This window comes from Cololabis saira, chromosome 12, assembly GCF_033807715.1.
Source record: "Cololabis saira isolate AMF1-May2022 chromosome 12, fColSai1.1, whole genome shotgun sequence".
In the NCBI taxonomy this organism is placed as follows: domain Eukaryota; kingdom Metazoa; phylum Chordata; class Actinopteri; order Beloniformes; family Belonidae; genus Cololabis; species Cololabis saira.
Window position 1 is genome coordinate 32,206,980 of NC_084598.1, and position 109,568 is coordinate 32,316,547.

Genomic DNA, 109,568 nt, shown 5'->3' on the forward strand with positions numbered 1-109,568 from the left:
TTTTCCAACCGAGATACAAAAAAAAAAAAAATCACCCGCCGCAGAGTTGTCAAGGATGTGAAATCAAACAATTTAGACCAGAACGTTTTTCTGTACCAGGCTGTAAATATGTTTATTTCTGCACTACAGCTGGACATTTTAACATCAGAGTCAATGGAGATTGAACCACGTTTCAGCGGGACTCTGGTGGCCAGTCGAGGAACTGCAATGAATCTTAGTTCCGCATGAGCTCCAACCCGGTAATTGGACGGTTGGCACTTGGTCTTACCCAACAGAGTGCACCTGTAGAGGGACAAAGTGGTATCACAAGACATGCCGGACCAGTTGCTCCTTTATTATCAACAGAGCAGATCTAGTCCTCCCCCATGTGGTTAGAGGTGGAACTGGAAATGGGCGACTTCTTTAGTCACTCATTCATCAAACCTGGAAATGTAATAACCGAATCTAAAATTACTTGAGAAAATGTGTTTATAGAAATAAAAATGGGTTTGTCATCAGGGGAACTGTGGTTCTCCTGATGACAAACACATACTTTATTCTCAACCTTTGAATCAAAAACCAAATTTTCACATTCTCGTGTGAACTGAATTATTTTTCTTTTTCTGCTTTTGTTCTTCATACATCCTACCTGGTGTTTTATTTCACTGTCAACACTTCATTGCTTTTTTTAGTGTTCATTAAAGCCACTCTGTTTAGCCATTTCAAATCTGACCACATGGGGGCAGCAACTCACAAAAAGTGAACGTGTCATTTGTTGGCATAAGACACAAGAAAGTGCACCTCTAGTGGGACACAGCGGTATTACAAGATGTGCCTTACCATCCCCGCTCATTAGCACAGTACTGTCAGCTGAGTATTGGTCAACTCAATAGATCTGTGGGGTCAGAAGTGGTATTACTACATAGGGTGGCTTTAAAACTAGAGCAAAAACTGAAATTCCCTTTGAAAGATTTAGAAATCCAGGAAGCAAATAGGATGAGATTGCAGTGTTCAAGCAATGTACAAGTACTTGCCTGAATTTATTTTATAGCGATCTGTGATGGAGATACATTATTTGAGATAAATACTAATTAAAACAGCTGCATAAATCCACCACAATAAAAAGTATAAAGTACCACATAATATAATGTAAGTATGTGTGTATACGTTCTAAACTGTAATTTATGACGATGCTTAGGTCATGTGACTGAACTCTGCAGGCCTCCACCATGATTAAATCCCAGCGGTCCATCTTTTCACATTTTTGCGGTGCACATTGTTACCCCAATAACAATTCACACATGCTCAGTGCAATTATGGCAGATTGGTGATTTACCAGTAAACATGAAAATTGAAGGGAGGAATAAAACTTGCAAGTTTTATGACCCTGTCAGCCACAGTGATGGATAAATGATTAATTGCACTGCAGCCCCTGCTGTGATGTCACTCAGAAACACTGAAACCCTGTTTCTGGTTCTGCAGATTTGATAGAAAAGCGAACCTCCTCTCAATGCCCCGACTCTCCTTGCAGTTCCTCCACCCAAGGCCAAGTACAGTAAGCCGCTGCAGCTGCGTTTGGTAATGCACAACACATCACCAGCTCCAAAGACACGGTGCCTTGAAGCGGGAAAATCGGCATAGTGTCCCATTATCACTCGACAAATGCGTCGTCATTGCAGAGTGGGGACCAGTGATTTTTCATCCGTTACAGCGCTGATGTGACAGGCTCTGGCCCGACGCGATACGTCATCGTAAAAGCCATTCGGTGAGAGGCTGATAGCACAGCGGCACACGGGAGGGGAACTTCTCCATCTGCTAATGAAGAGCACATTCACCGGTCATGGAATCTGCTGTCTGTGTCTATGACGGCGGGTGAGTTATAGTAATGGTCCTCGAGTGGCGAGCGAGTCTTAAAATGCTGCTCTTACCGGGAGATTGACTGGCTTCTGCAGCGGTTCAGCTTTCTTTGTCTCTCACAAACACGTATATGTGCGTTCACATTCGTTGAGGCAAAGCCCACCTCTACATGTGCACACTCGAGATTTTATGTGATAAAACGCACTTCGTAATAATGTAACTTCTGCTTGAAAGTGCTGCACAGGTCGTAAGAGCAGGCCTGCACGAGAGCAGACCTGTCACATTTCCCCAGAGTGCCAGGTACTAAATGTAAACTATATTCCCATCAACCATGGATGTAGCCCTCAATGTTCCACTTACAGTCATGCAGGAGCGTGAGAAGGTTATCCACTCTTTTATTTGTTTGTCGCCCTTAGTGTTAGGCAAATGCAAGCACAAAATATAACTTTTTACTGTGCCATTATTGAGTTTGCTTAAATCAAGCCAAAAAAGGAGGGCAATTGTGAGCAATAACACATGATTCAGTAGCTCGTAGGTCGACCCTCAGCTACAACAACTTGAATTAGTCATTTCCTGCATGACTCTATCAGTCTCTCACATTTATGCGGAGGAATTTCGGCCCACTCTTCTCTACAAATGTCGCTTCAGTCGATGGAGTTTTTTTTGGCTGAGGTCTGGACTCTGACAAAATCATCCCAAAGCCATGATATTTTTAGCTTTAGCTTTTAGCTTTTACAGCTATTCTGAGGAAGATTTGCTGGTGTGCTTCGGATTAATGTACCGTTGCATGGCCAAGTTAAACCAGGCCTTAGTTGTTGGACGTATGGCCTCAGATTTGTCTCTGGAGTAGTTGGGGTGCAGTTTTGTGAACCTTCGGTTGTTTATAGGCTTTCTCCTAAACTAATTCAGTCTTCTTCCAGTCACGTTGCTGTGGAGTTTAATTTGACATTCTCAGTGAGGCCTTTTGGGTTTGAGCTTCAGCTTCTGATTACTTCCTCTTTTAATTTTTTATAAACTCTGAGCATTGGATGGTCTGACCTCGGGATATGTTTTACTGGGACATCCACTCCCATACCCCGTTTCCACCAAACCGGTTCCAGGGCTGGTTCTGGGCCAGTGCTGAGTTTGGAACCGGGCTTTCTGTTTCCACGGACAAAGAACTGGCTCCAGGCCAGAAAAAAACAGTTCCAAGGTAGCACCAACTCTTTGCTGGGCTAGAGGAAAGAACCTCTTACGTCAGCGGAGGGGGTGGAGTTGCAATAGCGAGACGGCGACATTTTCAAATAAGCGACAAATTAACATGGATGCAGCAAAGCAGCAGTGGTCTGAGGAGGAGACAAACTTTCTTTTAGCGATATGGTCCTTGGAGGGTGCTATTCGGATCAAGTCCGTATTAGAACAAATACGTTGTTGTTGCTTCAACTTTCACACCAATGCAAACGCGGTGACGTAACTGAGGTTTGCAGTAACACAATGACATGGCTCCCCTTAGCACCCAAGCTATGAAAAAACAAACCGGTTCTCAGTTGGTGCGCAAGTTGAACAAGTTGTGAACCAGCACCAGCCCTGAAACCGGTTTGGTGGAAAAGAGGTAACAGCGGAAGATTGGCAGTACTTTAGAACCCTTTTCCAAATTGATGTACTGCAACAGTTGCTTCTCTAATATCTCTGTTTATGTCTTTCCTCCTTGGCATTGTTTTAACACTTGCCTTAATGCTTCAAACCAGCAAATTCCCTAAATATCTCCTTTCACGGAGGCCGGCTGTGATGGAAACGTCTTACTTCAGCTCATTTCCTCTGTTATTCTCCTCCAGCTCTGAGTACATTCAGCCCGGGTTACCAGGGTGTGTTATTGTTATTGTGTGTTGTGGGTTCAGCTGCCCCACGCAGGTGCCAGGTTTGTTAACAAAACCACATACTATTTTGTTGAAAGTGTTTTGCTCTGCTCTGTTAAAACTACAGTAATATTGATTCTCTGGTGCCATTCCTTCATCCGGCTCTGGAGATGTACGCTTGACCCTTCGGCTGCAGCGGTAATTAAAGGTCTCTGAAGTCTAGCCATGGCCCAGACTTTATTTCTTGAGTGTTATTATTTCAGACTTACTCAGACAATATAGTCTCCATGGTGATTAAAAATATATACGGAGGTATTTCGGATTTCTTTCCCAGCACTGATGATGACCAAGTTCTGTCACAGTTTTGTTATTTAGTTCCCGTTTTATTTTTAAACCCGTGCTTTGTTTCAGTTACGTCTCGACTTCCTTTGTTCCCATCTGTCCAGATTGTTTGCACCTGTTTCTCGTCAACCTTTCTGTGTATATCTTGTCTTGTCTTTCCCGTGTCCCCTGCTGGTCTGTACTGTTCCTTCCCTCCATGTTTCAGATCATGTTTTTGTACTTTGTCATGTTCATGTTCTGGTTTTTGAATCCTGCTCAGCAGCGCTTTTGGTTTTGTTGAAATTAATAAATCACTTTTTTTCGAGCTCCTGGTCTCCTGCATGTGGGTGCTATCAACTATCAACCACATCCTTGACAAGTTCACCTAGCAGCATCTGACTGCAGCACTTTTAATTGTTGTGTGAGCTGTGAGGGGGTACTCAGCATTGCACACATGAATATTATTATTTTTGTCTTCTGCTCACTTAATTTTGACCGTATAGAAACGTAATTCTACGTAACGTAATAGAAACTACCTCATACTGTGCAATATTTTCTATCCATAATGTTCAAATATTCCCTACTATCTATGTGCAATACTCTTCCATCCTTTCAAGTGCAATATTATTCTTCCATCCATTCAAGTGCAATATTCCTCCACCCATTCCTGTACATTTTTATCCTCCCATTCACTCTTTTTTATAGTGTATATATATATTTATGTTTCCTGTTTTTCGTTTTGTTGTTTACAGTACTTGTTTACATAGTCTTTGCATGTGTGTACTTTGACGGAGCTGCTGCCTAATTTCATTGTACCAGTATAATGACAATAAAGGCTTTCTATTCTATTCTATTCTATTCTTACTTTTTAACAACTTGTGCTTTTTATTATTTTACCTCGTCTTATTTTATTTCATTTTGTTATTTACTGTTTAATTGTGTCTTGCCCCTTTTAATGTCGATGTAAAGCACTTGGAATTACCTTGTGTTGAATTGTGCTACAAAAATAAACTTGCCTTGCCTTTAATAATAGCAATATTAAAACGTGATTTGGTTGTATGAGGATGTGCTGTTTTGTATCAATTGAAATACTGTTGCTCTTCATGTGTAAAGATAATAATCATTCCAGGGGCGAAAATCCTGTTTCATAGTTGGGGTGGACAATAAACTTTAGAGAATAAATCCAGTGGGGGACAAGGAATAAAAGTTTTAGCCTTCCTTTAATACAGCATTTTGACATTTTCATCTCTATCTCGCAAACAGGCAGAAGACCTTTTTTAGAGCAATACAAAACAATGGTATTAGGTGGAAGGTGGCAATAAGACAGCACATCTGACATAATACACTGCAAAAACCCAAAATCTTATATTTATTTGTCTTATTTGTCTTATTTCTAGTTAAAATGTCTCATTTTTAGTTAGAAAAAATCTCATTACACTTAAAACAAGACTCATCACTGGAAAAAAACAACAATTTTCACCTGTTTCAAGTAGATTTTCACTTAAAATAAGTAGAAAAATCTGCCAATGGAACAAGATTTTTTTGCTTGTAATGAGAAGATAAATCTTGTTCCACTGGCAGATTTTTCTACTTATTTCAAGTGAAAATTTACTTGAAACAGGTGAAAATTGTTTTTTTTTTTTTTCCAGTGATGAGTCTTGTTTTAAGTGTAATGAGATTTTACTGTTTGTTATTATTTTCGATTTCGGTTTCGGCCACAAATTTTCATTTTGGTGCATCACTACTAAATACTACTGCATTGTTGCAAAATTATTAATTCTGTCTCAAATTATTCTAGGGGGGGACAGCTTTACTAATGGGGGGGACTTGTCCCCCCTGTACCCCCCGGGATTTTCGCCCCTGAATCATTCTAGCCAAACCTTTTCTTTTTCTTAAGGCCGGGAGCTCAAAGTTTGTCTCACTTTCTAGAAAGAATTAGGACACTGTGTGAGTCTGTGTGAGAAAAGCTCAACTGGGCAAACTGATAGTCCAGGCAGCTCGGAGTGCAGCAGCAGCAGAGGAACGTTTCCTGCCATGGACTGAAAGGATTTTAGGTGGGGGTCCTCCTCCTCCCCAGCGCCGCCTGCATGCAAATGGATCAGATCGGGACAGAATAAGGACCATTTAACGCACTCGACTGACTTGTTTTTTGCTCTGGTTAAAGACCCCAGCAGGGCACATTTTAAACCTCTTCCTCCACGGCGGCTCACACAGGTGAAAGTGTCCTCCAACTCCGCCGCAGCGCTGCCGGAGCGGTGCGTCTCATCCAGGGAGCGCGCAGCGTGACTGCGCCTCTCCGCTCAGCCATGACGCATCTGCGCCCGTAGCCGCCTCGGTCTCCGTGTCACTACTATGTTTCTCGAGCTTGGAGTTTGCTTGTCCTGGAAGGGTCCCGTTTTCTGACAAGTTGCCGTTGCTGGTTGGTATGTTCGTCACGTCCGCCCCGGGTTAACTTGCGCGTTGTTCCCCCCCCCCCCCACCTCCTGCAGCGGCACAGACCGGAGCGGCACACAGCCGAACCGGGGCAAACAACCGGGTAAAGCGGGTAAAACCGGGCTCCTGCGTGCTGAACTTGGCCGGGATTGGGGATGAGAGCCGTGCGTAACGCCAGACGGGAGGCAGCAGTGACGGCGGCGTCGGGAAGCTGCTGAGCGGCTCAATTCACCCCCAGCATCATCATCCTCAGCAGCATTTGTGCCAGGAATAAAAACTGCGGGGGACTGCCGCTGCTCACTCCCTATCAACACTTCCAGCTTCTTTTTTTCTTCTCCTCCTTCTTCTTTTTTTATTTTATTTATTTTTTTAATTCCTGCTATTGCAGTTCAGCTCCTGAACCCACAGCTGCATAAACTTGTCCAGATCTGGTGACATTTTTTCGCCCGTGTTGCGTGTGTTGAGGAGCCTGGATGGATATTCGGCTCATCGGCGGAATTTGAGAAGCAAAAAAGGGGGGATTATTATCAGTCCCTCTCTTATTATAAACCTCAAAATGGATGCCAACGACATGCTTTGGGGACGCCACTGGATAAACCTCTCCGCCGCCGATCTGTTTGACATCTGAGGGGCAAAGAGAGTTCAAAGTTTGGATAATCCGCACGGCCGAAGGTGTAGGATGCAGTCTGGAGCCAAGACGCTCTCCGCAGGTGGAGGTGCGTCACTCTGCTGCCTACTTCTCCTCTGGCTCATCTACTCCCATCTGCTCAAAGAGGGTAAGGACGTTCACAGATATTTATCACTTTGCCAGCGGCGGCTTATTGGGATGCAGCTGCACGCGGTGCGGCCCGACCCTGTGATCCCCAGGAAAAAAACACGCCAATATCTAATAAAAAAAAGTATTCCAGGCAGCTGTGAGGTCTCCACAAGTCTATTTGGGTGACCTTGTAGCACCTCAGGATTTCTGCAAAAATAATTGGGCATTCTCTGCCTCTGTTATCTAACCTGATGGTATTTTAGTCCTCTGATGATCTAATTTCCTCCCTCACTAATGCTGTGTTTTATTATTTTGTTACCATAGGCAATGATAATGTGATGCATCTCGAACTGTCAGGTGAAAAGAAAAAAAAGCAGGGTCTGCCAGCTGTAATTCCTGCTGTTGACACGGAGGCCGGATTTCTGGCTTTAGTGCTGTTGTTATTTCACTCAGGTTTAAGGATACATCTATTCATGCCGTGCGTTCCTCTTGAATAATACATCCGCTGGTGCTATTACACCCTCATTCTGTCACAGACTAAAAAGCAAAAGGATGTTTCCCTGCACTTCATTGGCTGCTGTCCACGACTAAATATTTTGGATTAAGGTGCCGTGGAAGGCACGGAGGAGAGGCTTTAAGTACTGGAACTTGTTGGGCGATGTTATACACTAAGTTTGCAGATTAGATCTTTTAATCAAGCGCCGGCCTGCAGCATAATTACCACTGTGGAGGAGGGATAGTGCCTACATCAATGTCTTTGGCAGCTTGCCGGGAACAAAAGTAGACACTGATGTGGAAAATGAACTGCCAGTGTGTTGAAACGACTTCCCCTTGCCTCCAATCTTCTGTTTTCTCTCAACGCCGCTGCTGTCACCAGGCTCTCATTGTCATCCCTGAATTGCCTCTCAAGCTTTATGCGTATTATCAGAGGAACCACGGCAACGCCATCCTTCCCCTCAGCCATTTATTATTGACTTGTTTCGGCTGAAAATGATCTCATTACCGCATTATTGTACAAATTGCTCAATCAATTTCTTGTGAACTTTCCTACCTCTGATATATTTATTCATGGTGTGAATGGATTTGGCCGTTACTGAGCCTCATTCAAGACCGGCACAAGTCATCTGCAAATAAGACGGGCTGCTTTCTCCAGGAGTGCAGCTGTGAACGTAGCTTTGTCCGCCACGATTTTGTTATTACATCAGCTTGTGTGAGACTGGAGTTTACAGTCAACCCTCTGTAGTCTGCAGCGCCGCTGATGCAACGGAGCACCGTTCACTTTCTGTGCCCCAGAAGCAACAATCAGTGCTGGGAAACTGGTGGGTGGAGAGACAGTGCTGCCTCCACCATCTCCCCAACTCATCAGTCACACCGAGCAAGGACAGAAAATCAAAGCACAGCATCCCCTCACCTGTGCAGGCTTTAGGAGCGGCGCAGGTCACAGTGAGTGGCGCGTCAGCTGCTGTCAGGCGTTGCCAAATTTATTCAACAAATAGACACACCGATGTCCGAATTTCCTTTGTTCAGATTCTGCTTCAGGGATGCAGTTACAGGATGGCAGCATTTACTCTCATCTTTAAAATGTTGGAGGTGTAAACTGAATATTAATGAACATTTAACTCAGGTAATAGTACATTTTAAGAAGTTTGAACCTTTTTTTTATACTGAAAGTGCCACAAACAAACCTTTGAGATTTTTAGCTCACATGGAGGTTAAGTTGATTTGACTAAATACTCTTGTTCGGTCTCATGCTGGTTCACTCTCGTTTTCTCTTCCGTCGTTACGTTGTCACGATGTCCAATGGGGTGTTGTAACGCCGCTACGTCACTGATATGTGAGGATAGTTAGGACAGCGGGCTGCAAGAGCTGGACAAGGTTGCAGAAGAGCAACAAAATATTCTTCCAATTGAGGTTGAAACTGGTATTTTAACTTTGAATAAAACTCATCTGTGGTGCAAAAACTTTAAATATGGGGAACCAGAAAACAGCAGAGCATCACATAACGGGGGGGGGGGGGGGGGAGGGGCACAAAATGGCAACCATCGAAGTTCCGGATTGAATTTCACCTGAAGCTAAGATTGGTTGCCGTTCCTTGATTGGCCGCTAAGGGGAGGAGTGGCAGTCTAGTGGTTACAGAGGTGGGTTTGGGTCCGGATGACCCACGAAGATGGCAACCAAAAATATACCACCTTGGGTCCCTGAGCAAAGCAAGGCCCTTAACCCGGATTGCGGCCAGAATAAAGGCAGCCAACTGCTACTAGTCTAACTACTGATTGTGTGTTTCCACATAAACTGATGAATAAAGTTATCATCATAAAGGCGAGTCAATCTCCCCTAACATCCATGTTAAAATGTCCAACTTAAGAGCAGAAATAAACAGATTTACAGCCTGGTTGAAAAAAAAGGCTCTGGTTGTACCACGGCAGGAGAATTTATATCAAAAAAGACATTCATTTTTTAATATGATAGACTGACAGGCTAGCACTTTAGCACACTTGCACTTCCTCATCCGTAATCATCGAGGAAAGCAACCACCTGATGATACGAACCCTCCCTTGGGTAAACAAGACGTCATTTTTGTTTTTCGCCGGTATACCTCGCTGTAAATGTTTGGCGGCAGCTCAGCAGATATTTGGGCGGAGTTCAGCTGAAGGAGCTGGGAGCAAAACTAACTTTTATTGACTTTGATTGGTGTGCTTCCACCAACTTTCGAAGCAACGTATCTCGAAATTGATGGGTCACGTAACCTAACGCTTCGTCCATTGTTTTATACGGTCTATGGCTATACCAGCGGCACACAGGAGTCAGCCAACCTGGGCATTTCTGGTCTGACCTCCAACCGAAGAGAAGAGTTTACCAATCATCACGGCTTTCAAAGAATCAAGGAGAGACGTAGAGGACATTTTACAATGGATCTCAATGATGGATGTGTTTGACAATAAAACTCTCAGTCAAATGCCACAAACTGACTTTCCCGATGTGCTAAAAATATTCAGGGACCAAAGTGGTTATTGCACGTATGCAGTCAAATTCAGCTTCTTAGCAGCCTTCCAGGTCTTCATACCTCCACTCTGCAGCCTCAACAAAATCGGACAACTTTTGTTTTGTGTTTTTGTGCTTCATATATCAAACATGGCAAATCAAACCGCACAAAACTGCAAAGAGCTGCAGAAGCATGTTGGCAGCAGCTATTACCCTACATTAACACTCAGCTAGGTGTGCTAGCTGCTAGCACACCTAGCTGAGTGTACAACTACTCCCTAAGTAGTTATTGAACTGATTTCTTCATGGTGGTTGTGCCTCTGTTGTAGCTCAGATTGTAACTGCATGTTTGGCTCTATCTCGTTATATTTCAGTTTAAAGTATATCTCAGCTTTTTCCTAACCATGACAGCCAAAGTGTTCAGAACCACCAGTGACTGAGCTCGCTGGCTGCCTGTGCCAGAATGACATTCTATCATTTCCTCAGCATTTAGATAGTGTTACAAAACATTTTTTTCACCTAGTTGCTGACAAAAGTGTCTCCCAGTTTGGCTGCTAGCAGAAGAAAAAAAAATAACTGGATGTCAAACTAATATTCAAATATTTGGAGATCCGAGGAAGTCATTGGAAACTAGTTCACGTCTCTAGCAGCAGTTTAAGCTCACTTTCACCCCTCTGTGTGTTTACTCCCATTATTTCACCCCGTATCATCTTCTTATCGTTATGAAAGCATTTGAGGACTTCATTGCGAGAGTTGACTGACTGAGCTGCACGCTATACTATGACCAATGTTTAGGGCTGGTGCCAGAACTGATTTGTGGGCGGTAATGAAATCCTGATGTCGATATAGTGGCTGATGCCCTTTATATTTTATTTATATCTATATTTACATACACTTGGCAACGTCTGGGGTAGACATTGCCAAGACTATTACAAATATTAATCTGAGCATCGTTTTTCTGCTTTGTGCTTTGCAGAAGAAGAAAAAAGAATTCCTATTGGTGCATTTGTTATTATATTATAGAAGTGACAGGTCATTAATGTAACCAGGCTCTACCAGCCACCTGGGACCTAATGGATGACATATTTAGCAACTGTATACTCAAGAAAGCTTAGTAAGTGGTGGCCATTTGGAGTAAAATGTTTATCGCACAGCGTATGTGCAACAAAGTCACGGAGAAATGTGGGAGATTGGAACAGAACCTCTCGGGGTTCAGACTTTGGCATTGATGAGTTTGGAGATGGCCGAGGTGCCCTGGGGAACAAAGATAAGGGGGAGGTGGGGAGAAAGAATGAGGGGAAATGGTCTGAAAGGCACAGTGACAGAATCACAATGGTATTTAAAGGACTGGGACTCGGGGCTGATTGGCTCAGGGAAGATTAACGGAGGAGAGCTGTGGCACAGAAACTGAGGATGGAATTGTTTTGACAGTGTTGGAAATTGGAATTGACGAGAGGAGATGATCTCGAGGGGGTAAGGAACGTGGAGAACGTTGAGGAACGTGGAGAACAGATCTTTCTTATGGATTCTTGATGAACTAAAAAACAAGACAACACCTTTTGTCATCTTTTTTTTAAGGTACACAGTGGATTATCACGTTATTGATATCAGTATTGGATACCCTTGTTGACATGGCTTTACCCTCTCTGTCCGGGGTTGGGCCCGTTATGGTCCCAACACTGGCTTGTGAGACTTTGGGCGATGTTAGGGTTCAAAAGAAAAGCATTTATTGGAGCAGTGGCTTGGTAGGCGACGCTGTAAAGTTTAACCTGTTCAGCTCTCTTTTATGGTAACAGTTTCCTGTGTGCACCTATAACAAGCAAAACATATGCAGTTGTTAAAACGTTATTTTGGACACGCAGATTATATCCACCAACCAAATGCACAACACATTTTTTTTTCAATATATTTTTATTAAGGGGGAAGGCACAGTAGAACAAGAATCAATTACATATTTACATTGAGTATTCTATTATTTCTGTATGGCAATTTACAATATATAGGATATTTGACACCATAAAAATACCGTGCATCTCGATGGGTTGAGAAAAATATATACAGTCTACCTCTTAGGAAGTTTTTCTTAATTTACCCATATGTACAAAACATTACACAATTCTACAAAATAATATTAATGATGACAAATAAATAACTGAAAATTCTATTAAGTAATAATTAAGCATTAAAGCTACACAGTATAAATAAAAGAAAAAAGAAAGAAAGAAAAACAAAGAATAAGTAAACAAATAAAAAAAATGAAGAAAAAAGAGGGGGGGGGCGGTCAATCAGGGGGCAGGGACTGGAGAGAGTGGAAGAATGTAAGAAAGGGAAGCCACTTATTAAAATTTGTTTAGAGTTTGCACAACACATTTCTAACACATTATGCCTAAAAATAGCAGATAAAATGTCCTAAACTGAGAAGCTGCAAGAGGAAGCAACTGATGAGCTGCAGGCGGTTGGGCCTCCAACTAGCTCTGGCTAGCAGCCCTCAACCAGGGAGACCATTTATGAGTCCCACTAGGACCAAACCAGGACGCCCTCTACTCCATCTCTGATTGGCTGGCTATGCACGTCACGTGAATTTATTTAATTACATTTTTTTAAATCTTTGATCTGAGCAACGTAGCGAACAGACCACTAAGAGACAGAGGAGGGCGTGTCCCAGCGGTGTCTTTGCTCGGCTTTTGTGGGATTTGTAAAGTCCCAAACGGGGCGACAATCAGGCTGCTCAGCTAACACAACAAGGCATAGCATTTTAACAGAAGAATGATTATGCTTTATCTCTTCATTTACAGCCCAGAGGTCAAGTTCACTAAAAAAAGTAGTGGGAGTTAAAATTTTGGCTTGATATCCTTTTATCTGATGAAGTGCATAAAAATTCACCTCTGGTACTGTTATCGTTTGTGTGAAATCCAACTATGGAGACCATGCAAATAGAAAATCTTTAACCCAAACAAAGTCTTCAAAAGTCAAGGAATGCTTATTCATTTATTCGTGCACTTGTGAGAAAATTAGAATTTTCAAAAAGAAAGCACATTCCTTTGTCAATGTTTTGTATCAGGGATGGTCGGGTGTTTCATTATTCTCCTCGGATGATCTGCAACTATTAAAAATAACATCAGCAAATATATTTAAGACCACAGAAGGTGAATAAACCAAATAACTATACCAATCCATGAATGTATATCCTATATTTGATGTAACATCAGTGAAACAGACAGTAATGCATCTCTTTACAGCACATGCCACGTGTCATAATTACTGTGTCACTTTGATTTGTTGGAATAATCCAATCACTGCAACAATCTATCCTGTCATCCTGCCGTGCTGCACAAGCTGTCACTGGAAATGACAGCTCATGTTTTATGAAATATGTCTACAGGCTGTGACACTGCATTTGAAAGTGACTCAGTGCAGCCTCGCAATCAGCACAGAGATTCGCTGATGACAGACTTGCACAGTCCAAATGTCCTCCACAAAGCAGACGCAGTCTAGTGTTTCTCATTATATGATACTCTCCGTTTCATTCTTATCAAATTAGAACATGTGCTAATGCAGGGAACATTATAAAAGACTATTTACACGTCTTTAGTTGGAATATATCCATCACATCAAGGGAGCACGACCCGTTGGTCCAAGGATTGAACCCATCAGAGCATCACAATCGCTAACTTTTTAAAATCTGGAAACCACTTTCTCCTCTCCAGTCTTCTTCAAGGCAACATTAGGCATGCAAACAGAGACCCACTCCGGTTATGACCTTGGCTGTGAATTGTAAGCAAATCATCCAGGCCTGCTCTATAGGCAGTGAAGCTTTAAAAGTGCGAGCATCCTAATGGAACAAAATGAAAATAATTTTTACAGCTAAATCAATTTGGCAGCGCACAAAGTTCATATTTCATAGCTCCCTGAATATCAATTCTTTCTAGCCATCAGCTTTGACCTCCCATGTGGTCGAGCATAATGCACTGCTCGCATTTTTCTGCATTTTCTCTGCAGAAACCGCTCCGTCGTTGCCAGAGTGGTGTAAATAATTTGAATTACGTTCATTCAGCCCTGTTCTACTTTCAGCCCCGATGCTGTGATCATATTGTCTGAGAGGACTGTGACTGAACTTTAAAGCTGCAGTCCATGCTAACGCACACTACTGTACAGCACTTATGTGGGGGCATAATAGTCTGCTGACGCTTGCCATTTCTTTTTTTCAATGTTTGCATTAAAGACAGAGGCCATTCTGGAAGGCTTTCTGAGTGAAATGTAAAGTGAGTCACTGTGGCTTGACAGCGCTCTCTGCATTACAGTCATCAAAGCTACCGCTTGCATTTGCAAGGCGTGTTGCACATTCGCTCTTTATACCCAAAGCCTGCATTCATCCATAATAAATGCACATTCCACATTGTAATATCTCTGCAACTCTGTATCACTGCAACAGAAATCTGCTCAAAGCCACCTCCTTCATGTGTTCTGTAGCACATGACGGACCTGAATTGCGCCGTTATTCCGGTGGGCAGGGGATGTATGGAAGGGGAATATTTTCTATTTAAAAGCTGCCCTTGGCAATGTCACACACAAGTGTTGCTTTCAAAGGGAGAAAAATAACCGAGCCACGAGGATGTAGTTGTCCTTTTAGGATGAAACCATACAGCATGCACCTTTCTTTCCCTGAGAAAGGAAACGATCGAGAGCTGTTGAGTCCCTCTTTCTCCCGAGGGTGCCCTATCTTCCTGCCTGAACGAAACGTTTCGATCTGACATTCTCTGCAGGTGGAGTGCTGCACACACCTGACACAAGAATTAAATTTAGGGCAACCAGAGCATGCCTCATCTCAGCTGCCAGGTGCTGTGTGTTTGTGTGTGTGTGTGTCTCTGTTTTTATTATTTCTTTACAGTCCCACTGGGTGCTTGTGATTGTCTCAAAATCATACTTGATGCCTTTTTGTTTTTAGAGCAGAAACTCACAGTTCGTCGGGATGGTTTGGCTGACAGACAAGCGAGTTTGGTCTCGTAACGACATGTTTAATCTTCCTTGTCTGTGTCAAGGGTTTAGGTTGTTAAATGGTTGTCTTCAAATATGAATTTTGGGCCAGATTCAAAATAGTGTAGATATACTAGAGATGCTCTGATGGGGATTTTCTTAGGGTTGTCTGGAGTTTGTGTGAGACTGTGATTGACATTCAGTCCTTCAGTAAACACTTCCCCCTCGGCTTTTATTGGAGGAGCCATGACCGGAGCGGAGAAACAGATTTGTTTCTCAAAATACCTAATATTATCATAAAATAGTGGTAATTTCAGCAAATTTGACAAAAATGCACTTACATACTGCAACTTTAAGTGTCTTAAGTCGCCACTCGCCCCTGCCATGATGTCTGCTGTAGATCTGATTGCTAGTTTCATTGTTTTTGTTTTATGTGTAAAATAGTGCCAATAAGCGATTTGCAGTGGTTGAAAGAGACAACCAGGACAGGAGTCCACAATTACTCACTCACCAACAGTAAGAGAGTGGAGGCTGCGAGATCTAGTGTTTCCCAATACTGGTCCTCGGGGCCTCCTGTCCTGCATGTTTTAGATGTTTCCCGGCTTCAACACACCTGATTCAGATTAACAGTCCAGCTTGTCATCAAGGCCTGGACAACTCTGTTGATGACACAGCTCCTTGTATCACGGAGTGCTGAAGTGGGGCAGCATGTAAGATATGCAGGACAGGGGCCCAGAGGACCAGGATCGGGAAACACTGATCTAGACCAGTGTCTCCCAACCTGGGGTCCGGGCCCCCCCTGGGGGGGCGCCAGAGATCTCTGGGGGGGCGCGAAACTTTGTCTGCTTTGATATGCAAAATTGTAAAAATTATATTTGCGCATGTTAAATGAATAAAAAATAATAACACACCTAATGGAATACAGTAATCCAAGTCTGTATAAACCCACGTAGTATTTTAAAATTACCAAAATATATCTCTAAAGTTATTTAGCTGGATAAAAACGTAATAAATTATTATTATATCATTATTCAACATTTAATCATACTACTACTCCGACAGGTTGTTAAAGGAAAAATGTTAACAAATGTTTGCGCTCATATTAAAAGAGACATTTTTCAGAAAAGATTTTATGTCCTTGCAATTATTTTCTGTGCGTATTTTATACATTGGTGACACAAAATGAAGGTGAGAAAGACAAAGTCATATGTATACAGTGTAAACCAAAGAGAAATGTATTACAAAAACATAATTAATGTTCATTTTTTCAATTAAAGATTTGTAACAAATCACTTTACTCTTTTGGTGCTAGTACGTACGGGTCGGGGGGCCGGCTGGTCTTAGACACAAGTAGGGGGGGCTCCAAGGAAAAAAGGTTGCGAACCACAGATCTAGACGATACTTCCTTAAAGGTAGGGTAAGGGATTTTTGGATCACAGCTGTTAATATCAAAAACAAAATGTCAATTAAACATGCAGAGGTAGCTCCTCCCCTCCTTCTCCTCCCTCCCTCCCCAAGTAAACATGAACTCTCCCAACCTTCCCTAACTTCATGGGTGGGAGAATGAACACTGATGATTGGCTGGAGTTGTGTCTGTTGGTTTTGGGGGGGGGGGGGGGGGGGGGCTCTAGTCTGTTTTGTCCACAGTTTACTATTGACTGTGTGTGTGTGAATGCCGTACTCTACTTTCAAAATAATCAAGTATTCCTGTGAATAAAATCTGAAAAAATGGATTTCCCAATAAATACTCTACAGCAGTGGTTCCCAACCTTTTTTCCTTAGAGCCCCCCCTACTTGTGTCTAAGACCACCCGGGCCCCCCGACCCGTACGTACTAGCAGCAAAAGAGTAAAGTTATGCGTTACAAACCTTTAATTGAAAAAATGAACATTAATTATGTTTTTTTGATACATTTCTCTTTGGTTTACCCTGTACTATGTTTTTCCTCACCTTCTTTTTGTGTCACCAATGTATAAAATACGCACAAATAACTGCAAGGACATAAAAATATTTCTGAAAAATGTCTCTTTTAATATGAGAGCAACATTTTTTTACATTTTTCCTTTAACAACCTGTCGGAGTAGTAGTATGATTAAATGTTGAATAATGATATAATAATACGTTTTTAAGTTTTTATCCTGATGAATTAGTTAGTATTTTAAAATGACCAAAATATATTTCTAAGTGGGTTTATACAGACTTGGATTACTGTATTCCATTAGGTGTGTTATTATGATTTTTTATTTATTTAACATGTGTAAATATAATTTTTACAACTGCATATCCAGACAAGTTCCGCGCCCCCCCAAGGGGGGCCCGGACCCCAGGTTGGGAGACACTGCTCTACAGGTATGTTGTACTTGCACCTTTTGTACATGCAATGGTCAAAACCTACGAGTGTGTTGTGTAACTGGGACGATAGGAAACACACTGTGATGTGCTTTGTAGAAGCTAAATAAAGATAATATGCACTATAAGTGTAAATCTGGATCTTTTTATTCTGTCTCCCTGAAACACTGTTTATCATTTTGTTCTGCCTGGTTTGGATGAACCTGCATATTTTGGTACCATCGCCCGTCATCAGCAGAGTTCTGCACATCCATAAATATAGATGGGGCTGGTGTTTTGTATTCTAGTAGTACTCCGATACAAGTGGCGGTATCCCCTTCAAACCAAATACATTAATATAAAGCTCATGGTTCACTCCGCTTCTCTCCTTGTTTAGCCGCAGAAGATCACGGTGGTGTCGGGAAGCGTGTCGTCCAGGGGTCAGTCAAACATCTGCCTCTCTCACCTGGCGTCCTATTACATGATACCTAGTGCTCCACACACGTCAAGTGGTGTTAAGGTAATGAGATGTACTTGGCTGCATCTGCCTCCACTAGCATATGCTCGGTCTCGTAAGATTGCTGTTTGATGTCATCCTGTGTTGCTATTAACAGGCCGAGCTGTTTGATTAGAGAGGACATGAAGGAAAGGTTATGTCTTAACACCGCCGTCAGAATTAAAGCAGCAGTAGGAGATTTATTGAGATAGGTTCCCTGGAATTACCTTTTAATCTTTGGGATCGAGTTATGCAGCCTCCTTGTAGCTAGGACCTACATGTGAACTGAATTGTGCAGAATAAGAACAAGTTTATGATCCACAGAGGGAAAAGTTGTTAAGAGTTGCCTGAATACCATTTCATGAGCATGGTGGGAATGTGACCCACGTTACCAAACAAATACGTGACTCTGTCTTTTGGTCTGGAGACGACCAGGAGAAAGAACAAGTTACCAATGTGGAGGTTGTTGTTTGCCAAGAAAGTTGTTATTTTGCATGAAATCTATTAATTTCTGAAAACAAGACATCCTAATCTAAGAATTTTTTTTAACTTATGAGATTTTTTAATGCACTTGATGCAAGCAAATTCATCTTGTTTTTGACCTTTTTCTGACTTGTCAAGAAATATTTACTTTTACTGAGGTTAAAAAAAACCAACTTAATACAAGAAAATTCTTCTTGTTTTACAAGCTTTATCAGAAGTAAAATTAACTTTTTTTAGCATTGTTTGACAGTTTTTTTTTCTTCAATAGAGCGGCCCTCTTGTCTCAAAGTGTAAAAAACATCATAATTCATATTGTTATGCAATTATGTATTTCAAATAAACTTGAAACTTGTTGACTAGTTTTGAGCAAGCTTGGCTCTAACTCAGTTGGTTTATAAGCGATAATTATCTGAAACAAGCACAAATATCTTAAAATAAGACAAAAAACACTACATTTGAGTATCTCCTGCTTACAATAAGATTTTTAGGTTTATTATTTGGGATTTTCTTGCTGCTCTGGCAGATCATTTTGCTTGAAACAAGTACATTTCCCCTAATAGTGGCTATATTTTCTTGTTTTTTTTTTTTTAGAGGTAATTTTTCCAGTGAGAGAACAACCAAGGAATATATTTGTAGGCATGTATTCAATGGGGAGGGAGTTTATTTGCCAACTTGTCACACTATTTTAAATGTTTGACACCTTCTCAGGTCTCTGGCATGCTTTCATCTTTTTGGCACCTAAAATGAACTTAAGCGCTGCCTTAGGTGGCGTTTACAGCAGCCAGTGAGTAAGAAAGCTGGAACTGTTCACAAAAGCAATAATAACACCATAATAACAATAAAAGTAATAATCCACCACCCAAACTGAAAAGTCAATGTCAGCTCTAGTATTCGGCTCCAGTCCTAATGTTCCTATTATTGCTTCAAATCCTTGAGGTTATTTTTTCCCCCTCTCAGCAGTTTCACTTCTCGGGGCCACAGAGGACCACTGTGTGTCACGTATTGATAGGCTCTTAGGTTGGATGTCCTTCCTGACACAACGCTCCCCATTTATCTGGGCGTGGGACCGACACTATTACTTACTGAGACAACGGGGCCAATGTGGGGTTCAAAGTCTTGCCCTAGGGCACTCTGGAGGACTGCTGAGTCTACCCACTGCTCCATATCCGATGAACATCAGCTGGCAAACTGGTGCATTGTCAGAAGTGTAGAAGAAAGAACGAGTGGTTGGAACCTGCAGGTGCATCGGGGTGTCATGTTTGTAGACGACGACAGACGAGCTGAAGGCAACGCGTGCAGTGTCGGTAGTTAACAAAGCTAAACTCTCGGTAAACAACGCGGAGAGAAACACGAAGCGAATATTTCCATATCTGAGGTGCTGTGATGGAAATGTGTTTTTTTTCTTAGTACGCTCATTTCAGACTAGTGTTATGTCTATAGAGTCGGGTTCAGCTGTCTCACACTGCTGCAAAGATGTTGTTATGAGAACCTGAGTCTGAAGCACTTTTGCTCTGCTCCGCTGTCGTTTTTCATTCACCTTCAGAGGTTTATATTTGACACTTTTGTAAGCAAAGGAAGATTAAATTCGCTGAAGTATAGCCATTGTCAAGTCTTCATTTTTATAAGGTTACTTCTTTTTTGTTTAGTCTTACACAGTTATTGAAGTCACCAAGGGATTAAAATGTGTATATATACAGATATACAGAGGTATTAGATATTTTTTCCACAACAGGTGGGAAAAAGTTCCTTGACAGCATCATGTCCAGGTCTAAATATAGAAATCCACAGAGACCCCCTGCCAGGTCTTTTGTCTAAACTGAGTACATCTCCTACTGGAAGGATGTTTTCTGCCTCGCAAAAGTTCTAGAAAGCCACTTTTGTTCCTGTAAACGGAGGATCCAGCCTCAGGAACCCCGCTAATGGAAAGCCACCTTTCTTTAAATTTAATTACATTTTTTTTTTTTTTACACATATCTTTATTGATTTTTTTTTTTTAACTTGGTTCATCATTCATCCAAAATAATTCGTTACACATTTTTAGTATCTCAACAACTTCGCTCCCCCCACCCAAGCTGAACTCATCAGTCTAAGTCAATATCACTTTGATACTTTGTCAGCTGAAAATAAAAATAAAAGAAACCCACACACAAATATCCCCATGGGTACAATATGCACAACACGCCTGTGTGTCCTCTGGTGAAATTAGATATTAATCAATTGCCAGTATAGACGTAAATATACACTTACATACGCATATATACACATATATACATATACACACATATATTTATGTATATGTATGTACATATACATGGGAAACCCACTTTTTGTTACTATCGTGTCTCGTTAAAACTTGATACTTTGCTTCAGTGCTCCAAACTCCACACGACTCCTTGCTGCTGACTTAAAACCTCCTTTTCCACCTATCTGGACCTGAGTGAAACAGTTAAGAGCAGGACTGAACCAGAGATGGCTTGGTGGTTAGGCTTCTCCCACAGCACCAAAACATGCATGTTGGGTTAATTGGTGTGTGAGAAAGTGAACATGTCCACTTCTCCCCCCTCAGGAACCTCTGGAGCTATATCTTAGTATTATGCACTGATCACTGTGGCCACGCCCCAGTGAGGCAGGGTGTTTATATCATTCCTGAAAGGGGAAGATGGAAGAGGGGAAGTTGAGTAGATAATTCTCACTCATTTATTATCATTTTGGACACTGGGGATGATGTTTCTTTGTGTTATTTAGGTTTTGAGGGGTTATAGTAAACTGTATCAGGTGGTCCTGTTGTGCTGAACCTCTTGTACATCCCTCTGTGGACGGTCGCTGCCCAATTAAGGTAATTTGGATGGAAAGAGGAGAGTCCTGTGGTGCAAGGAGAAGGGGTCTCCTGGCCTCCTCTTTTAAAATTGATTATTGAGCACTGCCAAAATAAAGAAGCGACTATTCTCTGAGCTGAAAACAGCCTCTCCTTAATTCTGTTTTCCACCTGAAACTCCAAGTCCACATACAAGCTGGTGGGCGGGTCGCATGGGGATTTTAAATTGCCCATTAGTGAGGAGGAGTGTGTGGTTGTCTGTGTACAGGTGGCCCTGCGATGGACTGTCGAGCCGCCCAGGATGTCTCCCGCCTGGAAAGAGCCAGCAGATCTCCATGATCCTTAATAGGAATAAGGGGATATAGATGATGAATGCATGGATTAATCCAAAGAAATTGAATCACAGTAGCTACAGAACATATTCTTCAGTCCATTTACTGACTGTTTCATCTTATGTTTATGTTTGTGAAAGAGGTCTCTGAGGTTTTATCATTAACATATTCGCCATCTCTGAAATGATGTGTGTGAACGCTTCACAAAAGACGCGTCGCTCAAGGGATAAAGTAAACAAAAAAGATTAAAGACTAGATTAAAGCAGAAGTCAGCGCAGCAGAACTTGAATGAAAATGACGACATGCAAAATGGCTAATGAAGATGCAAGTGTAGCAAATGTAGCCGTGTTAAAAGATTAAAACAAAAAAAGCAGACAAGTGTAAAGTAAAGGAAATTAAAAGCCTGAACCCTTGATCCTTACAGCGCAGGGGTCAGCGAGCTTTAAAGCAGTTCTCCTTGGAAGGGTGGGTTTATTACAAATTAATACAAAGTATTTATGATCTTTATGTTATAAGATGAAACATTTCCTTTTTGATCCAGAAACACCCACTAACACCGAATGTGTAAGTGACTAAATATCTTTGTCGCTGTGGGATTTCAGATCAGATATTTCTGGGTTTCGGATCGTTACAGCTGCTGGGACAAAAATATTTTCTCATTATTTTCTGACCTTAATAAGGATTATAATTTGATTGAAGGTCTGCCAATAACTGGACACTTTGTGGTCGGATTTCTGTGTCGGTCACTCCGAATTTTGGGGTTTTTGTCCAAATAACAGAGAAGTTTTGTCTTCAATGGCGGTGTGTAAAAGCAGGCGGTGGCAAAAACAAAAAAAAAATCAATTCATGCACGATCACAACATGAATTAGTTGCAGTCCTAAACATCGTTCTTTTATAAACAGCCAGAGTCTGTTGGAACTAGTATAAGATGGGTGGCTGGGTTTAAGATCTATGCACTTCTAATTACATTTTAAAATTTAATAACTCCAGTCACTGCAAATCAATTTTGACTGATTACCTGCAGCATGCATATTTAAAACGTTTCACGCGATGCTTTCCATAAAAGATCTGTTGGGTACATATTTGATGTTGTACGTGTTGATACGATTGTCATGCTCTCTGAACTGGCAGCTCACTGGCAGAACTTCTGTCGAGACGGGATCGTGTAATGGAGTGCAGCTAATCGCTCGCACTCAATATTGTATGCCAGCGTGGCGATTAGAGTCTGATTAGAAAAACTGGTTACGATCGATGGAAAAATGTTTAAGCCAAGCCAACACAGAGGGCCCCAACTCCGTAGCTGAGCCCTTACGGGGAGTCAAACCAAGTACAATGCCGACTGAATGCAATAATGAACTGCACTGATTATACAAGAGGAGGAATTGTCATTTTCCAGCTGTTATTGTCTTATTTAAGATACTTCTACATTAGTTTTGATGCTGTCGAACTTCCAAACATTTAAAAAGTATCATGAGTAACGCCACTTTCTTAAACGAGAGGATGTTGCCTTACGTGACTTCTCACTGACCAAGTAGAAACATAACGCAGAACTTCAAACCAATCAGCAAAATCCTAAAGAAAAATCAGCAGTAACAAATCCAGAAATCTGGGCACACACGCGTGACCAGAATCCAGATAGCTAGAGGAACCGCAAAGATTAGACGATGGCGTCTCTGCACCAAAAACCTGTTTTCCTGCGATCCAGGTCATTAACCTTAGTCGACGTAAGGCAATGAGATGTTTGGTGGCCAGTTAGCTACTAGATCTCGGCCATGTCCCACTTCCCTGCTGCAGATTGACTGATTTCAGAGTTGCAGCTGAAAAAAGAAAAAGAGCAACGTAAAAAAAAAAAGACGGTTCAAAAACAGATATGGTCTTCCATGATGGTGAGAAAAGAAAAGGTATAATCCAGAAAGATAATGGATCTCTGTGTTAGAGAGCTTGATTTCCTGGTTACAGATTCTGGGTTTTGATTATCGACATATTTGGTGTTGAAAAGTCCCAAAATAGAGTTTTTAAGACTTGGATGGACTGCATTTATTTTGCATAGAAACACAACAGCAGCTCATACGTGTGAGTTTACGATGACGTCCAACATCCAAAAACATGGATGTTGGACAAGTATGCCAACTTTAATAAAAATGGAACAAAAGTATTTTTCCAAGGTGCTTTTTTGTAAATAATCAAAATCTAAAAAGCAAGATGGTTTTGACACACTAGTCAAACTTCATTCAAAGCAGGCTGTCGTGTTTTTGTTTAAAACAGTGAGGAAAGCCTCTCACACCAGCTCCCACTGTGGTGTTGTTTAGAAGCAGCGCCGGGCCGTCTTTAATGAGGCTGTCCGTTAAATCTGATAAAGCTGTTTTATCATTTCATCCTAACGACTGATGTATCTGCACAGTCTTAATTAAAGAGACGGACATGACAACAGATAAGCAACGATGGATGGAGAGTTTTACTGGCTAGTCCAACTGTCTGAATTAGAGACAGTAAACTCCCGATGATGATGATGATAATTAGTGGGTTTTTTTATTCCACATTTGCTGTGTGTTTCCAGTGTTTGCAAATGTAATGTGTCTGGAGTTTAACAACCGTATGATGCTGGCCGACTCGCCGCCTTGCAAGTGACGCACGGTGAGTCAGGGGAGCATTTGAAAGCGAGTTAGGGCTTAAAGACATTAAGATATTTGTGTGTTTGTGATGTGTAATGTGTCTGATCAAAGCACCGATATGGAAAGCCCAAACTCCCGTCTTCGCTCTAAGCTGTTTGGACCTTTCTGTTTGTGTGTGTGTGGGTATGTGTGTGTGGGTATGTGTGTGCTGCCATTTTGCAGTCTTATAATGTTATGGCTCAGGGATAAGGTCATCATGCTGCCAGTCAGCGGCGAGAGCCAGTCTCTGAACTCCATATCAGCTTCTTGCTGTCCTCTCTATGTCGTTGTTGACGGTCTCCAGAGCATGGAGGCTGACATCTATCACGCTCCTTCACTTGCTCCTTGCTATATGTGCATTTCATCATGTGAAACAGAGATGAAGCCAAGTGCCTTCGCACTGCTGAGTGACAGAATCCCCTTGTCACCTGAATTAACTCCCGTATCTATGATGGAGTGCTGGTCATGGCTAAGGGCGCGCTACGAGGCAGCTCCCTCACCCGCGCTGCACACGTCTCCCACACTTGAACTTACTCTTCTCTTGCTTCGGGCTCATTGCATGAAGCCCATTCATCTGCTCGGTGCTGCAACACGGCAGAGAGCCTTGATATCTGGTGGCACCTCTGTCCTTCAAGCAGCCGCTGAGTGTAACAGCGACTCGCCTCGGCACAAGGAGGGTGGAGGGCGAGCTGAGCGGGGAAGGCAGTGGGCGGCGGTCCGGGGGAGGCTGAGCGGCTCAGCTGATGCACTGAAATGAAATCTGCATACCAGTATTTTATGGAGGTGATTGCATTTTACGACTCTAAAGATTGCTTGAGGTGATAATTTTATGCAAAAACACAAAGTGTGGGTGCCGCCGAGAACTGCAACTCATCCACTAATCCATTAACGGAGATGCGGGTTGGTGCTGTTGGCAAACATTTGGTGTCAGCAATGTAGCGGAAAAAGGGAAAGATGCTGCAAGAGGACTCCCACCCGTCTGAGTCTGGTTATGGACCACCTTTAGACTCATTTGTTTGTCGCTAAAACATTCACCCCCGCACCTCCTTGCACATTGGTGAAGCAGGAAGTTTGATCAGTTTATTTAACATTGATAAATTCAGCGGCAACGTTACAAAGTTCCAGCAACACACACAGTCTGTATATGTTTTTAAATCCACTCTATAAAGCTGTGCTACTTCTGGCCACATGGGGAGCTAAGCTCATCTTTCATCCCCGAGCGTAAGATACAATTAACTCCTGTGGCAAAAATCAGTAATACCAGGTCTACTGGACCATTTTCACTGAGTGGCTACATCTGCAGTTCCTCAAGTGACCACTGGGGGCTGGCTCCAAAAGTGAGTCAATCTCCATCAACCCTCATGCTGTATGCTGTATAACTGTAATAACTTTAATGTATAACAGAAATAAACATATTTACAGCCGGGATCATCATAAAAAAGTAGTTAAAGTCACAAACGGATGCATAATTATGGACATTTTTTAAATTCTACTTGATTTTTTTTTATGACAGCTGACTATGCTTAATGGCTAGCTGTCATCACTTTAGGTACTAAGTGCTGGGCATCGTCTCTACGTCATTCAGTCATTCACGTCATTCACGTCATGCCCTCTCCACCCATTGACCCATTTTTGGATGAACTTGAGTTAGGCGTGTCAGTTCTTATCAACATGGCACTGTGCAGAGAGACGAGGCTTTAAAGACACTTCAGAAATCTAAGGCCACAGGGGAGTTTGTCCAGTTTTTTTTTTAAATACAATCTATGGTCCCCTCTTATTAACACAATATCAATTTGTCATTGTCAGTAGCCAACACCTCAGCTATACGTCCCCCATGTGATCAGAAGTGGTATTACTACTGTACATACAGTGACTTTAAATCATGCCTACAGGTAGATTACATCTCATCTACAAGCGGAACAGGATTTCTTTATGCTAATGATGTTATCTCTTTAAAAACTCATAGCTAAACAAAATGATTAAACAGATTTCTGTTTTTGAAATAATAACCACATTATCACTCATCCTCATCAGCTTTAAACAATACGGTTCCTGGTCCAGATTCAAGTTCCCTGTTCAGAAACAATCAAATCCTTTAGAAATCGCTCGGACACATATTCACTTCTGAGCATCCCACCACTGGCTCAGGTAATTTTATGAGCCATTTGTGTTGATCAACAATCCTTTCAACCTTTGCCATTATTGAATGCCTTCCATGCTCATTTAATGAACCTGTGAGAGTGCTTTGGAGTAGCTGGAAGCAGCAGAATGAAGGGCCGGCGGTTGGTGAATGCCAAGAATTGTCTCTGCATGAACTGCAGCACAGCCTCTTCTCTAATCGGCCTTCCCTGCACTCATTTCATTTCATTTGGCTGAATTGCTTTAACTGGCTGACGTCTATTCAGTAGCTAAATGAAGGAGGAAAACCTGTTAGTTTTCCCAGATCATTACAAAGGTGACAGAAGACTTCACTACATTGTCTGTGCTTTACTGTTGAAAGTGGATGCAAACAAATATCTCGACATTTATTGAAATGTACCTACAATGCCTGGAATAAAAACATGTTTTGATCCCATAGAAATAAACATTTATGCATTCATTTGCAATACATTTCACAGTATTAGGCAAATATAATATTCTTAAACTGATAATACACACAGACCTTTATGATCTGTTATGTCTATTTTGAATATGCCCATAAACAAATGCAGTATTGAAAGAAAAAGCAATTGAACCTACGGAGTTAATAGCTTTGGGAGTAAAGACTCAGCAGGTGTGGATCAGAGCTGCTGAGTGTTCAGGTGGGGTTCTTTTAACGTTCCTCTTTTACTGCATCACCACAGACTTATTTGTAGTTTGTTTGGTGTGAATATATTGTGATGTTATACATAATTCGCTGAAAACTGTAAAGACATTATGCATCTTAAAATATGAGTATCATGTACATCAGATTATCGTGATAATTAATGGGACAAAACAATGTAATTCAAATTATTGATATGTAATTCATATTTGCATATGTTTTTCATATTATTTACATAAAATGAATGTAAAATTGATACTGAAAAGTATCTCACTCCTCAAGTAAGAAGGAGACTTGAGCTCAGTGCAGGGCCCTCCCGGGGTTGCTAGTAGGAGCAATGGGTGAAGAAAATGAGGAAAAAAAATCGTAATAAAAAAAAAAAAAAATATATATATATATATATATATATATCTATATATATATATATATATAGATATATATATACACAGTCTGAAAACATGATTTATTATTTGAAAAAATTTCAAAAATCAATTTCAAATTTAGAAGATCAATATTGAATCGGTCGGCAAAGTATCGTGATATATCGCCAAATCGATATTTTTGCCCACCCCTACCTAAGGTTGTAGTTTCTCAATTTTTTTTTTCTTAAAAGAGCTTGAGGCAGGATTTATGAAAAAAATTTGTATACGTTTTAAGTTTTCTAGTAATAATGTCAGATGAAGCGTTCCAAACCAAAACGAATGAGCCCTCTAGTGTATCTCTCCGTTGCCTTGAACAGGCTGTGTGCTGCAAAATGTGCTGCAATTCGGGGGCCGAATTTCCCGCGCTTTCCTGCTGATGTGACGTCACATGACGCTGCATGTGCGTTCTCCCCGTTCTCCCGTGCCGGCTTCGCTGTTGGCTGCAGTACCCCCGACGGCCGTCGTGGCGAAGGGTGGCGCTAGAGAGTCTCACTTCTTAAAAGGAGCCTCATGCTCCTTTAAAGGAGCATGAGGCAGGATTGAGGCAGGATTTATGAAAAAAATCGTATACGTTTTAAGTTTTCTAGTAATAATGTCAGATGAAGCGTTCCAAACCAAAACGAATGAGCCCTCTAGTGTATCTCTCCGTTGCCTTGAACAGGCTGTGTGCTGCAAAATGTGCTGCATTTCGGACTCCGAATTTCCCGCGCTGGGCGGCGGATGTGATGTCACATGACGCTGCATGTGCGTTCTCCCGGTTCTCCCGTGCCGGCTTCACTGTTGGCCGCAGTACCCCCGACGGCCGTCGTGGCGAAGGGTGGCGCTAGAGAGTCTCATTTCTTAAAAGGAGCCTGATGCTCCTTTAAGTCTTTGTATGGTGAATACACACCCATGCTTCAGCTGATGGACAACAATCCCGGCATTTTCTTGAAGGATATTTTAGTAAACATGGGAGTTCACTTTTTTTCCCTTGATGATGGCAAAATGTCCAGATCCTGAGGTAGTGAAGAAAGCCCAAAGCATGATGCTCCCTCCACCATACTTCTCCACTGGAATAATGGTTTGATGTTGGTAAACTGTGCCAGTGGTGCTACACGTAGTGCCGAGTATTCTTCCCAAACAATTCAGCTTTTGTTGGACACAGAAGAGAAGAAGACAGAAGAAGATTTTTTTTCCCCACAGCTTTTGTTGGTTGCCCGGTTTCTCTTTGGCAAATTATTCAGATCAGATCGTTTTCATGGGGCAAAGTTCACGTCAGCAGATGATTCTTGTGAATACCAACTGAAAATTTTAGTTTGCTTATAATCAAAGCATCTCTGAACCACACCTCCACACTGATTTCATGAATTGGACTCCAAGTGTTCAATCTACTGATACACAATAAAGACACAAGACATCATAATAGTTTGTGTTTTATGAGCTGGAGGACATTGAGGTTGCATGACTTAGATCAAGATCAGGTCAGGTTTTATTCAGAGGTAAAAGAAGAAAAGCACTTAATTCACACACTTTTTTCTTGCCACGGTATCTAAAAATTGCTATTGCTGAGTCAAACTACTATCCTCCGCCACGTTAGTAATTTTCAGTTACAGCTCAGCGTGTATTTGAATAGATTTATTGGTTTTTATATGAGGCTTTCAACACGGTGCTGATTTGAATTAGCAAATGCGTTACAGGAAAACGTGTCATCTGCTCCACGACGTTTGTTCCTCCAAATGTGCTTTTCAAAGCGCCACATGCCTTCAAGCACTTCGTGTGATTAAAGGGTGTTTATCTATAAAATAACACAAGACCATTAACACTTAATAACTCCCTCAAACACACCAGGAAAGACTAAATAAAAACAATTAAATGTGTCCCCTCAGGTTTTCACATAACTTACAGGAATGAGTGCCACTTCAGTGAGTATTCAGCGGAACTGAGCAGGGTTTACTCAATCATTTTTAAATAGTTAAACGTTATCTTAGGTTTGCCCATGGCTGCTGGAGAGCTCCGATGATCACAGCCGCCGTTCGAAGCACAAAGCTCGCAGCTTCACCTTGAGAATAGTTTGGCACAGGTGTATGTTTTAGCACCGAGGAGATCTTCCTGCTAGAAATTCATGTCATGCTCATAATGGAATTCATTTGAACTCATTCAATATTTTAAATGAGCATGAGTCAAATTGGAATTATGGTAATTTTATCTTGAAGTTTGCTGAGTAAAAGTCAAGAGCAAAGTTTGGAAAAGAAAAAAAAGTTTTATCAATGTTCTTAAATCCCCTGGTATGAAAAAAGAAGAAGGAATAAGGAGCTTTTTCCCCCCTTGTTGTATTTATGTTCAACCCTCTTGCCTCTGCAGCTGACAACAGTCTTACTAAATAGAAGTTTCTCCAAAGTTTGGAAGTGATTCGGAGATAATAATTGGCCAGCGAGTTATCCATTAATTAATACCCTTAGATCTCTGCAGTTATTCCCTGTGCTTGGACAGGATTTTAAAAGAGGCGCACACGTACCGCAGAGTTCTGAGGAAGGTAACCATCATTTGCAGACATTCTGACTATTTGCTGTATCAGTAGAGCTTGAAAATTGCTCTTTCTGTCAAACATGCGCCATGCCCGGCAGCCTCCTCTCTCTCAACCAAGTTACATATCATTTCTGCTTGTGGTACACTCGTTTCAGCGGTAAAAAACAAAACAAAACCCCACCCCAAAAACCTGGTGGTGAATTTGCCATTTTCTAAAATATAGTTCTCTTCTGCCCCAGAGGCTGACATGGAATTTAGATTCTGAGCATAGAAAGTACTGGTCTAAAATATTAGGTGTGAGAACTGTGGTAACAAGGAGGTGGTAAAGCATTCATATTTTATTTCTTTGATTGTTGTCGTTACCATCTAGATTCATCTATTTCCGTGAGATGTCGGGTTACATTCACTTTGCCTGCTTACTGACTGATTCACAATTTGCAAGCGGTCAGTCCCAGGTGCCCATTAGCATTATCCATCCATTTTATCCTTGCAGGGTCACGGGGGTCTGCTGGAGCCCATCCCAGCTCATTACAGGCGAGAGTCAGGGGTTACACCCTGGACAGGTCACCAGTCTATCACAGGGCCACATAGATACACAGACAACCATGCACACTCACCCCTATGGGCAATTTACCATCATCAATTAACCTAGTATGCATGTTATTGGGCTCTGGGAGGAAGCCGGAGTACCCGGAGGGAACCCACGCATGCAGGGGGAGTACATGCAAACTCCACACAGAGTACAGATAGGCCCAGGGTTCAAACCAGGACATTTGGAGCATTTTAATGCTCTCAATGTCTCTTAATTTAATGGGATTCCTGCCCTATACAACCCCACTGCATGTCTTTCCGGACGTCATTTGTTGATGCTAGTTTGGCTGTTCACCCGCCTACGTTACATGGTTCTTTTTCTCTCATTGGTTCTATGCCTATCCATTAGTAAAAAAGAAGCAGTTTCTTCCAAATTCGCTGGTAATGCCCTCCGGAAATAACGGTCAAATCCATTAAACCCAGACTAATTACAGTATTTGTATCAATGAGGAAAAAAATTAGGATGGTTGCCCGGGCCAGGGTGAAAGTGGGCTGGACTGGCTTGTAATGATGTTTTGGTAAAAGATTATTTGATGGAAAGAGAAAAGTGCAGCTGTCTCTCCGAAAACCAGTCAGTTTAATACTTTCTACATGAAAGCACATCTGCTAACATGATTCAAGATTCAAGAGTCTTTATAGTCATTGTTCATATTTCATATACCACCAAATTACAGGTGCTTCATCACAGGTCATCTTGGACAGCGGATTGAGTCTTTATTAAATGCTAAGTTGTTCCAAATTTCCTCTGAATTATCCATTTCAGTACATCTCCATTTACAGTGACAGACCTGGTAGGATCCACTGACAACAAACTACTACTACCTAATACTTGGTGGCAGTAGTGCACAACATGCCAACTGCTAATATACGAAAGAAGATGATGATGGCTTAGAAGGAGAAAAAGGAAAGAGTAAAAAAAACAACAACCCCAAAACAAACTGCCCCCCCGGCCTGTTTGAGGCTTTGCTAATGGAATCCCATTATACTGTGGGGTTTCCAGACTATTAACGATCTCATGTTTACAAATATTTTGTCTAGAACATGCTGGGAAACTACACCGCACCACACCCAAAATCTTGCAATATTACAGCCAGCAAGCTCCAACAAGAAATTAAATCTGCTCTCGCTCCTGCTTCTATGATCATTAATTTGCAATTACGACTTTCCAAGGGAACGATGCCCTATTTGCATATTCTTCAAGGAGAATCTCACTTTTCTACATGATTACTTCACCCTACATTTACAGACAGACCATCCAGTGTTACCATATTCAAATGGATGAAGATTTCTGAACTGCTGTCTTTAAATGGAAAACACTGGAATCGTTCACTTTTTTCTATCTACGTTTTTTTAAATCGGTTCTGTGTAAATAACTGGCTGCCTGTTGTTTTTGCCTTCAAACACCAGTTGCTCCTCTGAAATGTGCTCGTTGCGGTCTCATTATGCTAATGTGCTGTACTTTATTCTGCTGCTGTGTTTGGCAGGCCAGTTGGCAGTGGGAACCTGCGAGATAGTGATGCTGAACACAGACAGCAGCGTGCCCAGGCGGACTATTGCCAGGCAGACTGCCCGCTGCGCCTGCCGGAGAGGCCAGATCGCTGGCACCACCAGGGCGAGGCCGGCCTGTGTAGACGGTGAGTTTAATGACCTCTCTAGCCCGAGGGAGTGCAGATGCTCGAGATTTCAGCTGGCACGAGTAAACTTAACAGGCCAGGTAATTAAAAAGTGATATGTCTTGTTGAAAAGAGAGTAATTTTCCCTGTCTTCAATACAACTGCAATTCAATGCACTAAAGCAACAAGAATGCAACATTTGGAAAAAGTCCATTCTTTTTTTTTTAAAGTTGCATCTTTATTGAATTGAATGACATTCATTGAAAGGACAACCACCTACAGAAACCATTGACTTATGTTTTCAAGCTGAACAACCATTCAAGAGGGATATAAAACATGTCCTAACATAAAAATTTAAATGTGCAGACATTTTGGTCCAGACTTTCTTTGCAGTTGCTTTTCTCACAGGCACCTCACAGTGGGAGAGTTTATGCTGTGAAGGTTGGCCAGGATACAAAAGGAATGTTAAATGTTATATAGAGATTGTCTAGTCTTGTTGATCACTCAAAACACTTTTACACTACTGGCCACATTTACCCATCCACACCCACCACTGTCTTAGCCTGCAGAGATATGTGTAGATAATTTCTGTGAGGCTACAAAGTGCTTTTCCTTTCAATCATACACCAATAAATGCATCTGGGGAAATGTGGGGTTCTGTCTGTTGCCCAAAATAATGTTGACATGCAGTTTGAGAGGCCAGGAATCAAACCACCAACCTTCCAATTGACAGACAGCCCTCGTTCTCGGACCACAACTGCTCGAAAAGTAAATCATTGCAGTACCTCCTTAAAAAGTGGACATCCCCCTCCCCCCAAGTACCACATGTACTTTTTAATAGATTTTAAGAGTGCAGGACAGAGCTAGGTTAAAAGATTATCCATGTTTCTGAGATCAACTAAGCGAACCTAACTGTTTACCTTGTGGGTAGAGGTAGCTTCATATTCAACAGTGCTTTCATGAAAACAAGGAAACGTCCTCCAGGGACAAGAATGCCATCTATTATTAATCTCGGTCACCTCTGCAGTAGCTTTGTTCATTGATTTGTTGAATTCCTGGAGGCTTGCCGATGGGGAACACATCAATACATTATCAACTCCTCAAATCCTTCCACCCATATTCCATTCAGAATATTAAAGTGGACAACAAAATGATTTTGTTCATAATTTTTATGACCAGAAATTCTCGGTGCAGCCAAGGAGCTGAGGGGGTCAGGTTCAGCAGCATCAATATTTAATCTCAGCTTCTTTGCAGATGATATGGTTCTGTTGCTGCTGTTGAGCAGCATTCTTCAGCTGTCATGTTAGTGGTTATGAACCAACTGTGAAGCAGCAGAGATTAGAATCTGCACCTCCAAATCTGAGAACATGGTTGCCAGTCAGAAAAGGGCGAAATTCCCTTTCCAAGGTTGGGAATGAAGTATTGCCTGAAGTGGAGGAGTTTGATTATCTTTAGGTATGGGTCATCCGTAAAAGAAGAGTAGTTTGTTGTGGTGGAGAAAGATTCATTGTCCTACCCTCAGCTATGGTCATGAATCATGGGTAGTGACCGAATGAGGAAGATCAGGAATGCAGGTGGTTGAAACTACAAATGAGTTTCATCCGTAGCTGTTGCAGGGCTTCCCCCATAGCGATAGGGTGAGAAGTTCTGTTGTCTGGGAGAGAGTAGAACTGTTGCTCCTTCACATCAAGAGATAATTGAGTTGGTTTGGGCATCTGGTTGGAACACCTTTTCCCTAGAGAGGTGTTTTGGGCATGTCCCACCAGGGCATCTCCAGCCACATAATCCCAGATGGACAGAACGCCTCGTTATCTTCCTGTAAGAGCTGGCGGAGGTGGCCGGGGAGAGTGAGGTCTGGGCCTCCCTGCTTAGGCTGCCACGATCTAAACCCAGATAAATGGAAGCTAATGGATGGCTCCCCTATTGTTCACTTTATGTAGAACCTCTGGTTAAGTTTCACTATTAAAACCATTTAGTAGCATTTCATAATAGGGTGTGTAACATGTTGAAAGGTGTTGGTTATCTAAAGAAGATAACCACCTTTCAGTATTGATTGAAAAGTCAGGCTTAAACAAAAGCAACAGATCAAAAACTCCCATTAAAAAGCACAAGCGAACAAAATGTATGAGTTTCCTTCTTTCTCAATTAAAAGTAAGTGCTTGTGTAATTTGGTTGTTTAACCAGCCGATTGATTATCACTTTGAATGTCTCCCTTTTCTGAAGCCTTTTGGACTGTTTGACTCCTGACTGTGTGATTGCTTGTCTGCCTCAGGCTGTGAGCCGCTGTGATGTCAAGAAATTGACAACTGCTGTGTGCCTCCTTCATTGTCTTTCGAGTCCACCAGTTTGAATTCCCCATCTCCTTTCTTTCTTTTTGCAAATGCTTTCCATTTAAAAGGCATCACCTGTAATGGAGACTGTGCAGCCTTCATCCATTTTATAGATGAGATTTTAAACTTTGGAGCTCTCTGTGTTATTGGGCGGTATCTGGTTATGGTTGATAAGAAAAATGAAAGGAATGAAGGGAGAGGGGTCTGATTGGGCCTCACCGTATCACAATCACATGCATCAGCTGTGCCATTAGCTCCATCAAGCAAGGACTTGCGTTAGCTGTAATCTAATAGCCTTGACACACAACCACAGTCCCACACCCTGTGTCGCAGCCCCCTCTTCTCCACAGTGCTTTTAACCAGCACTCCCTCTCTGCAGACATCTCTCTGTAGCAACGTACAGATGCTAATTAATTTACAGAGAACTATGATTACAGCAGCAGGAAATTAATCATTACTGGCTTCCCGCCATACAATACCCTACGTTCCATTAGCAGCTAGCGCATTAAAGATGGGACCTGTTGCTGTCAGAGTCAACTTAAGATTTTCTGCTGACAGTAAAACTTGTGTTCATCATCAGTTGGATTTAAATTGTTATTTTTTCATATGAGTCCTTTAGAAACTTTAGCTTGGAGTTTATTCGCTTTCATTCAAGTTGGACATGATTTCCCATAAATGCCCCTTCGTCTACTTCAGCAAATGAGCTATAAACCTTGAGTTTCAAATATTCAGTTTGTGTTTTTATCACAAGGACTCACTGTCTTCTGGTTCAGTTTAATATAACCTTTTCAGATCATCAGGAGGGGATCACTGACTTTTCTGTGACCTTTAATGAAAATAGAAGTATTAGTGACTGCAGCGAGGAAACAAAGGCCACAAACATTGTCCTCATATTGCATGTTCACCAACATCAGAAGCATCAAAAAATCTGCTTTAGTTTTCATGTTGAGGTGAGGAGTAAGGAGATTCAGGTAATTCCTCTGTTGCCATATACATTTTATGTACATAATTCTAATATGCTATCAATTTGTTTTCTGGTCTACTAGGTTTCTGTAATGTCCAAAGTAAATTATTTTGATCTTTTTTTAACTATACAAACATGGAAAATTGATCATGCAGACTTATGCTGCACTACCATTACAAGTACACAGTAATGTACGTCGGATGCATTTCAGATAAACAGAATTTGTAGGGTTGTAGTTGCGCAGAGCGCTACTAATTGTTTGGTTCAGTCTTCATCAGGATGAACAATAAATGATGTAGAAGATGAAGAATAAATATTTCAACCACATCTCAGTACGCAAAACTTATGCACTGCAAAAACAACACCTCTAGAAATTAGCTTAATATGGCTAAATCTAGTCAAATTTTTTATGTTAACCGAAAATATCTCTGTCAATGGATTTTGCAGTGTAATGAAACTTTATTGCAGGTGTCATTCAGTGAGTGAGAGCACTGAATTTTGCACATGGCTGTTTGAAAAAAAAAATCAAGAGACCAACATACGAACAAACATCCGGATATCCGAGTATTCCGGTCAATCACATCCACATGCATCCTCAACACACTGCACACCCCCATCTTCTTTTTTTCTCTTTCCTTTTCTGATTATAAATACCTGGCTGTATTATCTCCTGTCTCCTTTCTTTTGAGCATAACGTATTACACATTTATTCACACACACTACAACACATCACACACTCTCCAAACTGCACCCATCACTGTCTCTCCCCTTTCCTACTTTTTCATGCTCCACTTTTTGTGAAATCTTTGTTGGCAGATCAAAATGGATATACATGCTTTAGGTTTTTACCAAACTTTGTATTAACTATTAATATATACGCAGACAAGGGGAAAAAGAGAAAGGTTTATATACATTTCACCAGAGACACTTTGTTCAAACAGTTTATGTGGTTATTATTATTACTTTAAGAGCTTAGTCAGTAAAAAAAGTAAAGCCGGTAAACTACTAATTTGACATTTATTTTTACTGGGCTTACTGGGAAGTTGATTCCATGGTTCAGCATGGTAGGTAAACTCCTGATATCTAAGCACAAGCAAGTGACTTTTAATTAATAGCTGCTGCTTCTTAATTTAATGTTGGTCAAGCTTGAGTGACACCAATGAGTAAATGTTCGTTCCCAAATTAATAACGACTTACCAACAAAACTTTGACTGCTATTGATTTATTTTCTGTGCATGTTAGTCAAATGTAGATAGTCACCAGTCCTCTTCTCTTCTGGACAGTGTGATATTACATTCCAGTTGCTTTAAGAATTTGAGGTTTGAACTCAAATTGGCATCACACCTGAGGTGAATGTATTCTAGCTGCAAAGTCATGATTTTTTTTTTTCGAATATTGGACTGACTTCCACCGCCGCTGCTATAGTCATTGTTAGTTATACCAGTTTCTAGCAGTACTTCATGTGGTATTTAGCACATACAAAAAGTGTGGAAACACATTCACAGATCAAAAGTAAACAGTACTATGTGAATGTTTGACTCAATGTGGATGAAATAAAACAGAACTCTTGTAAATGGTAAAATGAGCTGTGTGTTTACTTTTATGATGCTAATCGCAACCATGTTGGATTGAAGTCAGCAGGTTTGAAGTTCAAGTGCTGTATCATTAAAACCTATTTGAAATCTTCATTGCAAGAGTTGACTGACTAAAATATACTTGTCATCATTACTTCTCTTTCTCTTTGATCCAGTACTTGGTTATAAACTGTCAGAACTTATCTGGATTTTTTGAAGTACCTAATCAGCGTGTCAGTGGGCTTTTGAATAAGTAGTATCACTTTATATGTTCATATTATATATATTTACATATTATATATCCGTTTGTGCTAGTGATATAGAAGGTGGCTATTAGATTTTTAAAAGAGTCATCTTTTTAAAAAAAAACCCCAGCCCCAAGACCTCCAACATGCTAACAAATAACAAATTTTATGTTTTTTAAAAAACAGTGTTATGTTATCAAATAGTCATTTCAATGGTTAAAATAATGAAAATGATTCAGTATGTGGTAGTTCTGATTAAGAATAAAGTTGATTATACAAATTAAGCAACAGTGAGGGAAAAAAAAAGTTTGAATACTATAATGCCACTTTTCCACTAGTCTCGCTTCAGCCCGGCTCGGCTTGGCGCGGCTCGACGCGGCTCCACCCGTGTGTTTTTCCACAGCCAGGGGAGAAGTGGGGGGGGTTGGGGTGAAGCGGCTGTGACGTACTCGATTGCGCAGCACCTTTGTTTGTGTCGGCGCAGATGAGAAATCAGCTGGAGCCGCGAGCGGCTGAGAAAAAAACAGCCCGTCAACATCCCTTTTTATTTCTCTCCTCAGCCACCAGGTTTATGAACATCTGCACCTCAGAGTTGGATCACCAAACAGACGTTTGTGCTGTATAATAAAATCGCCGCGAGCCGCGACTCGCTCTCGCGCTGACTCCCGATTCAAACGTTTGACGGCCCCGCCCCCCGACCGATCAGTGGCGCGGAGGGTGGTGACGTCGGAAATAGTCCCTGCTCAGCCCCGTATAGAACCTGGCCAGAATGGTTACAGAAAAAAGTATCGGCTTGGAGCGGCTCTACACGTCTCAGCCCTAGTGCAAAAGGGCAAAACGGGTAGAACCGAGCTGAGGTGGTACTAGTGCAAAAGGGCCATAAATGTACATTCTTGCTAAATATGATCCAGAACATATAACAAAAGTCATTGCTGCCTTTATAACGTAATAAAACTTTCAAGCAAAAAGAGAAAAAAGAACACAATAAAGATTATGGCTAATATAGAGGGCAGTAGGCAACTGACTGAAATTTCTACAGCAATTACCATACCATTCCAACTGTTGTTACTCACCTTAAATCAAATTTTTGGCATTTTTTATATGATTTTATTTTACTTTTTTAGTGTGAAAAGTTCCCATGTCCTAAAACCTTTTCTTGGTTATGACTGGACACATTTTGGACAGTTTAGATGAGTCGCAATCGTAAATTGTAAAATTATATGATGTACAGTATTCATAATGATACAAAAAAATAATATTTAGAAACTGTAAAAGACAAAATTGTGGTTCTTGGTAATCTAAATATATGACAAAAACTTCAAATTAATAAATAGGATTTCCTGTGTATTATTTTGCATGTCAAGCTTTAAAGGATCAAGACATGTTTGTAGTCCAACTATCTCACTCATCTGGCTTCATGGACAGGTATAGCCAAGTATCATCTGCATAACAATGAACGTTTATTTCATGCTGCTTAAAAATATTACCTCATGGAAGCACGTTTAGACTGCAAAGTAATAGCCCATGTACAGAACCCTGTGGAGCACCATGACCTACCCTGGTGTGTGAGGAAAATTGCTTATTCAAATGCAAAAAACGTAATCTCTTGGATAAATTCAATTTAATCCTGATTTATGCCGTTCCTTTAATCCCAATAAAACATCTCTTATAGCTGTAAAGAATATCCTGTGATCTCCTGAATGCCATCCAGAGCTGCTCCAGCTAAGGAAATAAAAGCATGCAGTGTTATCAACACTCAACAGGCTTCAGTTTTTGTGAATTGTGACGCAAATCTGACCCAAAAACAACTGTTATGTTGCTTAACAAGCTATTGTGAATATCAGGCGGATTTGATATTCTATTAAACTTGTAGAAATGATGTAACTCATTGCAATGTTCAAGCATTTCTCCTGTCATCTGTGGTGTCTGGCCTGTCGGTGCCAGGGGGCGGGGGGGAGGTTAACTGAGACTTTCATAAACATTTCCTCTTGCCCTGCAGGTTTGACTTATGTGCAGCTGCATTCTTCCACATTCTTCATAGACCAATGAGTCTCGTTAGGATGGATTTTATGTACCACAAAATGGCAAAAGTTAGTTACTGTCAGGCGTGCAGCAACTTTCTATGCAGTACACTGATGATGAAATGCTATTTTTCATGTTTTGTTTGATCAAATTGGCTGCTGATCTCTTGTAATGTACACGGGCAACTCACTGCACTGTGAATTCAGAATGGAGAAAACCCGTGTGGTTAAAAGCACTATTCAAAGCTTAGCTACAACAGTACCCAGCTTGTGGCACTAAAGAAGACAATTATACAACAGCTTACGCCCCCCCCTCACTTCTGTAATTACAGGCCAGCAGGCTGACTTTGAAATTAATAAAGTATGTTTAAATGCACTTAAATATGCTCTTATTGTCTGGCTGGTACAGATGATACAGTAGCTGCAGCATTCCTGCAGCATGATATGTTTAGCCCAGTATTCATCATGTTTTTTACTCACTGAACAAGCTCTGTGGGAAGTGGAAGAAGTAGTTCAGTCTGTGAAGTGACTGCTTTTGTTAGTCTCTTTCAGAACATACGTCAAGCTTTTTTTTGCCCTCTGATTCAGTGTGCAGGTTTGGTCTGCACACTGAACACGGGAGGATTATGTGCCTTTTCCCGCTCGTCTCTTGTAATCTGCTCCCAAAGTTTTTTTTTGTTGCCTTGTCACCACATCATCCTGTGATCGTAAGAAGCGCGATGGTTACCGTGATAAGAGTCTGCCGGCTGCAGGGAGGCAGTTAAAATCCTGGATGGAAACTTCTGCCTTCAAGCTCAGTGGAATCCCTTTTGGCCATAAAGGAGCAAATATGCCTTTTTAATTGGCACAAGCACAAGTTTTAAGTTGGTTCCCTTTTTTATGAGGTGATTCTTAACTTGCTATCAATGCTTTTTTGCAGCTTTAACACTTCCTTTATGGAGATGCTGGAAAAACCAGCAAGGGTCAGTGACATTTTGAAAACAAACTATAAAAAAGTATGACCCTCTTCCCTCAGACCTCTCCCTGAAGCCACGCCTCCCCAAAAAACTGCCCAACCAGACCCTTGTGTTTTAGTTTGATGATAGAAACTTCTTCTTTTCCTTTCATATGTTCCCTTCAGTGGTCGCCACAGCAAATCACCCACCTCCGTCTACCCCTCTCCTCTTCATCCTCTTCTTTCACGCATCCTAACTTCATGTCCTCGTTCACTGCATCCATAAATCTCACCTATAGACCTCCCTGCTGGCAGTTCCTACATTACCATCCTTCAACCAATTTATTTACTATACCTCCTCAGTACACGTCCAAACCATTGTAGTCTCAGGCCTCAGACTTTCTCTCCAAAACATCTAACTTGCACTCTTTTTAAGTAAATTGTTATTGTAATTCAATATAGTAAAAAAGTACACAAATCTTGTAGGAAAAAATACAAGTATGCCAAATCTGTATTTATGTTTGATAGTTTAAATGTACTTATATTCCATTATTGGACTTAACATTATTATTGGAAATGGATCATTCTTTGATGTGCGTCATGAAATGAGCAGATAACTGAGGCAGCAAAAACACACAGGTTGACGGCTCGTTTTGCCCCAAATTATCCAATAAATTACAAAAACGGCATATGGATGGATAACACAGAGCTATAGCAGGAGGGTTGATTTGAGGTCAAACTTATTAGAATTCATATTGTATTAGTGCAAATTGTAATTCTCATCGTTTTACCTCTCCTCCATCAGTATCTCTGATTTACTACCTATTAGCTGCCCCGACACAAGAAGAAGATGGAATTGACTTGTTTATTCATATTAATCACAGGAATAAAATAATGAAAACCACATTCAGTTATTGAACTGAAAGTCGTTTTTCAGTGTAATTATTTGGAGTGGAAGTTGTGTTTCAGTGGAATACTGAAGACACAGCCTTGGTTTCTGCCCGGGCGAGCTGCTGAACGATCACCTAATCAATCGCGGCCACATGAAGACAAGAACTAGTCCAGAACTGCTTGAGACTTCAGTCCTGAATCTGCAACTTCCACGTCTGCAGCGAGCGCCAACCTCCTAACGTCCGCACTGAGGCTCATCCGAAACTGAGATGTCTTGCAGTTCCTCGACTGGCCGCTAGGGGGTGCAAAAATGAGTCTGTCTCAGTGACTCCCATGTTAAAATGTACAACTTTGGAGCAGAAATAAACATATTTACAGCCCGTCCAAAAAAACGATCTGGTCTCAGTCATTTGACTTCACATCTATGACAGCTTTCAGGGCGCCCGGAGAGTTTATATCAAGTAATAAATGTATTTCTAATATGATAAATTGGCAGTAGGCTCAGCCAGTGGCTAGCTGTCATAATTTTTTCATCTGCAATCGTCTTGCTACCGATCTTAACGAAGCAAACACCCGTTTGGCTAAATGCAAAGGTTTCTGAAGCAACATGGCTGTGCCCCTCAAGAAGAGAAACAGGCTTTAAAACCGGTCCTCAGAAACAAGCGGGTCACGTGACCTAATGCTTTTTGTATACAGACTGTGTAATAATTGACAAAGATTTATGACAATAATTATTTGCCAACGAATGTAATGATGGATTATTAGTTGGTTACATCATAACGCGTCTGTTGCTGTTTCTTTTAACCACATCAGTCAGTATAAAAACTTTAAAACGTTTAAAAACGCAGACATTTTTGTCTCCGTTTCAGCCGGTCGGATGATATAACTCACAACTCACCGCTTAAAGGAGCATGAGGCTCCTTTTAAGAAATGAGACTCTCTAGCGTCACCCTTCACCACGACGGCCGTTGGGGGTACTGCAGCCAACAGTGAAGCCGGCACGGGAGAACGGGGAGAACGCGCATGCAGCGTCATGTGACGTCACATCCGCAGGACAGCGCGGGGAATTCGGACTCCGAATTGCAGCACATTTTGCAGCACACAGCCTGTTCAAGGCAACGGACAGATATACTAGAGGGCTCACTCTTTTTGGTTTGGAACGCTTCATCTGACATTATTACTAGAAAAATTAAAACGTATACAATTTTTTTTCATAAATCCAGCCTCAAGCTCCTTTAAAGCTGCCAGCGATCGTTCGGCGCACAAGTTACATAACATTCTTTCGATTGAAAACATCATTTTCTATGTTTTGTATTTTTATTAATTGGCACATTCCTTAAACAATCTTATGCTAATTTTCTGAGCTAATGACTAAATAAGATTGAACGTATTGCTCAATTCATTGTCCGATTAGTCGACTTATTGTTTCAATAATCTGTAGATTCATCCACTATAAAAAGAGAGAGACGAGCGAACAGTCTGCTGACTTTGCTCGAGCCGCTCACAGGGACTGGGTAGTGTTGTTGGAGTCTCGCCAGTTTCACAGGTGATTCATATTTATTGCCTTGACATGAAAGCATTTAAATAATTGTTTGCTTTTGGAAAGAATGCTTCAAAAGATCTCCTTTAACATTTGACAAAGAGATGAACCTATTGTGGGTTCACGTCCAGCTCAGCTAATTAGCTAATCTCGTTGAGTGCATGCGTATCACACCATTATTGAATTAAAGAAAGAAAGAGATGATTGCAGCCGTGAATTCTTCCTCCCTTTATTATGTTGTGTATTCATTTTGTCGTCCTCTTGGAGAGAAACGTGTATATATTCAGATATATGTTAAGTGAGCTCTGTCTGGCTTCGGACAACAATCTGGGGTTTCGTTTCATCGACCATCAGTGTGTTTGCTTCAGACGGCGTCGCTGTGCCTCCTGCCCTCCTCCGAGCCTCGTCTGGCAGCGCTGAGCTGCGCTGGGCCGGGCTTGGCACTAATGCGCGGGGGTGCAGATGGTCTTACGTGTGATCTAGTTGGAGGTCCAGAGCCGGAGCCCAGCAGGGAGCTTGGCAACCGACGAGCTTGGCTCGCCGTCCGGGGTCCCTGGACGGGCCTCAGACAGCGACAGCAACAGGACGGGCCACCCAGGTGTCAGCCAGATCTGCTCTCTGTGTGTGTTTTCCAACCCCCCGCCCCGCCATCCCAGCCATCCCTCCCCACGGAGCCAGCTGTTTCACTACTGCTGCTCACGCCCACCTACACAAACAGGAGAATCTAAATCAGATTCAACTGTATTGCAAAGTTAACCCATTTTGTAATAACACCATAATACCAGTTATCAAATTGTGGAATAACTGTAAAGATGAAATGAAATCATGCAAATCACTAAGTAAGTTTAAACAAATCTTTAAAAACAATACTCTTAATGGATATACAAAATGGAAATGGACACATGAACTGACAACCAATGACCAAAGTGCCTTGCTCAGCTGAACCACTTTTTCTTTTCTTTTATGCTTTTCTTTTGGGGTTCTGTGAAATAAAGAAACGGTAAAAACAGAACATTAGAAGGGGTAGGACTAGAAAAGTTTTTTGAAACTTCATCCTACACCCTTTCAAACAGGAAATATTTATTTACATATAGATTTGTCTCTTTAATTTGCTTTGTTTTGCTTATGGTTTTCTTTGTTGTTCTTTGTTTTTTTTTGTTTTTTTCAGTTTATACATTTTATGCATTCTGATTATTTTGTTTTTGTTTTAACCTGTTTGAATAAATAAATAAATGAAATAAATGAATGAATTAGTCATCACCTGTTTACTATATAACCACCAAGTAACCTAAGGTGAATTTTCGCAGCAGATCGATCAATCAATCAATCAATCAATCAATCAATCAATCAATCAATCAATCAATCAATCAATCAATCAATCAATCAAACAAACAAACTTTATTTATATACCGCTTTTCATGCATATATATAAAAATGCAACACAAAGTGCTTTACATAAAACGTTAAACAAGCTTATTAATGCACCCACCCCCTCCACCACACACACACACACACACACACACACACACACACACACACACACACACTCAGACTCAGACTCAAGCACACTACAATTCACACAAGTTACACACACAGACACACGCATCTATATAAATATGGATGTACTGTAGACATGGCTGAGCACTGAGGATCCAGGTGAGGAAACAGTAACAGGGAGCCGTCCACACCAGGAGGTCTCATAACCTGCAGCTACAAGGGTTTCCTCCACAGAGACCATCCCGGCCCGGACGGATAGAGGAGTCCACACCACAGCGGTGAAGCCGTGGTGCAGAGCTCCACAACCATCCAGGCCAGAACCACCCCCAGAACGACACCCTGCAGGCCAGAGTCACTCCCAGCATGGAGGCTCCCCATGAGGAAACACTGGAGATAAAAGCTACAAGAAAGCAGGATAATATAGGGTATGAGGTTAAAATTTACGCTAAAAGAGTATAAAAGTATAACATAAAATCCTAAAAGTAGGTCTAGAAAGCAAGACATTAAAAACTGAGAGAATAAAACAATAGAATCTATAAAATAGACCATAAATAACGACTAAAACGTTTAAATATAACATTGAGATAAAACAATGAGATATTAAAAAAGGATAAACTAAACTAAAGATTAACATAAAAAAGAGTAGTAAAATCAAGTAAAAATAGAGGTGAGCATAAAAAATTATAAAGAGTCAAAAGAGTCAGTTAAAAGCCTGATTAAAGAGATGGGTCTTGAGCCTCTTTTTAAAAACATCAACAGTCTCTGTTCTCCAGGAGGCTGTTCCACAATCGGGGGCCATAATAACTGAATGCCGCCTCCCCGTGTGTTCTGGTTCTAACTTTTAGTATCGTTAAAAACTTTGTTAAGAAAGGTGCTATATAAATAAAGTTTATTATTATTATTATAAAGATGGATGCTTTAGATGCTTTCTCCCGATATTGATGATGTGAGTGAGTGTTTGTACGGCATAAGCCCTTTAATGTGTCTACAGAAACACGTGCCAGCGTAAAGGCAAGGTGGGGTTGATGCGCGGCGGCGGGCTGAAGCCAGCTTCGTTTTATTGCTGGTTGTTATTCACGACGCTGCCTTTGTAGTTCTCGCAGCGGCGCTCCTTCCCGGCCAAGCCTGCCGGACCTCTCGCCAGAAGCCATCGTGGGATCCTTCATTGGCAGCATCGAGGACGGATACCTGGGCGTTGTGAAAGGAGCCGACAGCCTCCGTGACCCTTGGCCGGCCGGAGTCGCTCGGCGCTCGCCTGGCTTTGCCAGCTCAGCTTTTATTCTGCGCCCTGTAAATCCAGTTTTGCTGTCCCTGTAACGTACCCAAACCTACATCTGCCACTGGCTGATAAATCTGTTCCCTGCTGCTCCCGAAGGACGGCCGCGGCAATAAAATCTGGACGGTCACTTCATATATATCTGGGCTCGTCCACTCGGGACGAAGCCGTCGTGACCAGTCGTTCTCAGAATCTCATTATGAAGCCTCTGTATTTTCTCAAGCTTTTTCTTTTGTTTATTTTGTCTGCTCGTTGATCTGACGGGTTTTTAGATTGTTTTTGGTCCAGCTCTGCATCTCCTGGCCACGTTGCTGCAACGTGAAAGAGAGAAAAGCTCAGGTCTTCCAACATGTTAACAACAGCTTTCATTTTCAGAGGGAAAATGGCTTTCTGTTTACAGGCTGGGATGTGTGTGTGTGTGTGTGTGTGTGTGTGTGTGTGTGTGTGTGTGTGTGTGTGTGTGTGTGTGTGTGTGTGTGTGTGTGTGTGTGCGTGCGTGCGTGTGTGTGTGTGTGTGTGTCTGTGCGTGCGTACATGAGGATGCTGTTTGGTTTTCCAGCTTGATAAATACCGCAGGATGACGGATCTTTATTGTGGAGAGCAGTCAGGGTCTGGTTCTCCAAAGACCAATCTCGGATAGTTAACAAGGCCTGCACCGGGAATGCTTCGCCAGGAAATGTCACAAGACCTCCTCTTTCACACCTCTTTACTCTTTTCCACCCTCAGCTCTCCAGCAGACCTTCAGCGAATCGTAGCTCCTCTCTTTCAATTCGCCCACCGTGTTACTGCGTTCCACAATGTACCGCCCTGGGGGACGGGCAGGCGGGCGGGAGCGGGAGCGGCGGCCCCATGGTCACGTCCACGGAGAGCTGATAACCTTTCGGTGTTTCTCTAGCGCGCTGTGTAAAGAACAATCAGTGCTTATCAGCGTTGGCTACAGGCGAATGCTAATTCGGCGACAGCCACTCATCCCGCGGAGGGAGAACGTCTCCGGCTTACAGTCGGCCTGCGTCGATGGCTGCCGCCGACAAACTTTAAGACGACAGTAGCGAAGCTTTTCCTCGCCCCATCTGGTTTTGTAATCCTCCACATCTAATCTGTGTTTTGGGAGTTTTGCAGAAAAGTTATTTCTGCTTCACCCTGCAGCTTTTACTTGCAGTACTTTAATTAAAATGAGGAGAAATATGTTTTCCAACAGCTCCTCTGAAAGGAGAGAGTTGGGATTTATTACCGTACAGCGTGCACCTTCAAGGAGACGAACGGTCTAGAAGAAGAAGCCCCATATTACACTTTTCCTGACTTTCAGAGGTTCACGATGACGGAGGAGTACAGTAAATAAAAGCTTTGAAAGAGCAGTAATACCGAGAACTTCCTCAGTTTTTATTTGTAACAATATACTGTCAATAACAGTCTCTGCCCCCTTTTACATTAGCTGTCAGGGTGGCGTGGTTGGGCTTAAATAACTCGCCTCTGAGGGTGAACGTGATCACGGGTTTAATCTAAAAATGCCATCTGACGAATGGTCCTAAAAGCCCACCCTATTTGGGCGATGCCAAACATGGTGCCTACTGTTACGCACAGAGAAGTAGAAGATTTAGCCTGCGTGATCCAACAGACCCAGAGAGGTTTTGAGTCACGATCAGAGTAAATCACAACTACCGTGACGACTGATCGATATGAATAAAGATCAGAGTGTCATAATATGGTACCTGTCATAAAGTCATGACTATTATGCGTGGAGTCAGCTGAACCTGCACCTCCTCTGCAGGTTGAACCTCTTTTAATGTCGGCACTGGAGCTTGCTGTTCAAGAGTACAGCAAATGCAGCAAGATGTGAAATGTGTTGAAGATAGAAAATTTGGATGCCTCACTAAATGACTTATTTAAACCCTTTCGATGGCAAGGCGGCGTCGGTGGTCATTGTAGACGCCCACGGATATGCCCTTGATCACAAAAAAATGTTTGTTTTTTCTCATAATGTGCTCTCTTTAATATCAAAACAGATTGTTTCTAGTTCGCCACAAACAAGAAGGACATTTCGTTTCAGATCCATTACTAAAAATAAGGTTCTGCTGGGACCCAAGCCTCCATGACCCAAATAGCACACATTTATTGTTAGGAACGTGTGCTTAAAGCAGAGCTGTGTACCTTGTTAGCTCGTTATTATTATTCTAGGCTCAGTGTTTGCCCCCTCGGGCGCGAAGGTCAAGTTGTTTCTGCGTCACTGTCCGAGACTCAGTCTTGTTTGGCCTCCGTCGCTCCCTCGTTGTTCACATCTCTCCCATCATTTCATTCTGGAGGCTTGTAGTCTCCTCCACCTCGGTATCTCTGTGCACGGTGCCTAAAAGTAAAGAAATAGTCCATCAGATCAAATTGAAACTGACATTTTAATAAGGAAAAAAAAAAGCAAAACAATATTCTACTAAAATGATCCTTCCTAAGCTCATGTAAACACTTTAGGTATAAAAGTTAGACATCATGAGAAGGTGTCCTGTGTTACCGTGGCAACCGTCTCACCTGTCTCTTACCTGTCTGACTTTCCCTCCTTATTCACCCTGACATTTAAAGCATCCATCTTCTTCACCCGCCTTTTTCCTCCTCCTTCAAATTCCTCTCCTCTTCATCTGCAAGGCCTTGAAAAATATGAATCTTATGGGTACGGCCTCCATGATTTCAAACAATTTGGAGCTTTATTTTGGTAAAGCTGCTTAGGACAATAAAATAAGGAAGCTGTAGTGAATGTGGGTGAAACAGAACCCGCTTCTGCATCTTTCTGACCTCTTGCTCGCTCTTCATCCTTCTCTCACCTGTTCTTTGCAAACGACCGAGGGGCTAAAATAAAAACTTTACTTGGAAACTGTTTCAGGGGTGACAGCTGCAATGAAAGCTAGCATTATCAGCAGGCCTGTTTCTGGACCGAGGGTTGGTCTGTAAATGTTACCACCCCAGGACATTTGGACGGTTATTGAAAGTGCCGCTGGAGTTTAGGCACATCAGCATCTGAGGAAACTTCTCTATCGGCTGAGCCCAGAAAGGACAGTTTGGTTTGTGCCAGAGAAAGTTGACATTTGCGGGGGACTGTCTAAATTGCCTCTTTGCCCTCTTGTCTTTCACCCTCCCAGCGCGAATCGTGCGGAGCCGTCAGTGGTGTGAGATGGCTCCCTGCCTGGAGGGGGAGGTCTGCAGCCTCCTGCTCAACAGATCCGGCTGGACCTGCACCAGGGGAAGTGGTCGCATCAAGACTGTCACGGTAATTTGCACGACGTGACATTAATACACGGCATATGCACCCGCAGAGCCGCACCCGCAGAGCCAGCGTGGGTGACCCCAGGTGAGCTGGGTCCTGCGTCACGTGGCCCCGTGACCTCGGGAGCACGTTTCAGTCAAACAGCAGGACGGCAGCCTGAGTCTCAGCTCTGAACCTCGGAGCTCGGAAAGCCAACGCAGCACCGCCTCAGGGCTCCGGCGCTAAAAATGACCGATGACGTTGAACTGCTGAAACAGATCAGCTGAGTCACTGTGATACTCTCGTAGTGCTGTTAGGACACATGACATGCGTAGAAGAATTTGGTTTAATTCACAAAGATTTTAACTAGGCCTGTGTTGAAAAAAATCGATTTCCCAATTCTAAATCGATTCTCATATTAATTCCTAAAAATCGATTGATATGTCTAAAGATCGATTTTTTTTTTATTTATTTTTTTTTATTTATGTATTTTTTTTTCATCATTACATTACAACTTTTGGTTATTTTTTTGTTTATACCCAAAAAAGGAATGTTTTGTTGGACACGAGAATAACTGGTGCCATGTTTTTGCCTTTAAATATGTTTAAAGGTATGAAAACATTAAAGTGTTAGGTTATAATTGCATAAATTGTCTATATTTCATTACTTTATATACTGTCTTGGGGTTACATTTGCAAAAAATGCTAAAAACCAAATTAGCATAAAAAAAATTAAAAACCAAAATAGACCGAAAATGGAACAAATAAAAACGGAATGTGGGAAAAAATAAAACCGATTTCATCCGTCTCTGTTTCCTCCCTGGATCTGTTTGGTAATTCTGACCCACATGATGTTTCTGAAAGCAGTTTTATCAGCATTCTGGGAACTGATTGGTCCTTACAGCATCATTAGCTGCCAATACTTGCTGTTTAATCTCAATATAATACTAGTAGTAATATTTTGCATAACTACAGTCATATAATTCATGCAACAGCTCAAAAAACAGTTTTAATAACACTAACCCAAATCAATATCGGATCGAATCAAATCTTGATAATCAATTCTGAATCTTAAGAATCGGAATCAAATCGATTCTTGACCTTTGAATCGATCCCCAGCCCTAATTTTAACCTGCTAAGAAAGAAAAGAAAACTAACAACAGTTAAAGCTGAATTATTTTCTGGACTCTTTAATACTGAAAAGGCTCATTTTGGATCAGGTAGGAATCTGAAGCGGACTCACGGGTGCCGGGAACATGTCCTTGTGTCTTTGTGAGACCTGGTAGTTCATTTCTGTCCTCTGCGGGGGACTTGAACGTCCTATGGAGATGTGAGCGGCACACAAATGACAAGGTTCTGAAGATATATCTTAGTTTTTGCTGGGGTTTCAGCAAGATAACAACCAGCAATAAGTTCAAGGGGAGAACAATGGCAGTAATTACACTATTTTGAAGATAATAAGTAAACAAAGATAAAGTCACAATTGGGAGACTGGTTGGAGGAAACTTTTGATTATGGGCTGGGGTTTGTGTGTCTGCTGCTGGCCTGTTTTTGGTAAGAAACAACTTGTGTGTCTCAGTGTCGGCTAAATGCTACCCGTCAAACAAGACGTCGACCGACATCTTTCATGGGTCAGTTCCCATAATTTAGCCCAGAGACAGACAACTCTGGTCTGTGTTTATCAGATGTGGTGAAAACAACAGCTTTTCACGCTTCGCTTTTTCACCAAAACAAAACATTGTGCACGGCTCTCTTTTAAATATCTTTGCAGGGTGATTTTGCTCAGAGGGAACAAGCTGAAGTTAAACTTCAGCTGGACCTTTTAAGTGCTGCTGCGTAAACTGCGTTGCCTCCTGCGGTGCACAACCCCGTACTCTAATGTGCGCCTCCCCAGAACTGTAGATGCACAAACACAACAGCTCGTATTTGACCTGGATCTGTTTCACCATTTTTTTTTTTGTGTTGAAGCAAATTCAGTGAAATTGATCCCCGGGTGGTTTAAATCTCTCCCGAAACCCTCTGATTTGTTTACCCGTGGCCTCCGCCGGGTTAAAGCGACTTTGAGGTATGAGTCGCAGCCCACTCGCGGCATATTATTTTGAAAATCGAGGGGATTGTCTGTTCTGCTCTTGTGCCTGACTTCCTGCTGGCTCCAGCTCCCATCTGTAAATTGATCTGTAAGTTTATCTGTTGCTGAGTGCCAAAATATATTCAATGGTGCAGCAGACGGAGCTTGTGAACGTCACCACGGTGATTCTGGTGCGACCGGCCTTATTGGAGTAGCTGCAGTTCACATGGGCCGGCTGGACCTGGAGGTGACTGTTCGGGGGTTTGTCACATATCCATAGTACCAGTTACATCCTTGCTGACCTTCATTTTCCCCCAACACCTCATATGACACGTCCAGAAAACCTTGTAGGCTGTTGTAAAACTGGCTTATCTCCCTCGATACCTAAGAGTAGGTGTTTGCAACATTAACAATGTTTGCAACATTAACAATGTTAGAAGAGGGGCATGTCGTCTACGACGAAGGCTCAAAGAAGGGAAGCGGGAACGAGGTGTAACAGTGACAAAACTTGACCCAGCACCCAAAAATATGCAGTAATATTTCTCATCTAATGTCATTTCCTTTCAGTTAATTTACCAAAGTACATTAAGCACTTTAATATTATTTTTCAAAGAACAAAAAGTTCACGTAATTTTGTGCAGATTTGGAGAAAATCTTTAATTCATGTCCAGAACAGCAGACACATCTGGACCTAATTTGGACTTCTCTTATGCACTTACAACCCAATTGTGGGCCGGACGTGTCTCACGGTCCGTCAACTGGGCCAAAGTTGGGTCTCGGCATCTGTTAAAAGTCTGATCTTGTGCAGATTTCACAAGCTGGTGTTTGACATGAGATATGACAAGTGTAGATAGGTCCGGATGTGGCCCAAACGCCCACAGAAAATGAAGAACCGGCGGATGTGTGGACCACGTTGAGCAGCCACACCCACCTCGAGTGCCATCAGTTGAAGTAAAAAAGTGAGCAAAACATTCCTGATAGCTGTATAAAATGTAATGGTTGTGTTGGCACTCTGCTGCACTACATGTGGGAATGCCATTAAAATTCAGTCATTTTGGATGGATGTAACTGACAGGATTTCACGTATAACTAATACAGTGGTTCCACTTGAGGCAAGGCTCTGTATATTAGATATTTATCCTGATCACTACTGTATGTACCAGGCCGCAAAATAGCTCCCTTGATTGATCTGTCCTTACTTCATGCTAGGAGAGCGATTGCATTGAGGTGGAAAAGTATGGACGGCTCCGCACAGGGAATGTGGTTACGGGAGATGGCGTCATGCTTGGCACTGGAGAAATTAACTGATGTTGCCAAACGGAAACTAAGCAAGCTCACAGAGATATGGGACACTTTTATGCAGTTCCTGGAAAGTGATCGGACTGTAATTAATGATTAAAACTTGAAGGGCTGCGCTGGTGGAAACTGGCATGCCTTTTATAAGCAAGCAGGACCGCTATTAACCTTGTTTTTTTTTGGGGGGGGGGTGGGGTGGGGGGGGTTATTATACGATTTGATTTAATGTCATTGTATGTTTGTATTTGTTTTAATTCACCCTTGAGTGTTTGTGCTGTTGAGGGTGGGGGGAGGAGGGATGTTCGGGATGTTACTGTGCTTGTTACTGCATGTTCTCTCAAAAAACAAAAATCAATAAACATATTGTTAAAAAAAAAAAAGTGGGCAAAGAAAATTGCAGACATATATGGCGCCAATTCAACACGTGTTTTGTGAATCCAAACCCCAAATCTGCGGCGCTGATTTGACATTATTCTCACAATTGATGAGAAAGGCGTCTTGAAAACAGAGATGGTTCAAGAACTGATGGCGAGAAAAAGACAAGTGTGACCGAAAAAGGTGAATGCTCCCTCGGTTTGAGGTTTTAATTTGTAGGTTACAGATTCAATTACATTTTGGCACTGAGTTGACGCCATAAATACGGGCCAAGTTTGGGGCCAACCACTCTTTGCTAACCGGGTTCCTTCGCAGTGTTTCTTGGTGAATGCGCGACTGAGCAAAGCAGTTTAATCAAAATAAAGAACTTAATCCGTTTAAAACGGATCAAATATTGGGGCTTGCTCAAGAAAATGTAATTTGAAACTTGCAGGGTATCCCTCAAAATAATTTCTCAGCATAAAAGCCTCAAATGGTACCAAAACCACGGGTGAGAAGGTTGCATTACGGAACCAGCACTCCGTCTAAAACCCAGTTTATTGGTTTTTGAACATCGTCGGCCAGCAGGACGCTAACGCAGGACGCTAAAGCAGGTTCTAATCCTGCAGCTAAACGACGCTGACGGAGTACAGAGGGATTGTTTTGCCAAAGGCTGCTCATCAAGCTGCGAGTGAGAACATGCTGCTAATCATCCTTTGAACCTATTTCATACTTCTTGCTACGATGCGTCATGCTGATACCTTCTTTGTGTTTCCTCTGCTGCGTGTCAAAGATTATGTTCTGTGTCGTTTTGTTTATTATTAGAATCAGTTTGAGTTTATGGGGGCGATAATAAATAAGTAGTAAACATGAACAGCTGATTAAAAAAAAAAGAAACATCTGCTGTGACATCTTGGCTCTCTTCCACAAATAAAATGTATCCGCGAGTGGATGCTATCAACAGCAGATTCGCCTACAGCTGAATTAAGTTTTTTTTTTTTTGTCTTTTTCGCGAGGCAACACAGCAGAAATATCGAATGTCTTTAATCATCAACCTATTGGTGGAAATATGTTAATGGGATGTGACCTCTTGCTGACATTGTTGGAGATGTAAATGAATAAACGTGTTAAATTTTTAAAACCCTCAATATGGTGTCATCTGGCGCGCTGATGGCTCCATAAGAAGGCCGCGTGCGTCCAAAGCGCTGTCGCTGCCAAAGCTGCGGCGCCGACTGAGCTCTGATTAACACACTCGTTTCCTTCAGCAGTGAAAAAAAATAACAAGATGCTCAGAGCTGCAGAGCTGCTGCACGTCACAAGCTGCTTGTTGGTGAATATATAGGTGCTAACAGACAAGAAGCATCACTGCAAACGATAACAAGGATTTAAATTGAGAAGAAAAATCTCATAAAAAACAATAACTGCTCTCCAGGCTGTACTGCTGGCTGATCAAGTGGCTGTCGCCATGGCTACAGGTCTCACTATCTCACCATGCCTGTATCTGAATCAGTCTCTTGTTGAACGATGAACTCCAGACTGGAAATGGTTTTACAGCTCAGACTGATTTACAGCAACAGTTGCTTATGTCTTTCTTCCTTGCCGTTGTGTTGCATCATACCTAAATGCTCCACACCAACGGACTAACCAGACATTTGTTATCTAGAACCGCTGGTCCATCAAGGGTGGTGATGGGCAGCCCCAGGCTGCAGTTTGCCCCACTTCAATCCTGTCAGAGGGTACTTAGTGTTGCCCCTCATTTTGTTTTTTGTTTTTTCATTTTTTGCTTAATTTTTGTATAAATATACATAAATCAACCTTAGGATGGTGATAGAAGCAGAGGAACGAACTTGGATGGGCCAAAAACAGCATAATGCAGCTTTTAAGTTAATAATATAAAAAAGGTTCGTCTGCTGCTCTTTGAAAGTTCAACGACCAGATTCAAAAGAGACCCAAGTGGTTGAATAGCAAAGAGAGATTTGAAGAGGATACAAGTTGTACCAGTTCTCTGTGGAATTTGGACCAAATGAATAAATCCCTTAATTAATACCTAAATCAAAATAATGAATTTGTCAAAAAAACATCCTTTTATACACAGTTGTTCATAAAAATTAAATGAAAGTTGTTTAATATCTTGTCATGATATGATGATAGATAATTAGAGGAATGAAGAAGAAAAAGGAGTGTGTGTGTATATATACTGTATGTATATATATATATATATATATATATATATATATATATATATATATATATATATATATATATATATAATGTGTGTGTGTGTGTGTGTGTGTGTGTATGTATGTATGTATGTACCGGTATGTATGTATGTATGTATGTATGAATGTATGAATGTGTATATATATGTGTGTGTATATATACATATATATATATATATATATATATATATATATATATATATATATATACTGTATATGTATGTGTGTGTATGTATGTGTGTGTATATATATATGTATATATATATATATATATATATATATATATATATATATATATATATATATATATATATATATATATATACACACACATACATATACAGTATATATATGTGTGTGTGTGTGTGTGTGTGTGTGTGTGTGTGTGTGTGTGTGTGTGTGTGTGTGTGTGTGTGTGTGTGTGTGTGTGTGTGTAAACACACTTAGATGTTAAACCCAATCCATCTTGAAATCTTTTAATCAATTTCAAATGTTGACCAGTAAAAAAAAAAGTGTATTTTAAGGCCTTTTTTGTTAATGATGTCATTAGATCTACTTGGACGAAATGTCAAAATTGTTCAGACCTTGAGTCACTAGAAACGAGATCTTAAAGCAACAACAAAACACGACTTTCTAGTTTGATACAGCAAACATGCCAGCAAATATTCACCTGCACGTTCACGCCACAACGCCACAGCTGTCTCCCTTAAATGTGACTTTAGTAGAAACTAGACTAGAAATTAGTTTTTATTCTCCGACTAGCACAAATTAATCATTTATTGTCTCAATATAATAAGATTTTACTTGGTGTTATAGTGATATAAAAACCCAGAGCTGAATTGCTCCTTTTTGCTGCTTCGGTCTCCAGCGGCTGCAGGAAATGTTTCTTGAGCTGAATTCTCCACGCTGTTCACCAGGTTGTCTCCAACTTTCCTTCCTCAGTTGTAATGCCGTGCACGTAGCGCGCACAACTGTCAGCTCAGCTGTGTGTAAAGTTAAACGAGTTTTAAAGAAAAAGCAGTGAACTGAAGGAAAAGCATGAAGCCGGAGAGCTGAGAGGGAACGTACAGCGAGGGGATCATATTTGTTGGGTCACCGAAAATTTTCATTTAAACATCACCAGGGCTTCAAGTCGCACGCTGAAACTAGACTGTGTCGATTTTAATTTAGAAACGGCACATTTAAGTTGGATCTTCAGACGTTGAAACATTATCCGTTAAACAGTTTAACTCAGTTCTGGTTGGTCTGGGTCCGTTAATGTTTGCCGATGCTGTTCATTAACTGTCCAGCTCTTGATTGCATGAAGTACTTTACTGATTGACTGGCTGACTTTATGACATTCTTTTACATGATTACCTTGTCTGCCAATAAAAATGTCCACAGGCAAGTGCTAACGGCTACTGTAGCCAGTACTTCCCCACAAACACTGAAACGAAGTCTAGAAAGTGTGAGTTTTAAATAACAGGATATTATCTTTAATAAAGTCATACTTGCAGATATATCTGCCTGGCAGATTTATGGAACAGAGAAAATATTTTAATAGCAACGCAGTCACCCCCCCCCCCCCCCCATGCTTATTAAAGGTTGGGTAGGGGATGTTATAAAAACCTTTACAAGTCTGAAAGTTGAAAAGCAAAAGAAAGATAAAAGTTAAATCGCCTTCCTGCAGGCCTGCCTTGCAACGCTGCTCCTCGGAAGCCACGCCCCCAAAGATCGATTGCTGCAGAGAGTTTGAAAGACGAGCCGACGGCGTTTTGATTGGAGTCTGGAGTTGGAGGTCGGAGGTTTCAGAGCCGTGTTGTCCCTGCAGGCGACTCGTACTTTCTCTTTTGATGTGGGCGCATTTAATCAATGGAAAAACCTCTCCTATCCAACCTTTAAGGGTCTGCTTTGAGGTCTGGACCTTGAGTAGAACCTTGTTGCTGGTTGCTGATTCGGGTCATTTGCTCTTTGCGTGACCCAGTTTCAGTCAAGCTTTAGCTGTCAGATCAATAGCCTCGCATTTCCCTCCATGCAAGGAGATTCATACCTGGTCCCCAGGTCCTGCAGCTGTATAACAAGCCCGCATCATCACCCCTCCACTGCCGTGCTTGGTAGTAGGTTTTCATTGTTCCAGAAGTGATTTTTTTTCAGATGCATTTTTCAAACATCAGTCTCTCGTTCCTGGAAACCTTTCCAAACAAACCACACTTGTTCTGCACTTCTTGAACTTCATCATGAACTTTAGATTTAGATGTAGATGCAGCTCTAAGGCAGTCTTGCCGGCAGTCTTGCCTTCCCTTGGGGTACATTTGTTGAGATAAGTGATTATCTTGAGCGCTTTCCACAGCAGTGAACTCTAAACAGTCTGAAAATGGTTTTCTAACCCTTCCAGATTGATGTGCAGCAAAAAAAGAAAAGACTTCCTTAAAATGTTTAATTATATCTTTCCCTTTTGGTGTTAACTCACACCTGAATGCATAGATGTACAGCAACACTGTGAAAAAAGTTAGATGTTTTTGTTTTTCGTGAGTCATTTATTTTTTTCATATTGCCAAGACCAGCCTCACAGGGGGCGCTTACTTTTTCATGCGCGTTTAGTAGCAGTTGTTGCACACAATGTGTCAATGAAGTGACTCAATCTGCTCAAATAACAGCAGTTAGACAGAAAAATGTACTTCCACAGATGGGCTAGACATGAAAAGGTGGTCTGGCCGGGACGGACATCCGTCCTCGTCGACAGGTGCGTCCTGCCAGAGGTCAACTTACGATTAGCTCAGTTTCACTCCACTTCATCGCTCTCGTTTGTCTTCTCTTCATCTCCTCCGCCGCTGCCCCCTCCCCCCCCCCACCCTCTGTCTGGTAGCCCTTGGCAGCTGTGGCAGATTTTACCCTGTCCTGCCTAAAGTACCCTGGAGTACACTTACGCTACTGCTCTGCCTTTTGTACAGTGAATATTCTTAATGAGCTGCTGCAGAGCAGTTTTATTGCAGGAGTTAATCACAGGCGATGATGCCGGTGTTTTTCCATTTTGGTTCGGCGGGCTGGGACTGAGAGGACTCTGCCGTAGCAGAGGGGGAGTTATCCAGAAGTGTTTGCTGAAATGAGTGGAGGACACATCCTGGAAAATGAATGAAAACGAGGAGGCCATAAAGAAGACGGATCAGGCTCAGGCGGCGGGGAAAGGACGGCGATAGTGAGGCAACAGGAGTTACTGCCTGTCCTCATCAGTGTAAAAGAGAGTGCAGAGAGGGAGGTTTAATTGTGAGAGGATCTGTCTTCCCATGGTCGTAATCATTATACGCAGTGGCATTCAGTGTGACTGTGCGGGTTTCTGAGAGATGATAATGGCCGCGCTCATTATTCATGCTGCGGTGCACAAGTTTGCTGGAGGTGGAGTTGGAGGATAAAACAAAGTGACAAATGTACCTGATGGTGGTGTAGTATGCAGAAATCCTGCATCTAATAAAGCATAATGCAATATTCAGATCAATTATACATGGGGTTTTGCTGTAGTTTCAGCATGGCAATACGCAGTATTGTGTTGTTATTGATCACCACATGGAAAATTGATGTTAAATACATATGAAGTGATCCGTGTGGAATATAAAAATAACATCAGTGAAGATTAAATAAATAATAATGGTGTTAAAAACAGAGCATGTGGGTGTTATCGCTCTCACTTCCTGTTGGAGAGTCACATGCAGTAGTGCTTCAGGTCTCTTTAACGCTTAAAGGACTGATAACACGTCAGATATTAAACCCAATAAGATACCTTATAATAAAAGACCTGGCATCCCTCAACCGTGAAGAACGAAGCTTTGGTATCTGTCGGCGACAGACTCACGCTAACAGAGTTAGTCAGAACTCGTTCAAGCCTCCCGGAGGGAGGCAGGAGGACGGTCCAGAGCTGAGCTGCCTGTCTTGACCAGGTTATTGAGTTTGGTTGTTTTTTTGGTCCTGTGTGCTCCGGTGTGGAGACTAGAAAAGTCTTGTCCTCGACCTTTCCAGCCAGCGAAGACGACTTTGGCCTTTTCCATACCAATGTGTAGGTGAGGGGACGCACGGTTCTGGTCGTGGTGGGTTTCCAGTCCATAAATGTGAAAGTCTAATTCAATGCAGCACAGTCGTGCTCCCGTGACCTTTTCTCTGTTGCACGCATCATAAAAAACTTAAGGCCAACTTAAAATTAGCAGTATTAGTAGTATTATTACTTTCTTCATGAGATAAACTGGGAAATTGGATGCAAAAAATCATCATCTCATTTCTCTGCTGATGACCTTGACGATAATCAGCGCTATGCGACCTGTTGGTGCGTGCAGAGGAACGTTTGATAAATGTTGATCAAAGATTCCTTTTGATCACGAATGTCATCCAGGCAGCAGCTCAAACCCCTTCATTTCATGTTTCCTAGATTCGCTTAATTTTTGGGGGGGATGTTTAAATTTGGGCGCTGATTGAATATGTCACAATCAAACCTCAACTTTTCCGTGTTTTTGGACTGACCTAAAGTGAGGCATTAATGAATTCTTACCCTAGAAGTCATTGTGACCTTAAGAAATTGAAATAGTGTTGTATTTCTATGCCAAATAAACATGCAACATCTGAGACTTTATATCGCGACTTCAGCTCACGTATTATACATGATCAGTAGAGGCTCACGCCTGGGTCCCACCGAGCACAGGGGTGAAACTGCTGCACCATGGCAGTGGAGGTTCTAATCAGCGAGGGCAATCCTGCCAGGGACACCGCGGCGCATTTTGGAAAGATGCTTGGCAGGTTCAAGGTTCAGGTTCACACTCAACGAGAACAGGGAAAATGGTTCTTGTTCTCGAAGAGGAACTGGAACCAAGCCAGTCCAGAACTCCCAGAAGCCCTCACAGGCCCCTGGATGTCGCCACATCAGGAGAACAAGTTGAAAACACTTGTGTGGAAACATCATATAGTTTCATATCTGTTTTGTTATTTAGTTCCTGTTTTATTTTGAAACCTGTCTTTGTTTCAGTTACGTCTTGACTTCCCTTGTTCTTATCTGTCCTGATTGTTTGCACCTGTGTCTCGTCAACCGTTCTGGTTATATCTTGTCTTATATCTTGGCTTATATCACATCTTGGTATGCAAGCACAAGATCGGTCAGCCGTTCTTTCCATTCATGTGACACCTCACATCCTTCAATGTCAACATCATTCAATCCACTAACTTCAAGTCACTGAGATGGAGTAGGATTTGTGTCCGAGGGAGAGGCATGGTCAGAGTTGAAGCGGTTAAGGCACAGCCTGTACAGTTTGCAGTGAGCATGGGTCGTGTGGTCCCCAGAACTGCACACGACGGTACGGAGTGTGGCTGATTGCGGGGGACGGTAGGGTTGTTTCTGGGCTGGTGGGTTACCTGCTGGGTGAGGATTACCATCCCTCCAGGTTTTAGCATTAAACAAGGATAAAACCTTGTCAAACATCGCTATAACCTGTGTCACACCAGGCTCGGTGGCTGGCTGAACAATGGCAGCAGGAAGCGGATCAGAGGCAGATGGGAACAAGGGAAGTCAAGACGTAACTGAAACAAAGACACAGGTTTCAAAATAAAACAGGAACTAAATAGCAAAACTGTGACATAAGTACAAAAACATGACCTGAAACATGGAGGGAAAGAACAGTTTGGACCAGCATGAAGCAAGGGAAAGACGAGACGAGATACATGCACGGAAGGGTTGACACAGGTGCATACACAGGTGCACACAGGTGCAGACACAGGTGCAGACAATCAGAACAGATGGGAACAAGGGAAGTCAAGACATAACTGAAACACACACACAGGTTTCAAAATAAAACAGGAACTAAATAACAAAACTGGATGAGTATGAATCAATGAAGTTTCAAACATAACTGATACTAATAATAAGTTCATGTTAATGTTATAAAGAATTACTCACCAACTAGAGAGTTTAATAACAAGCTCCAGTGACGTAACCTACACACTCATGCTGCACCTGCACCTGCAGCGGTTCCTGAGCCCTCCGCCTCCTCGTTGCCATCTGTCCTCTTGTGTGCAGCTCGCGGTGGCCCTGCCAGGTCACGCGCTTCACCCTGACCTGCTAATGGAGCCCGCACATGCAGGCCGCTCTCCACCGCCAGCTAGCCATTAATATGGGCCCCTCTCAGGAGCCCCCACCCACCTGCCAAACAGGCTGACCATTTGTCTTCACTAGTGAGCTGCTGAAAGGCCTACGTATGATCTCCTCTGCGGCGGATAGTTCCGGAGGCCCGGAGCGGGCTCTTATTAGCTGGGTTTCATTCACCTGAAGAGGAGATGCTGATGTGTAGCTGCAGCGTTACACAAGGCAACAGCTGTGTGTTGCATGTGCTTGACCGCACAACGGAGCAACGTGCAGCTTAAAATGTACAAGTTTGGAAAAATTGACAGAATTATAATGGTTTCTACCCTTTTAGGGAAACAAGAGGCCTCTGTGATTGCTTCACTTGTCTCTGATTTTGAGGGCTCTTCTGAGCTCTAATATCAGCCTTTAATAATGCCATGCCTTTGCAAAGTGATGGGCCCGGATTTAAATCATGTATAGCAGAAGTGCTGCTGAGATGCAGAGTCGGAGCACAATAATTTCCTAAATATTATGTTTTACAAGCTAGAGGGTACTTTAATTATGAATTGCAAGTGCTTGAAACCTTGATTTGATCATGTTCAGACTCTGGTCTCCAATGTATTTCATTCTACAGAGAGAAAAAAAAAACCTCAACGGTAGCTGGAAGAAAAGAAAATGAAAAAACATCCTCCTACACCCACACAACAAAAGCCTCTGAATTCTGGCTTGTGGCCTGAAGGGAAATAGAAGTGCTTTACTTGAGCTTTTTTTGGCCAAATGAAGGAAAGCTGCAAAATGTACAACTTTCACCGAGACGAGCACACAATGCTCAGCGACCCAGTAGGTCAGGGAGCCTTGCATCATTTATTTATCTATTTATCTTGAGCAGTTTTCTTTCTTTTTTTTTTTGTTGCTCTGGTGGCCCTCCTCCAGCTACGCGGTCTTTGTTCCAGCATCAGCCAGGACAGAAGGTGGGGGGGTATAGGCCTGCCAGGTTTGCTGTAAACGCAAAGACATCACTGCAGTTAACTCAAAAAGACTTGATTTATACAGGAGAGGTAGACAAACGGATGCAGACAGAAGTGGTAAAGGTATGCACTTTCTTCACTCAAGCAGAAATGTACTGTAGATTAGGGGTGCAACCATCAGTCGACGTTGTAAATTAATAATAAAGATAGTCGCCAATGAACTTAATTGTCGACTTTTGTCAGAAAAAGAAAATTCAATTGAGTGAGGCATCGCTAAACCTCCTATCTCTGCTGAGAATAGCATACGCTCAATAGCGTTCCGCTGCTATTGTCACCGCTCGTGTTTTTCAACAGGCGTCATCCTTCAATTCTTAACGTTGGTGAGACTTATTTTTAATTAGCAAATAATTTTCACAACCTCATTCAAAATTTAAAAGGTGAGAGCTAAATAAGAGCCATTTAATAATTGTGAAAGTCATAATCCGATTAGTCGACTAATCGTTTCAATAGTCGATGACTACTATCAGAATAGTTAATTGCAGCCCCGGGTCTGACGGGACTAAAGCAATGTTTCAACTTCTTAGCCAAGTTGAAGTGAACAAGTATGGGTTCTGAAACAAACTTAATGTGTCAGAGTAAAAATCACAATGTGAAAGCATTCAATACAAGCAGAGCTGCTTTGCATGATTCATAGTTCCAGTTGCAGACTAAGTGCTACATCAATTATGATCAATATGAAAAGAGAATCATGTAAGGGACTAAAGGACTAATTTTCGGAGTTAGGAGGTATTCTCTTCAAGAGTTAGTTGAAGCAGAGAGAGAGAGATATGCTCCTGCTCTGATGGATACTGCTGGCACCACAGATGTAAACAGTCTGATTACCTTGTGCGCCGGGTAGCAGTGCCAGCTGCTGTTTCTTCGGGGACTGTAATGATCGAACAAGAGTGTAAGCCTCAAGGATCGAGTTTAAATAACTGGCTGCAGACCCAGAAGATCAGCTTGTAGGCATTCATTAGTAATTAACTGTATTCGGGGAGTCGGGGGTACCCAGTGGAGATATGACGAGTAACGTTGTGAGCCATATTAGGCTGGTTGAACACCAACCACTGCTTTCTGGACCATCTGGAGAAGTTCAGTTGGACATTAGCATCGTTCTGGATAGACTGGTCTACTGGGATCACCAACAGTTCAGACTTGGAGACTATAGCTGAGAGACGACCTGAGACCTTGGTGTATTGCTGCCTATGCACATATTGTGTAATCTGATAGATTATTGTCTGTTGGCAGTGAATCACGTATGTTGAAGTAAAACCAAGAACAAGCTGGCCCTAATGAGGTCACTTGACGAGCTTAAATGTTTTGGTCAGTCATGTCGCCCGTAGTGGAAGGAAATGCTTTCAAGCTTGTTTGTTTGGCGGCGCTTTCCCTCTCCTTCTCCGTCTTTGTTGTCAGTGTGTAGTCCAGCTGCAGGTCATGTCCACTTGGATGACCAACAGTTTCAAAGGGCAATTTTTGGTACAGACTAGGGCTGTTCGATTTTGCCCAAAAATAAAATCTCGATTTTTTTTTTCTCAAAATCCGATTTTCGATTACGATTACGATTATTTTGTGAATTGACAAAAGGCAAAGAAATGATTTCAAATATGCTGTTTTTTTATTGGAAATTTGCCCCTTTGGGCTTTAAGTGCAAACTTTGCTCTTATTAAACAAAAAATTAATGAATAAAGTGCAAAAAGTTTTAAAAAATATAATAAAATATAAAGTTTTATCTCTGAAAAAAAAAATCAGCAAATCAGCACTTGCAAACATACAGTAAGTTATATTTCCAATTAAATAAAACAAAACATTTTCTAATTAAACTAAACTGGGTCTTTGCATGCTAAATAATAATGCAACCCATGAAGGAGGTAGAGGTGTGTAATGTCACTCATTACATTTGCTATTCACATTTGCAATTTTTTTGCAAGGAACACGAGCCGGTCTACCGCATCTGGCTTGAGGGATGCCCGGGGGCATGTTACAACGCCCCCTCCTACACTAAAGAGCCTCTCTGATGGGGCACTTGTCGCAGGTATTGAGAGGTATTTCCATCAATCATTAATATGGTATCAATCATTAATATGTGTGCAGACAAGGTAAAAAAAAATTAAAAAAAATTAAAAAATCAATTTTACGATTTTCACGTTTTAACATCGTTCTAATTACATAATCGCGATTACGATTTAAAATCGATTAACCGAACAGCCCTAGTACAGACACAGTCATAGGCTATTGTAAAATTGTTTTTAATCTATTTTTATGTCAAATTGATTCATATTATTTCTATCTAGCTACTGATTTTGTGGTGAAATCAGTAGCCAGACTCTTCTCCTCCATTGTTGGTGGAATAACTTACCAAACTCTGTCTGATCTGCAGGGTTCAGCTCTTAGCATGACTCAGCACTTAGAAAGCTGCATTTATACCAAGATGATATTATGGTGGTGAGTTTGAGACCTAGTTTTGCTGAATAAAGGGACTGTTGTGTTGGGGGAAAAAGAGAAGAAAATCCTTTAGCGCTGGCATGGCAGCATCTGTGTCCAACTGGCCTCTCAGAAGTCTGACCAGCACTGATCCAGCTGCACCTTCCTATGTATAGGAGTAGACGTAGTATAATCTTTCACATTTTATTTGCAAGAGCTTCATGACATACTTTAAAGGAAATACAGTCATTTGTGTTGAAAACATGTTCTTATCTTTGTTGTGCCTTCCACGTATTTCCTGCATTCAAACTGCAAAGGACACAAGCATTGGTAGTCAGGGGAACGACGCCATCACTGATCCCATGAACGCCTCGATGGAGCGCAGTGACAGGAAATAGGCTGAAAATAATAACCGATAACTCCGCAGGTCTGAGTAAAAAGTACAGAAGTCAAAAATGTATTTAACAGAAGCAAAAAGCTGACAGAGAGATGTCTGAAAACTGGACTTAAATACAGCAGCTAAGTGGTTCTGCTTCATCACTTCCCGCCGCCGAATGCAGACGGAGAAGACCAACAGAGCGGGCTTCACGCTGACTCGTCAGTATAAATGTTCATGGTCATGTTATGTAATCCGTGAGGAAATTACAGCAGCAGATGATGAGGCTTCAAAGTGGCGTTATGCAACACTTGGAGCACCTCAGTCGTAAAGGCCACCGTGTTCACAGCTAACCAGCAGGGAGACGGGGCATGTGTCGCCACGGTTACCGCTGCACTGGGGGAGCATCAGACCAGACATGGACCTCCGACGACTTTGGCTCCTGAAAGCGGCGGAGATGCAGACAGATGACTGGTTGTCTTGATTATTATTGTTATTTATTATTATTAATCTCTCAGAGAACAGAGCAAGTGAGAATAAACAAGAAAAGTTTTAAACTTATAGCTCTTCATTTACGTAAAATTGTGTGGAGAGTACAGTCGAGCCCTTTGTGACTCCATTTATGTGAGTGTTTTATTTCAAACTGCAGAAGAAGTAGCTGGAGTTATCGCAGCCCAGCGGGCCACATAATGCACAGTATCAATCTCCCGATGAAGACCACCATCAGTTAATTTGATGACTACAGACAGACCATCAGACCATCAGTTGATTTGATGGCGGATAGCAGAGAAGAGTTATGAACGGATGAGTCAGCAGGGTTGTTGTTCTGCGCCTCTGACTCAACACAGTCGGCTTTTCCGTCCTGTTTTTTTCTGTATTCACATTAATGCTGTTCCTGTTTTACTAAAGGTTGTGCAATGTCTAGATAAAAACAGAGAAGGTCATAAACTTCTTCTTCAGACTAACACAACCCCCATAACCCGCCCTGTTTCCCACCGGATACTCAGGTCTTTGTAGTGAAAACTACTAAGCCAGACGGTTCAGAGCTTCAAACTTTTTCACTTTGCTTTGGTCCATTTTAAAGGAGTTTTGTTCCAGGTCACATTCACGTATAGCTTTTTTGTTTGTTAGAGCTTTAATCGGGTATCTGCGGCCATCGGAGCCAAAAATGTGCTGACCAGGGGTCTGAGACGGTGACGGTCTCCAGGTCCAGGCGTAAATGCTGAGAACTTCATAGTCTTGGAATAATTTGCTCAGGACCATTAATCTGAAACTGGTTTACAATTTGAAGACAAAAAAAAGGTCAAGTTGGGGTGCACGGTGGCGCAGCTGGTAGTGCAGCCGTCTCACAGCAAGAAGGTCCTGGGTTCAATTCCTGCTGGGGACACTGTGGGCGTGTTAAGTTCCCCCATGACTTCAGCGCCCACACCCTGGGTGGGGTTGGAGAAAGGGCCTTTCTGTGTGGAGTTTGCATGTTCTCCCCGTGTTCCCTTGGGTAGCTAATGGGAGCTACCCTCACAAAAAACATGCACACAGTCCTGGGCTGTACATGCCCCCTCTGGCCAGCAGGGGCACCAGATGGGGTGGGGAGGATCCGGCCGGAATAACGTGTTCCTTCCACGCGCTACGTCCGGCCAGAGAAGCCCCCACCCTGTCTGGTGAAAAGAAGCGGCTGCTCACTCCTCAGGAGTTAAGGAGGAGACCTGAGCTCAGTGTGGGCTCTCCCGGGGTTGGTAGAGAGTGAGCAATGACCAGGACTGACTTACAGTAGGTAGGAGCAATTATAAAAATGTGGGAAAAAAAATCGGGATAAAAATATTTTATGAAAAAAAAAAGCAAGCAAGGCTCCAACCTTTTTTGGGTCGTGCAAAAAAAATAGTAATGATAAATAAAATAAAGAAAGTAAACATGAGGCCTCCTAAAAGGCTGTATGCAGTGATGAAACATGATCTCCTTCTCCTCACCTCTCATTGCAATATATAAATTACCAATTCTAACTCTAATAATCTTTCCTGGCATTATCATGATATATTTTTTATTGGTGTATTATTATATTAAGTTATGAAATCTCATGGGATGTTAAACTATAGTATTATTATATTGTTATAAATTATAGTATGGTGATATCATTTTGTTATATGTTATAATATTATAAAAATTATTATGTTATATTAGGATATTACTTTATTATTATGCTATATTTATATTATATCGTGCTACACCACTCTATATGATAATTATTTATTTGTTTACTTATTTATTCTCAAATTAATATTCTTAATTTATGTATCTACTTTCATCATCTTATTTACACGCACACACACGCACACACACACACACACACACACACACACACACACCTAGATACATATCATTGTAACTGATGTCGTCTTTTGTCGCTGTTTGCACTGTATGTTAATAAATAAAAAACTTTTAAAAAATTTAAAAAAAGGTTGTGATGACGCGAAACATACCGAAGTGAAAACAGATAAATGGCCTCACACAAAATAAATGAGATAAATGGCCTTGGATGAAAGGTCCAAGCATTTCGCTTCCTGGTCTGGACCCGTCTCCCGGCTGAAGAGGCACAGACGCATCTTTTCTAGAAACATAAAACAGCAACGTTTTCACTCTGGTGACTGGCTGGCACATGATTCACGTTCACCTGGAACAGACTGAGTGTTAGAAAACAACCTTTGCAGCATTACAATCCTGCAGATGAGGCTGTCGGGTAGCAGCCGAGGCTGAAACGCATCAGTGCCGCTGGTGCAGATGGGTCACGTTCGTTTTCACTCTGTAAATGTGATTTCTTCTTTGTGTAGGCATATTTTATCTTTTGATTCTATCAAATCCTTATCTGAACAGCTCATTCAGGATGAAATCCCTTTTTTCCACAAACCCTTTAGTGCTCTTTTGCCTCCCAGTCTTATTTGTGGTTTCATTATTGTGTACGTGACTTACATTAATGTGATCGCAGTCTTTTCAGGATGCTGATTTTCGCTCTCATTGAGTTCGCGCATCCTTCAATATCTCTTGCAAACATATTTGTATTCTCAGCGAGAGGCTTTGTTTTTTGTTTTGTTTTTTTATTTCAGATGAAGGCAGCCCAGGTTTTAAAATTGCTTTCATTAGATGCCGCAGTGCTGTGAGGACCAGCGTGAGTTTAGTCGAGGTGAGATGGGCCGTAAGAACGGTAAATCAGGTGGCTGCTTGAATGACAACTTCTTGTTTCAGAAGGTCCTGCAGGATGCAAACATTAAGGTTCTCATCAACCCTGTCAACATAGTGGCTTACTCCAGAAATGTAAATCCCTGAGATGCCTGTGTGTCGCCAGAAGAACTGAAACCAGCAAATATAAAACGGTATCGGCGGTTTGATCTGCTTTGCCGCCCGGTTTTCTGCCTCTCCTGTCTCCATTATGCTGATTCTCTGAGATCATGCGCGCTCGGAGTAAACATAAGGCCGCCGTGTCATATTTGCTCGCGGTAATCCCGGGGGGGTGGGGGGCATCTCACAAGTCTATTACCACAAGATGAGGAATGTAAACTTTGATCGGGGACCAAAACAACATGAATCACAGCAGTTTTTACTGAGAACTGGATGTGCATTTGCAGCTAAATGGCGTTAATGTTTGCGCTCGGGGCAAAAAAACAGTACATCGCTATTTTAAGCCTCTGATGAGACTCAGAAATGTCATTCTGCTGAAGTGATAGCGTGGGCAGGGTCCCTGCAGACAAGCCAAGGTCCCTTCAACTTTGTATGTGTACAAAAAGCGTATAAAAAGTGTGTACAAGTCGAAATAATAACTATCACTGGATGAGTTCATGCTCTGCTTTGAACCGGCGGCCACGAGCGCCCCTCCTCCTGCATCTATAAGGTCCTTTTATACAGACTTATAGTTATTAAGATTTTTGTGCACTTTTTGTTCACATACAAAGTTAGAACAATCTTGCTTTGTCTCTCAGGACCTCACTCCGTCGCTTAAGTAGAATGACATTTTTGAGTCTTGTCAGAAGACTAAGATAGCAATTTTATTTTGATGTAGCTCCTTTGTGAACTTTAATTGCCATTTTGCTTCACACACATCTTCGGTTTCAGCTCAAAACTGCTTCAAATGACATTGTTTTGGTCCCTAACGAAGGTCTACCGTCTCCACCTTCCAGTAACAGCTGTGAGGCCGACTTAACTCTGGAAAGCTGCTCTAATAAATGCTCTCGTTTCTATTACAGCTGGAGAATATTGCTGAGGAAATCCCAACAGCAGGTCATTAGAGGGATGCTTTTTTTCAGCTATTAGAAACAAGGATGCTGCACACTGCGTCCCGCGCCGCTGGTTTTCCGTCTTTTAATTGTGGTTAAAAATGATCAAATTCACTGCAATCGTGCACAACTATTTAAATCTAAACGTTTGCTGGAAAGATGCAATCTCCAGCCACGGTTTCCCTGGATTTCATAGCAACGTCGAGATAAATGCCAATCTATGATTAACCCAATCCATAATATTTGTCGGTTGGCTCTTAATCGGACGACTTGCATGCACCACCATCCCCTCTCTGTTGCATGTACCAGACAAAAGAGCACGGGGTCCAGCTTTGATGTTTGGCTGGCCCTCCTCCAGGCTTTCATACACTCGTCTGCCCGTGAACCGACAGTGTTCTTGTCATATTGTATCTGACAGCCTCTCTCTGCCTCCTCGGGGATAACATATTGTAGCCTGGCTGCTGTGCCTTTGGATGTAGCCCCTACACTCAGAATATAACTGATGTTCAAACAACATGCACACACATTGTACACGGCGGCTACGCGCCGTGAGCTAATACACTCTTCACTCCGGGTTCCTGTGCAGGTCTTCTATTTATCAAGCTGCAGAGAAAAATGCGCGTCTTTGCTTTCTCCTCATCTGTTTGTCGAATGCCGCGGCATGATCATCAGTCCTGGCGAGATAGCGCGCGGAGTGATGCAGAAAATATATTGAAATATGTTAGATTGATAGAGATGTTGGAAAGGGGGGAGAAACAGCCCAGAATCCCATTTCACATTTTCCTATTTATTGTCAGAGGTGTTGTGTTTTGGGGCTAGACATGCTGCAGCAACTTTCAAGATTGCATTCAACGTTTCCTCCGGTGTTTATTCATATCGTATGGAAAAAAGGAGACGTATTTTGGTTTGTGTTTTGCTTGTCCTTGTGCTGCCATTGTTTATTAAAGTTTTCTTTTGTCAGCTGGCTTCAGCCGGCATATGCCCCCCCCCCTCCTCTCCACTACCACCCGCCTTTGCTTCAGTCTGACACCCAGAGTGATGGTGGCCTCTTCTGCTGTCACTTTAAACACAATGTACGCCGATGCCTTATTTGAAGTTCTGTCATTGCCAGCCTTTGAACTACCACTTGTGTTTTATCCTGCGTGCCGCTTGTCTCCGGAGTCTTGTCTGGTGTGAAATTGTCTGAGCCATAGGCCACGATTCAGCTCGGCGTTTCTCGCGGTAATTAATGCAGACGGGCCCCGACATGGACTTGACACATGCTCCGTCTCCAAACGCTAATGCTCCTGAGCCGTTTTGGATCTTTTTGTTTGTGTTGTTCTCGTTTAAAGATGTGTCGGGCTGCAGCCCGGCTACATGCCCGCTAAACAGGGAATGGATGTCTCATTTGAGCTGTCCTTCAATTTCAAGTATCAGCAGGAAGCATGAAGTGTGCTGATGATACTGTAAGACCTTTTTTTCTTGAAGAGTTTCAATCTGAATCTGCAATGTTACTATCAAATAGAAAAATGTCTAAAAGAAATAAATAGAGGAAAAAGCTGATGTAATACTACGACGGAGTATTAGGGCCAAACAAAAAAACAAAAAAAGGAAATTACGAGAATAAAGTCATAATGTAATGAGAATAAAGTCGTAAAATTACGAGAATAAAGTCATAATATTACGAGAATAAAGTCGTAGAATTACGAGAATAAAGTCATAATATTACGAGAATAAAGTCGTAAAATTACGAGAATAGTGTCATAATATTACGAGAATAAAGTCGTAATATATTATAAATATATAAATATAACTTCACAAGATGCTCAATATTCCTCATTTTAACACAGGGAGAAGAAGCTCTTCCTGTTAGAGTTCTCATAAATTATATTCTCATAATATTACGACTTTATTCTCGCAACATTACGACTTTATTCTCGTAATGTTACGACTTTATTCTCGTAATTTTACGACTTTATTCTCATAATATTACGACTTTATTCTATTACGACTTTATTCTCGCAACATTACGACTTTATTCTCGTAATTTTACGACTTTATTCTCGTAATATTACGACTTTATTCACATAATATTACGACTTTATTCTATTACGACTTTATTCTCGCAACATTACGACTTTATTCTCGTAATTTTACGACTTTATTCTCGTAATATTACGACTTTATTCTATTACGACTTTATCCTCGCAACATTACGACTTTATTCTCGTAATTTTACGACTTTATTCTCATTATATTATGACTTTATTCTCGTAATTTCCAATTTTTTTTGTCTTAGTTTGACCCTAATACTCCGTCGTATAATACAGTACAATACAAAATAAAGAAAATGTATTTTTTACTACTAAAGGCGTGTTTCCATTAGCAGTTCCAGGTAGTTTTTTCCGAGGGGGGGGAGTCGTTGGCACGCGTCTCCATTACCATGAACGGCCCTGTGGCCTTCAGGAACCTTTACGGGGCGAAAAACGTCCCTGTAGTAGGAGAGGTACCCATGTTGGCCAACAGGAACCTCCTGGCGGGGGCGGCTACTAATCAGGATTTATAAATCACATTCAGCATTCTGCCGTGAACAGAAGTCATGTGACCACAACTCATTTGAACCATTTAGACCAGAAACATTTTGCAGCTGGAGATTACAAGAAAAACAGTAGATGGACCGGCGCAGGTTCAGGTCTTCTAGCATCCCGCATTTACGCGTTTTCTTCTTCTCTTTATTCTTTTGCTGCATTTTTCTTTTTCGTCTCCTCGTATGCAGCTGGCCGTTTGCAAACAGCAAAACCTGCGTGTTGCCGCCACCTGGTGGTCGGCTGTGGTATTTGTTCACTCAAAGGTTCTCGTGTGGCGCTACAGTGCGATGGAAACCCGCCGGCTGAAGAGGCCGAGGAGACGGTCGGTTCCTGTCTGGAGGGTTTATCCTGAACTCCAGCTGGTGGAAACGCGCCTTAAGTCAGCATTTACAATGTACATGGCATGCTTTTCTGTGGTTTTGGTCTCGTCTAAAGTGTTGCAACAATGAATTTGCACCTTCAAGCTCACAAAAAGAGAATTTAGAAGTGTTTTTTTGTATATACGGAAAATAAACATGCTGTAATCAAGTCCCACAAACTCTACGGTGCTTCATGATGCCGCAGGACCAGCAGAAATAGCCGGTGTAGTTTTGAGATATAAACGGACGCACAGCTCACGGAAAAAGCCAAAGTTTTCAGCAGCACACCATGGAGCAAGTGACCATGTTCACTTTCGTATGAACTATTTTGTTCTGTTTTCTGTAAATGTAGATTGGGTTCTGATGATGCAGACAGGCAGGTTTCTGCTGCTGCCTTAGTGTCGCAGTTTGTCCGGTTGATGACTTTCATACTGCAGAAACAGTTGTGACTCGATTCTGTTCGGCGGGATGTCTGGACATGACATGGTTCAAAACAGAAGTAATCTCTCAACTTGTAGCTTGATTGTTACTCTGGCTGGTCATCATAATTCACTTCAAGGAAATTCTCTCTTCTAAAGCGGTTATGGAACCCTCCTCATTCACAGCCATGCAAGAGTCCAAAGGCCACTACAAAACAAAACAAGATGGCTAGAGAATGACTCATAACACCGTGGATCAACAAATTACTGTAAAACTGACAGAAGTCATTTATCAGAGTTCCTACTCCACCATTTTGACCTTTGCTGGTCTGGTTGTCGCTTTGTACACATCACATGCTCCGTTCCTTCAGTTGATTGTCGTCTTATCCAATGATTCCCAGAGGCCGTCTCCTCTGACTCCTTTGGTGCTCACTCCTGAAGTTAGATCCAGAGGAGTCAAATCAATTATTTATATCAAAGACGAAAAGAATTGGGATGGCTATCCATCCTTTTTGGCCCTCACAGAAAGCTTTAAGAATTTTTTTTTTTTTCTCCCTTGTCTGCACACATATTAATGATTGATACCATGACGGTAGAAACCAAAAGTATATATATGTGCATTATTACTATATTTAATATATATACATATATATACGCATACATATGCGTACACATACATAAATATACACATACAAACCCAGTGATTTTTTTTTTTTTTTTTTTTTTGGGGGGGGGGGGGCTTTAAGATTTTTGATGAATGAAAACAAAACTACAGAAATTCAACCAAGAAGACTCAAGACAACATCACTTCATTTAGGGAAGCAGTTTGAGATCATGATAGGTGAAAAGCTAATGCATATGAACAGCTAGATGACACTGTTTTTGTTGGCTTTTCACCACCAGAGCCAGGTTTGTTTGTGTTTGTGTCCTTTGGTTCTGGTCTTCTCCCCAGAACGAAGCATGGAGGAGCACCATTCAGCTTTTAAGCTCCACAGAAAGCATCATGCAAACCACATCGGATTGCCTTGCTGGTGAAATGTTATATATAAATAAACTTGTTTCTTGTACTTTCAGGTTCACCTGTTGATTTTAGCTGATCAACTTCAAATCAAACACAACTTACAATGCTTTATCTTCTTTTTTTAATACATTTAAGCACATTTTACCTTCCATAGATGTGAACAACACAATACTTTCACTCTGCTGAATCCATCCACCCCTTCTTGGGGTAAAAACAAAGCCACGAATTTTGACTGGTAGTGAAAACACCTTTCAAGACGTTTATTTACATGACGGTGTTAAATAAGACAATGCTGTTCCTTTGCAGTTGTATTAGGGCTGGGCGATATGGACCAAAAGTCATATCTCGATATTTTCTAGCTGAATGGCGATACTCGATATATATCGATATTTTTTCTGTGCCATAATTGGGGTTTCCCCCAAAGCATTATAGCATAGCATCTCTGTTAGCTTAATTTTTTCTGAGGCAAACCCTTAAAAAAACAGTCAGTTTTAATACAAAGCCTCGTGCCAAATGTCACACAGGTTCCTTTATTAACAGAGGTCTGCACAATATCAAAATGTATAAAACAAATGAAATAAAAATAAACTGCTTGCATAGATAGAATAAAAATGCTTCTTGAATAAAATAAAACAAATATCCCTTTCCTGAATAACAATTAAATTAAAATACACTGTGCAATTAATACAATGTAGACAGTAACAGGCAGACTTTTCCACTGAGGTTGACAGTTGTGCAAATAACAAAACATTTGTGCAAATCTCAAATAAAACATTCAAGTCAATTTGTCACAAAATAAGCTATATCAAAATCATAAAAAAAAAAATCGATATAAACGATATTGTCTCATACCATATCGCGTATATTAAAAACTCGATATATCGCCCAGCCCTAAGTTGTATAGTCCACAAGTCCTGAGTCCTGCCAGCGCTGTGTAGAAAAATGTTTAGATATTGGGATGAAGAACCTCTATTCAGTCGCCTCTGTGGAAACACGATGTCAGCAGGTGACTGTAGCCCAACATCTGTGATTACCAAGGTGAGGTTTTGCTGGCCCTGTCCTTTCATGAAGCATCATATTTAATTCCTGTAATTTCTAACATCAGAACCTTTTATTTTTCTGACTTGTGACGAAGCGGCCACTAACGTAGACATAAGGGCTGGCGGAGTCCCAGTTCCCAGTTTCCATGACTGCAGATCCTTTTACTGCTCAACTATGGAGAGATTTCTGACAGAAATCCATCCATACTAGACTCTCTTCAATTGAATAAACAAAATTCAAGCCAAGATGTTTTTTTTCTATCATGTCATCATCAAAATGTGACATGTGTTTTTTTTAGGCACGAGACCTCTAGTTTTTTTTTTTACCTGCTGCCAGTAGTTTTACAGCGTTTGTTGTCCACCCAGAAGGGTGTGTGGTCATCCTGAAGGGAGATGTGTATCAATTATCAGCCAACTTTACTTATAAAGAGCTTGAAAAACAGCAGCCGCTGACCATGGTGCTGAACATGTAAATGAAATACTGTGTAAAAAACTATGCAGATCCTCTTTAAACCTGCTTCATCTGTGTTTTACTGTATGTCACTGAAAACATCAAGTTTACATCCATTTTGATCATGAAACAGTTGTGATGTTCACTATAGTTATCACATCACACAAGCCATGTTATCTGCTATATGTGTATACAAGTTTGTATTGATATTTTCTTCCCCTATGCCAATTTAATTATTCATGTATTGTGCTTTTACTATACTTTAGTATATTTTTTTTCTTGCACACAACTACCTTGACTTTGCAATATTTATTACCTTTACTTCAGTAAAGGATGGAAAGCCTGGGCAACAGATGCCTGCCTTCTCCGTGGCTGCCCCTCAAGAAATAATGCAGCAAACACAAGCAGATGCTTTGTAACTAATGTGGTTTTGTTCCTCCGAGACGGCTCTGGGTCTGACGCTCCGATGCCTTCCTACATCAAGCTCATACTCTGAGCGTGAAGCATCCACTCCGGGTTTCACTAGGCTTTGGGCTTTGCTTGTTAGTCTAATAACAGCGGCGGCTGCGGCGGCTGGGACTCGCTGGGACTCGCTGGGACTCGCTGGGACCACCGCGAGGCTCGGGCTGATGACACCAGCCGCATCCTGGGGTGGACTCCACTTGTTTGGAGACGCCCCCGGGGAGAGATTTCTGGTCCCTGCAGTGATGGTACAGCGGCCGTCTCCATAACAACAGAAAAGGCTGCTGGATATTTTATAGTTTTGCAGAATGTGCTCCCCCTGAGCAAACAAGTGATGTGTTCAACCTGCACCGGCTTTTTCTCTCAGCTGCAAAGGTTTTTTTTTGAGAATCCTTATTCAGCCTCGGCTGCTGATTTTATTTGTGCAGCACGTTGTAGGGTAAATGTTCTTTCATCCAAGCTTTGTTGATGGTAAATAAGGAAATTAATTGAATCCCCTGTTATTTTTCGCCAATCTCCTCTGGCCTTATTTCAAATATCCATGCTGTTCACCTCATTCAAACTGTGAAACTTTGTCATTTATGCTCAGTGCGCAGTGTTTACAACCGAGGATGAAACAAGAGAAAGTTCCAAATGCCTCAATTTCACTGCAAACATAAGCAATTAGAAAATCTCTTGCTCTCACTCCTTATCCGTGGATCTCCCTCATTCGTTGTGCCAGCGGGAGATGAATATGTCTTCGATGTCCTTGGATTGGTGTCTTGTAAACACCACAGGCGCTGAGCGCTGTTTACCAGGCCAGCAGCGGGCTGCAGCTCTCGCGCAGTCGGTCCTGCGGGGCCAAACTCACCTTGTTAACCTTTTAATTAGTTGGAGCAGTTAATAGTGCTGCTTCTGCCGCTTCAGCGAGCTGCCCTGACTTCAAGAATCACGCCGATCAATAGGTAAGATTAGGATTGAGGCAGGACAGACAAGGCGAGAGGGAGAAGTTTTGAGGATTTTTGTAGTTAAATTAAATACATTTTCTTTGAATGAACCTGCGGTATGGATGTGAAAATAGACACCCCATACGCGCATATTCAATGGTCCTTTATTCACAATCCTCCCCACTCAAGCTTCTCCCACATTTTCTCTCCTTCCAAAATTAATGTAATCAAAAACCTGAGGGTTTGCTCGGCACATTTTATTGTGCCCTTATAAGCTTTTATCCCCTCCAACCGCTCGCCCCCTGTGCTCATTTCTTTTCTTGTTTTGATTTAAAGATGCAGTGGAAGTACTTAGCATTTAGATGACATGGTGCTGGAGAGGTGTGATGGATCAGCGCCTCTTCAAAGGACCGAATTTTCTTCGAAAGCGCTGGATCCCCGGTCTGCCGGCAGGACAGACAGAGTGACTGATCACAGAACGACAGGCCGGGCGGGCAGCAGAATACCAAGTCAGCTCTGCTGCCGCTGCAGAAAGAGGCCCGCACAGCCGGGGGAAGAGCAGCGGCTGCCGGGAATGCCAATGGGCCGCCCAGACAGCCCGTCTCGCTTTAGCTCCTCTGATTGGCTAAACACACCATTAGCTTTCTGATTATGATTAGCCGAGTCATTATCTACACAAAAGTGGCTCATTCACCAGCATTAAGGGAAGGAGTTTTCTTCCTCTGGTCAAGGGGAAAACTGCGTGATGTTGTGTCCTCTGTAAGACGAATGTATAGGAGCCAAGAAGTTGCACTCACCAAGAAACAAAGTGGATCAACGTTTATCACCCTGCCTCACGGCCGATGTGATAAAAATTTTGGTGCCATTGATTGATGAAAAGAGAGGTCCCTCACTCGTTAATGAAGATAATGATGTGGCCATTACTCGCTCGTATTTTCTGGTTGGGGAGAGCGGCAGCGTCCCCGGAGGTCATAAAAACCGGTTACAGAACAAAATAACCTTCAGCTTCCTCCACCTTCTCCCCTCGCACAGATATAGTTGGAAGAGGTGACATCTGTGTTTTTTATTGGACATATGCTGCTCCGTGTCCAAGACCAATACACCGGGTGAGAGGTGAAGTGAATGTTACTGAACGCTGGTCCTCTTTCTCGCCTGTACTGACCTTCTGCCTCTTTACTCTTCTTTTGCAGCCTTTGCCCAAGGAGCCATCGTAGGATGGAGAAGAAAACAGGAGGTATGACTCTTTTGTGACTCTTTTAGTTTAAAATCTTACTGCTGGTCTACAAAGCACTGAATGGTCTTGGACCCAAATACATGCTGGATCTGTTAGTTCCTATGAAGCTCCCAGACCCCTGAGGTTCATCTGGATCTGGTTTGTTGTGTGTCCCAAGAACTAGAACCAAGCAAGGTGAGGCAGCGTTCAGTTATTCTGCTCCTCACCGGTGGAACAAACTTCCTGTAGACCTGAGGTCTGCTCCAACTGTCAGCTCCTTTAAATCAGGCCTAAAAACATTACTGTTTACTGAAGCTACTCTTAAATTAAATACTTACCTGCTGGACTCTACTGCCCTTCCTTATTAACAACTTTTGCTTTTTGTTATTTTACCTCTTTTCTTATCATTTTTTTTCATTTTATTTGTTATTTTAATTGTGTCTTGCCGCTTTTAATGTTTATGTAAAGCACTTTGAATTACCTTGTGTTGAATTGTGCTATACCAGGGGTCGGCAACCCAAAATGTTGAAAGAGCCATATTGGACCAAAAACACAAAAAACAAATATGTCTGGAGCCGCAAAAAATGAAAAGTCTTGTATGTATAAGCCTTAGAAAGAAGGCAACAAATCCGCATGTATCAATATTAGTTATAACTGGGGGAAGATTTTTTTTTTCATTATGCTCTTCGAGAAAAAAGCCAAAATGTCGAGAAAAAAGTCAAAATTTCGAGAAAAAAGTCGAAATGTCGAGATTAATGTTGAAGTACAATATTGAGAAAAAAGTCGAAATGTCGAGAAAAAAGTCAGAATTTCGTGAAAAAAGTCAAATTTCGAGAAAAAAGTCAAAATGTCGTCATTAAAAAGGAAAAGAAGAAAAAAAGAAAAAAAAAAGGTCAAACATTTTTGAAAAAGCTCCAGGAGCCACTAGGGCGGCGCTAAAGAGCCGCATGCGGCTCTAGAGCCACGGGTTGCCGACCCCTGTGCTATACAAATAAACTTGCCTTGCCTTGTGCTGATGTGCATGCTGAAAACACAACACTAGCTCAAGTATCATGTGACAAAAACCTCTGATGCCATTGGCGGATCTTGCAGAGAAAAAGGAAATAATATCTTTTTAGTAAGATAAAAGCCGTACTTTGAAATCCAAAAGTTTTGAGTGTGCAGAGGTCGTAGTTTGTTGGCAGTGGAATGAATCAGCCGCTGCTGTCTATCCATCAAGTCCTTCCCAGCACCGTGTTCACCACCGAGCTTAACCCCGTAAGCCCCGGGCTGTTCTTCTCAAACCTCAATCTGAAAACATTCTCAGATCTAGTTAGTGGGAGTTCCTCAACTGCACGGCCGAACTGAGCCGCCCTGGGCTCTATGGATAAGAGGTTATTGAGAGAATAATGTCACCGGGCCAGAGATGAATTGAGAAAGCTTTGGCAAAAACCGGTCTTTTTATTTCTTCCTCATCAGAGCCGTGAACCTGAGAATAAATAGCCATCTCATAGCAACCACTGTTTCAGATATGACGGATTTCAGAGAAATGATTCACACAAAATAACACATTAAAGATTCATCCCGCATGAGGGAAAGTCACGATGTAATCATCCACTTTTCGATCCTGGGCTCATGCATCAGTGGGTGGGGCCATATTTACATTTAAACTGTAATTTTAGGCTGAAGAAGTTGCACGGTGCTGGTTTAAGAAAAACTAGATCTAGAAAAATCATTTTTAAATTACCGTACTCTTTGCTAGATTATTCTTATTATCCCCCCCGTCTACATTCACCCAAAAGAAGTTGGAAGTTTTGAGCAGCTCGGCCGTCCTCTCCTGGGTGGCTGACTTCACCTCCAGAAGCATTTTCTTTTCTGTAAAGAACAAGGAAATGCAAGAAACATTAAAGTGAATTCCTCGCCTGAGAACATTGACTGAGCATCTTTAAAGCTTTTATGTTCTGCAAAAACCACAGGCACTGGAATATGCATGCTTTATGTCTCCTAGCCAATATTCTAAGATTGATTTTCCCTCTTCCATGGAGAAAAACAAAATGAATCACGCACAATTACCAAGGGCAGGGAGGAAAGGGGAATTGGGGGCATCATAAATATTTATTTGCCAGCTCTTGGAATTCGTGCAATTCTGTGTGGATTTGCCAACTCATATTTAAGCGTCTGAATGATTTATAGGGGCCGTCCTGGGATGTCACATTTGTCCACTGTCACCTTAAATCACTTTATTAACATTTATGGATTTATACATATAACATAGTTATGGGGGAATTCTGTTATTATCCACCATTTTCTTTTCCTGATTAAGTGATTGGCTACATTTATAAATAAATGCAGTATTTTGAATATTTTCCACATGAAAGGACATTTCTACATCTGCAGAATTTTCCAGTTATGGCGGCAACGATACATTTTGCTTGAACGAGTTAAAATCTCATAAATGTTTGTAAATTAATGTACCCAAGAAGGTTGTAAACACACTTAACACAGTTTTACTTTGAGTTGTTGTTGCTTTTAAATTAAGAGACAGTAAAAGGAACCGAGCGTTACTCAAAGGCTGTTTTTTTAAAGGAGCATTAACGCACATTTTTTTAAGCACCTCAATGACATTATATTGAGATTAATTGACTCTGTCCAACCCTGGTTACTCAAAAATGGACAAATGGCGGAACAAACGAGCCTGGCGGCAGGTTTGAACACGTCCACCTCCGTCAACACAGCCTAGCTGTTGTAGCTTGGATTAGCTCTGCGTAAGCTAGGGATGGGCGGTATGGACTAAAAAATGTATCACAATTATTTCTGGTATTTATCCCGATAATGATTAAAATGAGGATAGAAAAAATACCAATTCAACTCCACCTTTTTAACTATGAATCTATCTCGCTCTCAGATCCGCCATGTTTGTCATCAATGGGAATTTATCTTTCTTTCTTTCTTTCTTTCTTTCTTTCTTTCTTTCTTTCTTTCTTTCTTTCTTTCTTTCTTTCTTTCTTTCTTTCTTTCTTTCTTTCTTTCTTTCTTTCCTTCCTTCCTTCTTTTTTCCCTTCCTTCCTCCTTTCCTCCTGCTCTTTCCTTCCTTCTTCCCTTCCTCTTTTCTCCCTTCCTTCCTCCTTTCCTTGTTTTCTCCCTTCCTTCTCCCCTTTCCTTCCTTCCTTCCTTCCTTCCTTCCTTCCTTCCTTCCTTCCTTCCCCTTTTTTCCCCTTCCTTCCTTCTTTCCTCCTGCTCTCTCCTTCCCTTCCTCTTTTCTCCCTTCCTTCCTTCCTTCCTTCCTTCCTTCCTTCCTTCCTTCCTTCCTTCCTTCCTTCCTTCCTTCCAAAAATCAGCTTTACACAAAAACATCATCAACGGGAATTTATCGTTTTTACCGCGACATGACAAATTCTTATCGTGAGGAATTTTTTTGACGGTACTGTATATCGTGAACGGTAAAATATCGCCCATTCCTAGCGTAAGCCATGATGTTAATGAGCATTTCTTTGATTATTATCAAACTCGTATTTTTCATGTCAATACTAAAGCACTATTTATAACAAGTGCTGAAACAAAGCGCTGAAACAAGACGCTGTTGGAGCTTTGACCAAGACCCGCTAAGACTGTTTAATTAGCCGAGACACAGCTAACTGACTGTGGACCCAGAACGTCATCGTAGCTCGGTCCAAACGGTGGTCCAAGCAGAGTTAACTTGATGACTGTTGCCTAGAAGCTCGGTTAGACAGTCTGGAAGTCTGGAGCCCACATCAACCTAGTCGGGGGCTGACGGAGATGGCAGTGTCTGAGTTGATGTCGGAGGAGAAGGAGAGATTTGTTGATACGATTCGTGATTGCCGAGGGGATGGAAAAAACTGTTGTGGCACAAACTTCCACACTAGCAGAAAAGTTTGAATAACGTTTCTGCTTTAACCCCGTCCAAACATGTATTTTATTTTATTCTGAATGTCAAACACACCACCATGGCTTTTCCACAAAAGATAATCAAACATAAAATAAGCATAAGGCCTGCTCTCCCTGAAAAATATACGCTTCCTGAAAAAGATATGCATTCTCCCTGAATGTTAACCAATGCATATTACATTCGTTCAAGCTTAAGTACAATATTCTTGAAAAAGATAACCACATAACTCTGAAATCACTGCCTTATACTGTCTGTTACTCTATGCAAAATCAAAAATATTAAGAAAAATAAAGTGCAATTCTCAAATAAACACTATTGGTTGTAATGCCATTGCACATAGTATCTAAATATAGAAAATTCACTACTGTTAATGATCTTCGTTTTCGTTCTAGACCTAGCTCTGACATTTCTGTTGTCCCACAAAAGAGAAGTTCTGATTGGATCTTTTGTCCATTCGTCCCTCCCAACATTTTCGTCTTGTTTTTATTCGTTGACTTAAGTGTCACTTATATTTCATCATAGTCTTCGTCATCATATCTGACTTTTTATTTAGTTTCCGTCCGTGAAAAAAGTTTATTGACGAATATTTTTCGTCATAGTCTTCGTCAACGAAATTAACACTGCAAACCGGGAGCCTGTAGAGGCCTCGAGCAGCCAACGAGCTATAGGTATAACAACATAGAGCAAGTTGCAGCAGTCTGTTAGTGCAGTTAACACCATACTAACTTTAAAATAAGAAAAATACCTTGTTAGAGCTTTATCCCCAACTTTTTTCACAACTTTCTTTCTTTCTTTTTTTTGCAGCATCACAACAAAAAGCACAACACCAACGTACCTCTCAGATAGCAAAAGATTTTAAATCAATGTTGAATTATGGCCATATTTCAACCTTGATTCACTCATATTTTGCTATCAGGGCTGTCACTCAAACAAAATGCATCCCTAATTATACATACATTTGTGACTTTTGTGAAGGCTGTAAATGCATTTGTTTCTGCTGCAAAAGGCGCAAATTTCAACATGGAGGTCAATAGACGATTGAGTTGCTATCAAAGCAGCCCCTAGTGGTCATTGTAGGAACTGCATGCATTGCAGTGACAGTTGAACAAACCTGATGAACTTTCTTGGTCTGGAGTCGCTTTGCAGACAGTAAAAAACAAAAAAACACAAAAAGACAGCCAATCTGTAAACGTTTCTGTAGCCAAGCTGATTTCATCATTTACATATATACATATATAAATATCATAATTGTCTTTTTCTGTTTTTCTCTCTGCAGGTTCATTGACATCTATATCCGAAGGAACTGGAGTCAGTTACAACACCAGAACATACACCAACGAGGCTCCCAAACGTTACACAAGTCCCAACCATCAATATGAAAATAATAATAATAATAATAATAATATTAATAATAATAATAAAAGAACCGAGAGTTTCTCCCAAGGCCACACTGAAAGTCCCTTGAACAACACATCTGAAATCTTGAGAAGCATCAAGAGAGCAACACGCTACACCATCAGCATTGAACTTTCACCGCAATTAAATCCACGGTCTCATCATGAAACAACCCCCCCCTGAGGAACAGCTACCAACGGAGTAGGCAGTGGATTACTCATTGAAGTATTTGGCTTTTCTGTGTTTTTGTTTTTTTGTCAGGCGCTTTCTTATCTCCAGGGGGACGGCTCCTTGAAGATTTTTATTTTTTTTTTTGTACCTTTGTGACTTGATTTAAGAGAAGTTCTTTCAAAAGTCAGCCGCTTCATCTTTACTATCACTGCTGTGAAGCTTTCCAGGCTTACAACCCCGCCGACTTTCTTTAATGACAGTTTGCTGCTAAGGACTTTGCCGAGCTTGAGCCAGAACATACAGTCCATCGGATTCTAGTCTTTAACACCTTCTTTTTTTGTTTCTTATTTGACTGGGTGACACTTCACGAGGCTGCGGCCACTAAAATGCCCACGTAGGAGCCCAGGACGGTCAAAGACGAGATTAGGGGAAGTGAGACGACGGTTTCTTCGGTGAACAAGGATCCCGAGAGGGAAATGTGGACATTTTGGATGATTTAGCTCACATCTTGTGTTTCTTTTTCTTTTCTTTAAATTTTAAATGTGGTGCCAACATAGACTAGAAGAGTAGCTTTTGTCAATGAACCTCACCATCTCGTACACACCGCCGGGAGCATTCAGCAGATGTGGACCCCTGGCTCATTTTAATGGGTCTATTTATGTGTGTGTGTGTGTGTGTGTGTGTGTGTGTGTGTGTGTGTGTGTGTGTGTGTGTGTGTGTGTGTGTGTGTGTGTGTGTGTGTGTGTGTGTGTGTGTGTGTGTGTGTGTAAGAGAGAGAGGGAGGGAGAGGGTGCATGTTTGCTCCTAAAGTGTGTGAATATGGGTGTGTATGCTTTTATGTCTCTGTGAGCGTGTGTGTGTGTGTGTGTGTACATCCAGAAATACACTGTGAAATAAGTCATACCCAATGCATTATTCATACTCTTGTATATTTTTGGGACATGCCCAGACCAGAGCGCGCCATCTGGCAAAAAGAAGCATTGGGGATTTTACAGATGTTGGGTTTCACGGGGGGGTGGTGGGGTGATCCTTGGTTCACCTTTGCTTTTCTTTCCTTTACTACCTAGCGATATTAGATATTTATATTGGGTGCTGGGGGGAGGGGGGGTAATACTGAAACTGGGAAAAGACCACAGTATGTCACCTAACTTAAATTCTGTAATTAAACTCAATTCATGTGTGAGTAAATGTATTTCTGAATCTTCATCTAAATTCAATATATTTTGATATGAAATGTTTGGGCCAGATATTTCCAGGATGTGCTACACTTGCTGATTTGATAATAATGATGAATAATGAACTGAACACGTATATACAGTACAGACCAAAAGTTTGGACACAGTTCCCCACTTTTGGTCTGTACTGTATACGTATACCAATATATATATATATATATATATATATATATATATATATATATATATATATATATATATATGTATATATATATATATATATATATATATATATATGTATATATATATATTGTATATATATATATTGTATATATATATATATATATATGTATGTATGTATATATATATATATATATATATATATATATACAGTATATATATGTATATATATATATATATATATATATATATATATATATATATATATATATATATATAAATGTATATATATATATACACACATAGAGTATATATACATATACATAGAGTATATATACAAGTTATGTATTTTATGTTCTGTGGGTTGCATTTTAGGGAAAGGGAGCCACAACAGGGTTTATTCTGTTAACGAAGGATGGACACAATAACACGAACACCTGTCACGCAAAATGAAGCTTGATCCCTGAACCGACACACAAGAGGAGCAGAAAGCGAGAGGATCTAGCGTTTCTCTTTAACATTTCTCTGTCAAACATTATTAACATTATTTTCACAGTGGTAGTTTTTGCCGGGAGACAGCACTGACTCGCATTATAATGTACAAGTGTTACTGTTAATGGGTCTACCCCCCTTTTTTTTTTTTCATTTCTTTGTACAAAAAAAAACGAGAAAAAAACCTGTAAAACTCCATCTCAATGTATGCATTTCAGGATATAAAAAGAGCGTCTGTCCCTGGAAGCTGTGGCACATGTACTTGCTGTGTGTGTGGGTGGGTGGGTGAGAGGAGGGAAGGGGGGGCGTCGTGTTTGTTTTCCAGGTCAGCTATCATCTGTGGAGTGAGAAAAACATCAATTTCCACGCGATCTCATATCTTTGATTTCACACTGCCTTTATTTATCGCTTCTCCGGTTCGCGCCGGCCGTAAATAAATAGCCCCTCTGCTTCGGCTCACGGTCGTTCGAGGGTGCCGCCGCAGTCGCTCTTCTTCTCTGGCAGCTTAGAGCACAATTTCAGGAATGTCCAGGACCTGATAACTGTAAACTCCTGCTGCTGCGTCTAAATGGTCAGGTTCTTGAAAACGTCGCGGTGGAACCTGCAGCGGTTAAAGTATGTGGACCCCATGGGAGCTGACAGATTTTCCTCATTAAATCTTACTAAAAATATCTCTTCTGTCTTTATTGGACACAGCGATCACACGTTCACAGTGCTGGGGACAGAAGTAATTGACCCTTTTGGCGTTAACGGCTGGTTGAACCTACTTTGGCAGCGGTGACCTCGACACTTTTAGTAGTGCTGGATCAGACCTGCACAATGTTTGAAAAACCCTCTTCACAGAACCGCTCCGGCTCAGCTGTACTTGTCGGATGTCTTGCGTGAGCCCCCTCAGGTCATTTCGAGGCATCTGTGCAGGGTTAAGGACCGGGCTCTAAAAGGCAGGATCTCCAGTTGAAAGTGCATTGTGGGGTGATTTCGCTTTTATGTTTAGGGTGATTGTCGTTCTGCATCAGCTAACTTCTTCTAAGCTTCAGCTGAAATTCTCCCATAGAATATTTAATAAACGTGGGAATTTCTTGATTTTTTTTTGCCCTCAATGATGGTAAATGATGGTCCATTAAGACGCAACGCAAGCCCAGATCATGATACACCGTCCACCATGCAGCAGTATTGTTTCCCAACGATTCAGATATTGTAGGATCAGTCCTTGAACTACTTTCACTCTAAAGTTGCAGATCACCAAGGAGTTTATTTGAAGAGTCATCGTGGTCCCTCTGCCACGGACATCCTACCTGTTCGATGGCTTACGTACAACATTAATGACTCGTGAACAGAGATGTTCCAGCGGCAGTGACGTCTGGAAGCCTTTAGCTGTTAATCGCACCATCTTCTGTACCTCATTGAGCGTTCTTCATTGTGCCTTTGGAGCCGTCTCTAGGAAGAGTATCCACAGTACTAAACTGTCGACTGATGCATTCTTTAACGTGTTGAGATTATTTTTTGCATTATTTTCCAGCTATGTGCAGCCTAACCTTGATTTGATCATTTTGATCAACGATTCTCTATAATGTGTCGTCAAAGACGCTCCTTTTTCATCATCCGATGTTTCTTTATGACAAGCAAACTCGATGTGTTTATCTCTCAAAGTAACTGTAAACCACACCTCCAAGGGGTTCACATACCTTTCTTCTTGCCTTTATGTTATCTTCATCTCTCCCACTGAGTCTGTGAGCGCAAAACTGTGGAAAAAGAGTGTTTATAAAATGTGAGAACTATAAATGCATTTGGTTGCAGATGTTTTACCGTGAAGAACACTTAAATATGAAACCAATAAATGTCATTTAATGCATAATTTATCCATCCCTCCATTATCTATACCTACGTCTTCCTGTTCAGGGTCGCAGGCAGGGGGCACCCCGGGTGGGTTCCCAGTCCTTTGCAGAGCCACATATAGATAAACAACAAGACACACGGACCCAAGTCAACTTGAAGTCAACAATCTGCCTGCGGGAGGATATTAAGATTTCTTCTGCATCGTTCCTGAAGAGCAAAGAATATGAAGAAGTTACGGTGTGATGAGAAGGGTCCTGACAAACCATCAGAGTGTGAAAGTCTGTAGAGCGGTCAGCCTCGGAGAGCCCTCTAACTCCTGTTTAAAATCAAAATGTGCAATTAAGCTTGACTATGTTCATCCTGGATTTAGTTCTTTCCAGTAAATTTTACAATAAACAGACCCATAAGATGCTTTCTCTACCGTTACCGACTGACAAATCCTGCAGTCTTGGTGCGGCATGCAGTTGGCGTGTCATGGTAAATAATATCTCCCCAGAGAATGCCTCGACAGCATTCCTGTTGGATGTAAAGCCGAGACTCGTGGGCTCAGCGCTTGCAGCCGAGCCGAGTGTTCCCACTCAACTCCCACTCAGCCAGAGATGTTTCTCCGAACGCAGCTCTGCTGTTACTTCCCTCCACACTTTCAGTGTCTCAGCTCTGTGTTTCTGGATATCGGCTGCTGTCAGGATCAACAAACGGTACGACGGTGTTCCCCTTCCTTGTTATGGCTCCTTCATTTGATATTTTGCAGTATGGCTATAGTACCGGGTCAGGCAGGCCATTGTCCATTGTGACACAGTCTTTCTTGTGAAATGGGCTTGGTAACCCGACCGATCGCGTCCATTTCAGTCAGTACAGAACGTACCGAACCAATCCCAAGGCATGGTGGGCATTCAATCACTGCACACTGTTCACTGCACCCTGTTAAAAAACAACAAGACACATTTAAAATGGTCTTTCCTGAAGCTGCACACAACCAACTATTACTAACTTTGCAATCAAATATCACCCGCTGTGATGCTTGAAATTAATATGCATTTGTGTAATGACATCTAACTGTTGTGAGATGATGGACTTGTGAGTTATAAAGTACATTTGAATATGAATATATTTGCAGATAAGAGCGTCACAGTGATTTACTTTCCTTGCAGAGCCTATTATTTGAATATATGGTAAAGAGTTGGTATTTAGTCATGGAAATGTGTCCAGTGAAAGACGACTAAAAGAATGTGACGTCCCCATTTTTTATTCATTAGTTACAGGTACCAATTTATAAAAAATGAATACCTGGCACCTGATCTGTTGTGCTCTTTGAAGCCTTTTTGGGGAAGATATCTTTTCAGAACCATTAGGGACAGATTAGCACTACAAATCTTCGCCTTTCCTTTTATTTTCTTCTCTATTTTTCCACTGAGTCCTCCCCTTCCTCAATAGGTCCCTGGTCAAGCCTAATGAGACACAAACACACCCCCGAGGGTCACGCTGACTTGCTAAACACAGCATAGTTGAACAGCACCACAGTGAAGCAAATTAGCATTTATGCCCACATAAAAATCCATTTACTGATCCATTAGCTTAGCATAGTGCTAATGAGTTGCCCGTGATGAGTCTCACGAGACTCCGGTTCGCAAGCAAATCGTCATTAAAGGTAGATTCTTACAAGGAAACGGCTTCACGCATGTAAGGAGAGCATCTCGGGGGCTGTAGAGCTCCATCATTCTGTCTGAACTACACTTTTATTGTGTATTGTTAAGTTTTCTTCTCACAGCTAGTTCTTTTTTTTACAGTTTTTTCTCAACAAAATTTCTGTTTACTGTCTGTGAAATTGGGATGCCACAGTGTTGTGTAATCTTTTTACACATATACCTCATACTATTAATAATGAGATGGTTGCATTCAACAACAATAGTGCGTCCCATCTAAGCGTAAGAGCACGCTGGCTGTATTCAAAAGTACAAATACGACCAAACGTTTCAATGAAATGAGCTGAAGAAGGGATTTTAAAGTGGCTCTATTATGCTTTTCTTCTTTTTCTGACATATTTACAATGCTATTATGATAAATTATTATTTTAGTCATAAAAAAGAGGTGAAGTAGATGATGCTGTTGTAATCCTTTGCATAAATTATACAGTTTTCAGGGTGCTCACGATGCTTCCTTCTGGAGAGATTTTTTTAAACATCAGCTCTATGTGATATCATAGGGGGCCGAATTTCCTTGTATGGTCATGTTCTCCAGGTTTATGATTGTGCAGAAAAGATAGGGTGCGATACCCACCTCAGGGGATCTTACTAGTACTTCTTATACGTTGCTTTTGTGTCGAAAATTTCTGAAATTGCTTTTTGGTTGTGATAGTAAGTTGCCGGCTATGGCTCAGAGAATACAGTTTGTTTCACCAAACCAGCAACAGAGGGAACATTGTGTGTACCCGGTTAGTTGAACAAGGTTCAGTCCGCTAATGAATCTGCAGAACCGAAGGGGGAAGTTGGTGCTTTTGCAACGCTAGAAGCTCATGAGTCTGAACTGCAAGTGGTACATAAAGTGCCTATTTGTAACCAGCATGTGCATGTATTTTGGGCCAAATTTGCATGTTCTCTCCTATTAATTATAAGTCTTTATCATTGTAAAAAATAATTACAGCCTTTTGGAGTTGGACTGAGTGCTCTAGGATTGCCAGAGATTGAAATTAAATGGCTAAAAATGGCCACCAGACATTTTATATTACAAACTCTATTCTATTCTATCTTTTTACTTGCTTTCTCTTACCACAAAAAACAAATCTTCAGAGTCAAATTTCTTCCTTTTTTCCTGTGGATGAAAGAATGACAGAAGTTCACACCAGACACACATCACTGAAAGTGAATCACAGATGCAACCAATCTAACTGATGCTCACAGCACGGATGGATCTTGTATGAAGATAAACGCTGATGGAAACGCTGCTACCAAAGTCCAAACCCCCCACTGTGGTGCTCCCACACTGAAAAAGATTCATCTACATTAAAGCGAAGACAGCGAAGGTACAAAATAGTCGTTTTGGTAGAGCTACACAAGCTAATTTATCATCCTCCTGAGGTCAGGCGATGCTCCGTCGGTCGTGAATTTTAATCGAGTTTTTTTTTTTCATGGTTCTTAATAAACTCTATTTTGCTACAAGCATTTATGCAAAAGAGCACAACATACTTCACTTGGCTCATTTAGTGAGTCAAGGAGAAAAGAGGCCGGAGCCAAATCTAACCAATGGAGTCATCAGTTTTCCTGCACGGGACACAGCGAAGTGAAATATCAGTGTCACATGAAAAGACACGGGGGTCACTTATGTGCTCTGACAATCCCTCTTTTAGCAGATGCTGCATATTCTGTAGATACTGCAGAAGAAGAAATTCTTCACTAAGTAAAATGATTCCAATGAGAATTAGCCTTTTAATCGGTTTAATTGTCTTTTAGCTACTTCCCAAACCAAACAGCAGGAAAACAGATTGTTATATTTTTCAATGGACCAAATCCAGTTACAAGTTTCCCCTTTCACCTTTTTCACCTTTTGTGACTTGCTACCAATGTCCGACCACACAGCTGAACATGTGAAGATGACGCCGGCTAACGCCTCAGTGGAGGATTAGCAGTGTCCTTCTGGTTCTGTTGAAGTCAGCATTCAGCACAGCAGCCTGGCTTTTGTTTAAATATAAATGTAACGCTGTAAACTCAAGATATGGCGACTAATAACGAAGATAGCTATAATTAAACTTTCAATGTTGTAAACTGAAGATGAACTTTTTCATTTACTAGAAATCCTCGTCCCAGATTTGTCATGGTCCGAGGTTTGGATTCTCTGTTTCATGTTCAGTTTTTCCATTTTGTTTTAATTCATTTGCTTTGCTTTCATACTACTAGAGAAGTTTATTGCATGTGCTTGAAAAATATATTTCATAAAAAGCACAGTGTATCTGAATTCACAATATAATTTTATTTTTAAACAGTAGCTATTTCTTTTCATTTGGTTTGAATTGAAAGTTTTGATGAGGTAAAAAAGAAAAATCCTTTTGCTACCTGAATAATAAGCATCAGGACAGACAGCACCATAAATCATGATTTAATAGCTTAAATAGAACATTTACTCTGTTTGTTTTGTGTTTATTTAATTACCTTAATTGAAAAATATATTTTTCAAGCAGGATTATACGCCTATATACTCCTGCTTTGTGTTTAGCTCTTAATTTATTAGCATTTGCTTTGTTTGTGTCCCAACCTGTTTGTTTTTTAGCCCCTAAACTAGCTCGGTTGTTTCTTCTTATCAGCAGAGTTCTATCTTAGGTCCAGTCTGCTGTCCAGGTGAATGCCGACATATTATACTCCACCACCTCCATTTCTCCCATGATGGAAAACTGTCCAACTTAATCCTGGCTCTCCTAGAATCCACAATTATCTCCTTTGTCTTGTTCACATTCAAGATGAGATGATTGTCCCCACACCATGCCACTAAACGGTCCACCAGACCATCTGTACTCAGTCTCTGGTCCGTGACTGATAAACCCCACACCTGCAGAGTCATCTGAGTGTTTCTGCAGACGACAAGACGCTGACTTGTACAGGAGGTCTGAGGTGTACAGCGTGAAGAGGAGTGGTGAGAGTATAGTTCCCTCTGGTACTCCTGTGCTGCTGACCACCTGCTCATACACACAACCGTTCAGCTTCACGAACTGCTGTCTGTTTGTCAGGTAGTCAGTAGTCCAGGTGATTGTGGAGGCGTCCAACTGTGTCCTCTGGAGTTTCTTGTGTAGTAATGCAGGTTGGATGCTGTTTAATGTACGGGAGAAATCAAAGAACATGATCCTCACATTGGTGCCTGTCCAGATGGCTGTCAGTCTGTTGAAGCAGGTGGATGATGGCATCTTCACCTCCAACCGTACGGTGATAAGCAAACTGCAGTGGGTCCTGGAAGGTGCTTGTTTGCGTAAGGTGGGACAATAAAAGTTTCTCCAGTACTTTCATGGTGAGACATGTTAGCGCTATGGATCTATAGTCACAAGGAGAAGATGGATGGGGTGTTTTTGGTACTGGAACAAGGCAGGGTGTCCTCCACAGCACTGGAGCCGCCTCCTGGCTCAGGCTGAGGTTGACGAGGTACTGCAGAATCCCACATAGCTGGTCCGGATAGGCTTTGTTAGGTTCCTAAATCATCACAACATTAATAACTTAGAAAAAGACACCAGAGACTGTCAGAAATGATTTTCAATGCCTTCTGCAGAAGGTTGGAGAGAAGTCTTGAGGAGCTTTTAGGGCAACACAACCCTCCTCATAGAGCTCGTCAAACCTCTCCCACTTGCTGCTTCTGCAGGACGCTATTTATTCAGCAAGGGTGACAGGAAAAATACCATATTTGGTCTGTCAATGTATTCACAACAGACGTTGGGGGTAAAAGACACCCAATAGTAAATAGTTGAATGGACAATGGACAGAAACAGATGGTCAAACAGATCAGATGATGGTTGAAAAGTCACACCTTATGACTTTTCAGTTAGTAAGTAACTTATCTGTGGTGTGCAGAGCAACAGACATCCTTTTAGAAATGGTCAAGGGGGTTTTGTTTTCATGAGATGGTCTTAAACCCTTAAAGACAATGAGACGGCTGTCAGTCGACCCCCCTGAGTCTCTCCAAGGAAGTGGCTGCCCTGTTATCTGTTTAGAGCATGTGATGGGGGTCTTGGAACTGATGTGCCTAAAAACAATGGTCCATTTGACCAACGAGGAAGTCAGCAGTTTTAACCTCCTGCGTGTGTCAAAGAATGTCACAAACACAGTCAGCTCTCTGATTTGACTTGATTCTGATTCTCATAAGAACAAACTTAATTCAGACTTTTGATTAATCTGACAGCTTTCTCGACTTTGGGGCTGACCAAATTTGGACCTGTCTCTCCAGTTGCCTCCTCACCTGACTGCTAGAGACAGACAGGAAAGAAGGGGGAGGTGGAGGGGAACCAAGCATCTCCTGATGATACATTTTAAAATAATGTATATGTCTCACTTAACAGTTTATCAACCGAATCAGGATCAATATTACTGGAAAAGCCCTCAGTTCCGTCTAAACCACTGTGAGACTCTGATGTACAACATTTATGTGCCCAGGCCCATCTCTGGGATCAGCTAAGGTAAAGCTGGGTCACATTTTGCCATTGAACTATTGACGCAGCAGGAAATTGACCCAGATGAGGGTACGGATGTCTATGTAGGCCCACTGACTTGTTCATTGAATTTTAAAAGGTTGACTGATGCCATTTAACACCGAGGTCAGTCCATCACACGATTGCTTCCTGGCACATCTGCCTCACAGACTCCCCTGGCCCGCATCGCAATAATGACAAGCCTACTGAAGATGGCTGTTTTCATTTTGTTGCTCATCGTCTTTGCGCTCAACAGGGACACAAATGGACCCTGACATGAAAAAAGGACATTGAACACTTGAGAAAAATGCCCAGCTCACTCGAGGTGAGTCAAGGAATAAACATTTACCGGTAACTGAGCAACAGGAGAGAAGCTTTAGACTGGCTTAGCTGAGGTTGAGAGGTTAACCTGGTGTTAAAGTCATGACTTTTTTATTTCTGTGTTACCTCTTAAACATCATTTAAGCAACTGTGGTTTAACCTGCAGCTGAAGGTTAACTCGATCTCGATCGTTGTGTCCCACGTCAACCACTAGAGGTTGCTTTTCTTGTGTGTTTATTTGAACCTGATCCAGGTCCATTTTAAAAGTTTTGAGACATGTGGCTCATCCCACACGGTAATTTTGTTGTTATTTACTCCTATTTAGATCCTTCGAGTCAGAAGATCTGTGAAATATAAATAAAACAATTAGCCTTGGAATCGAAAACTGACTTCAAAATGTGTGAGTAACTTTCCGGTTGAACTGGGTCGAGCTGAACCAGCGCTTGTTGTGACCCTGCAATCACGTTCGACTTTGAGTGCAGATGTGAGATAAACTCAAACTGCAGCAGTTTAGGTGGCATCATTTCGAAGTGCAGCTACATTAGCCACATGTTGCCCAATAATGCGACTGGCACAAGAAGCCAAATGCAAGAAATCAAACTGTCCTATTAAAAGATAACGGTCTCTGCTGCAGTTCCAGAACTTGAAGTACATTTCAAAGCAATGGTGTAAGCTCTCCTGGGACACAGATGGATTATACTTATATAATTTGTTTTAGATTGTACATCAAACAAAACGCAGAAAAGAAAAACTCAACTATCTCTGCAGTTACTCCAACTTTACTCCATGTTGAACAGAATCACACTCAGAATTTTGACATAACTGAATATTCTACAGGATGAAACAAATTAAAATGACAGAAATGATGGTAAACCAGGAATTAAAGGTCTGATATTATGATTTTTGTGACTTTCAAAGATTCAAAATGGACTCCATCTGTAATTTACCCAGTTTTCAGGCTGTCCAGCTGTGATTTTAGGAGGTTCACGATTGATTAAGCAAGAAAAAAGTTTTGAAAGAGTAGCTTTTAGTAGTTTTTTCCTTTTCAAACCAACTTTATATCACGCGAGCAGAATTTGCATTTGCAGACTAGTCGTCTAAACCCAATGTGCAGATCAACCCCAGTCGTGTGTCCTGTATAAAACAATGGATGAGGCTTAGGGTCACGTGACCCATTGGATTCTGAAGAGCAGTTTTGAAGCCAACAGGAAAGCCACGCCCACCGCCTGTCAATCAAAGCTAGCTTCTCCCACCAACTCCTTCAGCCGATCGCCTCCTGAAAAACCTCCAGAGCTGCCAGCAGACGTTAACAGCCGAAAATACCGTTTACATGTTCTAGAGGATGAAATCAGTAGAGTCGATCGGGCTCGAGTCCCATGGACCTTTGACTCGTTAATAATATTTATTATTAATAATATTATTAGAAAAGCGTGTTCCCTTGAAATTGGTTGAATGATAAAAAATATTTAATAAGGTCGAACTAACATTGTGACAATTGCTCACAATTCAGTGATTTATTATCATTTTTAAGAGGGAAGATAAACCTAAACCTCCAGACCTTTGTTGTTTAGTATAATAAACCTTTTTTTGAGACGTTTTATCATTTGTTCTATCACCTTCAAAGGCTTCAGGTTTCATTTAATTTAGTGGATTTAGTGGAAGAATTAATTATTGTTTCAGTCAGGTGTAAGCAGCCCAATAAATGTGTCCACCTCAGTGTTCTTATGTATATTAGTTAATTGATTTTTTATGTAAAGGCATAAATCAATGCATTTCTGAATGTATAGGGATTAGCCTCCTTTTACCTAGAAACTAGTACATTTTTAGTGTACTAACTAGTGTACTGTGTCCAGTCCCGACCAGCTCTGAATCAGCTGGCATGAATTCCCAACACTCGTAAGAGGGACTCGTGGACAAACCCTCGGTCACATCATCCATATGTTCCCAAGGTGACTCCGTCCAACCCTGGTTGATCCAAAAATGGACAATCAACCTTACATTCATTCAGATCTAATCTTTCCAGACCGAACCATCTGAAAGGAGAACGCTTGCCAGAGCTACCGCATCCATCTGTCACCAGCGGCATGGCGGAGGTTTCTGCAGCCGGTCGATGGCCTTCACTCGGGGGAGCCCTCCGCCGCCAGACCTCGGCCCTCAACCCAAGGCAGGCGGCCAGGCGCTGGATATCTCACTCCATGCTGCTGGCAGCCCCGGTCGAGCTGGCGGTCGAAGGCCGCTAGCCTGAGCTAGCCACATTTACCCCGGACTCTTCCAGGACAACCCAGAGCCGGTCGCCGCGGTCTGTTAGTAATAACAGCACATCAATCTATTTTATCTTTAATAGAAGACAGATTGTACTCTCTTAGCTCCCCAAGCTCACATGGCAAGTTGTCCAATCATGCTAATCAATAACGCTTGACACCACAGACTGCTGTGGTTAATTTACCTGATGAGGTTGTGCAGTTGTCATTAATGTGAAATCTATCTATTGAGACCAAAACCTCTATTTCTTTTTTCCTTTTTTGCACCAGTTTGTAAATGTGTTTATTTCTAGTGTCGCAGGTTCTTTGAGCATCGATGGTGCTGCGTTCATCTCTGCGACTGCGAGTGCAGGCAAACGCGCTGGCCGGGGCGCGTTCGTGTGTCTGGGAGCTGAGCGCAACGTGGCCAAGACCTCATCTGTGAGTCACATCAGTGTGACCACATTAAGGCCGGTCGAATTAATACCCCGGGGGCTCTAACTCCTGCAACTGAGCAACAGAGACAGAGACAGACAGTCACTAGAGGGTGACTGAAAAAGAGTGAGAAGGGCAGACGGGGGGCAGGGGCGTATTGGAAAATACGTTTACTTGTAAAGTGATGGATAACAGTTCAAGCTTGTATTTACTTTGCAGCTGAAGTACCACTTAACAGAGGTATTCCTCTGGATTTGAGTAACAAAAATAACAAATGGAAAAGTCTTTGCAGCAAAAAGATCAATTTTTTTTAAATACAGGACTGATTATTTAATATTAAGGTCAAAATGATTAGCCCTCTTTATGAAATTAAATAAAAATTTTCACATTTTCATGGAAATGACCACAATCTAGTGTTTTTTATTCCAAAACAAACTTTTATTAAGCTTAATGAATTATTTTTTTAACTGAAACAAGAAAAAAACAACTGACCGTCGGAGCGCGTCTCTTGTGGGATCTGCTGATGCTGATCATTACAGTTTACATTAACCTTGAACTCTGCACAGATTCATAAAAGAATTGGAAACCGAGCCCTGAGCGGGCCGCTCCAAGGTCTGGTGTTTTCCAAAAGGTTTGGGAGGAATTTAGATGTTTCTTTTGGATCGTCGTCTTGCTGGAAGGCCCAGTAGCGACCTCAAGCTAAACGAGTGTTTTCTTGATTAGACATTTCAAATGCCATTTCAGTGGTGACACCAGAAGCGACCGCCGTGTTTAGCTGATGCTCGTTTAGCACAAACTGCCTGCCCCTTGGCCAACGCCCAACCTGTCACGCCGTCTAACAGCGCAAGGGAACGTCTTCTCTTTGGAATAGGAACGACAACGCTCTGTTAGGTCTTTCTTTACAGCTAAGAAATCAATAACTAATAAGTAGTAGCAGGTAGCCATTGGCTGTGGTTGCCCCAATCAAAGGTCTACACCTCTAATTAGGGGCCAAGCACTGACAGTGCGAAGGCCCTATTGTATCTGTAGGAATTGTCGTTTTTATTGTCGTTTTTATTTTTATTTTCCAACGAAATGAGGGCCTTTTTGCCCCCCTAAATGTGCCCCAAAAGTCACCAAATTTTGCACGCAAGCCAGGCCTGGCGAAAAATTTGATATTTAATGGTTTGCATTAATGGGCGTGGCCTAATGGCTCAACAGCGCCCCCTAGAAAACGTTGTGCCTCAAGCCCCACGATACGGTTTGACGTAAATGCACGAAATTCGGTACACACCTGTATCATGGCCCACCTCTTGGCCCACCTCTTGAAAAGTCTCTTGGTGTCATGCCCGAAACCGAACAGGATGTCGGCCATTTTGAATTAATCGTGTAATTTTGGCGCAATTTATGCCGTTTCTTCGCCCGAACCGTAACGTGCACCCAGGTGTGTTATACATCAAAATGTGCGTCTCCATCCTACGACGATGGGCATTACTTTTCTCAGTCAAAAGCGTTACCGTGGCGACGATTGAAGCTAAAAAGCGCGCCCCCCCCCCTTCATCTGATTGGTCCATATTTGATAGTTCCTACTTTCTGCCATAACTTTTAAATGGTTTGACATAAAGACTCGTGGGTGGTGTCATCGGACTCGGTTTTGAGTCCTTGAACATAATTGGTGCAAACTATGTATAGAGAGTCGTGGCTGGTGTCATCCGCTAAATGTCCAGGCCTGAAGACATCTACATGCAAGTCATACAAGCGCTTCCACTGCAGCACGCCTGAACTTTGCACAAGGCTGCGAGGGCCCGTTCATCGCTGCTTGCAGCTTTAATTGGACTTGTTTCTTTGACATGCTAATTTCTAGCGCAACTACAAAACTATTGCTGCTTTTCACATGTGCTTTCCATTGACTGTTTCATCTTTGTGATAGGAATACATCTACTTAAGTGCATTGAAACCTCTGAACAGGTTTATTAAAATATGTTGAGTACAGATTAGAAAATGAGAGCCAATAATGATGGAGAGCCCCTTTCAGTCTCTAAATGGATCCATTGCTGCTCTTCACAAACCATGGCGAAGGAGTTCATTTGTTTTCCAGCGACGGCAGAGGAGATGGAAAACATTCTCCAGCTACTTCTCCAGCTGCTAAAGCCCCGCCCCTTCTTCTGATTGGTCGATATTTGATAGTCCCTATTCTCTGCCATAACTTGTGACGGGTTGTGATAAAGACATGTGGGTGGTGTCATCGGACTCGGTATTGAGTACTTGACCTTGATTGGCCTGAATTAGCCCCGCCCCTTCTTCTGATTGGTCGATATTTGATAGTCCCTATTTTATGCTATAACTTTTGAATGGCAGTGTTGTGCATGAACGCGTTCAAATGAACGCGTTCATTGAACACGTTCATTTCTGTGAGAACATTGAACTGAACGCAACATATTTACACATAAAGAACTTGAACGTGAACTTGTTCATTCTGCAGATCATGAACTGGAATTTGATCTGTTCAGATTATGTGAGTTTCACTGTTTAGGTCCAATTATTACGGAATAATCCTTCTTATTTCACCAGCGGGCGGCGCGCACATTTAAAATGCTCGACGAGCCCGGTGCAGTCTTTACGAATGTAGGCTGATTTATGGTTCCGCGTTACACCAACGCGGAACCTACGGCGTAGGGTACGCGGCGTGCGGACCGTATGGTTTGCGTCGCCGCGTGCCCTACGCCGTAGTCTTCGCCGTCGATTTAACGCGGAACCATAAATCAGCCTTGACGGGTGAAGAGAGACGTTGCAGACGCAGCGTCAGTGAGCCGTCAGATGAGGATCCGCTTATCAGTATCTGCGGGAATTTTACACATCGTCTCCCAAAGAGTCTGACGGTAGGAAACTAACCTTTATGTGTAAATTATGTCCACCTGCGCTGAGAAAACAAGTTTGAACGTCTGCCTCGTCAACTTCAAATTTGAAACGTCATGCAGAGTTAAAGCATCCGCCCAGTGGGAGAAAATATCTGCGAGTCCTTAACAATCAAAAAAGTTCCCAGAAAGACCAAGAGGTCTGATTTCCCAGTAACAGGTAGACAAATTGATAATGCACTACAATGTTGGAGATTTACAGCCCCTGAATAAAGTTGAAACGCCACTAGGCGTTTCATTCGTACTTCTCACCTAAAAATATTGAAATGAACTGAATTTGAACTAGTTCAAAATGAAAATGGTGAACTATGAACGTGAACTGTTCATTTTTAAACTATGTGAACTGAACTTTGAACTAGTTCATGAGAAGTATGAACTTGCACAACACTGTTGAATGGTATGACATACAGAGTCGTGGGTGGTGTCATCGGACTCGGTTTTGAGTCCTTGACTTTTATTGGTGAATATTGCACGCGCGAGGGCCCGTTCATCGCTGCTTGCAGCTTTAATTATGCCTGTAATTTTACTTCGTGTGGTTTCACTGATGTGAAATGTAACTCTGGAGACCAAAACCATGATTTGAACCAGGCTATAAAAATGTTTATTTCTGCTGCAAATAGTAGATTTAGTCGCTTTTTTCGACAAAACGTGGAAGTGAACTCTGAACTCAGCATCACCCACTAGTGGATGAGTCAACTAAGTTTGAATGTTGTTGGTCCGAACTTAACAGTTGATTCTGCACTCCTGTGGCTTATAGTCAGAAAACCACTCCGCAAACAGCTGAATACATCAGAGGACTTTCTTCTTTCCTTTTTTTTTAATGGTTCATTGATGAGAAAAATCTGGTACTGTGAAATGAGTAACCGCCTGCATGGCCTCATGGTGCATTTGCCAACCGATGGATGTTGATAAAGATAGGTAGAACCTGAGTGGGAGAGAAAGGCCAACTGATTCAGCATGTTTGGCTCACGGTCCCCCCGGGGGGGGCGGTCGGCATCCAGATGGCTCATCGGAAAATATCCTCCCCCTCATCCACAAGAGCCCTGTCTTCCATGCAACACACAGGGCTCGTTAGCCCCCCCACCACCAGCAACGTTCCCCTCACAACGATCTGTGATCTTTAAAATATAGGAGCCATAATTTGTCTGACGCGCCCTTCGGCTGTCTGCTCTGAACTTGCATCAGACACTGTGTTTCCTTTTAAGTCTTTATTCCACACCAGTGTTAAGAACATTAGTACGCTGACGTCTGAAATCGTACGTTTAAATACTCCAACCCACATAAAAGCTTAATGAAATACACAGATCTCTGCAAGTGTTTCATTTACTATCGGGAAGTGCACTATTGGGATGGAAACGGTCGTTGACTCGGAGAAAGAGAACGAAACAAACAAACAAAGCAGTCCCAGTCAGCAGAGTCGCTTTGTTACTTGGGTTTATGATTCCTCCCTCTTTCGCCGTGCTAATCAATGAGTTAGCAAAGTGGGGATTGGAATTCAACGCGTGTAAGAATCTGATCGGAATCGGCGCCGAGATCCATGGGACTAGTCGATCGAGGGTAATTCACCATGAAATATCCAGGGTTACGCCTCGGTGCGTGCATCTGGCCCCCGCCGTTCATTTTGTTTAGCCCTTCCAATGTGGCAATCAAAATAAATTAGCATGACAATTTTATTTCTGAAAAGGCTTTGAGGGGCCCATTTTTCTTTTATTGATGAATTTCAATAAGGACTTGACAAAGGGTTCTTTGAAATTGACCGGCCCCCTCCTCGCTCTTAACCTTCAAGTATCTGCGTCTTCTACGTATGAACGTGGGCACCATAAATGTCCATATCAGCTGTATAATCATTATTTTTTGGCGGGGGGGCTTAGAAGTAAGCACTCGGGATGATGAAAAGGTCTGAGGAGAAGAAGATTGAGGTCATAAATCTCCCAATTTGTTGTGTTTAAAAGTCTTTCTGCTCATAAAATCCTTCCCCTCCATTTGTCCGCGGGTTTAATATGTAGTTAGGATGATGAATGGTTTTCTACAACATGACTGCAAATGTTACAGGTATCTTGAAAATGAGTCATTGCCACTAATGTGTCCGAGGATATTATGTGACGAGGAGGATTATAAAACGAGTTAATGATGGTCCAAAAGAAGAAAGACAGCTGTTGTTCACAATGTGTTGATTTCTGGTATTTTTGCAAATAATATTTTTTTTAAGCTGCCACGCTACAGAAAGATGCTTCAAGCAAAACATCTGCAGGGAAACATGTTCGCATTTAAAACGCAGCTGCATCTTTGATGGCTCTATTCAAGTCGGGATGGACCGCTTCCAGATAATAAAAGTTTGACATGATAAAGCCCGAACTTTCACCCACCTGCTGGGCTTTCACCAAACTGACAGCTAGAGATGCAAACGGGGGAATATCCAACCTCCAACACTGATCTGAGACGTCCAGATTGCCCTAAGCGTAGCCAGTGGTAACTGATTGATACTCACTTTCCCTCGCGGACAGCAATAAGTACAGAATGCCAAACGATCAACTGGTGGGCCGGACTGGCGATTTCTGCTGCTTGCCTATGGGCAGAAAAATCGGCTCAAAACTTTATGAGTCTTATGAATGTAATTAGATGTTTTAAAGCAACGACCACTAGGTAGTGGACTTGTTCTTTGGCTGGGAAAACTTGACAGTCAAATCGGGAGGCAAGAAGACGGTAATGGCGGGGCATCATGGTGGTGTAAGGTGGTCTGAAGTAGGTATAAGTAAACCTACTATAAGTTCCATATCTGTCCACATAAGGAAATATAGAATATTAGAAGTAAATGTGTTACAACCATGGGGTTATAACACATTTTAGAGGTTTAGAGGTAACTAATCCAATCCTGTAACTTTTGCACAGACTCATATCCGGCACTTTACAAACCTCATTGGACATTTCTGTCTATACTTTTTACCTATCCTAAGTTCCTAAGTCACTTTTGTACAGACTCACCGGCACTTTAAAACCTCATTTTGTACATCTCCGGTCTGCATTTTATTTTACTGTTTATACTTTTTATTGTTTATACTTTGTATTGTTTATACATTTCATTTAATTTTATCTCATACATGTTGCTTTTATAATTGTATTGTGTTGCACCAATCACCATAACAAATTCCTCGTGTGAAAACTTGGCAATAAACCCTTTTCTGATTCTGATTCTGATTCTGATTCTGAACTAAGTATCGAGGGAAATAACGCTCAAATGACCCAGCTTTCCACCAGTACTTAAATGCACCATTTACGGACGGATCTGTGAGGCTTCTTGGAGGTGTGAAAAGAGTCTCAAAACCATTTCTGCGAATCCATAGCTTTGTGCGTGTGTATCAGGCGATTTAACGATTTGTGTGTTTAGGAGGCTTTTTGAATTCGTAATTATCGTTTTGTCCGTAACTTCGAGCAAGTTATGCACGCAGAAATGTAATAATACGCACACACAAATGTTTGGAGTCGATTTCCTCTCCATTAGGTAGTTTGGTTTACCGACAGCAGCTTCAAAGGTCTGTTGTTGCAGGTGTGACGGTGGTATTAAAGTCTGAAGCAAATTTTGTGCAAATCCATCAAATGGGAAAGTTTAGCTTGAAAACTGAAAATGAACTAAATCAACTTTGAGATCTTTTTTGATACGAGCCCAAATCTTTTTTGCATTGCATGGTTCTAGGGAATCAACGTCAATGTCGCAGCGAAGCCATCCAGAGCCGCTTCTCAAACCCCGAGAAGACGAACATCCAGCATAATTAACGCCCACGCTTTGCATCGCCGCAGTCAGACTGTCATTATTTATGGGGCCTCCTGCCAGGAGCAGCTAACAGCCTAACCGCAGGCCTGCTGCTCCAGGCTGGAGGGATTTTCCAAACGATAAACCGAAGGGGATCTGATTCCCGGGGATCCTTTTGCATTTGCCTCCATCAGTGTTATCATCAAAGAGCAGGTGGTATTTGATCTGCCTCAGATCGAAAGGTGAAGGACAGAGCTGTCCTGTGGCGCTCCGTGAGAAGAAGAGATACCACGCAGCGAGAGCTCGATGCTGTGCCGCGCCAGCTCCACTGTACCGAGCAGGAGCTGCTATAATTGAGACCAAGGGGAGTCCATCTTGGGTCCAGGGGGGGATTTCCCAGAAGACCTCAACTGCACCTCTTCAAAGGCGAGAGCTACATGTCACTCTCCTTACAGATCTTTACCCTCCACAGCCCTCGAGTACAATAGAGATGCGAGAATCACATCGTTATCAAAGGGAAGTAAAAGAAACTGCAAGGGGGTGAAAGCTGTAACAAGATGGCCACAGCTCTCACCGGTCCTCCACCAGCGTCTCTTTTCTCTTTCTTTTCGTGTACAACCGGCTTCCTCCCATCAATGTTCAATGACCAAGGAAGTGGTTTTGGAGCCTAATCCTTTCAAAGCCCATCATTTTCCTGACGGAGGCCCCTTCTCATCAACCCCAAAAGTGCATCAAAGACAACAAAGTGGCGACCGAGCGAAAGAAATGAAGAAGGGGAGAAAGGAAAAGGGGGCGAGACATCTGGTTTGTCTCACTATTTATCATCATCCATCTGTCTTAAAGGCTTTGCTCAGCTCCCTTCCAAGTAAAATATGTTGATGAAGAAGAAAGCAACGGCAGCAGGGGAGATGGAAGGGAGGATTGATTAGCAGAGGGGAAGGAGGAGAGGAGGAGGGGCACTGGATGAAAGCGGGAGAAAGTAAATGAAGCAAGGGGAAAGGAGGACAGTTGGATGAGGAAAGAGGATGAGTTGGAGGCAGACAATGTCCTCCATCAGATCAATGCTGCATCTCGGAGGCCGCAGCAGCAGCCGTCAGCGCAGAGATGCTGCATGTAGGCGGTTAGGCGTGCCGCTTCGCCTCCCCCTGTCAGGCGCTGGTTAGAGCCCCCAGCAGTCGTGACAGGTCCTCGTACCCTCCCAGACTCCAGACGAGTTTCCTATTGTTCCATACACCCGCTCTACATCAGAAATGAGTGTTTGGGATTCGTGGTGCATTCAAGCGAGAGTCTGCAGGAGCCGCATGCCGATCCGGGGAAGTTACTTAAAAGCTACCATCAACTTGCTGAGCATCCACAACTTTGCTATCGACTTTGCGACGTTGTTTTCCAAGTCGAACCCCAAACACAAAAACAATTCTCCGTCATAGCGGCTGTCCGTTTTCATATCGACCGACCATTTTTCATTCCCAGGACTTCAAAACCACGCCTACTTAGAGCCTGGTGTCACTAATGTACACGTAACGAGTCCTTTGCTGTCACCAGCTCGGGCCTCGGGGTCGTATCTTCCACCCTAGTTTCCTCTGGGAAGTGAATGTGGAAGTGCAGTTCCTTGAATGACCACTAGAGGCTTAATCAATCTCCACTGAATGGATCCATCTCCACTGACCCACTTCTCAGGGACGTTTTGGGGTTTTTTAAATGAAAACTGAGGGTATATTATCCGTGAGTGATGCCTGAGCTCGAGAGTCCAGGTAGTCCTTATTTTGACTTACAGGACTGTCTCAGAAAATTAGAATATTGTGATAAAGTCCTTTATTTTCTGTAATGCAAAAATGTCATACATTCTGAATTAATTACAAATCAACTGAAATATTGCAAGCCTTTTATTATTTTAATTTTGCTGATCATGGCTTACAGTTTAAGAAAACTCAAATATCCTATCTCAAAAAATTAGAATATTCTGGGAATCTTAATCTTAAACTGTAAACCATAATCAGCAATATTAAAATAATAAAAGGCTTGCAATATTTCAGTTGATTTGTAATGAATCCAGAATGTATGGCATTTTTGTTTTTTTAATTGCATTACAGAAAATAAAGAACTTTATCACAATATTCTAATTTTCTGAGACAGTCCTGTATTTGGAGTCCTCTGATAAGATCTGAAACAAGGACAGATTTAATCTGAATGAAAGTGATGTCATGTTAGTTACCATCATAGGTTAGAGTGACTAAGCTGAGCTAAAATAGATAGCTTGTGGGGACTGAGGTGAGGTAGGCAGGTTCCAACTGACCGCTAGGTTTTTTGCCCCTTTTTGGACTAACTGGGGTTGTAATCTTTTAGTTCCAGCCCAAAGCGCTCTTCAGTAAACCTACAGGTGATGTTACATGGAGTATTTTTTTTAATATTGACCACAACCATAGTCTGACTTACAGTACACCTTCCCAAGATATAAGTACGTAACAGGTTTACACGGGCTGCATCAAACCCATATGGTCCCCTTGATAGCAGTGTATCCCCCTCTGCGTATTTACTGCTGCTACTTCCTCGTCATTCTCAAACCGCATCGGTTGCAGGGATTTCAGTGTAAAAGTTCCTGTTGCTCAGGATTCATCAGCTCCATTTCATGTAAAATGTGCCTCATTTGCTCCGTTGCCATGTCTGATCTAACCAGGTGAACTAAGCGAAACGCTGCGCTTCAACAGAAAAACAACCCTCACTCCCATCTAGTGTTTGGAGGCGAATTTACAGAACAACACGAGCAACAACGGACAAACTTATAGGTCCTGTATATACAGGACTGTCTCAGAAAATTTGAATATTGTGATAAAGTTCTTTATTTTCTGTAATGCAATTAGAAGAACTAAAATGTCATACATTCTGGATTCATTACAAATCAACTGAAATATTGCAAGCCTTTTATTATTTTAATATTGCTGATTATACCTTACATTTTAAGATTAAGATTCCCAGAATATTCTATTTTTTTAGATTTTTTGAGACTTAGAAACCTCAAGTAAGGGAAATAATCTGTATTTTATTTACATTTTATTACAAGCTTATGGTTCAGGCACCACAAGTTATTCGTTATATTTCGGCAGTATTTGTTTTTCTTTTTTGGTTTCGGTCATGAATCAAAAGTATGTTTTGGGATTTTGATTTGGCTTCTACTTCAGTACTTCTGCAGCAAATTGTTGGGGTTTGAATCCCGGCGAGGGCCTTCATGTGTGGAGTTTGTTCTACCTACGCCCCTTTGGTCTTTGTCTGGGTTCTCCCGCTTCTCCCCATCGTCTACTATAGAGTGGGATTAGTGATTGAGTGTGGATGTGGGCGTGATTACCTTGCCTCAGCTCCCCTTTAACAGACTGAATCGGGGATTGAAAATGGATGGGTGGATTAACCTGGTGTGTCTGATAGTGACCATGAAATAGTGGGATCACCCAGTATCCTGAAAGCTTGATGGCACAATGGCAGTGTGTGATGCTGTTTGAGTGAAAATACACAGTTGAATTGATTATATGGCCTTGCAAGGACTCTTAAACTACCATGTCCTGATTATCTGCTATTCACCTCAAGTAAAAATTTAAAATTGATGGTTTTGGGCCACGAGCTAGCCAGAGACTGGTTTGCAAGCCTTTACTGATGGCCTGAGTTCCCAAGTGACTCTGAATTGAAATGTCTTTGAAAGTCACATTTTCTGGGCTGTACCAGAATATTCTGGCTCTGCAAGATTTCTCCCAAAATATTATAGCAGTTTGATTTATCTTGAGATGATATTTCTCATGCAAGCTCAGTGCAACTTTCTCCAACTCAAAAAAAAAAATGCCACAGAAGGCAGCCATACATGAGTGAAAACCAGGCCTCTGAAACCCCAGGAAGCTCGTTGGTGCCGAAATTAGCCGGAGTGATGAAATGAAACGTCGATGCGAATGTAATTAGAAGTTATTTCTCCAATATGGTGCTCACAAACCAACACATGTACAAGCAAGTCAAGAAAAATATGATTATTTTCCACATCTATGAGAAGCAATACACGGATTTGCAAACTAAGACCAAATTTTTAAACAAAACGCAATTTTAAGATTGAATAGACATTGCCATTTCTTTAAGGATTACTTTTTTGTTGCTGCACATATTCCCATTTCAGTGTGTGTTCACTGGTCAGGACAACAGAGGACCTGGGGGGAGAGCTTGTGCCTTCACAGAAAATAACATGCACACCAGCGGCCTCTAACAAAGTCTTAACAGGACGAGCAATTTGTGTCTTTGCTGGCCTCATTGGCATGAGAAGAAGGACTTTTATAGTAATGAGAGGAGCACAAGCAGGAGTGGAAATTAACTCTTATCTCGAAAAAAGGAGAGAGGGGGAGGCTTAAATAGCTTAGTATATCAGCAAAGTGCAGAGGGGAAGAAGGGGAGATAAATAGAGACAGAGACAGAGGAAAAGGTAGTTATTCACGCATTAACCACTTTAACCTCTAGTTAGCATGAACCAATTATGCTGCAGAAAACCTTTGCCTCTGCAGAGGCATACCAAATTAAAGAGATCTGTAATTTTCATTCATACACTGACAAATGCATTTGTTAGGAAGAAAAGGACAATGATGTATTGATTCAACCTTTGACGTAATTGGAATCAAAATAAAATTAATCACGGATAGTCTTAACCTGACAGCTATAGCGAATAAAATAAAGGTTCATCTGAAAGAGGTTGAACCATCTAACCCTGTACAGGCCAGCAGCCCGTCATATTGGTCAGGAGTCTTTTAGATGCAGATGGATACCACAAAATATTCATTTCAATTCAGTTCAGTTCATTTCAGCTTTATTTATATGGCGCCAAATAATGATAAATGTCATCTCAAGGCACTTCGAGAATACAACTCATTCCAAATTAATAGAAAAGCCTCAAGCATCAGAACCTTTCCTTGATACAACTCTCTGTCCTGACTAAGCATCGGGCGACTGTGGAAAGGAAAAAAAAAACCCTTTAACAGGAAGAAATGTCTGCCAGGACCAGAGTCAGGGAGGGAGGCCGTCTGCCTCGACCGGTTGGGGTTTGAGAGGACAGAGACAACAACGGTAGATCAGGAACACCTGCTGGAGACAAGGAACACAGGTTCATAACAACAACAATGTCATAAAAAAAAGAGATTAAGATATTATAATTAAGACATTTTTATGAAGAGAAGCTAAAGTGGGGAAATATGACAACATTTTAAATGAGCTAGATGTTTTTTAAAGAATGTTTGGGACAACCTGATAAAATTAAGAATTACAATAGTCCAATTTTGAAGTAACAAATGCATGGATCAGTTTTTCTGTGTGACTTTGGTTCTGATTTGATCAATATTATAAAGATGAATGAAGGCCAGAAACCTGTTTTATATGTGAATCAAAGGGCAGATTCTGGTCAAAAATAACTCCCAGGTGCCATCTAGAGCAGGGGTGGGCAATCCTGGTCCTCGAGGGCCGGTGTCCCTGCAGGTTTTAGATGTTTCCCTGCTTCATTGCACCATGATACAAGTGACTGTGTCATTAACAGAATTGTGCAGACCTCAATGACAAGCTGATGACGATGATTAATTAGAATCAGGTGTGTTAAAGCAGGGAAACATTCTGAAACATGCAGGACACCGGCTCTCGAGGACCAGGATTGCCCACCCCTGATCTAGAGTATCATAACTAACATAACTACGACATGATTTCCACTGTTTGGCTTAAGTTTTCAGCATAGCAATTGAAATGAATGGCGTACTAATAATATTACCCAGTGGAAGCAAATATAAGGTGAAAAGAATGGGTCCAAGGACTGAACCCTGTGGAACTCCATGACTAACTCTGGTGTGTGAGGAATATTCTTTCTATTTTCTAATTACATTAATAAATTGGTTTCTCGCAGAAAAATCCCCCTTAAACTAGTCAAATGGATTTGATTTAATCCCAATAAAACCTTCAAGCCTCTGTGGGAGAATGCAGCACTAAGATCCGACAGAACAGGTCATCCCGCTGCAGAGCCGTTATAAAGGTAAAAGGGGATTCAGACCCGCTAACGTGTAAGATTTCCGTTGTTCTTTAACTCTCATTGGTTGGATTGTCTCTGACCATGTGATCAGTACAGAGAAATGTGGGTATCCATGGACAGACTATTTTACGTCATTTTAGATCGGCCTTCTACAGTCGTGCAAAAGTTACTCAGATAACAAAATATGAGTGAATCAAAGCTGAAATATGATTGGACAGAAATATTGAATCCATGTTGAAGCCATGTTGAAGCCTGGCCGGCGACAAACATCATATGTTTATTCAACATTGATTAAACATTGCCATTTCAATCATTATAATTCGACCACAAAACAACATTGATTCAATGACATATTTTCAACATTGATTGATTGGTTACAATTTAATGATTGTTATATTGTTGATCCACCATCTATCATCAACCTTAACCCAAAATCAACCTTTTTGACCATAATTAAACACTGAATGAACATATTTTGCTATCTGGGTAGTGTGCCTTCTTTGAAGCCTGCATATTTTTTAATTTCAATAACATTTAATAATAGTAATGAAAAGTATTACCATGTGCAGCTCTTAGACCACATTCAGAATAAGCTTTGCATCCGTCTAACTTGTACATCCATGACGGCTCTGACCCATAATTTCCTCAGTCGTGCTGTTTTTAACTAAAACTCTGGTCATGTAACCCGTTACAATCTCCAGATACATCTCAGCAAATAATAAATAAAAACAATAAAACAATAAATAACCATATCAGCATGTTTTACTCTACAACTGAAATACCCATCAACAAATCACAAAAATTAAACCTGTCGCCCAGACAGTTACTAAGTCCATGACAGCAGAATTAGGAAGAAACTGTATCATTTTAGTTAAAAAACACCTTTTAATCACAAGACCTGGTCACCTTTATAGGCTCTAAGTCTGCCATGCACTCCTCAGTTTACCTGAGCGTTTTAGTGACAAATGCGAGGCCATCTGTCTGGCAGATGACGCTTGGTTCATATTTGGGTCATGCAACAAGGAAAACAATCTGATGCAAACTGGCAAAGCTCCGTTAGAAAGCCTGGACTTGAACCCAGCTGAAATGCCGCGGCACAGCCTTATGGGAACAATACTGCCATGAAAAAAAGGCATTTTCTACACAGAGGTGTAAAACACACACACACACAAAAATCTTTGCTAGTGAAGATGGATCTACAAACTTAGTGTTGTATTGCCCACACACATTTATCTGTGTTAAATAAGTAATGGCATGGTAAATAAAATGTGTTCTTGATAACATTATGGCTTATGCTTCCTCCCAGGAGGAACCTTTCTTTTACCCTTTTTTTTTTCTTTTACCCCATTGTATCTGTACCCTGTGCTTTGAATTTTAATGCATTTAGGGATTTAGAAGTTTTGGAAAG

The 109,568-nt window shown here is 41.7% G+C and overlaps 1 protein-coding gene across 1 annotated transcript; it reads left to right on the forward strand.

Moving 5' to 3' along the window:
• Positions 1-6,078: 6,078 nt before the first annotated feature.
• Positions 6,079-83,663, forward strand: tafa5l (TAFA chemokine like family member 5, like). The gene is made up of 5 exons (XM_061735041.1): positions 6,079-7,201; positions 32,049-32,198; positions 48,572-48,699; positions 77,183-77,226; positions 82,368-83,663. The coding sequence occupies exons 1-4, from the start codon at positions 7,105-7,107 to the stop codon at positions 77,204-77,206; spliced, it is 399 nt and encodes a 132-aa protein (XP_061591025.1). The 5' UTR covers positions 6,079-7,104; the 3' UTR covers positions 77,207-77,226; positions 82,368-83,663.
• The last annotated feature ends 25,905 nt before the right edge of the window (positions 83,664-109,568 follow it).

Excerpts from the sequence above, each read along its gene's own strand:
- tafa5l (XM_061735041.1), top strand. The coding sequence starts at position 7,105 with ATGCAGTCTGGAGCCAAGACGCTCTCCGCAGGTGGAGGTGCGTCACTC. Across the intron at positions 32,199-48,571 it reads GAGGCCGGCCTGTGTAGACG|CGCGAATCGTGCGGAGCCGT; the intron begins GTGAGTTTAATG and ends TCACCCTCCCAG. Across the intron at positions 48,700-77,182 it reads GTCGCATCAAGACTGTCACG|CCTTTGCCCAAGGAGCCATC; the intron begins GTAATTTGCACG and ends CTTCTTTTGCAG.